Source organism: Ixodes scapularis, unplaced genomic scaffold, assembly GCF_016920785.2.
Source record: "Ixodes scapularis isolate PalLabHiFi unplaced genomic scaffold, ASM1692078v2 PGA_scaffold4__175_contigs__length_147842914, whole genome shotgun sequence".
NCBI lineage: Eukaryota > Metazoa > Arthropoda > Arachnida > Ixodida > Ixodidae > Ixodes > Ixodes scapularis.
Genome location: NW_024609879.1, coordinates 71,403,063 through 71,547,241, shown reverse-complemented (window position 1 = coordinate 71,547,241; position 144,179 = coordinate 71,403,063). Strand labels below are relative to the sequence as shown.

Here is a 144,179-nt window from a genome sequence, read left to right as displayed (position 1 = left end):
CTTGAAATACCGAATATAAACGTCTGAGCTAATTATTCGCGCGCTTCACAAACATTAATAGTAGTATATTACGGAATAAAGTCATGAAGTAGTTACCGGCAGCGAGACTACCAATTATATTGTTGTCCTGGCATTTTTTTCTTTTTTTTTTTCGTGTGATCAGGTATTTCTAAAAGTCTGATCATTCAGTAGGCGAGTTAGATATGGCTCAAGTTTGCATTATTTGAAGTTGATTGAATATATTTCTTTCGTCGTGCGGCTACGTTGTAGGGTGATTTCGTCGAGGGTGCTGGATGGCTGCTACCTTGGACTCATCTCGTAACAGTTCTTAAGACTGTTTACTGCAGGTAAGCGTAGTCCGATATTTTATTTTGATTTCTTGTTCCCATTTATGCACTTGAAATGGGGCTCTTGATTTTTATGTTTATTTTGTGTGTGTGCTGTTTCTTCATTTCCGAGAGAGAATTGAGGGCATACTTCGAGTAAATAAATTAGAGTAAGACACACAGGCCGCTTGAGTGTGTCTTTTTCGGTCTTCTTTTTTTTTTTGTGTGTTTTCGTCCTTGTGTGCTGTTCGTCTCATGTCTAAATAAAACATACATTCAATAACGGTTAAGAGTAGAGCTTTTTTGTACATAATTGTAAATATATCAGCTTGAACTTTAGAAATAACTAGAACACAAAGAAAGACAGGACAGGATATGACACACAGCTGCCTACCAACGATGTTTTAGTGTAAACGTCTTCCTTGCGCTTTTGCTCCTTGCTTTTTAGTCCCAAGTGGAGCACGATAAACCTATTATATAAATTACCCTATTCCAGTAATAAAGATAACTCCCGATATTTACACTTATACAAAAATATACAAATCATTTCCACAGAATTCCTAGGAAATTATTGTTTTTGAACTAACCCGCCACAAGCTCGTGTTGTTGTTGCTTGGGGCGTGACATTTCGTGTCATTTCGCCATTTCTTTTTTGTGTACGGTGATTGATGGGGTGCTGAAGCAATCCTTCGCGTGCTCCTCGATGGCGAGCGCCTCAAGCATTTCACGTGCATGAGGATTGGTGTTTCTGGCAAGAATGGTGCACTGGCATGTCTTCTAATGAGCTGCCAGATGTCCTGCCGCTGTGCCCTTCAGAGACGCTGCATGCTCGCGGGCTCTGTCGTTGATACATCGGCCCGTTTGGCCGATGTAGCATTTCCCGCAAGAAACGGGAATGTGGTACACCACTCCTGTTGTGCGTGGGAGATACAGCGTTCTATGGGCCGTGTTGCAGGATTTTGTATTTCTTCTTCGGTTCACTTCACGCACATAGAGTAGGCTTTGTTGGGCGTGGAGCATACTACTTTGGACGTCATTTCTTGCTGCAATCTTTTTCAATTTGTGCGTAATTCCATGAATGTACGGTAGGACCACGACCTTCTTTCGAGTTTTGTCTGCGTTTCCGTTCTCCTGCCTTGTATGCTTCAGTTTTTTGCAGATGCTTTCACAGACTGGCACCATAAGACTAGTTGGATATCCAGAATCTCGTAGGCGGCACATCTGTTTTTCAAAGCTTCGCCCTATTTGATGTAGGGCAGAGATTAGAGCCGTGCTAGCGACACTCCTCTTGATGGTTCTTGGGTGTCCAGATGTGAACGGCAGAAATCCTTTCGCTGAGCGGGGTTCGTACGTCCAGCACACGTGTCCTTGATTGAAAGTCAGATTGAGATTTAGAAATTTTATATTTTTGTCGACAGGTGATTCATAGGTGAAAACCAAGTCGGGGCAACTTTCTTGGAACCATCTAAGAACTGTGTTTCTGGATCCGTTTATCTGGTCGTCGACCTCCGTGGCACTTAGTATTAAGAAGTCGTCCACGTAACGGAAAATCGCCTGGACGCTTGTATGTTTCAGGTTGTTTTCGATGATCTTGCCGCATGCCGACAGGTACAAATCACATAGCCACGGCGCCAGTCGAGATCCAATGCATATTTCGCTTTTTTGCACCATTGGTTGCTCTTGATATACCATCACAGTCGCGTTTAGATATACGCCTAATAGTTCTAAAAAGGTGTCTACATTTATTCCTGCGACGTTCTGAAAAGCTGTGGTGCCTTGCTTCTCAATGGTAGAGCGGTGAATTGCCATAAGGTTCGTGTGCGGAATCGAATAGTACATGTCTTGAATATCTATTGAAAATCCAGATCTGACACCGGCTCCATTTTCTTTAGGATGCGTAATAAATTGTTCAGAATTCTTGATTTTGAATGGATCACCCGATAGTATCAAGGATAGGCGATTGGATAGGAACGTCGACAAATGGATTTGCCAGGTTTCTTTTTCCGACACAATGGCCCTAAACGGTATACCTTCTTTGTAGGTTTTCGCAGAGAAAAAAACTTACAGTTGTCCTTCCTTTGTTTGTCTTATTTTTGTGCATAGACTGTTCAGGTTGTTATTATCAAGAAGCTTCAAAACTGCTTGTTTTGCTTTTTCGTTTCTTTTTGCGTCCACGTCAATGAAGTTCTTTGCCATGGCGGCAGAGGCTTTCTCTATGTGTGTGACTGAATCTAGGACGACGAATCCGCCCTCCTTGTCTGAAACGCATAAATTAAGATCTTTGCTAATTAGCTCCTTTATTGTGGGACGAAAGGTCATACCGACTGTTATTGATCTTCTTAGGTTCACGATGCAAACGATTCCCTCGTTGATTTTCCGTGCGGCGTGTTCAACATCAGCCTTGGAGGCAATATTTCTGACAAGGGCCACCTTGTCGATGAGTTGCAGCCGAGGTGGCAAAGCAGACTTTGGTTCTTGTTCAAGTACTTTTCTTGCCTTAGCTGAGATGGTGACGTCTCCAATGACCTGGGGGGCTCGCCGTTCTGGGTCTCCTTTGGCTTTCCTTGCCAGGTGCTGTTTCAAATATGGAAGGTAATAATTGGTCCACATGGTTTCTGTAGTGTATCTTGCCGTTGTCAGGTAATTCATGAAAACGTTATAGTGAGGACATTTGCCACGTAGAAAATCTGTGAGGAGCCATTGTTGCCTCCATGTCTCGTACCTGAGAATCTTACTCACTCGCATGGCGTGCCCTTCTGACGGTGTTATTATTCCGAAAATTTGCCTGACATCTTCCAGGATGATTTTCTTGTTGATGCTGCGCGCTAGTAGTCTTCCCTGGCAAATGGTGGTGGCAATGAAAAAACTAAGCGTTTTTGGGTCCAGTATATGAATAAGTAGGAAGGAGGTGCTCAAATAACTAGAAAGGAACTGAATAACGGTTAAGAGTTGAGCTTGTTGGTACATACTTCTAAATATATCAGCTTGAACTTTAGAAATAACTAGAACACAAAGAAAGAAAGGACAGGATAGGACACACAGCTGACTACCAACGATGTTTTAGTGTAAACTTCTTCCTTGCGCTTTTGCTCCTTCCTTTTGAGTCCCAAGTGGAGCACGATAATCCTATTATATTAATTACCCTATTCCACTAATAAAGATAACTCCCGATATTTACACTTATGCAAAAATATACAAAGCATTTGTACAGAATTCCTAGCAAATTATTGTTTTTGAACTAACCCGCACACAAGCTCGTGCTGTTGTTCTTTGGGGCGTGACATTCGATCCATAGGTATTGTTAGAGCCATTAAATAAGCTGCGCTTAGAGTATCGGCACTCCGTTCCCCGACATTGTTGTGGGCGCCGCCATTTTGGCTCGTATGCAGAACAGACGCAACGGCCGATCGTCAAGATTCAAAAGTGAGACTTCCTCAGCATTAGATTCGGTGTTAGGAAGGTAATGTAATATTGCTTTGCTCTGTCGCGAACGGTTTAAACATTTGTGGAGGGCGGAAAAGCATTTCCCCTGATTTCAGATAAAGCTTCAGATAACTGGCCACCATGATTTTAAGCCACAATATGGCCAAGTGTCGTTACTCTGAAGCGTAGCTTATTTAATGGCACTAGGTATTGTCTTTCTTTTTTGTTTATGGTGATTGATGGGGTGCGGGCGTAATCCTTCGCGTGCTCCTCGATGGCGAGTGCCTCGAGCATTTCTCGTGCATGAGGATTGTTGTTTCTTGCAAAAATGGTGGTGCTGTTAAAGGCTACACTGCACTAGCATGTCCTGCAATGAGCTGCCAGATGTTCTGCCGCTGTTCCCTTCAAGGCCCTGTCACATTGAGGAAACACGGCGGAAACATGAACAAAACATGTTTCTCAACAGTCAGGAAACATGTCGGCTGTCGGCTCTGTTGCCCGACAACCCTGTCACATTGAGGAAACAGCAACACAACATGGACGACAGCGACAATGTTGTCTCGGTGTGACAGCTTTTGGCAACGGAAACCTCGACAACTTGTGTCGGACGACACGTGTTGCCAATATCGGTGGCTGAGCGCATTTTTTTTTCCAGCAACACGGCAACATCTATATTTTTCTGTACAGATAGTCGCACGAGAATACTTCAATAATAACGTCAAGCGTGAAGGGCGATTTCGAACGCGGCTTCTTGGGCGGCGGCAGCTGATCGTCAAAATCATCTGAATCGATGCAACAAAGAAGCACCCTGTCACACTGCGGAAACAGTCGGAGAACTTTGTCCTTCAACACGAGGAAAACATGTTTTCGGGGACCCTGTCACATTGCGGAAACAGCAACAGTCCGGAAACATGTTGCTGTAGTCCGAAAACCATGTTTCCCAACTTGTTTTCCGACACTCGGGGAACATCCTGTCACACCGAGAAAGCGTGTTGGAAGAACACAAATTGCCTCCTCTCCTGCGCGCTGCCGCCCTCTCTCTCTCGCCCTCGTCTGCCCGGCCGGCTCGGCTAAGCTGCAAGCGCGAGCTCCGGGCTTTCAGCATCCCTGCCAAGCACGCGCGCTCGTGCAGTGCAAGCACTGTTCTGGGCCAGTTTGCTCGCGCGGCTGCTTCTGGACCGAAGCTGAAACGAAGTATAGGTGGCCAGGCTCAGATCCGCTGGCTCCGCTCGCCCCTTGAATCGTTGCCATTTTGGATCGCCGTCTCATCGCCGTCGCTCTACCGTAGTCGATTCATCAGCCGCGCGAACCATCTCGTGTTCTCTGGATTTGGCGCTTGCGTTCTGCTACAGGGCTAGACCCTTGCAGGATGGAATACGCGCCGGCCACAGCAGCAGCTTGTGCTTTGGTGCTTCTTTGTGCCATCGATTCAGATGATTCTGACGATTGGCTGCCGCCGCGCAAGAAGCCGCGTTCAAAATGGCCCTTCACGCTTGACGTCAATTATTGAAGTATTCTCGTGCGACTATCTGTACAGAAAAATATAGATGTTGCCGTGTTGCTGGAAAAAAATTCGCTCACCCACCGAAATGGGCAACACGTGTCGTCCGACACAAGTTGTCGAGGTTTCCGTCGCCAAAAGCTGTCACACCGAGACAACATTGTCGCTGTCGTCCATGTTGTGTTGCTGTTTCCTCAATGTGACAGGGTTGTCCGGCAACAGAGCCGACAGCCGACGTGTTCCCCGACTGTTGAGAAACATGTTTTGTTCATGTTTCCGCCGTGTTTCCTCAATATGAAAGGGCCTCAAAGCAGAAGCTGCTGCTGTGGCCGGCGCGTATGCCATCGTGCAAGGGTCTAGCCCTGTAGCAGAACGCAACCGCCAAATCCAGAGAACACGAGATGGTTCGCGCGGCTGATGAACCGACTACGGTAAAGCGACGTCGATGAGACGGCGATCCAAAATGGCAAAGATTCAAGGGGCGAGCGGAGCCAGCGGATCTGAGCCTAGCCGCCTATACTTCGTTTCAGCTTCGGTCCAGACGCAGCCGATGCTACAAGCGCGAGCATCTGGCCCACAACAGTGCTTGCACTGCACGGGCGCGCGTGTTTGGCAGGGATGCTGAAAGCCCGGAGCTCGCGCTTGTAGCTTAGCCGAGCCGGCCGGGCAGACGAGGGCCAGAGAGAGAGGAATGCAGCGTGCAGGAGAGGAGGCAATTTGTGTTCTTCCAACACGCTTTCTCGGTGTGACAGGGTGTTCCCCGAGTGTCGGAGAACAAGTTGGGAAACATGGTTTTCGGACGACAGCAACATGTTTCCGGACTGTTGCTGTTTCCGCAATGTGACAGGGTCCCCGAAAACATGTTTTCCTCGTGTTGAAGGACAAAGTTCTCCGACTGTTTCCGCAGTGTGACAGGGCCTTTAGAGACGCTGCATGCTCACGGGCTCTGTAGTTGTGTTCTTTGTGTTCGAGTTATTTCTAAAGTTCAAGCTGATATATTTACAATTACATCCATTCAATTCTAAACTGGCAAATTACTTCGTCAAAAAAAAAAAAAGAAAGCCGTTTACAACTAACTTCCTGTAACGCCGAATTAGAGCGCAGCTCTTGAGGAGGAGGAGGAGGGAAGGGTACTGAGGGTCACATGTTCTCGGAGGGGGGCACGTGATCTCGGGGGAGGGAGGTCATTGATCTGGGGGTGTGGTCACCTGACCTTGGGGGGTCACGTGACCTGGGGGTCACGTGATCCCCCAGAGGGAGTTTTCCGCTAGCGGGGAAATTTTTCCGCTAGATTTAGCGGGAAACTTTTTCCGCTGGATTTAGCGGGGAATTTTCCCGCTAGATCTAGCGGGGAAATTTTTACGCCAGATTTAGCGGGGAAATTTATCCGCTAGAATTAGCGGGAAAATTTTCCGCTAGATTTAGCGGGGAACTTTTTTCTGCTAGATCTAGCGGGGAAATTTTTCGCTGGATTTAGCTGGGAAATTTTTCCGCTAGGTTTAGCGGAGAAATTTTTCCGCTAAATCTAGCGGGAAAATTTTCTGCTGCATTTAGTGGGGGGAAATTTTTCCGCTAGATTTAGCGGGGAAACGTTTGCGCTAGATTTAGCGCGAAAATTTTTCCGCTAGATGTGGCGGGGAAAGTTTTCCACTAGATCTAGCAGTAAAATTTTTCCGCTAGATTTAGCGAGGAAATTTGTCCGCTAGATATAGCGATGAAATGTTTCCGCTAGATTTAGCAGGGAAATTTTTCCGCTAAATCTTGCGGGGAAATTTTTCCGCTAGATTTTGCGGGGAAATTTACCCATAATGCACCGCGCGGTTACACCGACGGCGACGCCGCTCAAGCCGGAAACGGGTGCCTAAGAACTGCGCTCTAAAAAGTTACATGTTTGCCGAAGTTCGACCTTCGGCAGTAGGAAATTATTTGTGCGCTTCGCAAACATTAAAAGTTGTAAATTACTGATTAAGGTAATTAAGTTATTGCCGGCAGAGGGACTACCAATTATATTGTTGTCTTGGCTTTTTTTGCGTGTGATCGGGCGTTTTTAAAAGTTATTATTCAGTAGGCGAGTCGGATGGCTCAAGTTTCCATTATTTAAGTTGATTGAATATATTTCTTTCCTCCTGCGTCAACCTTGTAGGGTGAATTCGTCGAGGGTACTGGATGCCTGCTACCTTGGATCCAACTGCAGGTCAGCGTAGTCAGATATATTATTTTGATGTTCTTGTTCGCATTTGGGCACTTGAAATGAGGTTCTTGATTTTTATCTTTCCTTTGTGTGTGGTGTTCGTTCATTTTTCAGAAAGAATTGAGGGTATACTTCGAGTAAATAAATTAGAGTAAGACACACAAAGCGTATGCTTGGGAGAAGAGCGTGTTGGTTTAAGTCATGGATGAAGAAAGAATAAAACAATTAAAGCAGGGACAACATAAGCACATCTTTCAAAAAGATGTGGTTGTGTTGTCCCTGTTTTAATTGTTTTATTCTTTCTTCATCCATTACACAAAGCGCGTGAGTGTGTCTTTTTCGGTGTGTTCTTTTTCTGTGTTTTCGTCCTTCTGTGCTGTTGTTTTTTGTCTAAATAAAACATACATTCAATTATAATCTGGCAGAGCACTTTGGCAAATATATTTGCATATTTGCCGAGTTCGGCAGTTAGGGTTGGCGGTCATGAGAGTCTGCTGTGGTGGTGAGTACCTAATGTGCTGTAGCGCTCTGTGGTGTATGCAGTGATGTGATTGCTGCGCCAATTGCGCCAAACTGCGCCAAGGGGCTAACCCTGCTACATCCTGCTACATTTTGCCAAACTATGGGTAATCTGCGCCAAGCCTGCGCCAAAAGACCAATTTCGGTCGCTTTTCCAAACAAAACCGAAACTGAACTGAGTACCGTAATTGGGCATGCCTGAGCTAGGTGGCGCCAGCGGCCGCCCGACACAAAGTACCCTGCATAAATCGTCCATCCGGTCTTGCACGGTCTTGTATGGTTTTTCCCGCCATCTCGCGTTTCGCGCTTTCGTTTTCTGCTATCCTTGCCTGCCTGTCAATGTGATCCAGGGGGGTAAAGGTGGGTGAGGAGGAGTGGCAAATCCCGTGCGCCGACATCCTGGGTCCCGAGTGAACGATCGCAAAAGAGAGCGACAGAACACGAGAGAAAGAAAGCAACGTTTCCATGGTAAACACGAAGAGTGAAAACTCTCAGCAATATAAACAGTGATAATTTAACGTTGTGAACTAAATTCTGAGCTACTCCAACGCTTATAAAAAGCAATAAAGTCATTACGCTGCATTAACTTCCCTTCTGTCGAAATCTCGGAAATCTGGCGGTTGCGCAGTTTCGTATTCCTCAACCGCGCCCAGCCGCGCCCCACCAGCGAAGCCGGGTATATGGTTTAGTTTAGCGTTAACGCGAGGCCGTACATTTGCGCGCTATGCAAAAAGAAACCTTCGAAAAGAACGCGAGTATCTTTCCACCGGTAAGTTCGTGGATTGTTGAAGTTCACGAAACTGCTCTGATGATGTAACCGCGTTTGGGACCCCGAGGGTCTGCCTGCATGGTCCGCCGCTTGCGGCAGCCAGAATGTATGGGAAAATGGCGGACCTTTTCCTCTAGATTTAGTATATGATCTCTATGATGTGATCGCGCCTCATCGGGTGTTTGCCATCCCCACGTCGATATGGCGCTCTCTAAACTGAAATGTAAGTACCGCCCCACGTTTGTCAACATTTCTGTTCTTGCTAAAATTATATGGTACTACAAAATCCCTCTTTAAATCAAAGACTGCTGTGTCGAAGTGTTGATTGCCTAGGTTTCTCTCGGTGGGCTTTCTTTCGAGAGGGACCCCCAGTAAGTGAAAATCTGCCGCGAGGGAAAGTCGGTGAAGAGTAGTGAGCTAAAGCTATGAGCTAAAACAAAGAAGACAATGTCTGCACGCTGAACCCGCACAGCGCTTGTTTGTATCGAGTTCAATCGTCGCACAAAGCGCTCCAATAACTTTTTCACCCTGGCTCGGGGGATCGGTGGCCGAGTGGTCTAGCGCACACCAGCTCGGAGCACGTGGAGCGAAAGCTCGCGCTGCAGAACCCAGGGATCCTGGGTTCGAGCCCCACCCCTGCCCGTTTCGATCTGGATGAGCATCGTACCGGCGTGCGGTCGTGTATCACTACTGCGCGGTGCACGTTAAAGACCCCAGGCTAGCGGCTGTACCGCACTGGCTAAATTGCTCATCTACAGCTGGGAGACTCGTCGCCCCTGTGAGGCAGACCAAGTTCTAGGCTGTATAAACACACACACAACCCAATTTTGTTTTCACCCTGGCTCGCGATGTCTTGCATCGATGCGCTCAGGTTATTCTTTTTTTTTTCTGTGTGTTTAGCTTGTACCTCGCCTGCCGGCCTGGCAAACACGCGCTGCTAAACTGTTTTTTTTTTTTTTGTTTTGTTTTTTTGTCGTATGCTGGAGTTACATTTTGCATAAAATGTTTTAACCAGTTGGCGACGGAGCGAAGCGGCATGGTTTCGAACTGTGCGAAGAAGCACCTAAGGCGCGTTCACACCGGCGATGCGATCTAGTCGCGCGATAACTTTCATAGCGAAAGCGACGCGATTTGAGCAGCAGCGTGCTGACCCGACTTTTTGCGATGCGATCTGCTGAGCCAATCAAAGGCGTTCGGAGCGATTGTTTCCAAGAAGCTACTCGCCAACGAAGGCGTTGGACTCGCTCATCGCCCACGCCAGTGTTACCATCTTTTTTTTTTTCTTTTTCGATGCGATCTAGGCGCATCGCGCGACTACTTACATCGCCGGTGTTATTCCAGCGCGCGCAGCGCTTTTGTTGCGCATGCTGGCCCAACATGCTCCAGGATCAGTGGCACCCGCGGCGGTATCACACTGGTATCACAAAACACACTCCAGCAAGAAGTGGAGACAGCTAAGAGAATGCTTACGAATGCCGAGCTGCTGATCGGCCATGCTGTAAAGTCCAAGGACTTTGGAGACATCGAAAGTGGACACGCACTACTAGCCGAAGGAAAAGCGAGGCTTGCAGGAGCCTTGGAGAAAGTTTCTAAAATCAAAAAGAAAGACATCCGCTAGTCATAATGCACCTTTGTTTTGTGTACTTACTTGTTTCATCAGTCGAGGACTGCTTTTATTTATATAGCTAGTCAACACTATGCTGTGATACTACTAAGCTTGTCATTTTCGAATAAATTTTAATATGTACAGTTTCGTTATTAAATATTTATAGTGGGTACATATATATCAATTAAAGGAAGCATTGCAAAACGTGTCATGTCATTGGCATTTCAGTTACATTTTGAAAGACTCCCAGGCGCTCTAAATTGATCATAGTTTGGTTATTGCGATGAGAAAGGTGCCCCTTGTTTGTCCAGCACTTAAAACAAATATTTTTATTTTTTTAGAAATATCTGCTCCAAAAGCCACATTTGCTGCTCCGAAAGACTGTTTCGGCTGCTCCAAAAGGCACTTTTGCTGCTCCGAAGCACTGTTTTGGCTGCTCCAAAAGCCACATTTGCTGCTCCGAAACACTGTTCTGGCTGCTCCAAAAGCCAGTTTTGCTGCTCCAAAACACTGTTTTGGCTGCTCCAAAAGGTGCTCCAAAACGGCTTGGGCCAATCACATCACTGTGTATGTTCTTCCTCTGTCCTTGTCTTAAAGCGTAATCATGTTTTTTCGCGTACAATACACACTCGCCCAACAATCAGCACTTGTATATACTAACCTGCTACAGTAGTTGTACCCCTTTGACTACGATTTGTTAGTCACCTAAGTAAATCGGGGTGACAAATTTAAACATGACCGGTGAATACAAAGTGCTTACAAATCTATGATTACCACCCGCCATGTGATAATTTTAGTCAGTGGTGGTTAGTCAACAGTTAAACTGGTCACGTCTGGTAAATATGGTTCATGCTTTATAATGCTGGAATCAGTGGCCCATCAAATGCTCCAAATGCGTCTTAGAAAAATCTAATATTTCTTCACAGTTTCTTCAAACTGGGGAGGATATGTTTCAACTTCATATCACAAGATTTCCACACTTTTTTGGTTCCAGGCAGGCAGTGAAATCTACCCGGTGGCTGTCAGCTCAAGCCTAATTAATCCTGAGGCGCCCAGCTATGTGGCAGTGGAGGGAGACCTCGAAGCCGCGTCACCTACTGAGGCAGTCCTGGTTGCATTCTGCCTCTACTTCATCTTCAACTACGAGTACTATCACCGGTTCAGGCACAGATTCATTTCACTAGAGTTCTTAATTGATCTGAAACACTCAAATGTGGAGTCACGTGCAACACATTGCTTTCAAATTTAAAAGAAATGCCAAAAAGTATTTTTTTTAATGCCTTTTTATACAGGTTTAGGAACGTTTTTTTATGTCGCTTGTTTAATGTTTTTTTAGAGCGCAGCTCTCAGGCGCCCGTTTCCGGGTTGAGCGGCGTCGCCGTCGGCGTCGCCGTCGGTGTAACCGCGCGGTGCATTATTGGTAAATTTCGCAGCTAAATCTAGCGGAAAACTTCCCCGCCAAATGTAGCGAAAAATTTCCTCGCTAAATCTAGCGGAAAAATTTCCCCGCAAAATGTAGTGGAAAAATTTCCCCGCTAAATCTCGCGGATAAATTTCCCCGCTATATCTAGCGGAAAAATTTTCTCGCTAAATCTAGCGGAAAAATTCTCCCGCTACATCTAGCGGAAAATTCTCCCCGCTAAATTTAGCAGAAAAATATTTCCGCTAAATCTAGCGGAAACTTCCCCGCTAAATCTAGCGGAAAATTTCCCCGCTAAATATAGCGGAAACATTTCTCTGCTACATATAGCGGAAAAATTTCCCCTCTAAATCTAGCGGAAAAATTTCCCCGCTAAATCTAGCGGAAAAAATTTCCCTGCTAAATCTACCGGAAAAATTTCCCCGCTAAATCTAGCGGAAAAATTTCCCCGCTAAATCTAGAGGAAAAATTTCCCCGCTAAGTTTAGCGGAAAAATTTCCCCGCTAAATTTTCCGCTAAATTTTGTGGAACATTTTCTCCGCTAAATCTAGCGGAAATATTTCCCCGCTAAATCTAGCGAAGCAAATTCCCCGCTAAATCTAAATGTAGCGGGGAAATTTTGGTCACGTGAACCCTCCCGAGGTCACGTGAGCTCGGGGGGGGGGGGGGTCAAGTGGCTCCCCCTACGCGAACCCCCCTCTCCCAAGGTCACGTGATCCCACCAAGGTCACGTGCCCTTGTGGGGGTCACGTGACCCTTTCCCCTTTGTCACGTGACTCCCCCTTCCACGTCGCGTGACCCCCCCCCCCCCCCCCCCCGAGAACACGTGACCCTCAGTACCCTTCCCTCCTCCTCCTCAAGAGCTGCGCTCAAATTCGGCGTTACAGGGAGTTGTGAACGGCTTTCACTTTTTTTTTTTGTCTGACATAAGGCAGGATGGTTGATTCTGAGAGTTACAGAAGGTCAATGATATTGCTTTATAGTCACATTTTTTTTATTTCCAAAATCACAGCATTTTGATTTTGGATTTTGTGGATTTTGTGCAGCATTGGCACATTTAATTTATTTCAGTCTACTTAATACTCGGTGCCTGAAAGCATTCGAAGGTTGGGGTTCCATGTTCACAGTGATTTCTGCTTGCAAGGTCTAAATACTCGATGGTTTTTGATGGCTTGCAGGGCTTAAATACAAGATGGTCAAAACCGATTTTCGCGATTCATTTGGACCAGGAGATACGAGCCCTTTCTTCTTTCCACATTAGACGAGCAAATCCCAGAGTCTGCTTTCCTCTACTCCAGCGTTCATTCCACTACTGTGTATAGGACGGGCATAGTGTACTGCTGTCCTTGAGTTGCAACGCACCTGTCATTGCTAGTCGTGTCCTGGTTTGTATTGCAGTTTGTAATGTATGTGATACAGAATCTATGTTATATCACAGTGCGTTCATTTTGATTCTGGTTTGTACAAGGCTCAGTAATTTGAGTTCACCCCGGTGAAGCTTCGCTATTCCAAGCATTCACTGTTATTTTCCGGGTAGACACCGATTGTTTATGTACTTTTTGTGATAATTTTATTAGCTGTAGCGAAAGCTGTAGCTGTAGTGCATATCTGTCTCCGAGACATGTTTCTTTCCGCGGCATTTGTCTCGACGGTCCTTTCTAAGTGTGTCCCCAAGCATTCCGGTGCTTCGATAGCCGGCAATGCCGCGGTCGTCGCCGGGGGCGATGCGTGTTATCGAGGTCGGCTGCACGGTTATGCGTGTATGACCGAACCAAAACACGTTTTTTACAACCTCGCATGATTTCTGAACGAATTATCCGTTACTCATCGTGTAAATTTATGGTAATTTGTGTAAATAGCGTGTTTTTCACCCCAAATATTCGCCAAATACACGGGACTTGCTAACAGTGTAGAGCCACTAAGTAAGCTACGTTTCAGAGTAACGACACTCGAGCTATCTTGGTGGTTAAAATCATAGGTTGCCACTTTTCTGAAGCTCCTCCTGCTGTCCTCCAGAGATGTTAGAACAGTTCGCGACAAAGCAAAACGATATCACCTGAGCTTCCTAACACCGTGTCGAAAGCTGAGAAAGTCCGGTTTTTGAATTGCGACGATCCAGTGTGCGTATTCTCTGCTCGAATCACCAAGATGGCGGCTCGCACTAGCAGATCCGGGAACGGAGTGCCGATACTCTAAGCGTTGCTCATTAGATCGATCTCACTAAGCGTTCGGCGCATGCGTGACGCCGCCATGACTTTATTTCACGGGATGCATGACGGCCGTGCATGCGAGGGATCGTATACCGCCGCGTGCTCCACACGCTCAGAGCTCCAGTGGGGTTGTCGCCCCTGGAGGAAGACTGAATTTCCCTCAATGTATTGCGGCAGCGGTGGCGTAGTCAAACTGGCTGGTGAGATCCATAAAGTTATTGTAAGATCGGTCTTTTAGTGGCTCTAGTTCGCAGGAGGCAAGTGCCAGTGCACCTGACAGCCCGTGCCGTCGCCTGCTCTGCTCGCGCCACCCCCCAGTGGGGTTCTCACGCGTGCAGAAAGACTATTCTCACCGTGCATACCGGCAGCTGGCTGGAGAGATTGCCTTATTCTATTATACTGTACTGAGATCGGTTTATTAAAGGGGTACGGAAACGAAATGTTTGCACTTAATTTTTTTTTAGTTATGGTCTATGCTGTGAAATGAAGTGTAAAGTGAAGGGAAGTAAACTAATATTAAAACAAATTAACAAATTTTAAAATTGCGTCTAGGGTGGTCTCTGAAGCTTCGTTGGAATGCCGCCACGTCATGAACTCCTAAAAATCAACGCCATTTCACGGCAGCATGGCTCACTCGTATTTAGTCCTGAATGTGATTTCGGGTTGAACGCAAACGTGTTTGCTGCGTTATACTATCACGATCAATTTTACCACCCTCCTCCCAGTCAGGGGGGAAGCGCTCCGCTTGTCACCTCCTCATTCGCAGCAAACACTAAGAATGCGGTGCTACAAGGTGAAGTTCGCCGCGAAGGAGCACCAACGTGGTAAATATTACCTCGCAGAGGGTGCACCTGTTTGGGCGCGGCCAGAACCTGGGCACTGCGATTGGCTGTGGAAAGGCGCAAACGAGTTCGCTAATTGGTATCCTCGTATGACACGTCATTCTTCGCGTATGCGTGGGAGAGTGCCTGCCCGGTACCGAGCGCGTTCCCCGCCGACGCTTCCCGCCGGTCATAACGGTCTTTATTCTCGAACGTTCGATGGAGGCGTCCCAGCGCAGGAACGTTCTTTATTGTTCTGTTCGGCTCAGTTTCTTCTTACGTAGTCACCGAGAGCGCTGCATTGACTTCAGTCGAAGATCCAAGTCGTGTGCACCGTATGCAGGTAAGGAAATGCTCTGCGCGGGCGACAGTTGGCGTCGGTTATGACCACCCCGGGAAAGCGCCCCCCCCCCCCCCCCCCCCTCGTCTTCCTTAGTCAAAGGGTTGGCGGACATGTCTGCACGTTTGAACGAGTCGAGCGTTCGATAAAATGAGTGTGTGGCGCGAACGCAGACATGGTTTAGACCACCGAAGTTCATAAACAGCAAGAACAGGAATGACTGTCGCTTGCACTCACTAGCGTATATTTAGAAGGTTGGCATACGTTAACCAATGGCGTAGCCAGGAGCTCTTCCCGGTGTATGTGTGTGCGGGTGGAGGAAGGGGGAGAGCGGCGGCCCGGCGAGCCTGGAGCCGGCCGACAAAACGCCTTTTGAATCGGGGGTCGCTTACGTTTAAGGCGTGAAGGGGTTACATTTTTTCTCTTTTTGGGGCCGTTGTTGCGTCGCGTCGGACGTTAAATTAAGGAACTGATCAAATATTTAAAAATCTCGTAAGGTGGTCGCTATCTTTTTTTTTCGCAGAGCAGTAGTCGATCAGGCATTCATTGGCGGTACTGGCCAACCGGCGCGATTAATTCTCAACGTCGTTGATATTCGTAGAAGTCAGTGTTAAACACTAATTTTTAATATCAACGTTTTTCTCTTTTTTTGTGTTTTTTTTTTTAGTTTAACGAGGTTCAATAAATATTTTGGTAAAATGTCAAGTTACCTTGAAATACTGAATATAAATGTCTGAGCTAATTATTCGTGCGCTTCCCACATATTAATAGTAGTATATTACGGAATAGGCTCATGAAGTTGTTACCGGCAGCGAGTCTAGTAATTATATTGTCTTGGCATTTTCTTTGCGTGTGATCAGGCATATGTAAAAGTCTGTTCATTTAGCAGTCGAGTTAGATATGGCTCAAGTTTGCATTATTTGAAGTTGATTGAATATATTTCTTTCGTCCTGCGGCAACGTTGTAGGGTGATTTCGTCGAGGGTACTGGATGGCTGCTACCTTGGACTAATCTCGTGACAGTTCTTAACTTTGTTTACTGCAGGTAAGCGTAGTCCAATATTTTATTTTGATTTTCTTGTTCCCACTTGTGCACTTCAAATTGGGCTCTTGATCTTTATGTTTATTTTACGTGTGTGCTGTTTCTTCATTTCTGAGTGAAAATTGAGGGTATACTTCGAGTAATTAAATTAGAGTAAGACACATAAATCGCTTGACTGTGTCATTTTCGGTGTGTTTTTTTTTAATGTGTTTTCGTCCTTGTGTACTGTTCTTCTCATTGTATAAATGAAACATACATTCAATTTTCATCTGGCAGAGAACTTCGGAAAAACATATTTGCATATTTGCCGAAGTTCAGCAGTTAGGGTTTCGGTCATGGGAGTCTGCTGTGGTGCTGAGTAGCTGATGTGGTGTAGCGCTCTGCGGTGTATGCTCTTCTTCCTCTGTCCTTGCCTTAAAGCGCAATCACGTTTTTTTCACGTACAATACACACTCGCCCAACAATCAGCACTTCTATATATTAACCAGCTACAATAGTTGTACCGCTTTGACTAAGATTTGTTAGTCACCTAAGTAAATCGGGTTGACAAATTTAAACATGATCGGCGAATGCAAAGTGCTGACTAATCTACGATTACCACTCGCCATGTGATAATTTTACTCAATGGTGGTTAGCCAACAGTAAAACTGGTCACGTCTGGTAAGTATGGTTCATGCTTTATAATGCTGGAATCAGTGGCCCATCGAATGCTCCAAATGCGTCTTAGAAAAATCTAATAATGGTTCACGGTTTCTTTAAATTGGGGATGATAGGTTTCTACTTTATATCACATGATTTCCAAATTTTCTTGGTTTCAGGCAGGAAGTGCAATCTACCTGGTGACTGTCAGCTCAAGCTCTAATTAATCCTGAGGCGCCCAGCTATGTGGCAGTGGAGGGAGACCTCGAAGCCGCGTCGCCTCTTGAGGCAGTCCTGGTTGCATTCTGCCTCTACTTCATCTTTATCGATGAGTACCATCACCAGTTCAGGCGCAGACTATTTCACTAGAGTACTTAATTGATCTGAAACACTCAAATCTGGAGTCACGTGCAACACATTGCTTTCAAACCTAAAAAAAATGCCAAAAAGTATTTTCTTGTTTTTAGTGTCTTGTTATGCAGATTTAGGAATTTGTTTATGTCGTTTGTTTAATGCTTTTTTTTTTTTTTTGCCTGACATAAGGCAGGATGTTTGATTCTGAGAGTTACAGAAGGCCAATGTTATTGTCACGGTTGGTGACCAATAAACAAGAAATAAACAGGAATAAATAAACGTTTAATGTGGCGAACTTGTGCCAAAAATAAAAGGGTAGAAAAGATAATAACAGAGTGTCGCGGGCGTCGAAGTCGGCGTAGCAGCAGAGTCGAACGCTGAGGCGAAAACTGACTCGACAAGGTCGCGGGCGGCTTCTTGTCTCGAAGATTCGGCGGAGAAAGTTCGAGCGTAGCGCGCTCGGGGCGCAAAATGAACACGCACTTTCTGGAATAACAAAAGCCGGGATGAAAGATAGAAGTTACGTCTGGAACAAGAATAAACGAGAACTTTCTAGAGGTTCGTGATCGAGCGTTGCTTTCTCAGCCCTGCGCGCGGCAATATTTGCTTCAGAGTCATATTTTGTGATTTCCAAAATCACAGCTTTTTGCTTTGTGCAGCATTGGCATACTTAATTTATTTCAGTCTACTTCATACTCGCTGCCTGAAAGCATTCGAGGGTTGTGGTTCCATGTTCACAGTGATTTCTGCTTGCAAGGTTTAAATACAATATGGTTTTTGATGACTTGCGGTGTTTAAATACAAGTTGGTCAAAACTGATTTTTGCGATTCATTTGAAGTGCGCTACATCCCTTTGGCCCTCGCGGTAGTTTGCTGCAGCCCATTAGCAGCAGGATAAACGAGCCCTATCTACTTTCTGCATTAGAAGAGCAAATCCCGGAGTCTACTTTCCTTTACTCCATCGTTCATTCTACTTCTGTGTATAGGACGGGCATAGTGTACTGCTGTCCTTGAGTTGCAACGCACTACTCATTGCTAGTCGTGTCTTGGTTTTTATTGCTGTTTGCAATATTTGTCATACATAATGTATATATGTTATATCGCAGTGACTTCATTTTGATTCTGGTTGGTACAAGACTCAGTCGTTTGAGTTCACCCCGGTGAAGCTTCGCTATTCCAAGCAGTGTTCCAAGCATTCACCGTTATTTTCCGGGTAGACACCGATTGTTTATGCACTTTCTGTGATAATTTTGTCGACTGTCGGAAACTAGAGCCCCGAAAGTGTTGTTCCAAATGCCTTTATTGCGCTTAGTGGTTTCATCTTAAAACTTTTCTAAGATGTCTAGTCATGCCATCGATTTTTATGCCATTTTATTTGTGACAGCCACAATAAAACATTGTCACTTACGTCAGAACTAGGCCGTACTCATCTATTATAAAGCCCACCCTTGAAGCATGTACTATGACATCCACAAAGGGCCATAGTACCTTTCTTTAGGGGGTAAAAGTGATTCCATCAAGTGTGCATTTAACCTGTAATAAGGTGGTGAACTCGACCAGTTGGTTGCTCTTATACATGATGGGGAAAAGAGCTCGAAAAGTGCGGACTACGAAGAACAAACACGACAGGACAGCACTGTCCTGTCGTGTTTGTTCTTCGTAGTCCGCGTTTTCTGAGCTGTTTCCCTCATCGTTTACATTTAACCCCAAAGCGGATCATAATTCCCTTCTAAGGGAAGTAAAAGCAGCGCCCTCAGTTATGTCGTCTTACCTCTCAAAAGCGTTTAAGTTCCCCCTAAATGAGGTAAAGGCTGACCCTGAAAAAATTCACTTTTAACTCCAAAAGGAACTAAGGTTACCTCCAAAAGGAGGCGATGTTGCACCCTAACCCAGGGGCTAAGTTTGCACCCTCGTTGCAGGGGGTAACGTTACCTCCAATACAGTACCCCTTTTCTCAAGAGTGTTCAGGTGCGCAGAGTCCTTCGCAAAACTGCGACGCTGGGAGCTCACGGGCATCTGAGTCGGGTGCCGCGGCCACTAGCCTCTCATGCCCGTGTACTACCGCTTCGTAAAATGCCAACGGCGACTCAGCCTCGGTACACGGTTCTCCAGACCACGGGGCGCCAGGACTCGCCGATGAGTGCTGAGTCAATAAAGAATCAGGCTTCTTCCGGCGTAATCAGGGCCGTCAAGCAAATTCAGCAACAACTTAGGGGCGAGTAGCTGACTGAAGGTGGCGAGACAGGGGAGGCTAAATCCACCATCAGAACGAGGAAGTCGGAGAGCCGGCCACGCGACCTGCTCAGTTTGTAGCTCCCAGGAAAACGAGAAAATCACCGAGCCGAGTCAGAGAACAACGGAGGAGAGCGGAAGGGCGACCGTTGACGTAAACCAAAGCGGGCGTACAGCACAGACTTTACGATGTACGCCCGAGCACGTAGTAGCTACGAGAAATGAGACGCCACAGCAGCTTTGCGCGTGGCGTCCGCGACGATGCGGGTCCTCGTGGCGGGCGACACGCCGTTGCTGCTAAGGAGGATATCGGGGGCGCGAAGGATCTTCGTCGCTATGATATCACAGGGAAGCGGGTCGGCAAACCCTTCGAACAACAGTGCTCTAGTCTAAGACGCACTGAGCCACCGAAAGAGCTGCGTATGCGATTCTGAGGACCCAAATAAGGCTCCCAGAGTCATTCATGATAAATGAAACATCGTCTGCGTAGGCAGACACCTTGACGGACCCTGAGACGGGGAGCGTAAAGCTACACACCGAAGGCTGGTCGTTAGTCCAATGGAGGAGAGATCAAGACATAACAAAAAGCAACGGCGACAGAGGGCAATCCTGGCGAACTCCTCATGAGACGTCAAAAGAACGGTGTGGCCTGGCCATTGACAACAACGCCGCTAACCAGATCCCCGTATAAAACTTTAAAAATAAAAAAAGAAAATGATCAGAAAAGCCGAAAGCGAGGAGAACACACACACACACAAAAAAAAAACGATGTTCTAGGTGATCAAACGCCTTCTTTTGGTCTTTCTGCAGGCTCTGAGACCGGGACCGCGGGTTCTTCAGTTGAAGCAGCCGTCGATTCTTCTGTTACCGTAGGTATGGCTTTCACTGTGGTCGCCGGCTCGGTGGCGATGACTTGGTCTCTCGGCTGGTCATGGTGTCTTCACTGTTGGCCCTCCTGCCAGTCGCGCACATGGGCCGTTCTGGCGCCCGTGGTTGCTTCTATTCTAGCTGGTTCCCACCTATTCCCCCTTTTGTAATTACGGCTCCACACTGGCTGCCCTTTCTGGAACGTCCGTTGTTGCAACTCCTTCGTCGTCCATGGTCGAAGCAGAGCGTTGTCGAGGCAAAAGCGGATTTCGTAGCCGAGCTGCCTCATGGCTGGGGTTTTGCCATGACCTAAAGGAGTGCGGCGGTATCGGTCGAGAAGTCTGGCCAGCCGAATCGGAAGGGATCCCACTTGGTGTTTCGGCAGTCCTTGCTTGACGGTGCGTACGGCCCGCTCAGCTAGCCCGTTCAGCTGTGGGCGGTAGGGCGCCGTCGTCAGGCGAATGACATTGCCAATAGATGACGTTGTCAACCCAAACCGCCCAAGAATGGTACGCAAGGCTTAGATAGCCATAAGGGAACTGACGATCTACATTGGAATTACCTCAAGCCACTTGCTATATGAATCAATGACAATCCGCAACTTTTTATTATCAACCAGACCCGCAAAATCGACATATAATCCTGATCACCTTGTCTCAAATAACGCGGGCGAATGTTTCCTTTTGTCGCATTTCCACTTCTCCGCTTTCTCAAATTATGAATGTGGTAGGTTGGTCCAGTGGCCTAGAGCTCATTGTTTTAAAGGAACCGACCATAAAAACGGACCAGTACAAGCTGAACTATCCAAGACCCTTGAAGAAGGCCCGTTGTAATGAAAATGAACTGCTCTAATGAGGTAAGTCCGGCAGTCGGTTCATAATTATTATCCCCTTTTGGAAGGCTTCAGAAAAACAAGAAACCAGAACAAGCTCAGTGACGCAAGTTGCCTCGCATCGTTCAGGTTGTCCCTGTTTTTTATATCCTTTCGGCGCTTTTCAAGACGCACAGTGGTCGGTTTTTAAACGCAGTTTTTATTTTCGCACGGGAATAGGACAAAAAAATGAAAGTGCGCAGCTCTTGAGGAGGAGAGAAGTGTACTGTGGGGGTGGGTCAAGTGACCTGGGAGGGGGGTCACGTTACCTTGTGGGGTCAACTGACGTCGGGGGGGGGGGGGGCACGTGACCTGCGGGGTCACGTGACGATGACGATGATGTCAACAGTGACGATGACGATGCGGATACCGATGCCGTCATCAGTGACGTCACTGATGACGTCATCAGTGATGTTGACGATGCGGATGCCGGTGACGTCATCAGTGACGTCACTGATGACATCATCAATGACGTTACTGATGACGTCATCAGTGATAATGACGATGCGGATGCCGGTGACGTCATCAGTGACGTCACTGATGACGTCATCAGTGACAATGACGTCATCGGGGGGTTTACGTGACCTCGGGGGGAGGGGGTCACATGACCTTGGGGGTCATGTGACCTCGGGGGGTCGCGTTGTGAAGTCTCTGGTTAGGAGCTGCCCACACACCGTCGTCGGGGCCCGACGTTGAGGAGAGACAGTACCCAGCACTACTTCCGGCACATATAACTTTATCTAAACTCGGCTTGAGTTCGCGACACAGACAACTGCTACGACTTTCTGCGTCCGAAGGCTTGCGATGGCTAACCGCCCTTTTTTTCCTGTCCCTCTTCTTGTCCTCTTTTCTTCCCCTGGCCGCGAGGCGAGGATTCTTCGTAATCTGGCGCGAACGCCACGGTGGGACACACACACACACGCACGTGCCCGCACGCACAGCACCAAATGAGTCGGTAATACACTCCGTCACACTTGCCCACACAAAAGAGGAATTTTCTCTTACACAAAATTTACCTGAAAAGCTTAAAGGGATGTTCATATTCAGGTTCATAAAGACACTTAGTTTTCGGACCGTAATGAACTCACTATGGGATACCTATCGAAGCACTGGGTAAAGTGCACAGAATACACCATCAGGTGGTCGCTAAGAACAGTGAACAGAATGGGGCAACACATTGAACCCAGAACAATAAGGAGCACACTAAAAAAGTTCCCGCAGATTACAGACCACGCGGTGGGCCCCGCAGGTTTCTCGTACGTGTGTCCATTAAGGTCGATCAACTGGTCCGTATTTTCTCAAAGCATAGCGGTGTTCCCCCGCGGGTTGGCTTGCTCTTGGAGGAGCAGCAGCCGAGTTGTGAGACAACTCCTCCAAGAGTGCCAGCATGATGAAATCATTTGATCTCTCCTCGTCAGAATCCACTCTGTTCTCATCCGCTGGACACGGTCCGGGGGGCTTTGGAACGGCGGGCATGGCAGTAGGAGTCCCAACATCAATCGGCATGCCCAGCCCCCGAAGAGGCCCAATGTCACCCCGGTCACCGCCTCCGGCACCATATCGCTTAAGGCGATTGGCATGAACTATTTTTTGCTCCCCTGTTCGAGTGTCTTTTACTCGGAAGGCGACCACCGACAGTTTTTCTACGACCCGAAGCGGACCGCGCCATTTAGGCTGCAACTTTCTGGCGAGCCCACGGACGCCGGCCAAGTCGTTGATACACACGACGTCACCCACGGCGAAGCTCGAAGTTGCGGCGTCCCTGTCGAATAGGTGTTTCCTTGTTTCGGCAGAGTCAGCCAGCATCAGGCGTGCAGACTCGTAGGCGGATGAGAGTCGCTGAAGCAGTTCATCTCTGTAGTTATCTAAAGTGCCGTAACCTCCCGTCAGCGACTGGCAACGTTACTAAAACACTCAGTTGGGAAACTCCCATAGAGACAGCCCTAAAAATATGGCCCCAATCTGTCTCCGAGCACCGAGCTAATGACGAACACAACGCCACCATTTCTCCCGCAGCGTGACTTCTATTTTTTGGCTTGGGGTGAACCCCCGTCTCCCCGGCGGACGCGCCGTGTTAAACTCCTGAAGTTAAAATGCACCTAGGTCGGGACGCGCTACCTGAAAGGCCCGCTGAGGCATGGTTTTATAAAAACAATATTAATTGTTCCGCAAAACCTTGCGAACTAAAGATTATAAAAACATCACGCGCCCATTATTTGGTACTAAACTCCTATAAATTTCATACAAAAAGAGTCTTTTCCGTTTGTTTTTACGCAAAAAACAGGCTTTCAAAAAGCTCGAGGTGACCACAGTACAGACAAACGAAAAAGAGTGGCGCTGTTGTCGCATTTAGCTCGGTCTCGGTGGACGCCAGCGGCCCAGGTTTTGACGGCGAGTTTCCCAACTGAGTGTTTTAGTAACGTTGGCGACTGGTAAAGGACTGATGGCATCTCGGGATGGCGGCCATGAAGATTGAAAAAGGGGCTCTATTTAGTACTCTCGCGGGTTGCCGAGTAGTACGCGAAGGTGATGTAGGGCACCCATACGTCCCAATCCCGTTGGTCACGGTCCACATAGTGACCAAGCATTCCGCGGATAGTCTGATTGAGGCGCTCCACCACTTCATTACACTGGGGGTGATAAGGCGTTGTAAAAATCTTCTGGATTCCGAGGAGATTACATACCTCTCGCAGGAGCTTTGACGTAAAGTTTGCACCACCATCTGTTAAAAGTTGCTGAGGTGTCCCGTGGCGCATTACAACACGCTCGATGAAGAGGCGGGTCACGGTCTTCGCCCTCTGGTCGGGCATGGGAATCACCTCGGCGTACCGGGTGACGTGTTCAACAAAAACGAGCAGATAGCGATTTCCCTGGGTTGATAGGGGCAGTGGTCCCATGATGTCCATCGACGTCCGTTGGAAGGGCTTTGAGATTTCCTCGAATATTTGTAGAGGCGCAGGCCTGCGGCCCTTAGGAGTTTTCCGCAGAGAGCAGGAGCCGCAGCGATGGCAATGAACTTTGACGTACTGCTTCAGGTGCGGCCAGTAGTAGTCGCGAGAGAGCCTCTCCGTTGTCTTCCGTGCCCCCAGATGTCCAGCGTAAGGAGCATCGTGCGTTGTTCTCAGCAGCTCATCGCGAAGTGAAACTGGAACGACGACGTGGCCGCGCGATGTCTCCGGTGTCGTCCGCCTGTCTCCCTCTCGTCGGCAAAGTAGACCTTCGTGGTCTAGATAGTACTCGCTGTGCCGACCCGGAGCGTTCCCACATTGTTTAATCAAGCTCACCAGCTCATCGTCGTTCCTCTGTTTTTGTCGAAAACGCTCTAGGTCCAGCATTGGTCTGAAGTCCGCCACGCCGCGAACGACCGCCCGACTCAGCGCGTCTGCGTTTTGGTTCAACTTCCCCGCACGATGAACGATTTCGAAGCTATGTTCTTGAAGCAGCAAGTTCCACCTCGCAAGGCGCGAGTTTGGGTCACGGACGGACATCAGCCATTTGAGGGCGTTGCAGTTCGTAATAACACAAAAATGCCGTCCGAATAGATAGCATCGAAAGTGGCGCACAGCCCACACTACGCCCAGACACTCTTGTTCAGTGGCACCATAGCGCTTCTCAGCTTCGTTCAGCTGGCGGCTCGCAAATGCTATCGGATGCTCCTGTCCATCAAAACCTGAGCCAGCACTGCGCCCAAGCCTTGACCGGCTGCGTCAGTCATAACGATGAATTCTCTTGAGAAGTCCGGGAATCTCAGAAGGGGGGCACTGGTCAGAGCATCCTTCATTTGCTCCAAAGCCGTCTGTGCTTCCTCGTCCCACACAAAGTCTACCTTTGGCGAGGTGAGCCGCGTCATGGGCCTTGCGTTTTCCGCGAAGTTTTTCACATACCTGCGGTAATATCCAAGCAATCAAAAGAACTGTCGTACTTCCTGCGTATTCCGAGGGGTCGGGAAATTATGGACACAGCTTAGCTTGTCAGGATCAGGCCTAACACCCTGCCTCGAAAGGATATGCCCCAAGTACTTCACTTCCTCCCACAAGAACTGACACTTGGAGGGTCCCAACTTCAGACCCGCTGCCCGGAACCGCATCAGCACGAACTCCACATTCGCTAGGTGCTGGTCAAAGTCATGGCTTTATATAATCACATCATCTAAGTACACATGGCACGACTTCCCCAAAATACCAGCAAGGATTACGTCGGCTGTGCGCTGCCATACCGCCGAGCTGTTAACTAGCCCCATGGGCATCCATCGCCACTGATAGTGTCCTGACGGCGTATTGATGGCCGTTTTTCCTCGGTCACTCTCGTCCATTTCTATTTGCCAGAACCCTGGGGCCATGTCGACCACGGTGAAGTAGTTAGCAGTGCCCAGCTGAACAATGGTCTCCTGAATATTTGGGAGGGGGTATGGGTCGATTCTTGCCACCTTGTTTAGTTCGCGATAATAAACCACAAACCTGAACGACCCGTCGGGCTTCTGAACCAGGAGAGCGGGTGCACCCCAGGGAGAAACGGAGTGTTCTATGATACCCTTGTCCAACAAGGCCTGCACCTGTTGCTCCATCCCGTCTCTTTTAGCGAATGGTATCCGATAGGCTCGGCGGTATACGGGTGCAGCATCCGACGTGTTTATTCTGTGTTTGATTGTGCTACAGTGGCCGATGTCCAGCTTTGTTAAGTCAAATGCCGCCCGGTACTTCCACAGGAGCTGAGCGATCCTTCCTCTCTCCCCGGGGTGGACGTGGGACAGCTCAAACATTCCCAAGAAAGCCACCTCCGACATGCCGTCAACCGTGTCGCAACTCAGTATCATCTACTCAAGTTGTGAGTAAGATTCCACGTCAACAAAGACTCCGACCCGCTTGTTCTTGGGCAGGCACATTTCCGACAACGTAAGATTTGCTATCCTGACAGGCATACGTCCCCTCTGATCTACACGCGCCAGAGCATCAACCCCAGAAGCCTATAAGGCTCAATCTCTACCATCCCCACCACACCCAGTGCGCCGCGGGGCGGGTTCCCTCGGAGCTTACCAGCCACGATAATCTCGGTCCTTGGTGGAATGACGCACTCCGACACCAACGTAACAGGTGTCCCAGCAGAGCATACACCCCGCACAGGTTGCGATGGTGACCAGTTCAAGATCGGAACCTCTTCCCCGTCGAGCACAACGACCTCTTTCGTGGTCAGCAGATCCAAGCCGTGGGCGCGCACAACATCCTGCCCCAAGATTCCGGACATGGGGATCTTCGCGCTGTCGTTGCAGAAAAAAAACGGATGGCAGTACGAGGTCTTCCCGATCCTACGTGGTATGATATAGCAACCACGGGTCTCCAGCTCTTCTCCTGTTACGCCTGTCAACCGCGTGCGCGTGCCCCCGAGGTGCTCGTTGAACGTGCGACCACTCTAACTCAGTTCTGTGAAGACGGACTTTTGAAATAGTCTGACCTTTGACCCGGTGTCCACAAAAAAACGTAGCTTCATTTTTCAAATATTTGCCGCCACCACCGGACCGCTCTCTCCGCACAACCTAATGGCCACGTTTATTTCTCCCCCTCCGCCGGTGTCGCTCGGAAGGGGACCTGTTAGTTTCCCTGCCCGTGGGGCCCTCCCGAAGCGACCTTTCCTGTTTCTTCGTTCCTGTGGGGCTGCTGTACCCCTTGTTGTGCGGAGTTCGGAAGTGAAACCCTTTCATCCTCGATTCTACTTCTGCACTCTCTTATTCTATGGTCGACCAGGTCGCAGTACCAGCAACGCATTGGGAGACGCACTGACGTATTCTGAGGGAGACCCCTCTCCATCGGCGCCCGCTGAAGAGCGATGCTGTCAGCAAACAGCTTCTCTAGCCTGTCGAGGCGCTGAGAGAGTAAGTCCGTCTCATTCTTTTCCTCGCGCGCATCGACCGCACGTACTGCAGCCCCGGGTGCAACTAACTTCTCATTGCGCTCTTCTGCAGCGGCAGCATCCACGGCGTCGGCAAAGCTAGTTCGACCCTTTGATAGCACGTAGCGTCTGACAGGATCTCGAAGTCCATTTACGTACAAGGAGAGAAGCTGTTGCTGCAGCACACTATCTGCAGCTGCTCGTGATTCAGCCGTGCCGGCCCCTTCGAACTTCGGGATAGTGTTCGCACCCAGCGCCCGCAGTCGACTTGCGAATTCTCGGACGTCCTCTTTAGTCTCTTGCTTGGCAGCCATGAACTTCTCAAGCCTCAGACTTTCCGGTTCATTGTCAAATCTCCTGAGCATTAGATTCCTGAACTCGGGATATTTCTTCACCGCTCTCATTTCTTCATCGTGCCAGGCAAAGTTGTAGGCCCTTCCGATCATCTTGCATTTAGCGATGCCAATCTGTTGTTCATCACTCCAACCTCCCATCTGAGCTAATTGGCTTAGCACCTGAAGAAAGTCTGCCACAGTGGGGCCGCTGCCCTCACTCGAAAACGAGGGCACCATTGAGCCCAAGACGAGCACTGCGGCGCCGATCGAGTTTGCCATGATTTCGACTACGGTTTTGATGGCCGCCGTACTTGCTTCTTCAGACGACATGGGCACTGTCTCGATTGCGGGGGTTTACTTTCCCGCGAAACCTTCAACGTAGAATCCCACCGCTGCCACCAATTGTGAAGACTCTGGTTAGGAGCTGCCCAGACACCGTCGTCGGGGCCCGACGTTGAGGAGAGACAGTATCCAGCACTACTTCCCGGCACATATCTTTATCCAAACTCGGCTTGAGTTTGCGACACGGAAAACTGCTACGACTTTCTCCGTGCGAAGGCTTGCGATGGCTAACCGCCCTTTTTTTGCTGTCCCTCTTCTTTGTCCTCTTTTCTTCCCTTGGCCGCGAGGCGAGGATTCTTCGTAATCTGGCGCGAGCGCCTACGGTGGGACACACAGACACACACACACGTGCCCGCACGCACAGCACCGAATGAGTCGGTGATACACTCCGACACAGCGTGACCTCGGGGATGGGGGTCACGTGACCTCAAGGGAGTCACGTGACCTCGGAGGTCGCGTGACCTCGGGGAAGGGTGGGGTCACGTGACCTCAAGGGGAGGGGGGTCACGTGACCGCAGGGGAGTCACGTGACCGCCCCCTGAGGTCACGTGACCCCGGGGGGGGGGGGGGGGGCTCGCGCGGTGCATCATGGGACATTTCCCATAATGCAACGCGTGGTTACGCCGACTGCGACGCCGACGGCGACGGCGACGCCGCTCAAGCCGGAAACGAAGCCTGCACGAAGCAAGACCCCTCGAAGATACGAAATCGCCCCCCCCCCCCTTCCCCCCACCGCGCCGCTGCGCTGTCCTAGTGAACCCCGGATAATCAGTTGATCCCGGCATGTCCCACCCCAAGATGCAGCAACAGAAGGAGCCCCCCGTCGTCGAGACGGCAAAGCGGGAGAGGGGGAAATCGGAAGGGTGGCGAGAAGGATTTTCCGCCTTGTATGAAAAACTTTTCCTTAAACGGACCTTAACAAAAAATAATCACAATTAAAAGACAAGTTTTCGCTCAGAGTGTTCTAATACAGATCGCCAGAAGAGCAAGAACTGTCGAAGTAACTGATTTATTCTCTTGCGAGACATGCTGAGCTTGGTTAATAGTAATACCCGAGTGAGATAGGCAACGGGATATACAGTATACTTGCCCTCTTGTTTTATTAAAAATGCCAGCACGTTGGCCGGGCGGTGTCAGTTCAGTTGTTATCACATAAGGTCAGGACCTTCGTGTTACAGGCGATCGCGGCTGTAGCACAAGCGTCCAAAATCAGAGCTGCGAGTAAGGCCGACGCAAATACGCCCCAAACGAAACACGGGAGCGGAAGAACGGAACGCGTGCTTTCGCATTCACAACTCATGAGAAGTGCTTAGGTGTACCTCGAGCCTTTTTTCTGTCCGCTTGCGGAACGCAATAATATAGGCGGCCGATTTATATATTTCCCTTCCTTCATGAAAAGCCTGAGTCTGGCTACTCTGCACCGAATACCGAGGGGACGTCGACGAAAAGTGTCGTGTGTGGTTTGGCGACATTTTGTTCTTCCATTCTGTGATGAAAGCGCCTGCCAAATGCCGTGATTACACCCGCTGAAACGCGCGTAAATTCGTCGAGAATACGCCCAATGTGTGCCGGCCTTTATGCTATCCCTAGGACGACTTGAAGGCGAATGCCTAAGCGCCGATGCATTAAAGACAGACATATGATTTACGGATGTGGCGGTACCCCTCCGCCGTAGCGGAGGGATACCGCGTCGGACTACTGAGCGTGAGGTCGCTGGTTCGACGCCAGCCGAGGGACAATAACAAAATGTCGTTTCATGATGGATATAGACCGACACGCAGCGCGGCTCTGTTTACCAACACGGCCGCAAGGCCCGCGCATGCGCAGCAGCTATGTGGAAAGAAGAGGCCAGGCTCTCCATCTTTTCGCCTTTGCGTTCAATGGCGTGCGCTCGTTTTTGACACTGTAGAGACGCTTCTAGCTTTATTTGTGCGCCGTACGTTCTGCCAACGTATGTCGTATGTTATGCCCGACTATTTGAGCTCGCTACTCGCGCGTGAGGGGCGGCGGTATCGAGACAAACTCTGCGTGGACGGCGTTGCCTTCGAAAATCCGTACGCCGTAAACAAGAGCTGGTGCAGTTCCGATGCGAAGTTGCTGTCACCGACGTCGACGGCTCACGTCGTCGTTTATGTAGTTTTTTCGCCAAGCCAGTTGACGGCCGACACGGTGCAGCCGTACAAGTCTCTCGAGGCCTACGATTACTTCGAGCCGGTTTCCGCACTGCCGGCGGGATCAGCAGACTTTGGGTCACCTGAAGTGTATTTATGAAGTGTTTGAATACACACAGCGTCTTCGAATCAATGTATGATATTTTTCCTACCCTCATGACCACAAGGCATGACAAGCGGTAACGCGTTGCATGTTCTGCAGTCTTGGTGGTAACACGTTACGAGTAACGGCGCTACCGGTAACGTGTTAGTTTTTTCAGTAACTTGGTGACGTACTCGTTACTTTCTTAAAACAATAACGGGTAGAGCATTTACGTGACTATTTCAAGTAACGGGTAAAGTAGTTAGGTTACTCGTTGCTCTTTTTTTCCCCAAGTCTTAAAGGAATTACACTTCAATTTTTTCCGTGTTTTCGGGCGTCAAGCCACGTGAATTTTTGAGTTTTTTGCGTTTTTCTTTGCATTTGTTTTTGTGAGTATTTAGGTGAGACCGTAAAAAGAAATAAAGTAATTATATTCAGTTTCTGTATGAACATAATGTTTCTTGAAATATTATTTTATGCATGCCGGTACCAACAAAGCAGTATAACGAGTAAAATCATAATTAAAATAAAGTAATGCAAAAGTAACGTGCGTTACTTCTTATCGGCAACGGTAACGCGTTCCTTTTATTTTGAGGTAACGTAGGTCGGTTACGCTTTCCTTTTATTCGCAAGTAACGAGTAACGTACCTCGTTACTTTTTTTCTCAATAATACCAACAACACTGACGTTTTGTCGCCGATCTCCTTCCGCCTGATAACGTGGGCCTAGCGAGCCACCGACGAGCGTTTGGCAGGTGCTTTGTGCTCGAACATCGTGGGAACGAAATCCCGGTGGTCTCGATCAGACGACGGTTTTCCTGCACATAAGCAAGCCTCAGGACGGAGATTGAAATGGACACCACATTTGCTTTCAAGAAAGTGCTTGCCGCACGAACGGTCGTCCGCGCGAGGCGACCATTATTTTCGATCCACGGATATTATCCACCTTCTGCGCCTTTTAGAGTCAGCCGGAAACTTGTGGAAACTCACCCGATACGTTGGCTGTACCTTTCAGTGCAATTAACTGCTACACAGCTTTGTGGTATCTAAAATGCTATGATGCCCATCAAAACGTGCGCCCTTTTGCCCACACCACCCGGCTCCAGCGCGTTCGCAGCGCCGCCGCAGCTTCGTGACGTCAAGCCCGCGTGTCGGTCTATAGCGCCTCCGCCGATTCTGGTACAAGAACCGCTATCTCGTGGTCCAGTGGCGAACTATGGGTTTTGATAATGGGGTACCGTGGCTAACATGTGTATCAGTGGCAAGCGAGCTGTCATACCTCGCAATGTGTGAGCCATTCATACTGGCCAAAATTAGAGCCGGCTCCCACGGGCTCATGAAAATCAGCGTCGGCCTTGCCCGGCCGGGCCCTGTCCCAAGAGACAGCGGGCCGAGGTAGGCCGGGCCGGGCCCCTAATAATTGGCCTGTGCAGGTCTTTGCTCTGCACAAACATAGGGAAAAAGTGGACAAAATGTAATCGGATAAAAATTTTATTAGGTCAAGAAAGTGTATAAAATTTCAACTCAATATTTTCTCAGTGTGTTAGTGACCCCAGAAAACCCCTCTGCGAAGAACAACACATGTGGACAAACACTCTTAGTTGAGGCCTGTTTTGGGTCGTGGAATCTCGTGATGTTTAGTGGCTTATTTTTTTCATGATAAGCAGTCATCACTTCGTTCCTTTGCAAGTAGTATTACTTGGTAGTTTTCAACATTTTTGCCTTTTCTTCTGAAGTTCCGTAACATTCAGGTCCACGGTGTCTGTTTTTGTAAATAAGATTATGCATGAGAGGTCCATACGCTTATCACTGTCATGTGATGTGAAACAATTTGTAGGTCATATTAATTTGAGGTATTATTTTTCTAAACTAAAACTAAAATACTGACTTCTCCTTGACTTCCTCAAAACACTAACTTCCCCTTAACTTCCCGTTTCCATGCTATTCTCTTTGTCATTTTAAAAACTGGGAAAGTGTTGTTCCGGACTTTTTTTTCTGCTCTTACGTTTAAATTCGTTTAAGCCACACGGAAATATGTATGTCTTTTGTATAATCCATTTGAAAGCTACAGTTATTCTTCGGTTACATTTTTTACAAAACAAATCAAGTTGCGGAATAATGCACAAGAAAAGCTTGTTTCTGTTTCTAAAAAAAAACAGAAATGTGTTGTCCCATACCCTGCCTTTACGTACTCTCTTTCCGAACTTACGTCGTTTTCTGAACGTACTTTCTGAACTTACGTCGTTTTTTTTCTACACTCGATCTTTATTGTAGTAAACGCAAATCAGAGGTCAATTTTTATTTTAAAGCATTTCGCATATTTGAAGAATCCAACCTAAATGGCATAGAGTTTATGGCTGCTATTTTTTACCTAGTTTCAGCCCATCCAGATTAAATAGGGGTGCTTTGAGGCAGCTATTCTGATGCTTTACTCAAATGTGTTCCATATGAGAAGCAAAAGAGTACACACCAGCCCACTTTATTTATCAGTAAGCTAGATACGAGGCCCCACGTTCATAAGATATGATCAACCTATTTATAATTTCCCACCCTAAGATCAACAGGGTTCGTTTGAAAAATAGATAAAAATCCGAAACTACATGCCAACGGTTCCGTCGAGCTTGCCTGCAAAGGTACTCCAGCTAGGTTCAGCCTACTTATCGAAGGGGATGCCCCCAACACTTTTCCGAACTGAACTTGGTAACAAATAGGCATGCCTAATGTGAAGAGTGAAGGCGTGCCCCATTTAGAAATACTGCCACGCGCGTCGCTGAGCGAGCGCGTACGTCGCCGAATGGTTACCGTGCTTGGCTGTCGCGCTAAGGGTCTGGGTTCGATTCCAGTGAGAGGAATATTTTTTATTCATTCTTTCTACCTGGCGCTCTCGCAGATTCGAGGACTTTCTCGTCTGATTGAGGTACGAATGTTGTACGCGCCAAACGTTCTAGGCCGAATGTTCCAGAAACCCACGCGGCTACAAAAGGTGAGCCGGGGCCTAGCCGGGGCCAGCCGGGGCAAGCCCAGCGTTCGATCCTGCTGTTGCGCCGACTTCGACGCCCGTGAAGCTCAGTTGTTATCTTCTGTGTTTTGGGCACAATTTCGCCCAATTAAAGGTGTCAATTTCCTCAGTTATTCTTTGTTTCGTCACCTCGTCATTCGTGACAAAACAAAAAAAAGACTGGAGCAATCTTTAATATTTTTTGGATAATTACGCCCACAAACTTAAAACCAGGAAGATATCACAGTGAGCAGCTCCCGAACCTTTAACAAATTACCCTAAGTATTTACTATCATAATGTTTTTTAATTACTTTACATCTTACGTTACACATTGCTGTCACGTTACCTTGCACAGATAATTCTCTAGTAATACATAAGTACAACTTCTATGCTTTTAGTTATTTTTTCTACTACTTTTAATTATCTTATTAATATTTTATTCAGGTCAAAATAAAAATAAAATGAGGACGTTATTATGATCTTAATATTTGCGTGCAGCATTAGGAAAGGCATGGACGCGAAAGCGCAGTTTGGCTGAGCGCGTGAACAGTGCACATCGAATGTCTTAATTTTTATAATGCTCGAGCCTCTGCCATTTCCCAAAACGCACGCAACTTTTCTGGTAGTTTATCAATGAATATGCACAAAAAAAAAACACGTGTGCCGTGCAAGTTTTCAAAATCATTTGGTAAGCATGACCTAATAAAGCGGAGATAAGGTTTGTCACAAGCTTATGAGACCCAGATGACTCTTCATAATTTCAAACAAGACCTTACTTGCCCCATGTCTCTGCTGGTTTAAAAAATCACTTGAAATAGCAAGTGGAGAAGTTGCCGGCACGCTCAGAATGCATGTTCTTGCACGCATGGTACACTGGTCGGACGACATCCTTGCATTTGTGTTAATGTTGTATAAAGTTAGAAAAGTTCGACGGTAGAAATAGCATATTTCATTCACACAAGTAATTACGTAATATGATGATCTAATCTACGGTTAGTGGACGAAGCGCGTGTTTGTACGGGTCAAGGTTGAAGAAAGAATAAACGGACGACGAAGACAACACAATCGAATCTTTCAACTAGTCACAGACATATAGGAATTCCAAAAGCGAGCACAGTTGCTCGCTTTTGTAATTTGTTGATGTCCGTTGGTAGTTGAAAGATATGGTTGTGTCGTCTTCGTCCCATATATTTATTATTTTTTTTTCAATCTTAATCTCCCCTAATTTCGAATGTCTTTTTTGTAATTAACAATTAAAGCTAAAATGGTGGCGTACCCATTATCCGCAAGTTTACGACCGCCTTGGATGTAATCGAAATCACTTTTCTGTGGCACATTCCAATTTGACTTACAATATTTCAAATTTGTAGTACTTGTAGTAACTCGTAAATTGGAAGCCAACGACGAACAATCTTTATTCAAGGGAAACACGTATTTATATAGTGGTAGTTATCAGGTTTCTGCAGACCTCGTGGCATGACATCGCAAATTCGAGGCCACGTTATCACAATACAGGGATGGGCAGTATTTGAAATAAAAGTATTTAAAATACATATTTCAAATACTTTGTGTATTTTGCATTTGCATTTAATTACAAATTAGGTAATGTATTTGACAAATGTATTTAAATACTGAAACGTGCGTATTTCAAATACAATTGTAATTAAATACAATTTTGCGGGCAAAAATACATCCCTCAAATTTATTGTCACTGTCCAGAACAGGAAGAAAACTACGTTCTGCACCGAAAGCAGTGTCTCTCAACCAAGCACAAGCGTTTAGTAACATTGTGATTTCGGTGCTAGTCCAAAGCAAGAATAGTGACGAAATCGACGTTCACAGGCAGACTGGCTAAATAAGTGCCTGTGACAACTTGTGATGCTTTACAGCCTGATTTCCATCCATATTTTTGCCTGGAATATTCTAAATGCGCGGCTCGTCCAGATTTTCGTAACTGGTGCGAGTTGCAACAATAAAATATTCCCTAGCTAGTGCTGCGCGTCTTGGTCGTCTCAGTTCTTTGTTGGTCTATACCAAAATGTAATCGACAAAAAAAAGCTGCTTGAAGCTCTCTACTTTTATCACCAATTACGTCCAAGCTGATTACATTTTTTGTGATTATATTTCTACTACGTTACTAGAGCCTCGCACACTAACTCCCGAGTGTGCGATGCAAAATTAAAATGAGATCCCCAGAAACCCGTTGCAGGTGCCCTGAAGTCCCTGACGCAAATTTTGAGGAATGTATTTGGAAAAGTATTTGGAGGAGACTAAATACATTTGGTTGTATTTGTATCTTGTATTTAAATGCTTTTTTGGAAATGTAGTTAGATTTGTAATTAAATACATATTTGACGAAGTATTTTGTATTTGTATTTCGATACATATCTGCATGTATTTTGCCCATCCCTGTCACGATCCTAAACTATTTTCGTTTGTTCTTGAATTGATTGAGGCCTTTACTTATTGTATTATTTTCACATTACTTTATAAAAGTAACAAATATTAATAAAGCATGTTTTTACAAAGATTTTGTAACTAAATTCTATCGCAAATTACTGCCCCCCCCCCCAAAAAAAAAAAAAAAACAACGCTGCAATGAGAAATTTACAAACATATTACATTACAAGTAATGCGCTTCTTCTAGCTGACGCGTACCGAAAATTGCTTCAATGTAACCCTCATGAAGCTGTAAAGCGTACACAGCCAACTGCCCGTGATACCCTAATTTTGTCCGGGTGGGTACATGAGGGCCCCAGTCAGTCTCATAATAAGTTTAGCACGGACACACAAGCATTATACATGGAGCGAAATGTTGTTCTAAAGGTTACGTAGATTACCACTGAATAAACGTTATCAAAAGCACACGTACCTAAGAACAATTATATGCTGATGCGGCGTGCATGTAGATAATGTAAAACTCCTTTCAACATTTCCCCAATGGCCCATGAGATATCCCTCCTCAGGTTTACAATGGGCTGCTCCGTCACCTCCTCTTACGAGATCGGTTCGTGGAGGTCTCTGGCCGTCATACACAGCACCCATTCTTGAAAATAAAAAGAAGTGTAAGTGTTTCTTACAAAACGTCATAGTAAGGAAGAAAATCTTACGAAACAGTTTCAATCTTTCGAATTACGAACTGCACACATATCCTCGTACCATGGGCCCGTCAAAGGCATCCAGACCAAAGATCCGTGTATAATTGATGAATTAGTGCCTGTCATGTTGGACACACAGAGTGGAATCACGAGCTAAATCGCCGATTCTAGGAAACTGTTCAATTGGATGGCATTAAGAATTCCCGCGTAGCAGAGGTATTACAAAGCGAAATCTTCTCCGGTTAGAGTTTAGCTATTTAAAACAGGGCAACTCCGGTTCATTCTTAAAAACTACACACACACTAGCATTACTACGCTAAAAAAAGAACTCGGCCTTCCACTGCTCGCGCTCGCTGAAAGAAGGAAATTGACCAGACTAGTTTCATTACACGATTTGTATTATCAGGCCCATTTAAAGAGAGAATTGTAGTGTCCTGCGGCTCATCACATTTCTCCTCGTAGAGATCATTCTCAGAAAGTTTATCTGTTAACACCAAGAACAAACCTTTTTAAATTCTTTCCACAGCAGTTATCACTTTCAGAATGGAACTCTCTGCTAGAACATATTGTTACAATTCAACACTCACCTGGACTCAGACCTGCAGTTGCTACTTTTCTGAATATTTAGCAACCTTTAACCTTGTGTTTTTCCTTTCTTTGTTTTTGTTTGTTTTCAAAGCCCCCCCTTACGTAAAGCCCTACGGGCGCTTTAAGGGAACAATATATGAAATGAAATACAAAAATAAATTAATGGTTTTGGAATTTTGAATGACCTAGACGTATACCCGTTAGCGAAACAAGGTACCAAAATAACAACGGGTACAGTCATAACACAGAGAAAATAAACGTTGAAGACGCCTTCAGTAGTCTGCGCACTTCAAGAACACATCAAACATTTCTTACTTGATTGTACTACGCACGAGTTAAAAAAGTGCAGTACACCAAACTAAAAAAGCATGAGTGCATCAGGTTCTCGGAGCATGCATTCCATTCCTGGGACTTAGCCATCAGTAAATCGCAGAAGGGTCGAAAAAACACGGCGCCGTTCATCTGTGCTGAGCTGCTGAGCATATTGTGTGTCAGAGCAGGTTTCATTTTAATCAATACCTTCTTGCCGGACACGAAAAAAGGTTGAGGATTTGGGATGGTGCCATTTTCTAGCTAAGTACTTTATTGCATATTTTTACTGTTCGAGTGCTTTATTGGGAATGGGTAGTATAGGCGAGGAGAGAGTACCACGAATCTAGGGCGCTAACGTCAGTGGCCCTAAAATAATAAATGAATGAAAATATGTTTATTCAAACACAAATTGCGAGGACAATCCTGCTACTAAGCATTAAGTCACGGGGTGTGTCAAAATGATAATATCGGCAGTATTGTGTACGTAGGTAAAGAGTGAGAAAGTTACAGAAGGCTGCAAAGAGGGAGGAGACAATACGTAATGCTTTTTTATTTTGCCTCGTCACGTTTACGTTTTTTATGTGCTGGTAAATTTTTGTTGTTTTTTGCATCGCACGCGTGTTTTTTTTTTTAATGCGAAAGGAATAATTGGGGTCTCATGGAAGGAGCCAACGTCATCAGTTTTGAAGCCGCGCAAACGGCACCTAAACTCCTTTCTCCAAGTGCTCTGGGCAGGGTTCCAGAGAGCGCCACCGTCGGTTGATCATCAGCGCCACCGTGGCCAAATGAGGCAATACTGGGACGGCTAAAATCGGCAGCGCTGCCGGCATACTTATGCGAGATTACGTTATTACCAACTCCGAGCGTTGTGTTGTCGCGCGTTACACTACTGACTGTTTTAAGAATCTATCAAACGTTAAATATATAAATGTGCATCCGTGTGTGGTTGTGCCGTTCTAGCATTAGGGAGTTTCAGTAGGTGCCTTCTTCGATAGACAGAGACAACCCAAAACGGGAGCTAAAACAGTTTCTTTTCTTTTTTTTTACGTTGTTTGCGGGCGTTTTAAGATTACAAAAGCGAAGACTTCATCGAGCTTCCCTCCTCTTCAAAAGCGCACTGCAAAAGCAGAACTAAAAACGCCCCCCCCCCCCCCCCTCCCTCTCATCCTTACTCACCTTTTTGTTTCCAAGCGAACTATCCCCGCAGGAAAGCTGACCTCATTTTGGTGGTCAGCTTGCTTCTAGAGCCCTCTTCGCGTGTTGAAGACGGTTGTGGTGTCCGAGGAATGTGTTTTTCGTGCCATCTGGCTGTAGTTTGGACGGTGTCGTACGCAGTTGCTCGGCGCAAGCTGATGCTCGTTTTCGTCGGTTGAATATGCTGTTCACTTTTACTTAGAACAGAAATAAACGCCGCCTGAATAACCCTTTGGCGTGGGGTAAGTAATTGTTTTGTTATTTCTTGGGTAGACTTTTCTCGCACCAGGGATGAAGTTAGGACCGCATAGACACGGGTCGAAATAGAACAACCATCTTGGGCAGCTACGCGATCATGCTGAAGGCTGAAACGACTGTCCGTTGTGCAATGGACGAAGCGGAAAAAACGCTCACTTCGGTTTTCGGTAACTACGATCAAACGTCCACAAAACGTCGTTCGATCAAGATGTGTCCGTGGAGCAGAGAGCAATGAGAGTGTCAAAGGACTGATCTGATTCTAGAGTCATCGCATAGAATCCAAAGACAACGCCTGGTTTCGAGAGCAATAATTTCAAATATCGAGTGAAATAGCGCATTTAGAAATGCATCTCAAGTCAGGCAATGCGAACGAAATGCTTATTTTACACGCTTTATGGCATTTATTCATCTCCGATGGCGTTGTATTGTCCACGGTTTCGACGGAAACCTGCGGAGCTTCACGTCTGCTAAACTCCAGGGTTGCGACAGTCCAGTACGCAACAGTGCCTACAGCTTCGGCGTTAGCTCTTCTGCGACATCCGATAGCAATGTCAAGAATTAGAGATCAAAAACGCATGAATCAACACCTTCAAGGTGATGCGTGAATAGACCCACGGGCAAGCTGGCTGGCGAAAGGGCCTTCGCAGTGATACAAATATTTTGAGCTAGATTGCGCAACGTGTCACACCAAACTGGGGAGCCTCCATGCAGCAGACTCCTGTCGTTCATGTAAACAATATACAGTATACATGAACACACCCCATGACGAGTGAGGATGTGGTCTGCAGTCATCGTTATAGTGAATGGTATTCCTGAACTCGTGTTGTTGTTCTGTAGCTCTAATGTTTGGCGTGCTGTCCGTAACTTAGCAACTTAGCGTTGCATCTATTCTCCTTGGTTGCATCCAATAGAAGTTTTATGCAATATTTAGTGTTACAATCTGTGGCATAGAATGTGCAATCCGGTTGGAATCAGTGGCAATCTCCGGGTTTGAGATGCATGTATATGGTTATAGCCCACTGCTCCTACGGATTCTCATCGATCGTTTACCCACATACACTTTGAGTTCAAACGCGCTAGCACTTTACAGCAGATGCTAAAAACGCGAGTCATCGCGAGTACGCTCCTAGACACATATGATTATCGGAGCTGTACTCGTATGCCGCAATAACGTGACCCCCAACGTGCTACCATTGAAAAAAAGATTGAGAAATCCCATAAACTATCGCGAGTACCGAACTCTTAAAGTGATCACACGCTCGGCGACAATGTTCCAACCCACTCGGAAACGTAACGAAACAGAATATATAGGAGACTATACGAATATGGAGGGAGGAGTCTGACCGAGTAGACGCAGCTCTAAATGAAGGATGTAGTTACGTAACGTCGGACGTAACGCACAATAGCAGGCTGAGGTTACGTCGCCCATCACTTCAACTTCTAACGTAATTTTAGTGTTTATTTTGCGTCACGTCAAACGTACCTTGTAGGCTCTCAAAACAGCAAACGCGTGCGTCGTAAAATCAAAACAAATGAACGCAGACATGAGAAAGTCAGAGTCGGTGTCCTTTTAAGATATTTTATTGCCGCGACGGCTCGAACTCACAACGCACGCTAACGAAGACCGCGCATGACGGACAAATCATTACACGCGGAGGAAGGGGCTCAACAGAACATAAAATATACTCGCGGAGCAGACACGACAAGCAGGAGTGGTCTCTCAGCGGTCCCGTTTCACTTGAGCAAGCCAGCGTCTTTTTCGATTAGGGCTAGCCGCGAAGCGAAACATTCGTACGCCTTGCCTGTTGTGGCTCGTACATTGCGGAACGCAACATCCGGGCATTTCTGCTCCTCAAGTCTTTTAAAAGCGCGTAGCGTGCGCCAGCGCTATCGGGAACGACGTCGTCGAAAAGGAGCCGCGGTAAACAGGACAGGACCGCGACATAGACACCGAGCCGTACACTACGATTGCTGTTATCAGAGCCCCAAGATGGCGCAGCGTCGCCGCGTCACCACGGCAACCCGAACTGGCAGCACTGAGAGCCGGCGGGTGGTGGCAACGGGTGGGTCAGAGGCTGACACCACCCTTAGACGGGAGTCCCGTATGCAGGCGCCCTACACCAAACTTGACTGCCCGGAGGAGAAACAAAGCGAAAAGCCTAGCCGGACGGCAGTTAGTTGCCCCGATCCCAAAGGAGCGGAGTAAAGCTTCGGTCCCATTGGTTGCCATAAAACTTTGGTTAGGGCTAGTTGGTTCATATCGATTAAAAGGTTAAAAGGCGCGAACAAACAGGACGAAAAAGAGACACGTACGACACGGACAGGCGCCAACTTCCAACTGATTTTTTAAAACACGAATCATCGTCAAACTCAATCCCAATCGCCTAAACACATGCAACTGATAAAAATTCATATCTCTCATTAGGCGCATCCTTCAAGAAACACAATTTCTTTGGTTAACAGATAAAGAGATGGCATGCTTACGCATCTGTCAGCCGCTTTGTGTATACAGAAAGCCTCGATTAGTTCTCTTTCCATTTTTTCATTCCTTTTTTTGATAAAGCTTGTGCGCTCAAACAAAGGTTCGCACCCACATCGTTTGCAGTGCTCAGCAAGATGCCCACCCGAATTATTGCGTACGGCAAGCTTATGTTCGCGCGCTCTTTCATTAAAACATCGGCCGGTCTGACCGATGTAAACTTGGCCGCAACTGAAAGGAATTTCATACACCACCTTAGTCACGCATTCTGTGTATCTTGTTATATGTTTCTTTGAGCACACTACAGACTTTCGTTCAGTCATCGCGGGGCATATCTTTGAAAGTTTGCACGGGGCTGAAACGACGACGTTAACCCTGTGTCTAGCAGTCATCTTTTTTTTTTTTTTAAATTGTGGGACACTTTGTGCAAATATGGTATTACCTGCACTGACATCTTGTCTGTCTTTTCAGGTCTTTTGTCAACACCCTCTCGCTTAATTTTCTGTAAGAGCCTTTCACACACACTTGTTGCTACGCTCTTCGGGTAACCGGCCCTCGTCAAGCGTGCAACCTGCTGATCAAAGCTGACCGGCAGTCTATGCTGGCAGCTTTTTGTAATGGCTGCCTTCACGCAGCCATTACAAAAAGCTGCCAGCATAGACTGCCGGTTAGCTTTGATCAGCACGTTGCACGCTTGACGAGGGCCGGTTACCCGAAGAGCGTAGTAACAAGTGTGTGTGAAAGGCTCTTACAGAAAATTGAGCGAGAGGGTGTTGACAAAAGACCTGAAAAGACAAACAAGATGCCAGTGCAGGTAATACCATATTTGCACAAAGTGTCTCACAACTTAAAAAAATATGGCTGTTAGACACAGGGTTAACGTCGTCTTTTCAGCCCCGTGCAAACTTTCAAAGATATGCCCCGCGATGACAAAACGAAAGTCTGTAGTGTGCTCAAAGAAACATGTAACAAGATACACCGAATGCGTGACTAAGGTGGTGTATGTATGTATGCGTTACTAAGGTAGGCATCTTGCTGAGCACTGCAAATGATCTGGGTGCGAACCTTTGTTTGAGCGCACAAGGTTTATCAAAAAAGGGAATGAAAAAATAGAAAGAGAACTAATCGAGGCTTTCTGTATGCACAAAGCGGCTGACAGATGCGTAAGCATGCCATCTCTTTATCTGCCAACCAAAGAAATTGTGTTTCTTAAAGGATGCGTCTAATGAGAGATATGAATTTTTATCAGTTGCATGTGTTTAGGCGATTGGGATTGAGTTTGACGATGATTCGAGTTTTAATAAATCAGTTGGAAGTTGGCGCCTGTCCGTCTCGTACGTGTCTCTTTTTCGTCCTGTTTGTTCGCGCCTTTTAACCTTTTAACCCATTGGTTGGCGCGCGTCATCAAGGAACAAAGCTCCCATTGGCTCTCGCGCGGCGGTGCGGCAGTGCGGCGGTGCGGGCCGGGCGAGGCGTCTAATGCGTCGGACATCCGCCAGGCGGCTACGACTGCTCGAGAGGCTTTCCCCTCCTCCCGCTGGGTGCGCCCGCTCCGCCCGCCGACGGTGGGGTCTGGAAGCATCTGGGCCAACCCCCCCCCCCCCCCCTTCGCCCTTCCCTCCCCCTCCCCCCCCCCCCCCCCCCTACGAAAAGGAATGCGACGGCGCACGATGAAGAGGAACGGAAGAACGACATTTTTTGAAGAACGACAAGTGCTTCTCGGACTTTTTTTTTGTCAAATAAATATAAAAGACAAGGTATACACTTTTCATATGTTTATTTTTTTTTGTGTGTATATATTGAAGCGCCGTAAGTAATCTGGGCCCACAGGAATTGCGATCGAATGTAATGAATTGAATGGTACGGCCGTGTAGGCTCGTGGAGCGTATGTGTCCTCGATCTGCAGACGCTACGAACTTCCTTTCTCTTAATATTTTTTGGCATTTCAAGCGTACATTTAGTACTAGCGGTATATATGCATAGCGGCAGGATTGGGTGGTTTAGGTTAGCGTAAGCGGCCGGGTGGGCCATGGGAAGTAGAGTTGGGTCGGTATTTCTGTAGTTTTTTGGCGGACTTTTTTTTTGTGGTAGACGCGCGGGTTTTGAGTAGCTAGATGATGAATCGAAAAGGCAGGGAGGTCAATGGGCACTTGAACACGGTAGAATGCGGAAAGTGCAAACGGTAATAATATTAAAAGAAGAAACCTTTGAGATCGTTTTAGACGCAGAAACAAGTTGCTTCGCTTGCCAACTCTGTAAGAGGATCGAAAAAGGCTTTAAAAGGCCAGATGGAGAGTGGAAGGCTAGAGTTGAAGAGATGAGGGTGGCTATTAATGGGATACTGAACCGAAATTTGGATTTTGCAAAATAAGGCCGCACAAGCGTTGAACGGGACGCTACGAACCCCAAAACATCACTCATTCATCGATATCTCGAACGAATGGCCGCACTTTCTGACTTTCGGAAAAGAAGAGCGCGATCAAGCGAGGACTTTAACGCCATTGACCCCTTGTAAAATTTGAGAATGAGGGGAAGCGACCTCGCTTCTCTCCTCCTCGCTTCGGTTCACCAGCTCGACGGGACGTATGAAGAGAGGGAATGAGAATCTCACTTGACTTGTCTCGTCCGCCTCGTCGGCCGTTTTCAATCTCGCATTTCTTTTAAAAAAATACTGCGATCCGTCAGAGATATCGTTGTATGAGTGATGTTTTTGGGTTTTGCAGCGTCCCGCCTATCCATCCAGCCTTAATTTGTGGGCTCGAAATTTCGGTTCAGTATCCCTTTAGAAAAGGGCGGGACAGGCGGGTCGTGCTCGAGACCACGGTTTAAGATAATACTCTTCAGGTGAGGACATTGCGCTCCTCGCGACGTGCCCGATGAAGTTCGCTCTTCACTCTCTCTCACTATGGCTTCAAGCGGCGCCGGCAGGTCACTCGTCGACCCGTGGGCACGTACAAGACGGCTCGTGCCGCCCCATGTACCACACGCGCAGAGCTCCAGCGAAGTTGTCCCACGTGCAGAAAGACCATGGTGTACCGGGGTGTCGTGGCGACGAGATAAATTGTTTCGCTCTCACACAGTTTCGCCGTTTGACCGCCGGCGACACTGTCAGCCGCGGGCATGGTGGCAGTAGAATGATGCACCCTTTCGGATGCCCGTCAAACGAACACTATATGATTCCTCGCGCCGCGCGTTCAGCCCCGCCGTGTCCTCACCTAAAGAGTGTATCTTACACCGTGCTCGAGACGCAGGTCTGGGAGTTGACGAAGGGGGAGCCAGAAGTGAGTTGGCAGGACCTTACTAAGGACTGTGAAAGCAAGCAAGAGCACATTGAGGCTGAGCGCAACGAGGAACGGGAGAAGAGGGCCAAGCTTGAGAAGCAGGTGCAGGAGCAGCGGCAGGGGGGAAGCTTGGAAGGTAAGACTAGAAGAGAGGAAAAGGGAGTGTGGGGGGATAGAGTCGAGCGTTGCATCAATGCAGTGTAGGAAGAGAAGGGGAAAGCGACGATTGACAAGCAATGATGACAGAATTGCAGAGTATCCTCACAGTAGAGGTCGAGAAGAGGGTCTACCTCAAAGCACAGTGGGAAGAGATGAAGAGGGAGTCGAGAGCGAGGGCAGTGCCAGAGGTGCAAAGGGCTAGAGAGCAGGAAGCGGACAGTGCGGACACGAGGGGAGTTCATGGTACCTAAAGTGAAGCAGCGCAAAAGGGGAACGAAAGAGGGGGATTGATAAAGCCTCACCAGGTACCGGTGGTAAATAGAGAGGGTAGCAGCGTAGTACCAGTAGAGGGAGAGCCGCCGAAGGCATTAGGAGAGTCCTAGTAGCAGGAGACTCTAACGTGGCACAGATCGTAGAGGGAGCGCTAGGCTAAAGGTGAAAGAGGGCAAAACAGTAGAACAACATGGAGGGGAAATACGTAGTCTTAAAATACGCAGGACCTAACCACGTTTTGAACGGGAGGAGCCAGAATCTGGGAAAGCAAATAGAGGCAGGAATGGGTAAACAAGAGCGGTCGGTGAGACGATGCATGTGAAAATATGCAATATCCTACGTGTCTGAAGACAGTCTCTTGACATCGAGAGGCGGTTCATTGACGCTAAACGAGTGATTAAGGGGATGAGCGACAACTTGAGTACGGCGTAAAAGAGATAGACTGGGAGGTTTATGCGGCTGGCTGGCTGCCCTTTTACATGAGGTGGAATCCACTACAGTTGAGATACAAGTAGAAGAGTGGGAGAGACGCTGGGTCGGCACGTTGCAGTTTTTTTGGGGACCCACAGAGCCCGGGGAGCACCGGTGTAGATGTACCAGCACAACATGTACCAGTTCCAGAGTCGCGGGAAGCTCCGGGGTGTGAGTACCGCAATGACAGAAGAGAAAGCTGGAGCAAGTCTCGGAGAAATACTAGAAAGAATCGACTCAATATAGGGCTCATAAACATGCAGGGATGTAGAACAAAAAAAAAAAAAGTGGGAGGAGGTTAGTAAATATTAAAGGCTGAAAATTTCACAGTGTATAGGGTAGCAGAAAAGCACCTTAGAGACGAGGGTTAACCACCGTACATATTAGGCTACTCCTGGATGGGATGCAACCTGAAGGGAGGTGAAAGCAAAGAAAAAGGTCCAGGCGTGTTAGTTAAAGGGGTAAGGAAACGAAATTTCAGCGCTCATTTTCTAACTTTCATGTGCTGCATGTTGCACTCTAACCTCAAAACACCAGTCTTCCGTTGAAAAGCACCAGAAAACTAATTTTAATGTAAATAGACGACCTTTCAATGTGCACCTGGTGGATGCATGCGGAGCCTATTTGGGAGGTAGTCTAGCAACGTTGCAGAAACTGCTACGTAGTCGTGACGTAGCAGATTCCTTCGGAGCAGCGCCGTCCTTTGGCATTTCAGCGTTTTCCTCCTTAGCTTTCCTCCTGAACTCACAAATCGCGCATTGTACCAAACGGTCCAAGAAGACGGAAAGGAAGGACTCCCTTCTTTCTCGGAGCCTCGTTCGTGCAACCGGAAACAATCATTCTCCCCCTAGAAGATTAGCCCGTCGCTCAAAACTCGAACAAAAGTTGCTTTCCCCACCCCGTTCAGCCCTAAGCTGACAGTGTTGTGGAAGCTACGTGATCCTTGGGCCAGCCACACGCTCGTCACCCCACGGGTACTTTGAGCAGCTAGGTTGTAACGCGCTGACGCTATTGACACCACCACAACGCTGACAACGCCACCAAGGGCAAAGGTCAAAACCACGCTTGCCTTGCTACTCCACGAACGCGGGAAATCTTTTCTTGCTGTTTTTGTTTGCGCCGGACATCCCATGACGCATCGCGCTCTCCGCTCGCTTCTCTTCGAGCGCTTGCTCGAGTGCACCGTTTGGAACGAAAAATATAGCCAATCGTTCAAACTACAAACGTGCGATTCTGATTTACGGTTGTTATCCGTCATGCTTGACTCATTTCCGAACAAAATTTGAATATTTCAATGTATGTTTCCGTACCCCGTTAAAGGACAAAACTTGGAAAGAGAGAAGGAAATTTTCAAAGAGCATTTATGATTGGAAGGTAGGGTAACAGGTCTGAAAACTCTTCTGGTGTTTGGTTACCTGAAATTAAGGGGGGGGGGGGAAATAACGACCACTTAACATGTCTATTAAAGGACATCATAGAAATTGGCTTTGGTCAGGAGACAATTATCATAGAAGACAGGAACGCCCACTTAAAGGAGCTTCACGGATTCACGGAAGTGTTTATAAGGGTTTGACGGGTTCTTAGAGGAGTTTGACGGGTCCACGTCTAAGAACCGGAAAGTTGTTAGAAATATTTTTGATGCCCTGGACCGCGTGTCAGGTAATGCACAAGTAAAATGCGACGGGAAAATAAGTTGGGAACGAAAAAATTCACACTCGACAATAGACTACTGCCTCATGTCCCACAAACTGTATGACACGTTAGGAAGTATGGAAATATATAAGGAAGGTACAAAAAGCTTAGGCAGTGACCACAAAAAAATTAAGATTAAATTTGGCTTCCGAACCAGAACAAGCTCAGGAACAAGCGGGAAATCCGAAACTAAGTGAAGCTCAAATACAAAAAGTATCTAAAAGTATTGAGAACCAGTGTTGCGGAGTTGCCACTCCGGAGTTGGAATGATTCCGGAATCATTCCCCATTTTCGCGACCCCGGAATAGAATGCGAATGGAATGGCGGCAACGTTCAGGAGAATGGAATGGGAATGGAATTAGATGCCTTTGGCCCGGAATGGAATGGGAATGGAATGGGCCAGGTTCTTTGTATTTTATTTATTTATTACTTTTTTTTACGTTCAGTTATACCGAGCCAGTCAAGGAGTCGGTTGTTCAGAAATAAAATGAGCGGGAAACTGCGAACCCGCGTAAGGCCATAAAAGTCTTATACGCAAAAAAATGCAATATAAAAAACAAACTTCAAAGCATAGAACAGAGAAGGGAGGGGGGGGGGGGGGGGCGGCGGTGGCGCCTTTCACCAGTGCGTCTGCGTATGTAATATTGTACGGCTCAAGGCTACCTCATCAGCCGACGTGAACGTGACCTCCTTCTCTGGTGATCCGATACCCAGGAAGGAGGCCAAATGTGGCCTCGCTGTGGACCCAGGCTTCGTACACCTGCGACTCGTCTCGAGCGCGCTGTTTCTCGGAGAGCTCGCCATTGTGCCGGCCATCTCAGGTCGCAATCCACGAGGTCTCTGTTTGAATGATGCTAGGCGAAATTTGAAGACTGCCATTCATGCGTTGGAGGTGGAGAGTCGGCAGGAAGGACCGTCACTACAGGGATGCCACCGTATCGATTTTTCAACCGTAACAGAAGATAAGACATGTGCTTAAGTTTTCTCGAAAATATCAAATGCAACTGCCTGCATGATCTTCAACGAGGTCACCTACAACGAAAGTATGCATTATCCTTTCATACAGCAGCGTGGGTAAAGTTTCATGTTCAAGGCAACACCCTAAACATGAAAAAAAAAAAAACTTCCTCTTCAAACTTAAAGCCTCAACTCAGTTGGCGTCTCAAAGAAATTTGAAAAATGTATTGCATTATCAGATTTACATTTCTGCCCTCCCTAAATGTATTCTTGTATTTGTACTTCCAAAGACTTTTTGCCTTTTTTTAAAATGTATTTCCGATACGTAACGCGATATATTTTTACATATATATTTGAGACTTGAAAATCAGTATCTTAGCAACTATTTTCATCTATCCCAGTATTTGTATTTCCAAATACATTTTTGAATATTACTGCCCAACCCTGCAACGTAATGCAGCTGTCAAGTGACACTTTTAACGTCGAGGAATTAGAGGAATGGAATGGAACGATTCAGAGATTCCAGGAGTGGGGATGGGCCCAGTATCCCCATTCCTAGGAGTTGAAAGGAATGGAATTATCGAAATCTCTAATTCTTCGGCAACACTGTTGAGAACATAGTATCGAAACAGCCCGCAGGAACTTGTATGAATGAGGATGTGATAGGAATCTTTAAAACAGAATTAGGGAAGCATCAAATTAAACAAAGAGGAAAGCAAAAACGAAAACACAAAAAAAAAAAAAAAAACTGGTGGGATAAGGAAGTCAAAAGAGCCATATTATTGCGCTGCCAAGTGGCATCTAGAGAGCAGGGTGCGCAATGAAAACGGGAGCCTTGCAAGGCGATGTAGAATCAAAATAGTTATCGAGAACTTCTAAGATCGAAAAGGGAGGCATCAGCTTTAATACATGCCAACTTTGGGAGTACAGGAGTGCAGCGGGTGATGGAAATAAATAAAAAAGCAACGAATGCCGCAAAAAGAATTTTAGATCGCATTCAAGCGCAGGGGAGGATGACAGAGGGTTTCAAACCTTTACTGACCACACAGGAGGGGAGAAGAGTAGAGGAAGAAGAGGCAAGGGAATATATTAGGCAGACAATCGAAGAGGCTCTCTCTTATTTTAGGCAAAGAGGGACAGTAAATAGCACTGACAGCAGCAGTTTAAAGGAGGAGCAGAATTGTGTAGTAATGGAGACGACCAAAAGAAAATGGGAAAAGGCAGAAAGTAAGGTTCCGGTAGGTACAGCGACAAGCCCAGACGACATACCCATGGAACTCATAAATACACTAGCAAAAACAAGCAGAATCAAGTAACGGCATATGATTAATAAAAAAAAAATATGGGAGGAGAAGTACCAAGGAGACGTAAAACTAAGTAAAATGAGACTAATATGTAAAGGCAGACGGAACAAAGACAACATTAAGTCACATTGCCCAACAACGGCAACTTCAGTTCCATACAGATTAGCTATGTAGATATTGAAGCGGAGAATGGAGCACTGGGTAAAAGATAAGCAAACACTGGGTGAACTAAATAGGTTCCGATGAGATACAAGAATGGATGATAACTTATTCGGTCACCACCAAATGTGTAGAATAAGCAATCAAGAACCAAACTCTTTTACGATTAGCTCATTTGGACATCAAGGGAGTGTACAATTATGTGAGGCAGTAAAATTTCTGGGGTAAACTGAAGAAGTATAATTTAGGTGCCCATTTGGTTAGGTTTCCTCAGCAGTTGTACACAGACAATAAGGTAGCTATAATATGGAAAGCGGAAACTACACAACCCGCAGCAATAAAAAGAGGGCTTATGCAGGACTATCCACTCTTACCTTTACTCTTCATGATATATATCAGTGAAAGTGAAAAGAAATTAAAGCAGAAAAACTTAGGTTTTGATGTGAGTTATATAGAAGGAAGGAGAAATGTAATACAGACATACCTCGGAAAACCTTACTCATGAGGGCCCTCACTCACCCTCAGTCAACCTCATCTTCACAGGTGAGGTGAGGGTGAGTGAGTTTTTGAACCAGAAAAATTCATGAGTGTGAGGGTGAGTGAGGGCCGTGAGGGCTGTGAGGATTGTGAGGACCGTGAGTGTGTGAGGGCCGTGAGGGCGGTGAGTGCATGAGGGGTGTGAGGGCCATGAGTGCATGAGGGTCGTGATGGCGGTGAGTGGCGTGAGGGCCATGAGTGCGTGAGGGGTATGAGGGCCGTGAGGGCGGTGAGTGCGTGAGGGGTGTGAGGGCCATGAGTTCATGAGGGGCGTGAGGGCGGTGAGTCTGTGCGGGGTGTGACTGCGTGAGGGGCGCGAGGGGTGTGAGGGCCGTAAGGGCAGTGAGTGCGTGAGGGTTGTGAGGGCCATGAGTGCGTGAGGGGCGTGAGGGCGGTGAGTGCTGAGGCCCCCTTCAGACGGAGCAACTTCATGATCAATTTTGGTGTTACTGGCGGGTTGTTCCCTAGCTTTCCCTAGATCGACACGAATTCCTGAGATCAGGTCCGGCTCGAAACAAGCGAGCAACTCGAAGCAGTTAGAAGACGTTCGAAGTTGCTGCGTCCATTCAGGGACGCGGTATTTTCACGTGATACCTCGTGTCGGGGATGATGAGAACAAAAGGCTTGGTTCTGTTTTAAATGAATCATTTTTGGAAATAAACTGTTTCAGAATGTGCATTAGTATTCTCAACGAGATTTAAATGTATAAAAACACGTTTATGGCGCGTAATTGTGTGTCTAAATTGTGCAAGAAAAATAACAATTTATAATGATGACGGCAAATGGCAGCAATTGGTTCCTGCGTGTGAACGCGGGCGACCTGTGTTGCTTGTGTTGCGACGTCAAGTTTCTGTGCAAAATTGCCCCATCTGAAGCGAGCCTGAGTGGCGTGAGGGCCATGAATGCGTGAGGGGCGTGAGGGGTATGAGTGCGTGAGGGGCGTCAGGGCCATAAGTGCGTGAGCGGCTTGAAGGGTATGAGTGCGTGAGGGCCGTGCGGGCGGTGAGGGGCGTGAGCGCCATGAGTGCATGAGGGCCGTGAGGGCGGTGAGTGCATGAGGGGCGTGAAGGCCATGAGTGCGTGAGGGCCATGAGGTTCAGTGAGGGTGAGTGGATTTGGCTGAAGGTAACTGTGACTGTGAGGATGAGGGTTGAGTGAGGGGCTCCAGGTGAGTGTAGCTGTAAGGGGGAGGGTGAGTGAAGGGCTTAAGTGAGTGTGGCTGTGAGGGTGAGGGTGAGTGAGGGCAACATAAAATGCAGAGTTCTGAACAGGTAATACCAGAACTGGTTACGCGGACGACATAACACTTATGGCAGATAGTCAGGATACATTACAGGAACTAGCTGGAATATGTTGAGAGGAAGGGGACACCTTGGGCGTGAGTTTTACTAGTGGCAAATCTGAAGTAATGGTATTAACGACGAAAAGATGGAGCCCCTGAGGATAAAAGATATTGTAATAGACTATGCAGTAAAGTAAAAATATCTGGGAGTCGGGTTTAATGACGAAACGAAACATCAAGCGGATCATGATAATAAAATTAGAAGAGATAAAATAGATTGATCAACTATGAATCTCAAGGTTCTATGGAACTAAAAATATATTTTGTGGTCAGAGATATATGGAAAGGAGTGATGGTACCAGGAGTGTCTCTTGGCAATGGGGTACTGTGCATAAAATCAGAGGTTCAATCAGGATTAGAAATTTGACAAAGGGCACACAGATCGGCACTGTGAGCACATGGAATGACATCAAATAAGGGAGTACAAGGGACATGGGCTGGTCGTCTTTGGAGTGCAGGGAAGCAATAAGTAAGTTCAAATTTGGACAAAGGTTGACCGAAATGGATGATACGCGGCGGGCACGGAAGGTATTCAATTATTTATGCACGAATGGCTTGAGCACGGAGTGGACAAAACGAATCTTAAAGATTATATTCAATTACCTACACACTTGTGATGGGACTGAGTAGACTACTTCAGTGAAAAAAAAAAGTAAAAGAGGCAGAAAGATAATTGTGGGAGGTAAAAATGCAGGAAGAATCTGCGCTGATAATGTACAAGTCAAAAAACAGAAAACAAAATAAAAGATATGTGACGATTCAATGATAAGTTTTTTACTGTTTGAGGAGAGAACGGGAGTTTTGAGGACAATGAGGCTAAATTTCAGGAGACAGGGATATAATATTCCGCGTGCCATAATGAGAGCTAGACACTAGACCACTTGGTTTTAAAGCGCTTCGGGCTTCGCCCTGCCCTACCCGAAAGGGTAGCGGATTTGGCCGGGACTTTAGGTTCTGCTGGCGACGATGGAAGGACAAAAGATAAAATGATTACCGTCAGAAAGAGGCGATTAGAAGATTTGTGAAAAATATCTAGGAAAAACTGAATGATGCACAACTAACTAGCACAGCTGGGGATAGTTGGGACAGACGAATATTAGGACTCCCACCCGCGTTGCTCCGGCCCAGTCTCAACCCTGTCTTCAAGTGGGTCTGGTGGTGGGGTAGCGCCGACAAGGTTTGTCCAGAGAAGAATTGGCGACTCTCTCGCCGGGAGGAAGAGGCAGGGTGATAGGGGGATAAAATTGGCTTAGGTGGAAGGGAAGAATGATATGTTTGTCTTTTTAGACTTAGGTTAGGTGGGGCACGTTACCGCCCGTTGCAAAGGGTATAGTTATTAACATTCCAAAAACCATCAATCCTTTTATGATCCCGCGTTCCGAGGCAACGGAAATGCATTGGAAGATTACGGATCATTCCTCACGAGATTCTGTATTAACTCTAGGACAAGAGAGCAGGTAAGGCAGAATGGTTTACGCATAATGTGTTGTAAAGCGTGTTCGAGCTTTACGAAAGCAACGTTAATCGTCGACTAAATGTTGCGAAAAACTCTAGCGCTAGATTTAGCAGGCGTTTCATCAATATGTAAAACATACTCAGAGTAATTTTGCTTTGATACATTCGACAAAGTAATTGACAAGTTTTAGTGTTTTTCCTATAGTATATCGTGTTTATATATCAACATGAAAACCTGCCTGTACGCAGGTTTAATCAAGTTTATGTAATATAGGCTTACGCGTTTGATGCTTATTGTTCTTCTACGCAATATGTGAACTTACAGAAGCGATAGCTGAACGGCAGCGGCCCTGACGCCGCTGTAGCTGCCGTCATCTGTCACTGCCGCTACTTTCTCATCCGGCACACAAATTCCTCCGAGTTTTCCTGAGATTCCTGAAACATATGTTTACACGTCAGAGGTACATATGCCCGGGAGAACTAAAATAAATTACTAAAATATAGGGTACGTCCTGAAAACAAAAATTAAATTACCCGCAAAAAGAAAGGTGTATGGTTTGATGATTTGTTTATTTCTGTAAACACAGAAGAAGAAAATGTGTGAAAAAATATAGACCGAAATTAAAAGATGGTGTGAGACAATTGAAGCGCGTAGACATGGCTTTGAAATGCGTGCTTAAACGTACCTGAAAATCCGTAACTATAGGCATTCTTGGACGCCCAGTGTACAATCTCCTATGAAAGACCTAATTGCCCGGCAGTTAATGCTGTCGCGCTAAGCATATTTTTATGAGAGGCACTCTATTTTTAGAGAGACAGTAGATTAAAGTTTAATTTCTTTCCATCTCGAGTGATGTGCGCCAAGCTAAGGCAAATCCCGCACAGCCGCCTAAAGCTGCGTCATCTCCGATAAAGCTAAGGTTTATCGGAGAAAGAACTACATTATTTAGACAGAAGGTGTTTAAGACAGTAAGCCAGTAAAACCACTAATTTTTGTTTACATCTGATATTACTTAACAACTAATTCCTGTAACTCTTGGACTTTTTGCATCACTCAAACTATTTACGCCGAAAGTGTAGTCGACAGTAGGCCAGCATATCACCTGGTTTACACCTGTTCGTGATTTATTTTGTCATTATTTTTGTAATTTTTGTAACTCTTCAACTCTGGTGTATTAGTATTATTCTCCTTTATTTTCCTTTTCTTTGTCTTCTATTCATCTTTTTTCCTTTTCTTTTTCTTTTGCCTTCCCCCCTTTGCCTTGTCTTTCCCCTTTTCTTCCTTGGCAACCTATTCCTTGGGGTCGAAGAAGACGAAGTTTGAAATACAATTCACTTGATAGTTCAGCGCTGTGTGAGTGTATTTTTTTGTGTGTTTTGATTTTGAATAACTGTCTACTTGCGCTGGTTCGTAATGAGGCTTTCACTTTTTTATTTATTCTTTCAACTTGAATTAGCAGCCGCATGCTGTCGCCGCGAGGCGGCATGAATGTAGGCGGGGGGTTGGTTAACGAGCTCCCCAGGGATACACGTGCTGTTCGACTGATCCTCGTAAGCTCGAGATATTTTTAACCTGATCGAGTCACGAATGTTCCACGCGCCGAACTTTCTACGCCGAATGTTCCAGAAACCCACGTGGGTACAAAACGTGCTCGGAGTGGCGGTCCGGAGTCAGTGTCGCCCCAGTGCTCGATCCTGCTGTTTCGCTGACATCGACGCCTGCGACGCTAGCCTTCCTTTCTTTTGTTTTGGGCACACGTTCGCCCATGAAATGTTTAGTTTCTTCAGTTATTCACCGCCTCATCATTTGCCATTCGTGACAATTTCTTGCTCCTTATAGTTGGACCGCATAAAAAAATCCCTACGTGGCACTTTTTTTCTGTTTTGCGTTGTTGCGTACTAAAAACCATTCTGGTAAACCAGATTTGCGCAGCTGTATGATTGTCGTGGTCACTGACGTCGATACAAATTACGCATTGCGGAAGTATATTGAAAAGTAATTGAATTACATTTCGAAGTTTATATACTGTACTCAAGATACTTTACAGTGAAAGTAACTTGAGTAGTATTTTAAATACTTTATGAAGCAGGTAGTTAGTAACTTAACTTAAATACTTTTATCGAGTACTTTGGCCACTGGCGTACAGCTTTACTCTTTGTGAGTAGGTTTATGCTGGCTTTGTTCATGCGACGTTGAGTGTTTCTGGCAGATTCACTTGTGCATAGGCGTAGACTACGCGGGGGAGGCATCGGGGCTCGTGCCCCCCCCCCCCCCCCCCCCCTGGTGAGATCCGGGGAGGGCAGAGACCTCCCCCCCCCCCCCCCCGGGCCATGATCCTTACTGAGACGCTGTTTACGTGCCATGTAACGAGCTTCTAGTAGTGGCATTTAAACAAAATAACGCCCACGTTGCCTTGTAGACAAAATACATGTCAAAATGCAATCCCAGCGTGCTTTCGTTAGCTTCAATCTCCAGTTCTGGCGAGAAGGTAACGCAGCATCGATCACTTTTACGTCCGCTTGGTCTGCTTGGTTTGAACACTGTTTTGTACGTTGTCTTGTTACTGAATGTTGAGCCTCTGCTGAGTTCGAACACTATTTTGTGCGTTGTCTTGTTAATGAGCGTTTGACCCGATATTAAGCTTTCTGTTTTTCAGATTTGTTCTCGCCGGCGCATGCGCCGTGGTACCGGTGACAAACACACGGCTACGCTTGCACGGTGATTGACATTGATACACAGCGACGGACATATGGCGATATATATACACTGTAAAATGTACCCCCTAAAATAAACTACTGATAATTGCCGGTGTAGAAAAAAAAATTGCGCGGAAATGCACCTTTTTTCCTCCTGGAGAACTTCTCAGCCTGCCACCTTCCCCCCCCCCCCCCCCCCCCCCGGGAAAATGGAAAGTCTACGCCGCTGCACTTATGATTGTCCGTACACCAGCGGTCTCGGATCACATGTCTGAAGTTATTGTGAGTTTAACGGACATTGACTGTGTTCTTGCCGGTTTATCGCTTACTATCGCCGTGACGCTTAAACTGCTAAAGTGGTTTTTCTTGTGATTTACGTACCGCAGAGCGGTTTCAAGTTCCAACTTCTATGTTATATAGGCTGGGCTTGATGCAATAACAAACGTACACATTCGCATCTTCAATGAAGTACGATCCACGAAAGACAACCGCATACGTAATTTGGAACAATCCATCAGTGACAGTCAGACGTCATCTGATGGACCATCAAAGTGCTTTTCACTAGGGGGCATTGTGACTGGAATTCATGAAATGTCCAAAATTACGAACTTGATGGAATGTTGAATAGGGTAGTTCTTGCCGCATACGCCAAGCTGTGGTGATGGATATGGCGACGTAGGTACGCGGTTTCCGATATGCGCCCTTCAGTATTCTGCTTTCCGTGCTTAGCAGTCGCAGCCATGGTTTTTCGTCGTGAACGGCCGGAATACGTCCATACCAACTTTTCGTTCCACGCTTCTAACTTCATTGCTGGTCACAGTGAAGTAGCCAAGTGACGCGCGGCCATGCTTGCCCTAAGAAGTTTGTAAGACACCTTGAAATATGTCGTAATATTCCGTTGTGCCACGCAAAAGTTGCTACAATTTTGTTTTGCGAATACAAATTTCCTCTCAGGTTTTGTCATAAGCAATTTTTTATCGTAAGTTTGCTTTTGAATCTGTCCTCTGAAGTGTCGATTCTCCCAATAATTCAAACTTGGCATTTTGCATCAAATTGTGAAAGCTGCAGTTGATACCCATTCGGAGCATGGCTTTATGATTTACATAGAACTCTATTGCCATTTCCTTCCTGTCCGTTGGGATGAAAAATACTTCTTCGAGATGGTAGGTAAGAGCAAAAGAAAAACAATACAGGACAGGAAGTGGACGTAAACACCGGAACCAGTGTTTATGTCCACTAATTGACCCATTGTTTTTTGCGGCGCTTGTCTACAATAATGAACCAATTAGACCAAATTGTTTCATTAATTCTTCGAGATGCTCATCAGTCATAGCTTCTCTATGTTCAAATTCGGTAAACTTCATCAGCGACAACCTCTGCTCGCTTATCTTTGGCAGAGCTTGTCAAAAGCTAACATAAAATACTGCAACGCGGCGGCAAAAACAGTGAAAGAATGATTATCACAGACAAATGTGGCAAAATATACTTCTGCCCCATTTACCTGACAATGTTATTATTGCAAATCAATAAACTATCAAGATAGTGTGTAAATCAAGTGCCTGGGTGAGCAAAACTGTAGGAATGTGAAATGTGACTTTCCATGTTTAAGGCTGGTTCACACATACAATGCAGCGCTAACTCAGCCCTGTTAAGGCTGCTAGTCACCGCTACTCCCATGGCTTGTATCGTGTGTTCCGAGTTGCTTCCTTTCATACAAAGCACCGATGTCTCGGTTTGTAATACTAATTCAGTGCTGAGGTAGTGCTGCGCTGGGAACAGAATACCTTGCTCGGACCTTGAAGTTTAGATAAGCAGATCAATGTGTAACTGTGCATCTTTTTTCTGCATATGTTACCAGAACTCCAGTGGACACAAAGGTAGTACAAGGTCCCCCATGGACAGAAAGGCAGCGTACCGTATGCTCGAATTTTGCATTTTTAGTAGACTAGTCATTTCTTCTTCCCACGGTCTTGTGCAGGCATTTTCTGAACACTGCATGCATATATAGGCATACAAATAATTGACTCTTGAACTCACTTTCCCCTTCCCTCAAAACAGCGGCTACATCCGGATCAAATGCCACTCAACCTATTGCCGTCTTCCCTCTTAGAGCTCTCCATTTAGGAACCCATGTTAGGAGTATAATTTCAAAGGAATTTAATTTGAAAGTCTAGATACACTGCTCTGAGTCTCTGTTGAAAATCAAGTGTTTTTTTTTCTACCGCATTGCAATTCAAGTTTTGATGGGCCATTTAATTAGGTATATTCTGACTCGTTAGAATATACTTAATGAGGTGGCACGTTAAAACCTCAATTTCAACTCAGTAGAAAAAAACGTTTGATTTTCAACAGAGACTCAAAGCAGTGTATCTAGATTTTCAAATGAGATGTATTAGAAATTCTTATGAGGTAGCATGGCAAAACCTTAATTGAAACGCGGTGGCCAATAGTTTTCGTAAACTCCTCAAGGACTCGTTACAAAAAAATCACTTGTTTTTCAACGCAAACTCCAAATGGTGTAAATAGGCTTTCAAAATATATTTATATGAAATATATTATAAACTTTATGCGGTATCACGTCGAAACATCGATTGCCACGCGGTGGGCAATAGTTTTCGTAAAATCCTTACGGATTCGTTACAAACCTCATCAGCATTTCTACTGTGACTCGCAAAGATATGATGAGTAGACTCCATAAACGTTCAAATTAAATTCATCAAAACATTTTGTAAGGGGAGGAACCGGCTGTCCAAGAGTCGTCTGCTTCGAAACCAACCAGCTTACGATGAGCGTCCTCCGCAGCAACAGTTCCGTTTGCTAGAATAGCCAGCGCTACGGCAACAGTTCATGAGGCAACCACACCCTCAATTTAGCCGCGAATCTGTGACGGGTCTAAGGCCAGGGCACAAAGCGGTGCTTTGAGCCGAAACGGCAAATTGCACGGGTGCGATCGCCGGCGATCGCCACCGGCCACGGCGCTACAAGGCTAAAAAAACTCAAGCGGATATGAACCTGGAGTCACTTTTTTGGTTTAAATTGAAACTCATCAATTTGTGATGCCTTATATATTCTCGTTATAGATAGATTCGGTCGAGTTCAATTGCCGTTATAAAAAGAGAAGCCTAGAAATACTTTTTGTCTCGGAGCTTTGTTGCTGTGTCGGTAACGAGGCCCCGATGGCCTCCACCATGGGGTGTTATCACGTGCCTTGCTCCGGCGCCCTTATTGGGTCGCGGGGGCCGCAGCCGCCACGGTTCACCAAGTTATCGTAAAACGCAGTATACACAGGACTGCCCTGTCCTCCCGATAGCTGCCTGTGCCTTCAGGGGAGGAAGAGGGGGGAGGGGAATAGCTTTACGACTTTTAACAACATTCTGCACCCTAACAGAAAGAATGGTGCTATATCGCCCGTCCACAGAGGCGAGCGGCCGTGAAATTTCCACTGTAAGTTCCCTCATTTCCGCATGTTTTATTTTCAGTCACCTGCGTTCACATTGTATTAAAAAAAAATGTATTTGCTGTATTGCCTTGAAACTAATTTTTTATTATTATTATTATTTATCTGGCATTTTTTAGGGTCTTTTTTTGGACCCGAGGATATGCGTAAATATTCACAGCCTATCTCCGGGAAAGCTGACATCTGGAGTGAAATTGTAGCCGGCGTATATCACAAAGCGACAGGATCAGCGCACAATAAAATCGGCTTGAATAGTGCTTGAGTGCTTACGCATTCCTGTTCCGCAAAATGAGTAGAGGTGTGGGATTTGTTTCAGGCGCTTTACTTTTTACTAAATCGTAAGTATCTATGCGTGTTATTGAGTTCAGTGTTGCGTATGTGTGTATTTACGTATGTTATTGTATAATTATATATATATATATATATACATGTTATTTGAATTTACCTTCGGAAGCTCGTGGTAAAATAAATTGAATTCTTATATTATAGACTGCCAACACGTTTTTTTACCAGTTCAATCCCACATAATTACCCCCCCCCCCCCCCCTTGTTTTTCTCGTTCGGTTAAGGTTGCACCTGGCATGGTTGTAGGGCATTCTCAACACTTTCTTAATGTTCAGCAATAAAAACGAGCCCATTGGTAGCACGTGGGCAGTAGTGACGCGCAGTTTTAAAGCATGATCAGGCTAAATAAAGTAACATAATGCTGCGTTCTCGTTCGCATGCTGCTTCTCGCTGTTAGTTCGACTTGGCCCGCAGCACCACCGGTGTCGTTCGGTTCTTGCCTGGTCGTTTCAGCTTACAATGTCCATTGCTGTACCTCAAACGTATCTCACATCACGAGTGCCAATGATCGGAAAATAGCTCCGCACATAGAGCATCAACCTTTTGCTCATGACAGAGTTACCTATTCAATACACGGATTAACTTTTAATCTACTCCCTATATCGTTTCCTAACTACTTACAGGTTGTTTGAAGAACGATGAAGCAACCAGTGAAGCAACGAAATCTTTATACGATTAAACCAGTAGCAATTTGACAAGCTAAACATATCCGAGTTACAATTAAGAGTGAAATCTTTTATGTCGTGCGCTAAACTTTACTCCAAGAAGCAAGCAATCAAATTAAGTACACAAATTTGTCATCCCCCCCTTTAACGACCTAGCACTGCGTGTGAGTTTGTCTAACCGTATGTGTGTCAGTTTTTCTTTTTTTTTGTTTACTATAAAGTTTATTTTGGCTGCAAGCGCGAGTGAAAACCTATTTACACTTATCTGCTTACCGGTGGGAAGATTTGCTGTTCCGCTCCGAATTTCTCGCCTGCGAGGAAAGGCGTGTATTAGTTTAATTTATGTGAACTTTCCCCTATCTGGCTTCTGTTGCTTGGCACTCTCTCTATATGTGCAAAACAAATCAAAGTGAAGCAAAATTAAATATTTATTTTATAAAAGTACTCACAAACTAAGCATTGTCACATAACTTTTACGGCCAATGAGAATAAAGAAGATAAAAGAAATATTTGCACTAACGCAGGATTTTGTAGCCTCTATTCGAGCTATCAAATTGAAGAATATGTTTTCTTTAGACATAATAAAATCCAAAAAAAGAAGAAAAGGTACAAATGACACGTCACAAACACAGCCAAGAAAGTTTTATTCAGACAGTTTTTTCTCTGTTAAATGTATACTTAGTTCGGGATCAAACATGGAAGCCGGTCATTTTCTCCCATGACCAGCTACTAAGGACAATTTATCAATCTATCTACTCATTTAACGACTAAGGCTTCAGTACTCACGAGAAAAATGTAAAATATAATCGATAGACGCGCTGCGCTGCAAAGTTCTACAGAACAAACCCGTGACAAAATTTGCTTTCGTTTTTTTCCAAACTCACGCATGGGGAAACTCATGCATTGAAAAGGAGAAAGAAAGAAAAGAATAAACAGGTTGTTAGTCTGCGCCCATTCGTGTTCGTTGTGTTTTTCCTCATCTCAATGTGACTCATCCTTTTCCTTTCAATTTTTGGTCACGGGTTTGTTTTGTAGAACTTCGCAGCGCAGCACGTCTATCAATGTACAACCAACTAGCCCAAACCCAAGCCCAAGCTTTAGCCATTAGTAAAATATAAGTTTTATGCAACGCTTGTTTTATAATTTTTCTTTTTCGAAGTTCTTATGAGCTGGAGCTTGAGATTTAACTTTCACTAAAGCAAAAACGTCTTGTGACGTTCATTTATAATTCAATATTTTCGGAAATATCTTTTTGCTTAATATATAGCGTGTACACTAATGCGTCAATCAAATATGAGCTGGTCTGCAAAAAGTTGGTTTCTCAACGCATCGCGTCGCCATTTACTACAGACATGCGGCTATATGATGGGAGGTTGAAGAAACAATGTCAACATTTAAATTTATTTCCTTCAAAATAAAAAAAAAAGAACTTTCCGGTAATTTCGGGTCACTAAATAACCAACGCTTAGAATATCTGCAATTCAGTCATCGATTTCCGCCTGGGAGCCGCAATCTTGGCGTTTAGTGCGGAGCGGGCGCAACTAACGATCGCTACGATTCTAAAATACGCCTTCCTGACCTCGAGGTATTGCGTCGGGAAGCTCAGGCAACCGCGTTTTGCTCTGGCGGAGGCTGCTTTCGCAATTCTGGAGAACGAAATCCCGTTTCCCTCAATTCCTGATAAAGCTCCAGATAACCGGCCACAATGATCTTAAGCACTAAAATGGCTCAGGTGTCGTTACTCTCAAGCGTAACTTATTTAATAGCTCTAGAAAGATCTACAGCAACAGCTTTCTGGAGGCGGAGACATTACGGTGCTTGCCGACTTGTATATGCTGCTGAGAGATAGCGCAAGGTCAAAAACGTGGGTTATAGAGCGTCCAAAATGAAGTGAGGGTCCAACTCAAAACAAGGGTAACGATTGCAATTTAATGGTCGAAGCCTCCTGTGGAGATTACTTTTAATGGGACATGCGCTGCGTTGTCGAGTGGCGAAGAGAAAACCAGGCGGAGAGGTGGTCAACGCTTTTGCCATCTCTTTCCAGTCACGTAACCTTGATCGAGAGTTTCCAAACTTAGTTAAGTAGGTTCCGAGGGGAATCGTTGTCTCGATTGATCATCTCTATAAGAAAAAGGGGGCCCTGTTTTCGTATTTGGTTTATTCTAATAAAGATATCCCGCTTGGAAAATTCTACTTTAGGCAGCACCAGCCTTAGCGCACACTCGATGGTTTAAATATCTCTCTGCTACATTTAACAGAAAACACGCACCATCAGCAAACCACCGTCGCAATTTTCCTGAAGCACGTTCTTCTTTTTTCTCCTTTCAAAGATGTAGTTCACCCGTTAATATTCGCATACAAAGTCGCACATTTTTTATCCACTCGATTCTGGCGCACCACGAAGCTCCACAATACACACTAACTGATCGAGGCAGCCCTTTCTCTGTTATGCACTTGAAGATGTCCTTTTCTTTTTCCGCAGTTTATAAAGTTAAAGCAGCCTACCATTCTCAAATCAAAAAATTGACCGAGCGCTTTAAACGCGCTATTGCTGACATGGTTTCAGTTTATGTCACCGAACACCCCAACAACTGGGACACCATTCTGCCTTACATAACATACGCATATAATATTGCCCGACAATCTTCTGCAGACTATATCCATACTACCTGCGACAGGCGTCCAAGCCCTTGAAACATCTTAAAATAGTATTTTCCCACGGAGCTGACCACTTCGTCCAGCCGTGCGCAGAGGAGATCATCTCCAGAGGAAAAGATGCTCGTCATCTCGAAAAGAAATCCTAGGCCCACGGAAGAACAAGCGGCATCAACGCATCGTCTTAAAAGCTCTACTAAAGTATGTCGATGACACCGGACTGATCGATCAACTTTGAGTGTGTCCGTGTAAGTGTTGTGTTTTATGTGCGCGGGATTTACTCTTCTTCTAATCGTCTTTATTCCCCTCTACCCTTCCCCACGGAGTAGCCAGCCAGAGAAACAACGAATTCCGGCGTACTTCCCAATGCTTCAAAAAATATCAATTTATCTGCAATCGCTAAATTTCTCATCTACAAATGAAAGACAAGTCAATCGTTAATTTAGACTAAGTTCTAGGCTGTATAAACATACACACACCCCAATTTTTTCTTGAGGGGGCAGTGGGTACATGTTTATATGTGTATGTGTTGTGTATATGTATGTTCCCGCTGTATGCGAACTCTACTGTATTCTAGGTAATGACAAGCGAAATGTATCTGTGCGTAGGAAAATTTACAGCGTATTTTATGCTATCCCTAAGACGAATTGAAGGCGAAAGCCCAAGCGCCGATGAATTAAGGACAAGCTATTTATTTTCCTAGTTCACTTTGTATCCTCTTAATTCGCTTTGACATACTTCTTAATTTCATTGCCTCAAATTCGCCTGAGGGTACACGCAAACATCATAGCAAACCTCCGAAGACAGCGCGCTCTGTGACGACGCACCTTTGGCGCTGTTTCACTGGCTTAAGCGGGTCGTAGTGTTGGTTGCGGTCCCAGTGTTTGCGAACCTCCGAAAACCGCGCGCTCTCTGACGACGCACGTTTGGCGCCTTTTCATTGGCTGACTGGATCGTTGGGTCTTTTGTGTTCACGGTGATAGCGAACCTTCGAAGACAGCGCGCTCTCTGACGACGCACGTTTGGCGCCATTTCATTGGCTCACTCGGATCTTAGGGTCTTCTATGGTCCCAGGGATAGCGAACCTCCGAAGACAGCGCGCTTTTTCACGACACACCTTTGGCGCCGTTTCACTGGCTCAATCGGGTCGTAGTGTTGGTTGCGGTCCCGGTGTTTGCGAACCTCCGAAAACAGCACGCTCTCTGACGACGCACGTTTGGCGCCGTTTCATTGGCTGACTGGATCGTTGGGTCTTTTGTGTTCACGGTGATAGCGAACCTCCGAAGACAGCGCGCTCTCTGACGACGCACGTTTGGCGCCGTTTCATTGGCTCACTCGGATCTTAGGGTCTTCTGTGGTCCCGGTGATAGCGAACCTCCGAAGACAGCGCGCTTTTTGACGACACACCTTTGGCGCTGTTTCTCTGGCTCAAGCGGGTCGTAGTGTTGGTTGCGGTCCCAGTGTTTGCGAACCTCCGAAAACAGCGCGCTCTCTGACGACGCACGTTTGGCGCCGTTTCATTGGCTGACTGGATCGTTGGGTCTTTTGTGTTCACGGTGATAGCGAACCTCCGAAGACAGCGCGCTCTCTGACGACGCACGTTTGGCGCCGTTTCATTGGCTCACTCGGATCTTAGGGTCTTCTGTGGTCCCGGTGATAGCGAACCTCCGAAGACAGCGCGCTTTTTGACGACACACCTTTGGCGCTGTTTCTCTGGCTCAAGCGGGTCGTAGTGTTGGTTGCGGTCCCAGTGTTTGCGAACCTCCGAAAACAGCGCGCTCTCTGACGACGCACGTTTGGCGCCTTTTCATTGGCTGACTGGATCGTTGGGTCTTTTGTGTTCACGGTGATAGCGAACCTTCGAAGACAGCGCGCTCTCTAACGACGCACGTTTGGCGCCGTTTCATTGGCTCACTCGGATCTTAGGGTCTTCTGTGGTCCCGGTGATAGCGAACCTCCGAAGACAGCGCGCTTTTTGACGACACACCTTTGGCGCTGTTTCTCTGGCTCAAGCGGGTCGTAGTGTTGGTTGCGGTCCCAGTGTTTGCGAACATCCGAAAACAGCGCGCTCTCTGACGACGCACGTTTGGCGCCTTTTCATTGGCTGACTGGATCGTTGGGTTTTTTGTGTTCACGGTGATAGCGAACCTCCGAAGACAGCGCGCTCTCTGACGACGCACGTTTGGCGCCGTTTCATTGGCTCACTCGGATCTTAGGGTCTTCTGTGGTCCCGGTGATAGCGAACCTCCGAAGACAGCGCGCTTTTTGACGACACACCTTTGGCGCAGTTTCACTGGCTCAATCGGGCCGTATAGTGTTGGTTGCGGTGCCAGAGTTTGCGAACCTTCGAAAGCAGCACGCTCTTTGACGACGCACGTTTGGCGCCGTTTCATTGGCTGGCTGGATCGTTGGGTCTTTTGTGTTCACGGTGATAGCGAATCTTCGAAGACAGCGCGCTCTCTGACGACGCACGTTTGGCGCCATTTCATTGGCTCACTCGGATCTTAGGGTCTTCTGTGGTCCCAGTGATAGCGAACCTCCGAAGACAGCGCGCTTTTTGACGACACACCTTTGGCGCCGTTTCACTGGCTCAATCGGGTCGTAGTGTTGGTTGCAGTCCCGGTGTTTGCGCGAACCTCCGAAAACAGCACGCTCTCTGACGACGCACGTTTGGCGCCGTTTCATTGGCTGACTGGATGGTTGGGTCTTTTGTGTTCACGGTGATAGCGAACCTCCGAAGACAGCGCGCTCTCTGACGACGCACGTTTGGCGCCGTTTTATTGGCTCACTCGGATCTTAGGGTCTTCTGTGGTCCCGGTGATAGCGAACTTCCGAAGACAGCGCGCTCTCGGACGACGCACGTTTGGCGCCGTTTCATTGGCTCACTCAGACCTTAGGGTCTTCTGTGGTCCTGGTGATAGCGAACCTCCGAAGACAGCGCGCTTTTTGACGACACACCTTTGGCGCCGTTTCAATGGCTCAATCGGGTCGTAGTGTTGGTTGCGGTCCCGGTGTTTGCGAACCTCTGAAAGCAGCACGCTCTCTGCCGACGCACGTTTGGCGCCGTTTCATTGGCTGACTGGATCGTTGGGCCTTTTGTGTTCACGGTGATAGCGAACCTCCATAGACAGCGCGCTCTCTGGCGACGCAGGTTTGGCGCCGTTTCATTGGCTCACTCGGATCGTAGGGTCTTCTGTGGTCCCGGTGATAGCGAACCTCCGAAGACAGCGCGCTTTTTGACGACGCACCTTTGGCGCCGTTTCATTGGCTATATCGGGTCGTAGTGTTGGTTGCGGTCCCGGTGTTTGCGAACCTCCGAAAACAGCACGCTCTCTGACGACGCACGTTTGGCGCCGTTTCGTTGGCTGACTGGATCGTTGGGTCTTTTGTGTTCACTGTGATAGCGAACCTCCGAAGACAGCGCGCTCTCTGACGACGAACGTTTGTCGCCGTTTTATTGGCTCACTCGGTTCTTAGGGTCTTCTGTGGTCCCGGTGATAGCAAACCTCCGAAGACAGCGCGCTCTCTGACGACGCACGTATCGCGCCGTTTCATTGGCTCACTTGGATCTTAGGGTCTTCTGTGGTCCCGGTGATAGCGAACCTCTGAAGACAGCGCTTTTTTTCACGACACAACTTTGGCGCCGTTTCATTGGCTCAATCGGGTGGTAGTGTTGATTGCGGTCCCGGTGTTTGCGAACCTCCGAAAACAGCGCGCTCTCTGACGACGCAGGTTTCGCGCCGTTTCATTGGCTCACTCGGATATTAGGGTCTTCTGTGGTCCCGGTGATAGCGAACCTCGGAAGACAGCGCGCTCTCTGACGACGCACGTTTGGCGCCGTTTTATTGGGTCACTCTGATCTTAGGGTCTTCTGTGGTCCCGGTGATAGCGAACCTCCGAAGACAGCGCGCTTTTTGACGACCCACCTTTGGCGCCGTTTCACTGGATCAATCGGGTCGTAGTGTTGGTTGCGGTCCCGGTGTTTCCGAACCTCGGAAAACAGCACGCTCTCCGACGACACACGTTTGGCGCCGTTTCAGTGGCTCACTGGATCGTTGGGTCTTTCGTGGTCACGGTGATAGCGAACCTCCGAATACAGCACGCTCTCTGACGACGCAAGTTTGGCGCAGTTTTATTGGCTCACTCGGATGTTTGGGTCTTTTGTGTTCACGGTGATAGCGAACCCCCGAAGACAGCGCGCTCCCTGACGACGTACGTTTGGCGCCGTTTCATTGGCTCACTCGGATCTTTGGGTCTTTTGTGTTCCCGGTGATAGCGAACCCCCGAAGACAGCGCGCTCCCTGACGACGCACGTTTGGCGTTGTTTCACTGGCTCAATCGGATCGTGGTGTTGGTTGTGGCCCCGGTGTTTGCGAACCTCCGAAAACAGCACTCTCTCTGACAACGCACGTTTGGCGCCATTTCATTGGCTCACTGGATCGTTGATGTTTTGTGTTCACGGTGATAGCGAACTCCGAAGACAGCGCGCTCCCTGACGATGCACGTTTGGCGTTGTTTCACTGGCTCCATCGGATCGTGGTGTTGGTTGTGGTCCCGGTGTTTGCGAACCTCCGAAAACAGCACGCTGTCTGACGACGCACGTTTGGCGCCGTTTGATTGGCTCACTCGGATCTTTGGGTCTTCTGTGTTTCCGGTAATAGCGAACCTCCCAAGACAGCACTTTATACCAATAACAAATCAATACTATAGCATCCGTTTTTGATATCGATCTGTTTCGGATATCGGGGTACACTCTAAAAAAGTTTGCGCGTCTACTTTCACGCACAACCTTCGGAGAGTCAATCACCGCAACTTAAGGTGGCAGCTCAGCGAATGACAATGCCGAAACATATGTTCAGACCAAAAAACGCAGTCTGAGTTGTGACATTAATCAATGTAAAACGTCACGCTTGCATTGCTTAATGTCACAACTCAAATTTTACGTCGAGTCGGCATTTCGTAAGCCGCTTGGTATAAATACCGAGGTGTCTGCTGTCTGTCTTCACTGTAATTGTCGTCATCGTCTATGTTTCTAAGCATTGGCTTAATCCTGTGCAAAGTCAAGACATAGGTGCTGAAGGTCTGTCGAGTGAACACTTGGTACGGCTTGTCCGTGTGTTTGTGTGTGTGAGCCTCCATCTGGAGAACGAGGTGGTAATTGTATTTTTACCGAAGCGTTTTGCAGAACTGCTCCAGGATCATATCACACCCTCAGTCTCAATTCCTGGCGTTTTTCTCGCTAGTAGGATTTTTGGTTTCGGTATTTGAATATGTCACCGACACCTAGACGACCCGAATCATCTAGCCACCTCGTCACCTGTTTGTCGGATATTTACGAATGTCGTCTAGCCACCTTATTTCCAACATGACTACCTGTCACCTGTGCTCTCCCGACGACCGACATCATTATTCCAGTGCAGAATCTCTACAATTTCACATAGCCTCGGTTGATAATGTGACTCTCTCGCCATGCATTCTGTTTTACGAGGGAGTGTACGCTCTTCACAATTACGTGGCTCAGTACCAGTTACACTTGCACGAAAGAGACACAGAAGCACTAGACGTGCACACATTTTTTAGCCATCATGAAGGGCATATGTCAATTGTGCTCAGATATTTTGTTCGGCCTCTGCGTTATTTTGTTACACTTACTGTCGAGCTCGGACATCTCATTCCTGATGACGACATAGATGTGACTGTGGAGTTTTTTCATAGTCAGGTCCAAAGCGTGTTTGTGGACGGTAATATCAGTAGTTCGATTCAGCGAGTTTGCACTGAAATAGCTGCCCAGTTAGAAAATTATAAGGAACAAGGCTCGGGATTCTTTCTTGTCGGAATCAAAGTTTGTGCTATTAGTTTCGGACGATTCCTTCCTCCGACTGTTGGTTGCGGAATTTTTTGTCTTCCAAAGCCACTTGCCTCTAAGCAATGCCTCGTTAATGAGAGTGAATGTCTTCACAAATCTGAACCGGTCATGTGCTTTGTGTTCGCAGTGCTCGCCGTTTTGCATCTGTGAACAGGTTTTACAGAGGAAGAGCATTCTCGTGTCGTAAACATATGTGCAAGTATGTGTTTCCAAAAACGTTCCCTGTAACCTTCCCACAGGACGTGGAGGCCTTTGAGCGAAGAAATTGTGTCTCACTGAACGTGTTTGGATATGACAGCAAGAAAAAGTTTGTCCACCAAATGAAGGTAGTTCAGGTCGAAATGGAACATGTCGATCTTCTCCTTATTTACAACCATTTTGTGGGCTTTACAAACTTTGCGAGACTTTTTTTAAAATGCCAAAAGCCTACGCTTTCGTTGTAAGAGGTGTCTAACTGGGTTTCAGACGCAAAAAAAACCCTATCTAACCATCTCTTAATGTGTGTAAATACGAAGCCGGGCAAAATTGTCTTCCCAAACGAGGGTGACGAACTGTACTTTCGGAGCACGCATGTCATGGAAGAGTTTATCTTTTACTGCGTTTACGACACTGAAGCGCTTCTGGAACCGACTCAGTCGACGGGAAATGTTTACGAGAATGACATCCCCAGCTCTTTCTGCCCTCTCGTCATCTGCTCTAACGACTCGTCCATTGTTGAGGAATACCTCTATCGCGGACCCGACTACATAGAAAGATTCATTTTGATTCTGAACTTTCTATCGAAAGAAATACCGCGATTGATTAGGTCGAGTGAAGTGCCTCTTGAAATGACTCGAGAAAACGAGGCTTCCCACGCGGACTCTTCTCGCTGTGGCATTTGCTACGAACGCTTTTGCAAGAAAATGAAAACACGCGGCCACGACCACATGACGGAAGAGTAAAGGCGGGCACTTTTCTCCCAGTGTAAATTAAATCATCGAATCAAAAAACATACTCTTCCACTCATAGCGCATAACCATTCCTATGACCTTAACTTCTTTCTAGGAAAACTTAATTTGTTCGAGTCCAAGGATATTAACGGACTCAGAAGCTCATGCTAGAATTTTAAATTTTTAGAAATAGGCAACCTCCGCTTTATTTACAGTCTCGCATTTCTTAATGAAAGCTTGGAGAGCTCGTGCAAAATCTCCACTCTAAGGGCCCAGAACATTTTTGTTGTCTTCGGCAGTCCATTCCCGAGAACGTCGACCTCCTTGCCCGCAAAGGAGTGTTTTGTGATAATTTCGTTACAAGCTTTGAGAGTTACGAGGGGCAGAGCCTTCCACCAAGAGAGTCCTTTTTTAACAAGTTAACATGAAGCGGGCTATGTGAAGAGGACTACGAACATGCACAGTTCGTTTTCGATACATTTGGTTTGAAGAACCTTGGAGAATACAGTGAACTTCACCTAAAGGCGGACTGTCTCTATACTGGCCGATGCTTTCCAGAACTTTCGATGGTGGACTCTGGAAACGTACGAAATTGAGGCTTTACATTTGGTATCGTTACATTCCCTAAGCTTGTCGTGGGTGCTGAAACAGTCGAAAGTAAGATTGCAGCTAATTGACGATCCTGACACCTATTCATGATAGAGCAGGGGATTCGCGGAGGGATTACCCAACGCTCAACCCGCCATGCTGTCGCAAGTGTTCCGGGAACAGATACGTTCAACCCGCAGGAGGTGCCGTCTCAGATTTTGGACTTGGACGTAAACGGTCTGTAGGCGTCGATAATAAGAGAAGCCCTGACAGTGTCGGACTTTGAATGAATGAGTGAAGACGAAATTTCCTGCCTGAACATTGATGAGGTTCCAGATGACGCTCCCACGGGATACATTCTGGAGATAGACCTCAGATACCCTCCCGACTTGCGCAATACTCATTCTGACTTTCCCTTGGCCACAGTGAAACAAAGCGTTCCCTACGAGTGGTTATCCAACTATCAGAAAAGTCTGATTGACGAGTTTGGAATGCCCAAAGAGGAATCCACTAAGAAGCTGTTACTGACACTTTAGGACAAAATAAAATACGTTTTGCACTACCGGAATTTGAAACTACACCGAGTTAGGGCCAGAGGTCACCAAAATTCACCGAGTCCTCAAATTCTCGCTGCGAGCGTTCTTGAAAGAGTTTATTGATTTTAACCAGCAGCTGAGAAAGCAAGCAACCAACTCCTTCCAGAAAAAACCTTTCCAAACTGTTCATGAACAGCATACCTGGCAAAACGATCTAAAACTCACGCAAACATGGACACATTAAACTGTACGTTAGAAAGGACGACACGCAGGAAATGCTTCGGAAGCCGAACTTGACGCAGTTTCGAGCACTTAGCTCGCAGGTCGTAGTTTTCCAGTTTGCTTCGAGAGTGATCAAACTCAAGCAACCACTCTACGCAGGGTTCTCATTTATTAAGATTTGAAAAACAGTAACGTAAGACTTCTTTTATGAGCAGCTTCGCCGTGCGATCCCCTCAGCGAGAGCTCTTTACTGCCGACACGGACTCCTCCTTCTTACACCTTCACGGATCAGATGTGGACGACAAACTGCTCCAACTGCGAGATGTATGCTTGGATACATCTGGATACCCAGAGAGTCATAAACTCTTTTCAACCGAAAACAAAATAAAGCTCGGTGTGTTAAAAAACGAATATCCGACTACCCAATTAGTTGCTTTTTGTTGCTTAAAACCAGAGCCATACAGCTTCAAAACAAGCAGCAACACACGTTGCGTAAGAGCAAAGGGAGTAAAGAAACATGAGTCCCGCAAGTTGACCTACGAGCTGTGCAAGCACGCTCTCGAGACGAAAACTTTGCCCAGAGTGCCGCAGCACTTGATTGCTGGAAAATTTAATGAGAACAAAGCTTCCCGGTCGAGAAGATTGCTCTGAATCCGCTTGACAACAAGCGATACATTTGCAATGACGGGATTACGACGTTTCCTTTTGGCCAGAAGAGCGTTTTCAGAAGCGAGTGATCTCTCTCCTCATCGCACACCTTGTAAATATTTTGGACTGTATCGCGTTGCTCGCGAGATGTCATTTCCTTACATTTTTGCCGCCTGTGTGTTTTGAAACTTCTTGTGTTGTACATTTTCGTGGAAAGTGCTTCCATTGGTTTCCTTGTTGCGTAGAGCAAACGAAAATAAAAAGAAAATGAAACACTATATCTGCCTTGTCTTTATCTTATGAATGCGGCCACGCTCCGTGCTATTTCTTACCCCAGCAGAGAGATGACGCTAAAATTAGCAAGAGATGACGCGCGCGAGAGAGTTGACACCATCCAACAAGCTGGCGATACAATTACCGAGAGATATCGCGGGATTAAAGATAATGCTAAAAGTTCATTTTATTTAAGGGTTTCAGGTACGCGCCATCTACAAACGAAAACGGAAACTCACAGGCACAATGCCCGGACATGAATTGCGCGCACGAAAGTACGGATGAGTACGTCTTAGGAACATGATCAATTTAACTTTTCAGCAACAGATGGCGCAGGGTCACACCCCGCGCCGCCAGATGTCGTTCATACCCTAAGAACAAAGACGCTTAGCAACGAAGACGCGCGCCATCTATGGTCGGAGGTGACAACTCATACGCCTAAAGCCCGGATAAGTAGTGCGCTCCTGCCTACCTACGATTTCATACACAATCTGAGCATGAAATAATAACTTGCAGGACTAGCGCAAAGGTACCGGGTCGGGCTACTGAACGAAAGGTCCCTCGTTCAAAACGGGCCGAGCTGAAAATTCTTTTTGAAAGCGTTATTAAAAGCCTTTTTCTGAGAAATTGAAATTCGCAGTTGTCACGTGACATGAACCGCGGATGTTGGCGACTGACCTATGATCGGCCGATGATCGTTCTTCCGTCGATGATAAATTTATTGATTATTGAAAATCTGATATCTAGATCTAATTGGTTGCTCCTACGTCACGTATGAGCGAACTCTGACATCATCATCATGTGACCTCTGGCGAATGATTCACGTCCCGAAATTCGGGGCCGAGAACCGGGCGTAGGAACGTGACGTACGTTGACATCCATATCGTAGATTGGATCGATGTCAAAAACCGGATACCCCGATATCCGAAACATATCAATATCGGAAACAGATGTTATAGTATTGATTGGTTATTGGTACATCGGAAACAAATGTTATAGTGTTGATTGGTTATTGGCTCAATCGTGTATCATAATATACTACTGGCATTGAAACCCCTTAAAAATTACCCCCTTTTACGGTCGATCTCAAAATACTGCAAAGTGGCTTTCGCGAAAAACTCCAACAACCTGGCAAGTCTATAACTGATATAGCACCCACTTCCCAGAGACTGTATACAATTGGTAGACTCGACATTTTATGGTGTCTTTTTGCACACGACGCATTACAGCACTCTCACATCGTTCGTAAGTGGGCGTAACGTTTGAAGATGGCGGCGCTCACCTTATCTACGTGTGCGCCGCCATCTTCAATTCTGGAACTCCCGGTATGCGTGAAAACATCGCTTTCTTTTCGCCTCGACAGTAGAACATGTTAACATTTTAATGGCAACCGCCAGTCGTTCTTCTTATGACCCTTCTATACGTTTTTACTTGTTAGGGGTTGTAATCTCTTGTTGTTGTTTTTTTTCGAAGCGCATACCGGATAGGGCGACAACTGTAGGGGTCGCTAACCATGTGCTACCGGGTTTAGCTTCTGATTCCCGAGATGGCGTTAGCTGTGCATCGCATGTATATACTTAAGAGTTTGGCTTAGAGAGAGCCAGCGGTGTCGTCGTTCACTATCGCTCGATACCGTCCCGCCCACGCGGCGCCGAACATGGTGTCTGAAGCGTGCTCACGTCCGCCGCTCTCACGCGAGGCCTAGTTTTCGCCGACGCGCCGGCTTTCGCTTCACCGGAAACCCTCGCCGGGACAGTTTTCGCCACTCACCATGCCTGACGACGACCAGTCTGCTCGGCGGCCCGCCCCTCCGGTCCCACCAGGCATCGTGCCTCTCCGCCCGCCGCCTCAGTTCAACTTTGACACCCCAGCACCTGGCCCACGTGGCTGCTCCAGTACGAGGATTACTCCTACGCCACGGGCCTCTACGCTCCCACCCCCGAGGTTCAAGTGCGGTCCGTGCTATATTGCATGGGTCCCCAGAGCCAGGGTGATTTATGCTTCCACCACGCTGAGGGAGACCGACTTCAAAGGCGTCGCCGCGGTCAACCAAGCGTTCACGGTCCACTTCGTGCACCCGCCGAACGAACTTTACGAGTCGGCTCGCTTTCACCGTCGTGTCCAGCAACCAGGTGAGACAGCAGACGCCTTCCTCACCGCGCTCCGCACTATGGTGAACGAGTGCAACTATCAGTTCCCGGACATCGAGGGGCGGCTCGTGTGGGACCGTTTCGTGGTCGGCCTGTTAGACCCCAAGCTGTCCGACAGCCTTTGTCGGAATCCTCGACTGACCGTGCAAGAGGCGCTCACGCACGTTCGGCAGCAGGAAGACGCCGACAACGAGCAAGAAACACGTGACTCGGCAGAGTCGACCCCGCTCGCCGTTGACGCGGCTCGTATGCGAAGACGGAAGACGCCTGTGCCGGCTTCGACGAACAAGCGCAGTCAGCTGTGCCACTTCTGCGGGCGCGCGGCGCACCCGCGCAACGACTGTCCTGCACGACACGCATCCTGCAACCATTGTCGGAAGACAGGGCACTTCCAGACCGTCTGCCTCAAAAAGAAACGGGCCAGCGAGAGGACTGCACCTAAACCGTCGGCCAACTCCATCAAGCTGCATGCTGTCGCAGAGGAGCGCCCAAGCGCCAAGTTTGTGGAGGTGCTCGTCAACGGCCGCTCACTTGCGTTTAAGGTGGACTCAGGCGCTGAGGTTAATGTCCTGCCCAACACCTTCGTTGGAGTTACCTCCCAGCTGCAAGACCCCGTGGGTGAGCTAAAAGGTCCTGCCAATCACAGCCTACCGGTCCTAGGCACCTTCGTTGCATTACTCTTGTAGCCCGGTTGGTCTGTAAAGCAGCGGCTCTACGTGCTGGCGACCAAGCGCGTCGCGTTGCTGGGTTTGCCAGCAATTCGGGCCTTCGGAGTCTGCCAGTTCCTCGACTGCGTCTCGAAGCCTCCGGAGCCTTCCGTGGACTTGTCGCTCGGCCCCAAACTCTTCCGTGGACTCGGAACACTACAGGGGGAGTACACCATCCGCCTAAAGCCAGGCTCGACACCGTTTTCTTTGAGTGTGTCCCGGCGCATTCCGCTCCCGTTCTACAAAATCGTCAAGGCAGAGTTGGACAAGCTCGAAGCCGACGGCGTTATCCGTCGCGTCGACACTCCTACGGACTGGTGCTCCGGGTTGGTCGTCGTTCCCAAGGCTACCGGTGGCTAAGGCTCTGCGTAGACCTCACTCGACTTAACAAGGTGATCCTTCGGGAGCGTCACCTACTGCCGATTGTAGGACAATGCATCGGGTTGCTTAGGGAGGCGACTGTGTTCTCCAAGTTGGACGCGACGTCGCGCTTCCACCAAGTCAAGCTGACACAATTGTCGCAGAGTACACCACGTTCATCACCCCGTTTGGCCTCCACTGTTTCCTCCGGCTGCCGTTCGGGATCGCATCTGCACCGACGTTCTTCCAACGGCAGATGTCCCGGATCCTTGAAGGTCAAGTAGGTGTGGTGAACATGATTGACGACATCCTAGTCTTCGGCAAGACCCGCTCGGAACACGACTGTCGTCTCCGGGAAGTCCTTTTACCGACTGGCGAAAGCGGGAGTCACCCTCAACAGCAAGACATGTACCTTCGCTTCGAGCAGCCTGAAGTTCCTCGGAGTCATCGTCAGCGCCCAAGGCATCTTCCGGATTCTGACAAGGTGGAGGCTATCCAAGCTATGGCTGCACCTGAAGATACCGCCGGCGTTCGCCGTCTTTTGGGCCTGGTCAATCGTATTGGCCGCTTCCTATCTCACGTATCGGAGGTGACAGTGCGGCTCCGCGCATTGTTGCTTAAGAACTCTGTGTGGAACTGGGGCAGCGCTCAACAGTCTGCCTTCTCCAGGTTAAAGCAGCTGCTTTGCTCGGACCTCTGTGTCCCGCGGTATTACGCCGCCTACAAGACTGTCGTCTCAGCTGATGCCAGCTTCTTCGGGCTTGGGGCCGTGCTCCTGCAAGAGCGACGTTCGCGTGAACGTCGGAATTTTGCTTCCCGTGCTCTTACGCCTACAGAACAGCGCTACAGCCAAACGGAGAAAGAGTCCCTGGCTGTGACCTGGGCTGTGCTTAGATTCGACCAGTACCTGCGTGGACTCAACTTCACCGTCGAGACCTACCAACTGCCTCTTGTCGCCCTGCTTGGTGGAAAGGATCTGGAGCTGCTGCCACCTAGGATTGAACGGATGCACATCAAGCTGATGCGCTACCAGTTTGGTCTCCAGCATGTGCCAGGCAAGCTCATCGCCACTGCAGACACCATTTTCCGAGCACCCTGCAGCGGAAGCTCCTCCCCTACGGTCCGGTCTATGGAGCTCTTTGTCAAGGAGCTACCCCCGAACTTGGTACCTTACTGGAAGGAGAGGGGTAGACTGACAGTTTCCGAGGGACTACTCCTGCTAGACTGTCGCCTTGTGATTCCTGCTGCTCTGCGCCCCAGCATCCTGGCCCTTCTACACGACAGCCATCAAGGACTCAGACGCAGCAAGGAGTGCGCACGAGAGACCGTCTGGTGGCCCGATTGCGCCGTCCACATCGTGGATCTGGTCGCCGGCTGCTAGAAGTGCTCAGAGACGAGAATTGTGCGGCCGGAGCTGCTAATCTCGACGACAACGCCCGACCGACCATGGCAACACCTGGGCATTGACCTCCTCCAGCTGAAGGGACGAGAGTATGTTCTGGTCGGGGACAACTATTCACATTTCCTGGAGGTGGTCTCCATAATCTCCACGCCTGCCTCAGCGATCAAGAGCTGTTTCGCACGGCACGGCATCCCCGATGTAGTCCCGACCGACAATGTTCCCCGGTTTTCTTGCCAGGAATTTAAGCACTTTTCGCGGGTCTATGGCTTCAGACACGGGACCAGCAGGCCTCGATATCCTCAAACCAACGGGGAAGTGGAGCGTATGGTCCGTACGGTGAAGGACCTACTCCCGAAGACCGACGACCCCTACCTGGCACTCCTCACCTACCGGGACACTCCTGCGGTTTTTGGCGTGTCACCTGCCCAGCTGTTGATGGGTCGACGGCTCAAGACGTGGCTACCTGCGTTGCCGGGACGACTTGCACCAACACAGCCTAGCCACAAGACCTTCAGAGCCCAGGATGCATGGAACAAAGCACGCTAGGCTCGTGATTTCCGTCGCCGCCATAACGCCCATTCTTTGAGCCCTCTGATGCCAGGCGATACAGTCTGGGTGACCGATGCCAACTGCCGAGCCCAAGTTCTCAGCCCGGCCCAGCGGCCCCGTTCGTACATTGTCGAGACTCCAAGGGGTACGCTCCAGCGGAACCGGAGACCCATGGTGCCGTTCGCTTCGTCTGGGACCACAAGAGAGCCAGACTCCCCACCTGCTTCGGAGCAGTCGCCTGGTCTTCGACCCTGCGGAGAGTCGACAGGGCGTCGACTAGCGGGGCAGTCTCCGGGACCCCGACCTCAAGCAGCCTTACCAGTGGAGTCGTCAACTGCGGGGCTCTCACCGCTAGGAGGAGTCACAAGGACTCGTTGTGGTCGCCTGGTCAAGCCACCACGACGGCTCAATTTGTGAACTCGTTGTTTTTGGTCTAGTAACACTCCAGGAGGGGGATGTAGGGGTCGCTAACTATGTGCTACCGGGCTTAGCTTCTGATTCCCGAGATGGCGCTAGCTGTTCATCGCATATATATACTTAAGAGCTTGGTTCAGAGAAAGCCTCCGGTGTCGTCGTTCACTATCGCTCGATACCGTCCCGCCCACGCGGCGCCGAACAACAACGTGGCTGGGTGCGAGGCTAAAGAAAAAAGTTGTAGACCATCACTGCCATCTATTACATAATTTTTTCACTCTTCAGTTAGTCACCCTTTAACATCCTAACAATATTTTCTCTCCAAAATTCCACCACCTAGACGCACCACTATAACATTCATAGTGCAATATGTTGAGAAAGCAATTTATGAGGAATATCTAAATTAGGTTCAAAGCATTAGTGCACACGCACTAGATTTCCTAAAGAAACTGAAACATTATCAACTTATTATTCGTACCTACATCTACATTCAAAGCGGGGATTTTATTTGTGTTCTGCTTCGTAGTCTTTATGCAATGTGACGGGAAAAAATAAAGTTGCCTCTCCATTGGAAAATAACACTTCAGCCTTGATGTGTTATTAGACCCCCTCAGCGCTTAAAGTACCTTCAGCCCAGCAAACTCCTCAGTCCTACAAACTCCTTCAGCCAGTCACACCTTCAAACCCCTTCAGCCTAAACCGCACCAGCCCATCAACAATTTGTAGGCCCAAATGACTGATACATAGACAAAATTGCAGTTTGAAACATTATTGGAAATATATTTGAAATAGAGTTTTACATGGATTTTCTAACTCAAAACTACGGCAAGAACCACAGTATACTCAAACCCGGAAAGAAGCAGTTGTAGACGAAAGCGACCATACTAAATAGGGACAACCAAGTTCTTTGTCGCTAAATATATCTTTAAAGTTTTTGACAATGTCGCAGGGAAACGTTTTGGGATGCACGGTAGTTCAACTAATGAAACCGAGCAGGTGCACCGCACAGGCCCATACACACCGTCAGTAATACGTTTAGGAAAAAAAAACGAACCCGCAATCAACATCCACCGCCATTGACAAATTTTGAGCACCGTCACGGTATCGCCCCCGGCGTCTTTCCCGCTCGCTGGATGCCTTGGAAGCCGGACGGAAAAAGAGGCGGACTGAGATACCTGGCACTGAGATACCTTCTTGATCTGCGCACTCAGCTGCTCTAGAAGATAGGTCCCATACATGGGACGGGAAGCCGACACTGAGCGACCGTTCGTTGTTGTGCATTTAGTTTGCTCTCGTTGACGGAAAGAAAACAGGGCGACCAAATTCTGACGAAGGCTGTCTTTCGACTGACTTAAAACGGGGTTTCTTCAAATAAACAGCAAAAAATTCCCCTCTCGTTTTCCCCACACATTCTCTCTTCCTCGTGAGCAAGAAAAAAGGTTGCGTGGGGACGCGTCCTTGGCCGTCCCTAGTCCAGCCCGTAAAAAACATACACAGAACACGCAGACACAGCAATGGAGCCGCGAAGACCACGACAGGAAAGAGACGGGAAAACGTCCCCTCAATTAGCAAACCCGCAGCGGTCGAACGATCTAAAAATCTTCAAGCGGCTTCCCCGACGGATATATCCTGAAGGGCCACAAAATAGCTAAAATGATCTGATGGGTGGTGTGGTTTCACGAAAAGGATTAAGACTGACCGCACAGGTCTCTCAAAAAGCTATGGTGGGTCTTTTACACATTTTAGGAATTCCCAAAGGGTACGTCATAACCCTTAGAAATCTTTGACAAACATTTTAAACACGTCAAACATGTTTGATGAGTACGTCAAAACCTTTTAGAAATCCTGGTGGGCACAATAGACGAATTTTAAGTAGGGTCTTTCGTCGAGATGATGTATAGTATCAGCTCATCAGCTTGCCCTACAAGAAAGATTTATCAAAAATCAAGACACTCACGTGGTAACAAAAATAATGGCACTAATGGGTTCATGGGGGTGCGTGTTCTTCCACTTCTTCTCTACTTTGGTCACCTGTTTCTTCAGAAGTTTTTTCAGCGCTTCAGCCTTGAGACTTCTGGTGGCAGTCTCAGCTTGCTTGCCGGGCTGCAGAAATAAGATACTATAAATAAGAAAGATATGCACACGCAGATGACACTTACGTTCCACTCGCTGGCCTGTAGAAAAGTGAACGTTACATGGAGTATATTTTTCCGAGTCCCAAATATATCGTTGATCTGGAAGAAAAAAGGGCGACAGGTGATGAGACGCAGTAGAGTATTTTAGTCTTAAATGTATTTAAAAAATGCAAAACACTTTCTAAAGGAACAAAGTAGCCTGCATGAAATTTAGAACAACTTTCTTTTTACAGTTTTTTTTTAGTTTATACGGCAAGCATGAAGGCGCAATTCCATAATTAAATCTGCGGTCCTGCGGTGGCCACCGTTGCGTTGTGCATTAATGCAATTTGTCGTTTTATTACACTTAGAAGTGCCCTATACGTGGCTCCGAATAATATTATATTTGTTTATCTAAGAACCTTAAAATAAGCCTTGATGGTAGTGGACAATTTATTAAATGAAATTAAAGAAAGTATATATCCTCGACCTGCCTCATGGTTACCTTGGTTAATTAAAGACGGCTGGTTAAACAAATATAATTTTATATTCTTCATGTGATAGCCCCCTATTGAAAAAGCGGATATCAATGGTATACAGGAAGTGTTACAGAAGGTGGTTCCTGTATACTTCTGAATGGGAAGAGCTACGGGAAGGTTTCCTGTTTATCCCTATATGGGTTCTTTGTGTGGGAAACCAGTTCCGTTATAGACCGCGAGGAAACAAATCATCTCCCGCATATACTCAAATAGGAAGTCCTAAAAGGTTCCTTACAGGAAGCCACAACCTGTATGGCCTTATTGGGATGTCAAACTCCATTAAGTAAGATATTATACTTTAAAACATGTCTCACGCACTGTTTCAGTTTCAGTACACTCCCTAGCAAAAATTGTAATAAAGATATGTATCGGACCAATAGACATTTTTATCGGTCTGATAGGAATTTCTATTTGTTCTATAGGAATCTGTATCGGTCCAATAGGAATTTTGATGAATCCCATAGGAATGTACAGGGTGTCACAAAAGAAGATTTACACGGTCTTTTTTACCGCAAAAATAAACTAGGCATCGCCGAACGCCCATTCTTCACCCAAAGGTAGAGCTAGAGGTCACAACCAGATGCCAAACTTTCAGCCCGATCCGATGACTTAATCAAAAGTTATGTGATTTTCTGAAAATTTCAATGGGAAAATGGAGCCCATTTTTGCTCGTTTTCGGTTTCTGGTGCCATACAGCCCCATGTGTTCGAAAACTCCGTCGGCCGTCATTTTCCCATTGAAATTTTCAGAAAATCACTTATAACTTTTGATTAAGTTATCGGATCGGGCTGAAACTTTGGCATCTGGTTGTGACCTCTAGCTCTACCTTTGGGCGGAGAATGAGCGTTCGGCGATGCCTAGTTTATTTTTGCGGTAAAAAAGACCGTGTAAATTTTCTTTTGTGACACCCTGTATATCGGTCCCATAGGAAGGTTTATAGGGCCTTTATGAACTTCTATCGGTCTAATAGGTATTCCTATTGGTTCCACAGGAGGTTAGACTGGTCCCATACGAACTTTATCGGACCATTAGAAATTTTTATCAGTCTAACGAAATGTTTTCTTGGCCAATCAGGAATGTCTTCTTGACTATAGTGAAAATCTCGAGTGATCCAATAGGTATGTCTAGGCCAATTGTGCATGTCTATCTGAGCAGTACAAACCAATTAGACATATGTCAGTCAGAAAAATGCAAATGCACATCGGACGCAACAATCGAGAATCGGAGAAATGGGAACACGTTCTTTTACTCTCGCAAAGTTGTTTTTGGGCGGAACTGATATATTTGTCTGACATCCATCTGAGGCAAATATAGTTCGTGTCACAAATACACCGGCAAATTTGATGAATGCGTTATGTAATCTGGGCTGTGTGATACAAATATCTACTTCACGTCCAAAGATATGTCCTCACTAAAAATCCAGCATGTATAAAGAGTACATTAGTGGAGTTAATTATGCGACAATGTTGCGCTTATTTTTTCCTTAATATGTTCGGGCGGCAAAAATGGTTTCAGCCCAGGTTACATAACACACTATCGTTATACATCAATGGGGTTATGAAAAATCGAATAGATTTGTAGCTCGAAGTTAATGCTAGAATCAGACTAACATACACTCACAATTTAGAGGAAAATAGCATATTGCAATGCTTGCTTTTCTGACGGAATTTTAGGACAATGCCATAAATATTACTTTGGAGCTTGGTGCGTTAAAATGATTTACTAATAAAAAAGTGTAAACAGAAAATATTTTTACGGCATCCTTCTATCGAGATTTAGTCAGTTTCGGTTTCGGTTTTCTAAGGAAACAGATCACCTTCGCTAGCGACACCAGTTCCTCTTTCTTTTTTCTCCGACATAGTTGCGCTAGTCGTGCCTTCACTCTAAAAAAGCCCGTGCATCTGCTTTCTAGCACAACACTCGGAGAGCCAATCATGGCAACTTACGAAGGCAGCTCAGCGAATGACAATGCCGAAACGTATGCTTAGACCAAAAAACGCAGTCTGAGTTGCGACATTAAGCAATGCAAGCCTGCCGTTTTACATTGCTTAATGTCACAACTGAGACGGCGTTTTTTGGTCTAAACATTTGTTTCGGCATTGTGATTTGCTGAGCTCCCTCCGTAAGTTGCGGTGATTGGCTCTCCGAGTTTTGTGCGTGCAAAGTAGACGCACAAACCTTTTTTAGAGCGTTGGGTGCGTCTGTCTCGCGGGATGGAAATGCTTTTACACGTAGAAATGTTATAATTTATTTAAGTTTATCTGTCTGTGAAGTTTGCTGTTATGATGATGATGTTCAAGAAGAGCGTGGAATGTCCACGACGCGACAGTCTGACTTGCAACTCAACACACTTGGTAAGTATGCTTTTTGATATTTGTTGGCATTGTAGACGCGTGGAACAAGTTGTGAACTTTTGGGAGTTTTGGAATAACGTCCGCAAACCCTAAGAAATAACGTCGTCGCTACTGCGCATGCGTAAACCCAAAACGAGCCTTAGGGCTTGGGATTTTGGGGCCGCTATTTTTCGGATATAGTGTGGGATGGGGCCTGAACGCGCCCCAAAATACCGCTGAAAATGAAGGCGCCCACGACAACTCTGTTGATCGCATCTTCGACGACGCCGTCCTCTCGGGAACTGTGTTAGTTGCACTCGGTGACCGCAACCGCAGTCGGTATACAGTCCCCGTGGCGCGCATGCTTGCAAGAGAGCGCCGTTCGAGAAGGATCCGTCGCGTCGAAGGCGCGTACTCCGCCGAGGCCGCCGTTGCACGCACGCAGCCAGGCTAGCTTGCCCGCTCTGTGGATAGACGAGTAGGACACAGATGAACTTACGGACAGACGAAGACACCCAATCTCACAGGCCCCCTTCATCTACCGCAATTCTTTCACCCGCATCCCCTTTCCGTAAAAACGGCCGCGTGTCGCGGGTGACGTACACGCAAAACAACGACCGTAATTTCTTCTACAGACCGCTACTACGAAAACACCGCGGCAAGCGCACTCAAGTATCAGTGCAAAAGGGACAGTATGCACCCCTACCGTCACAGTGTGTGGAAATAGTGCACTCAGACAACAATAAAAGAAACATTGTACACCACTGTCTTCACACTTTCCACCAACATCTCGCCGCACTGCGCGAACAGCACACAGGAATCGCTGTCACTTAATCGAATTCCTCTCAAAATGTTTGCTAACAACTCGGGCACACCTGCTAATGCACGTTTCCACAGATGTTTTTAGAGAAGCAGGTCTAGCGTGCTCATGTAGGACTTAAGGTTGTGGGCACCCTGGTGGCTCCCCAGCCCAGTTTCCAGACTACGATGCACAGGTGGCGGACTTTCCCGGGTGGCGCGGAGTCAAGCCGGCCGCGCGCACATCGCGCGCGCCGCCTTCATAAGACGAATCAGAGGCGGCGCATTGTATTGGCGTGTTTCGAACTGTTTGTTTTCTGGCCGCGACAATCGTTCTGCGCTCTTTTGTTAGTTTCAGGTGGGCGTTTCTTTTCTTACTTTTTCGCTTCTCTTGCGCTTGTGTTGGTTTATGGTGACGTTTCTTTTTTTTTTGTGCTTGCAGGCATGCTCACATGGGAGCAGGGAGCCGCGACGGCCGCAGCAGCAGAAGTGACCCTATTCACGAAGGTCCCGGTGACGTGCGATTCCGTGATGCAGCGCCTGGCCCTCACGCCTGGCCGGCAGGAGACTCCACCGCGAGAGTCCTGACCACACTTGACGATTCCAGTCTACACGAGGTACGACGACGTTAAGTCCGTGGCAAACTTCCTGGGCGAGTTGCAGACGTACCACCTTGCCTCCGGTGCATCGGAAGCTTTCATCGGGGACCGCATTGTCCCACTGGCGTTGGAAGGCAGCGCCGAGTGCTCGTTGTGGTCGCAGGCCCCCTTCACCACCTGGCGGACTTACAGACAAGACTGCAAGAAGAGTTCCTGCCCGGTGGCTACGCAACGGAGATTCTCCGAGAGCTCGACGCAAGGATGCAGCACCCGGAGGAAAGTGTGGTCCAGTGCGTTCGGGTCATGCTAGAGCTGCTCAAGAGGGCGGACCGAATACACCGCAGTCGGACCGAGTAGCTCGGGTCAGAAGACTGTGCCACCTAAGATACCACGATAACCTCAGGAACCTCACATTTGAGACCCTTGAAGAGCAGGTCTGGGGCGCCCGCCTCATCGAGGAAGCTAATCATGCTGCGCGGAACTACGTGTCGCCGCGACCAGCGAAGTACGCGTTAGAACCGGCATGCGCATGGCAGGACCTTAAGGCCTCCGCGCAAGCGGACTGTCCGATCGAGGCCTTCCTTCCCCACCACGTACACCATGAGAGTTGGCATGACACGCATGGCGTTCACCCGTGCGGGATAAGTGGACGTTCGCCTAAATCTCATCGAGAGGTCCCCGGAGGTCACAGCGGGGCCCGTGAGGGTTCCGGGCGGAGGTCGTCACGACAGGTGGGAGGTCGTTGGCCGCGCCATATAGAAATCTGGGGCCCAACGGAGATAATCATCCAAGCGAACCGACTTCGTCAGTCTGCTCCTGCAAGTGCTGGGGAAAACTAGCACTCTGCGATTGAAATCTTGCAGCCATGCCGCATTGAACGCCGAACCATTCACTGCCGAGTTTTGGGATTCTCCGAAATTCTCTGCAGCAAGAAAAAAACGATGTAATTTCAACTTAATCCCCACAGTTCGGCTATGTCACCGGACACGTCACAGTGCAGTTCTCTTCTGATGTAGTTTGTTGGCGATGGGGATTAGTCTCCTCCCACCAGCGACGTCACGATGCAGTTTCTCCACCGCTTTTTCCAGGATAGACAGACTGGACTGGGCTTCTCGCTACTGCACCTGGAAAACGGAGAGGCCATGAACTGGGTTCTACTGGGTCTGACCTTTGCGGACGACATTGTGCTGACGGCGGGCTGTGAAACGGAGATGCAACAACTTTTCCAGAAATGTGCTGATGACGCTGTCGTGCTTGGTCTCTAGTACAACATATCCAACTACGCCCTGATACAATTCGCGGGCACTGAGAGAGAAAACCTCGATAGCCTCGCATTTGGCCTTGTCGTATTACACGTACAGAACAAGTATAAGTACCTAGGTGTTGAGCTGTCGTACGAGGCAAACTATCTGAAACATCATTACGTCCACCTCAGTCAATCCGCCACACGGGGAGCTAACATTCTCTGTAAGCGCAGCCTATGGAGCTGTAATAGATTCATGGTGAGCCGCAAAATGTGGAAGGCGGTGGTGGTGCCAGGTAAGACAAGCGTTAACCGCCTACTAGCGCCACCTGCACCGCCTTCTAAGCTGGTGTAGGAAGGACGGCAATGAATTCTTTGTGGGATATGAAAGACCAGTGTTTTGTGAGCTGTCATCCAGTTCGGATGTCTTTTCTTCGCGCTCCGCACTCGTAACAATTGGCGACGAGGAAGAAGAAGAAAAAAGAATGCCAACGTTCGGCCGGAATGAAGCCTTCGAGGGGGAAGGCGATGAGTGGCCTGCCTACGTGGAACGAATTCATGAATTTTTCAACGCCAACGACGTCGTAGCGGCGAAAAAGAATTCGATTCTTTTGAGCTGCTGCGGCCAAAGGACGTACACCCTACTTCGGAACCTGGTGAAGCCCCTGACTCCACAGGACAAGTCACTCACCGAGATTCTGGCTGTACTCGGGAAGCATTACGCTCCTTCACCTTCAGCTGTGGTTCAGCGTTTTTGCTTCAACACCCGGGTACGTTCTGAAGCGGAATCAATCAGCGATTTTGTTGCAGCACTGAAATTCTTATCAAAGCATTGTGATTGCGGTACCGAATTTGAAAACATGCTGCGCGACAGAATCGTGTGTGGCATCAACAACGCTACGATTCAGACCCGGCTGCTCGAGTTACCGGACCTCACCTTCTAAATTGCTGTTCAAACTGCGCTCGCAATGGAATCTGCGAAGAACGTTGCCGGCGAACTCTGCCAGGCTGGTGCAAGCATTCTGTCTACACACAAGGTTGGAGACCCAGCCCAAATTACCAGCTGTTATCGCTGCGGAGAGAGGAGCCACCTGGCACCTCAATGCAGACACATTGATTCGACGTGCCATTACTGTGAGAAGAAAGGTCACCTGTTGGCGGTGTGCAACTCAAGGAAGAACGTGAATCTGCCCAAATCAAAAGCTTCATGGACGCCTCGTCGAGGTCAGCAAAGATCAACGCCGTCGGCTCAGGTCAGTCCACAACGACGTTGACACTTCTGAAGACTCAAGTCAATTCTCGCAAGCGACGACTTACGACATGGGGCACCTAAGTGGATCGGCCACGGTACCACCTTTTCTGATCTCCGTTGAAGTTTTCGGCAAACCTCTTTCTATGGAGCTAGATACCGGAGCAAGCGTCTCGGCGATGTCACAGCGAAGTTTCACGCTGCATGTGCCAATATGAGTCCTGAACCTCAAACGTTCTTTTGCGGGGATTTTCTGGAGACCTTGTGCAAGTCAAAGGCAAAGCAAACGTTCATATTAAGTACAAAGGTCATGAGGAGGTTCTTCCACTGTTCTTTACCCCCGAACCTTCAGCACCGTTGCTTGGCCGGAACTGGTTTCGCGCTCTGGGCCTGAGTTTCGAGGAACTCGAGACTGTGAACAAGCTGACTGATGTCGGAACCATTATAAGTCAATTCTCTGGAGTCTTCGAAGAGGGCTTAGGCGCCTTCAAGGGAATTTTTGCGAAAATTCTTGTGCCCGCGGATGCTCCACCTAAGTTCTGCAAGCCCCGACCTCTCCCATTTGCACTGCGCGATGGAGTCACCCAGGAACTCCAGAAAGTGCAACGGGAGGGGGTGATCGAGCCTGTCAAAACTTCGGACTGGGCAGCCCCCATTGTTTCTGTCTTAAAGAAGGATGGCAGGGTGCGCATATTCTGAGACTATAAAGTGACAGTGAATCCCGTGTCACGATTGGAAACCTACCGTGTTCCACGTGTTGAACACCCACATGAGTCTTTTTCAGTACACAAGGCTCCCGTTCGGAGTATCTTCGTCCCCGGCCATATCCCAGCGCGAAATGGAGAATCTTTCCCGAGGCTTACGAAGCGTAGCCGTTTACTTTGACAACATCATTGTCACGGGTGTTGATGATCAGGACCACTTTAAGAGCCTCAAGAGCGTTCTTCAGTGACTACGGGATGCCGATCTCAAGGTGAAGTTGGAGAAATGCGAGTTCTTTGCACCTGAAGTGGAGTACCTGTGTCACGTCGTTATTAACCACGGACTGGTTGCAAACCCAAAGAAGGTGGATGCCATCGTCAACGCTCCTGTTCCTCGTAACGCGAAGGAACTTCAAAGTTACCTTGGCTTGATGAACTTTTACAGACGTTTGTTGCCAAATCTTTCATCGACGCTTCGGCCCCTGCATTTGCTGCTCATGGAGGGCAAGAGGCGGACGTGGCAGAAGGAGAAACGGCAAGCCTTTTGTGAAAGTAAAAGGCTCTTGACAAGAGCACCTGTTCTGGTGCATTACGACTCCAAAAAAGAGCTTCTGCTCAGCTGCGACGCGTCACCGTACGGTGTTGGTGTTGTGCAGGCGCATATCGAGAGTGATGGAAGAGAGCGACCAGTGGCATTTGCGTCACGGCGTTTACTTCCGGCCGAACAAAATTACAGTCAAGTTGACAGAGAAGCTCTTGCTTTGGTTTTCGGCGTAAGCAAGTTTCACCAATACCTGTGGGAGATACCATTCACTGCGGTAACCGACCACAACCTTTGACTCGGACTGCGGTGCCAAGCCAAGCCTCTCCCCGAGTTACAAGGTGGGCTTTGACCCTTTCATGTTACCAGTTTAAACGCATCTACAGACCTGGAAGGCTGTTGGGAAACGCCGACGGTCTCAGCAGACTTCCTCTTCCGACGAACAGCGCCCCCGATAGCACGCCAGCCGACGTGTTCATGCTGGAGCAGTCCTACTCTGATGTCTTATCTCCAGCTACAGTCGCTCGAATGACAAAGAGAGATCCTCTGCTCTAGCAGGTGGTGCAGGCTGTGCTCACTGGAACAGCTTTTCCTGCCGGTGGAGACTGGGGTCCTTTCTCTGCCAGGTACAACGAACTCAGCCTACACGAAGGTTGCCTTTTGTGGGGATCTCGTGTAGTAGTGCTTAAGCTCCTACAGCCCCAAGTGCTTCAACTTCTTCATGCTGGACACCCTGGAGTAGAAAAAACCAAGATGATTGCCGGATGCCATGTCTGGTGGCCAGGCATCGATAATGCTATTGCCAATCAAGTGAGAGACTGCAATGTCTGTCAAGCTTATCACAAGTAGCCACGTGGTGTACCCATCACGCCTTGGCCTTTTCCCGAGAAGCCTTGGTCCAGGCTCCATGTCGACTTTGGGGGCCCATTCACGGGCCACTATTTCCTAGTTATGGTAGACGCTTTTTCCAAGTGGGTGGAAGTGCATCCTGTTCCATCACCCTCAGCAGAGGCCACGATATCGGGTGTTCAGGGCCGTTTCACGCACCATGGCTTGCCCGACCTCAATGTTTCTGTAATGAGCCAGAATTTAACAGCAGCCAGTATTCTGAATTATTGCAGCGGAATAGCATTCGTCGCATGCCGGTACCACCATACCACCCCGCTTCTAATGGAGCAGCAGAAAGAGTAGTTCGAAATATAAAGGACAAACTCACGAAGAGTGTGCCAGGTGAATTCAAAACTCAGGCAGCAAGATTACTATTTTACTATCGCACGACGCCGCATGAATTAGCGGGTCGTGCGGCATGGAGTTGCTCATGGGCAGGAAAACCAAAACGCCATTAGACGTCATGCACCCCAACCTTCGGGCCACCGTTTAACTGAAACAACTGAAGCAGAAGTTGCACGCTGACCAATGTTGCCGTCGTGGTCCACTGCTCGATCTGGTACGCCGGTATTTGCAAGAAATTTCAGACCCGGACCGCCTTGGGTGCCTGCTTCAGTTTCGGGCCCAGTGAGTGCATCCTCAGCCGAGATTACCCTGGTAGATGGAACGTCCTGGCATAGAGATGGAGATCACCTTCGTCTGAACCTTATGCATCCTTCACCCAGCCAGAGGTCGTCCTTCAACAGCATCCCGAGCTGCCGCTACCGATGGAAAATGCCGGACCAAGTGAAGCCGAACCTCAGCAGCAGCCGACACCATCAGGGGAAACATGCCCATCACCAACCCCTGCCCTGGTCGAGGAGAATCCCGCTATTTTAAGGAGGAGCTTAAGAATCAAGCGACCTGTTCGGCGGTACTCTCTAGGAAAATGAAAAAATAAAACTTCACTTGGGGGGGGGGGGGGGGAGGAGTGTTAACCGCCTACTAGCGCCACCTGCACCGCCTTCTAAACTGGTGTTGGAAGGAAGGCAATGGATTCTTTGTGGGTTATTAAAGATCAGTGTGTTGTGAGCTGTCATCCAGTTTGGATGTCTTTTCTCGCACTCATAACAATAAGAACCACCTTGGAGCGCAGACAACGAGAAGTAGGACGCCAAGCGCTGGGCTGCCATGGCACGGTTGCGAATGAGGCAGTGCAGGAGGACCTGGGCTGGTCGTCTTTTGGGGCGAGAGAGGCGACAAGTAAGGTTTCCTACGACGGGCGGCTTCGACTCATAGAGCGGTGCCGCTGGGCCCAAGAGGCTGTTCGTATACACACATATGCCTTCTCTGCTGAGCCGCTGGCGAAAGCGCCTTTACTAGCTTCAGGAAAGGTTCGGCTTCTTCGCAGAACCGGTGGAGGCAATCACAGAAAAGGAATAAAAGTATGTTGTACGCAAGAGGGTTTGCGAACAGGAGAATGTGCAATGGCTGAAGGCTGCCCGAGCAAAGTCAACCCTGACAATATATGCGGAATTTAAACAGCAAATCATGGCAGAGACACGGCTGTGCGACAACAGCTTGGGCAGCCGCCTATTGTTCGAGGCTTGTGCGGGTGCCCTGCGCACACTGGTGTACAAACACTGTCGACAATAATGTCGACTGTGTGCCGATCATGCGAGGTTGCGAGCGAATCCGTGAAGCACATCAAACTCCATTGTGGCGGAATCCAAGCATCTGCCACTTATACCAGCGAAGAGGTGAACCGACTTCTCGGAGATGTCCTGCCTCTAGCGACAGTGCTGGGTTTCTCGACAACAAGCGAGAAAGCCAGTAATACTGAGGCCTTTTGGACGATCATCAAGCAGACGGAAGACGACTGGCGGTAGGGTGGCGTGAAACGCATCACAGGGGGCGCGGAATTCGACCCCAAACTTGGGCACAATTAATCGAGACCGGCCGTTACATGACAAGCTTTCTGGGACACTCTCTTTTAGTTCCCGATTCTCATGACACGTGGCGTATCAACCTTGAGCAAGATAGAGTGTCTTCATTCGCACGCGCGTTTATGCTCGAGTTGTGACATCTCAGTCATTTTTTCGCCCAATGGATTTTTTTTTTTGCATTTTGAAGTGCGCGCAATCTAGTGTCACTCAGCTCGAGCGCGTAGCTTTCACTAGAGTGTACTAGAAAGTACGAGAGAGACGAGCTACAGGCTCTGTTAATGCTTTCAGTTGCACCTCAAAATGTGGAAAGCGATCAAGTGAAACCAAGCCACTTCGATCGAAGCGCCACCTTCGCTGCGTGCGATCGAGCAACGACACAGGTCAAGATCATATGGGCAATATCGACCTTTCCAATGTTTACAAATCCACAGCTCAGCGTGCAGTCTGCACAGCTCAGCACGCGCGTGTGCGTCGCTTCGGAAAGCGAGCAAATCACGCGCGATACGCACAAACACTGAAAATGCAACCGGCCAGCAGCCCTTTTCTGGAAAGGTCTATAGCCCCTTAGGGGATATATTGTATTTTTTATGCTTTTGACGTCAGAGGTAACGTCAAAGCACCACGACACGATGACGTGGCGTTACGACGACGCCACGACGTCATCGTCGACTACGAGGTTACGCGACGCCAGGATGCTATCGTAAGGCCGTCGAGACATCCCGTCGCGTCGAGGATGACGCTGTTTCACTACATCAAGTCGCCGTTGTAACGCAGTCGTGACATCTCGTTGAGGACAACGCCGTTACGCGACAATAAGACGCCGTTGTGACGCGGTCGTGACATCGCGTCGCGTTGAGGACAACGGCGTTACGCGATATCAAGTCGCAGTTGGAACGCGATCATGACGTCGCGCGCCGCGTCGAGGATGACGTGGACGTGGTCGTCGATGCCGGCATTGACGTCGACGCCCCACGCCGCGTCAAACATTGCTATGACGTCACGTTAACGTCGTCCTGACGTCATCGTTAACGTCAACGTCACAACGAAGACTTGACGGCGTGTAACGTCGGCGCCTTCGCCAGCATCAACGCCGACGCGCAGTCACGACGAAGTTCTGACTTCGTGTAACGCCGTCAACGATGACGTCAGCGACAACGTCCTGAAGTTGTCGGGATGTCTTCGTGGCGTCAAGTTGCGTCACGTCGACAACGACGTCGACGAACTGACACCAAGCGTCCTTATGACGTCACATTGACAAAGACGCCGTCGTCTTGACATCCTGTGACAATGTCGTCGTCGTCATCAACGTCAACGTTCACATCGCCGTCGTTGTCAACGCAATATGACGTCAGAACGCTGTCTTGATGTCGTGTAACGCATGTTGTCAACGTCGACGTTGGCGTCAAGGCGTCGTCTTGATGTCGCATGGTTTTGTGACAACAACTCAGGTCGCGGTGACTTTATGTACGTCATGAGTGACGTCTAGGTTGTATAAAAAATGTAGTCCAGCGCTCTATTTTTCTATGACCTTGACCAGTGTGCCGGTCAAGCTTGGGTATAGAACGGAACGTGTTTTTCGTAAAAAAACGGCTAACCGAAACCACTTTGCTCGTTGTGTCCGAGAAGGCGCTACGAGCGAAGTGGTTTGGATTCACCGGTTTTTTCCACATGCGGAAGTACCTAAATAGCACTCCGGTGGCCGCACTTGTCGTTTCTAGTATACTCTACTTTGGCTATTGGCTATTCCATAGACGCCACTTTTACCGTCCAAGTCACGCACCGAGTGTGCGAGAGCGTCACGTGCTGGCACATTCAGGGCAACAATGAATGTCTTCATTCTCAGGCAGAAAGACATGTAAATAGCCTAGAGCAAGATAAACGGAAAATTCGAAGCGCTTGACCGCCTATCTGAACTTCCTCTCCTGTGCATCTCTCCGGCCTCCCACCCTTTTCACCGTTTGCGTCTGGCCAAATACTTTACTATGGGGAATACATTACACTCTGCTCATTTGCATTAGACAGAACGGATACAGCGCCGAATCCAGTCCTGAAGGAGGGGAGGTCCGAGCTGAGTCTCTTTTTGGCAAATAAGCTGTCATCATCATCAGTCGCAGGCATTTCATGACTACGCGCCATGCTACGCCGGCGGTCGGTGCGCCAGTGCAAGCTAGAGCCACTAAATACGCTCGCTTTCAGAGTAGCGTATTTCTTTTCTTTGACATTTTGCCGACAATAGAGACGCTCTATCCAACTATATTCTGGTTCGCTGCGGCGTCATTAGACAGCGGCAGTCACGTGAGTCGCTATCAGTATCACCACGTTTTCTCAACGGCACCATCTTGGGTCCGTCGGTCCTCTGCCTGCTGGTGTTCACTGTTTACTGCGCGCGCACGCTGAAGTTTGTCGCTCAGCACGCGTACTTTCCGCGTTGCGTCGAGATACGAACAACACGACCTTGATTCGCTGCCACAGCTACGGCTGCGGCAGCTGGCGCAGACGACGGCTACAGCTCGGCTTGGCTCGGCTAGAGTCACTCCTCCATCTGCGTGTGGACCAAAGATGGCGGCGCCTGACGTGCTTCAGACGCGCAGTTTGGGAGTTTCGGTACTCTGAAAACGTAGCTTTATTTAGTGACTCTAATGCAAGCCAGTGTCTCGAGTTGTGAAACAACGACAAATGTGTTGCGTGGTGTTTTCGTTAGATACTTTTTGGAAACGATGCACACGATATACCCCGAGTTTCAGCAAACATAAGCCTAGTTTACGTTTCTGAATTTGGCTTTTAGAAACAAAAAATCTCCAGAATGTGTGTATTTTGCCGTTTTGCGTTCAAGAGACAATCTGTTGTTTTCTCTATTGCATATGTTATTTCAGTGATGTGCGCCACTAGTATGGTGTAGTTTTGGAATCTGTATCCTCTAAACGAGGAAACACTATTGTGCTTTCTTTTAAAGCGCAACCGGCTGTTGGTCAGCAAAGAATTTTGTCTTTAGTCTTAGTTTTTAGTCTTTATTTATTCGGCTTTGAAGAGCCGCGGCAACGCGGAAAGGCCCGTACCATGGAGGCCCGCGGTGCCGCGTCTAGTGAACACGATAATGTGATGAGTATATATATACATGGCATGATGACAACGACATGGATTGTTGGTATTGGGGAGGATGACAGTCCGATTCGCAAAAGTCCAGATTTCGTGGAGGTGGGTTGGGCGGGTCAGCAGCGAGCCATGGGGATCTGGCACGCTGTTCAATCGGTACATGAAGGAGCCCCAGGAACATTATGGCATGGCGCTGTTGCTCACTCGGGTCCACTAGTCTCGAAGCATCAGGCGAAGGAGGTAGCCCAGTCAAAGTAGAAGCTGCCGCCTTCGAGGAACCGAGGCCCAGGGCTTAGATTGAGGCACCACCGTCACCCGGCGTGCCATCCTCTCAACGTCGTCGTCATGTTCTTTATTTATACGCGTATTTATGTATAAATAAAATAAGATGGATAAAAAAACGCACAATCGAACGGCCAGCGGCGCGCCGTCCAGGTTATATTTCTAGTTATTTCTAGTTATACACGCCTGAAAGAATTTTGTTCAGTTTCTGTCTGCAAGCGAGCTAAAACTTTACGTACACTGGCAAATTCAATGCCAAATATATACAATGCAAGTGTTTCTGACCCTACATAACAATTGCTCATATTTGAAATCCAGGGCACTAATTTTGATTGTAAACACCTAATTATTATATAGTCATATTATAACCGCCATATTCTTAGTCAATAAAGAGTTTTAGTAGATCGTTCCCGTGACTCCGATAACGATACCCGATACTCCGCCACCGCCTCCCTTGTGCATGCATAGTGTCGTTATCGGGGCCATCGGAGGTATCGGAACGATCTACTAAAACTTTCTAATATGCTGTCACAAACGGATCGTACAAATCTTTTTTTCGCTTTCGCTTTCTGCCCCTCTAAAGTGCTAACTTTCGAGGGGCAGAAAGCGGGCCGAATTTGAAAGTCTCGAGGAATAAAAAGTATTAATTAAAATACCGACGTTTTAACTACGGTGTGTGCTATGAGTCAGCAGCTATTATATTCCTCGGGAACTTTACGATTCTTCATTTCAGTGAGATGAAAATTAAAATTTGCTCTAAGTGCCCTACAGGACCAAATGCAACAATATTATATCGGGCCCAGGAATAAAGAAGTACACAATCCTGAGGTTCAAGTTGGTATAAAATAAGACCGTATTAGTGCCATGCATAGATATCCCGGGGAACTTTAGGGTTTCTGCAGTAGTTTGGCTGAAATTATAAATTTACTGCGTGTTGCTGAGAATGGCCAAGAGAGGGCGCATGGAGACCGTGTCCAGTATGAAGATGAAGGTCGCAGATCTTAAACAGGAGCTTAAAGCAAGGGGACTTTCAACGGTTGGTTCTAAAAACGAGCTATCAGAGCGACTACAAGCCGCCACAGAAGTCTCCAACGATCTGCTAACAGCTGTACAGTGGGAGGAGACATCACGGGACAGCGACGGCGAGCTGGGCGCAGAAGAGGTCCTGCCGGTGGGCCTTCTACCTACCTCAACCGACGGCAAAGCTGGTGCTAGCATGATCAATGACTGTGAGGGAGCGTTTGTAACACCCCTAGAGACAATGTCTACCTCTGCTGGGATTCAGGACAGACCGCTTCCATCTACTTCAGAACGGGCGATGGCCGAGGTGACGCAGCGTCGACTGAATGACGAGATCCCCAAGCATGCTTCACAACTAAATGGGCAGAAAGGTGCGACGAAAGAGGATCCTCTCATAAGCTGTGACAGGCGCGGACGGTGGGCCTACATTTCAGACTGAGTTTTAAACTCATGAAGAGGTTGAAGATGCTCATTTTGTTTGCAGAACATGCAAGGCCTTAGATGAGATACACAAGTCACACAGGACAAGGATGGATGCGCTGGCAGACAGTGTGAACGGGATTATCCAGAGGTTAGAGGGTGCAACTCCTCAAGGTGAACCAAATGAAACAACCATAATTCGAAAACTTCAAGACCGAGTGGCCGAATTAGAACATCGCGTGGAAGAGCTTCAAAAAGCCTTGGACAGCCTTCTTGATGGGGTTAGTTTGACTACGACTGCAGTGAATTGTGAAAAGAACAGTGAACATGACGCCGGAGACAATAGAAGAAAGAAGGATCAGGAGGACCTTGCATTTTTGACGCAGTACAAAGACTTGCTGTTGCTCAGGAAGGATGGAAAACAGCAGGAGATAGTGAACAGGACACGTTCAGAAGCAGTGGATGACTGCAGTCAGACTGTCTGCAAACTAAGTGCAGAAAACGTCACAACTTCGGAACAAGGAGGATAACTCATGCTCGCGCAGTAAAAGCAGCCCGGCGACAAAGGGAACGACAGATGCTGGAAAAGTGAAGGACAGACCTCCTCGCGGAGTTAAACGAGAAGTCCTGCTTGTGGGGGACAGCAATGGGGAGAGAATTGCCCAAGATTTTATCGAAAAGATGGACGATAAGCGAAACGTTGAGGTGTTGCTCATCAGAAAGGCGACAACTGAGGATGCCCATAGCATGATTGCCGGATACGAACGCCAGGCGCGGATGGTCTCCCGCATGTATATTTTGCAAGTTGGCCTGAATGACGTACTGCGAGGAGACCAACCGGACCATGTTGTGGAAATCCTCAGAAGGAAGTGGAGCAGGCGTAAAGCATCCCTGGCTATCTGTTCTGTCCCAGAAGTTACCAGCAAAGGCAAGGTGGTGCAAGCGAGCGTGATGTTGCTAAACGCCAAGCTAAAAGTATTATGCAAAAAGATTCATGCTAAGTTCGTGGATCTCAGCAGGGACGTAGCTGCTAACGACGGCTTACAGAAAGACGGACTGCTCTATGGGCATAAGGTTATTAGTCTAGTAAACCATCGCATACCGGAGATGGCGAGCCTTTTTTTAGACAGACGAAGGGGGAGATGGTACGCCGATACGGGAAAACAAAGAGGAAAAGAGCAGGGAACCAGCGAGACGCCGAGAGGCAGGATGAGTGCACAAGATCAGTCGAAGACAATGCCTCACCATCAAAGATGGCAGCATCAAGGAGTCACAACGATGTCGTGGGCGCCTCCGGTTTTATTACACGAACAAAGGGTTCCGGATGGCACTCTCTTCCTCTCTACAACGGGCGCATTGCCAGCGCCCCCACGGCCAAGACATCAGATGCAGGACATCGGCTCAGCAGATTGTTCCCGGGGACATGGGTACGCAGAGCCGCCACGAGCTCACTTTCTTGGCAGAGAGGGGCTTCCGCCTCCGGAAGGATTCTCGCACCCCAGACTGATGGACCAACTGGCGTCAGTGTGTTCGCCGAGTATACCGCGACAAGAAGCTGGCGGATTCCCGGGGTTTATCACGCCGATGCTACCACAAGCGCCACCAACGCTACATACCAGGCAAGTTTATGGACCGACGCTGTCCCCAACTGCCCTGCAGGCAATGCTGACAGAGATTGTGCGTCAACAGCTGAGGGACAGGTAACAGCGGTAGGGGGCATTGGCCCACTCCGATCCAAAGTGGTTGAAGACGGGGAAAGGGCGGAGCGGGGTCATAGAGTAAGGCGCAGACGACGGAGACGCAAGCGTGACGAACATACACCTGTTAGAGTGGGGTCCTTAAACCTCCAAGGAGCAAGGAGGGAACAAAAATGGGAGGAATTGTATAGCGCACTGCGGTCTGAAGACATTACTATTTTTGGCGTGGCTGAAACACACCTCCGGGACTTCGAAGAACCGCCGGTGCACCAGGACTGGTGTTGGGAAGGGTGCAATCGTGAAGAGAGGCAGCGACGTGGAGGAGGTCTAGGAGCATTGTGGCGCCGCGCAGCCCCTTGGCTCAGGAACCCCAGGAAGTGTCAAGACCACATCTGGCTGACAGGCAAGCTGGTACAGAAGCCAGCAGCGCTATGTGTGGTATATCTCCCTGTAGGAAGTGCGCGAGACATAGAGAACGAAACTCTCATGGACTGTGTTGCAAGGGATGTGCGGGAGGTCGGAAAAGACAAGGATGTGCTCATCATGGGTGATTTTAACGGACATATCTATGAGCTTGATGGGTGGGAAGATGGCAACGGACGGCGGTTACAAAAGCTAGCGGAGGAGCTGCAGTTGGAAGTGGTGAACCTCCGGGAAATGTGCGAAGGACAATATACCTGGTGTGCTAGAGGCAGTAGAACTTGTATAGATTATTGCCTGGTGTCACAGGGCATTGGACGTTTTCCTGTGCAGGTGCATATAGACGAGGATGGGGAGCACAGCGTTAGTAGCGACCACAATCGTCTAAAGCTGGTCTTCAGCAGGGCAACCTGGAAGAAGGAGAGGGAGATATCGCCAAGCTCCATGCGGCCCTACCTTACCGAGGATGCTGCAGCAAAGGTGGCAGAACTTTTTGAGAAGAGCAAAGAAAGAAATAAGGCTGGAGGCTACATAGGATACGTCAATGTGCTTAAGCGTCTTATCAAGCGGCATTCGAGAATGCGCCCCAACGGACGCAGAAGAATGAAACGTTGGTGGGACACTGAAGTAAAGACAGCGATTCAAGCTAGGCAGGCCGCAAACAGGAAACATCGCCAGTCCCTTCGAATGGGGCATGAGCACATGGTCGTACAAAACTGGAAGCTCTATCAAACGCGGAAGCAATACGCCAAACAGATCATCCAGGAAAAAGTAAGGACGGCGGACCTACGTACAGTTCTTGACAGTCGCTCCAGTGGAAAAGATGCTTCGAGGAAGTTTTGGAGCTACATGGGTACACTGGAGGGTCGAGACCAATCGACTCCCGTCCTCGATGAGTGCACAGGACAAGAAGTAGAAGACCTGGGTGCACACCTCACGACGTACCTGAAAGAGATGTTTTCTCCCGAGTGCATGCCCACTGCCACAAAAGCCGAATGGACAGCCGAGTCCCCATCCGACGGCAGCCGGTGGGAAATCGGTGAAGTGAGTGTAGTGCGTGCACTAATCCACCTTAAGAAGAACACCTCCCAAGGCCTGGATGGTGTCCCGGCAACGGTACTCAAAGCCCTAGGAAAGGACGCCTGACAACAGCTCGCGTCTATACTAAACAACATCCTTTGTGGCACAGAATCTATACCAGATGATTGGAGGCTCGGCAAGGTGGTCTTGATCCCGAAAAAAGGGAACGATCGCCAACATCTCCGCAGCTACAGGCCTCTGACGCTGACGAGCACAATATACAGAGTATTCGCAAACATGCTCAAGGAGAGGATGGTTGCATGGGCAGAAGAGGCTGGGCACCTTACTGAGCTACAGGGAGGCCTTCGTCGAGGGCGCCGACTTGAGGACAATCTGTTCACAATAACTCAGTGCATCGAGGTAGCCAGAAAGGAGAAAAGACAATTACCGTGCTGCTTTCTGGATATTGCCAAAGCATATGACAGTGTCCCTCATTCACTGCTCATTCAGTGTTTGGAACAACTAGACCTGCCACAACAGTGTGTTTCTCTCGTCCAATCTCTTTATGAGGGCAATAAGGTGAGGGCAGAAATGAAAGGGGTAGAATACGAAGACGCGACAGTGACTAGAGGACTTCGACAGGCGTGTCCACTCTCCCCGCTCCTCTACATGCTTTACGTGGCTGGGATGGAGGAGAGGCTAATTCAGTCAAGAGTGGGCTTCTCTTTAACCCACCTCGAGGACGGCGAGGAGGTGAACTGGGTGCTTCCAGGGCTCACGTTCGCCGACGACATCATTTTAATGGCTGAGACAGCGGAAGATATGCAGCGGCTATTGGATATATGCACTGCGGAGGCTGCTGTGCGACACCTAGGCTTCAACGCAAAAAAAATCTGCGCTTGTACAGTTGTCAGGGGTCGAAGACACGCTTTGCTGCACACTTAAGTTGGGTGACGAGGTGGTGCCACTTGAGGACTCGTACAAATACTTGGGTGTCATCCTTGCCAATACGTCGGAATACCTTCGAGATCATTACGCTCGTCTTCGCCAGTCAGCAGGGCGAGGGGCCAACATCCTCCGAAAAAGAAGTCTCTGGAGCTGCAATAAATTCCTAGTTACACGGGAAGTGTGGAAGGCAGTAATGGTTCCAGGCTTGACTTTCGCGAATGCTGTAGTGTGCGTCCCTGGTGAATTAAGAGAATTTCTGGAGCGACGACAACGAGCAGTGGGACGACAGGCTCTGGCCTGCCACGGAAATGTGGCTAGCGAAGCCGTCCAGGGAGACCTAGGATGGTCTAGCTTCGAAGCCAGGGAAGCCACCAGCAAGATAAGTTATGATACACGACTCCGCCACATGGATCGAAACCGATGGGCCAAAAAACTTTTTGTATACACTCACATGACTGGGACAAGAACAAGGTGGCAGAAGCGCCTTTATCAACTCCAAAAAAAGTATGGCTTCTTTGCAGAACCCTTAGAGGTAGTGACGGGCGAGAGGTTGGAGTCGAAAGTGAGAAGCAGAGTACGTGAGAGGGAAGCCTTCCAGTGGTTTGAAGCCGCTCAAGCGAAGCCAACGCTGCTGGTGTACAGTAAAAACAAGCATCTGATCGCGGCTGAAACCCTGCTCTATGACAACAGCTTGGGCAGCCGCCTTCTGTTCGAGGCGTGAGCGGGCGCTCTACGAACTCTGGTATACCGGGAGCGGTTTGACCCCAAGGTGGTTTTCACGATGTGCCGCGCGTGCAGAGAAGAACCTGAGACAGCTGAACACCTAGTGCTCTACTGTGAGTGCCTGCTGCCAACCCCACTGGTAGATCGCCGGCTTCACTCAGAGGCGATGCTAGCATATGCACTGGGCTTCAAAACGACGGCTGACCCAAACAACCCCTACACGGGCGAAGCAGACGACCCTTCACAAGACATGCATGGCATTTCTACCATGCAGTGCGTGCGAAGGACGAAAGCGCGTCTGGAACACTGGTGGAAGAAAATTGAGAACAGATAGCTTATAGTTTTTTTTTTGGCTAGGGCACAAAGACTTTTTCGAGCTCGCCCGGTATAAAGGGAAAAGCCGCATCATCATCATCATCATCAGTAGAGTCCCTGTATAGGCTCCCTACGGGAGCCAGAGTCGCGCGTTAGTTGCGCAACTTCGAGTGGATAAAAGGGGTATCCACATGGAGTTCTCCTTCGTGTGGATACCCCTTGTATCCACACGAAGGAGAACTCCGCGGACGGATGTCGTGACGTCAACAACCCGGGAAACTCCGTCCCCGGCTCCGCCGCGTGCACCTGCGGAGCTTTCGTGCTGACAGCACGAAGCCTCCGCGCCTCCGCCACGGAGGAGAACGCGTCGCTGTGAGGCGTCAAAAAGGGATGACGTATGTCTCACGTGATGCAAGCTCCACGGAGGAAAGTGGCGGATTTCTCCTTCGTGTGGATACCGTTAGCGCCGAGATATTTCGGTGGCGCCCTCTAATGGTTTCCATCTGTGACGTCCCGACTGGGTTTGCCTCGCCATGACGTCACCAGTTGTTACCCTGGCTACTTACCGCCAGTTGCGACGACGAGTTTGATGGTGTGTTTTAAATGCACAGTGGAAGCTAGGAGCCATCGTAACCGGAACTAACACCGTCAAAGTTGACAACCTGACTGCGGAGACCATGCAGGCCAAGAAGAAGGTTCGTGTGAACACGTTCGTGCCAGAACCAGAAGTAACTTTTATTCTGTCGAAAATAACATACATAGCCGCCTCCGCGGTGGCACAGGGTTGGCTGCGGCAATCACGTACGCCAGGGTTGCGCCCTCTACATCCCCCCCTCAGAATCACACTAAAGATTCAACTTCCTGGGACACACCACCCGTCTACCATACCTGGTTCTTTGTACAGGTAAGGTATCCAAGTCGGGTTCGTTGCGCCGGAGGTTGTGGCTCGTAGGCGAAGGTGGCTGTCGAGGTTGAGCCGATCCTTGAGCTGCAGCTGCAGGTGGTTGTTGAGGTGAAGCCCGTTCCTCTGTTGCAGGTGCCGCCGGCTCTTGAGAAGGAGCCAGTCCTAGAGCCTCTTCTCTCGCGGTTGAATCTTCACTGCCTGTCCTGAAAGGCACCAAGTTTCTCCGGTTGCGCTGCCAGATTGCTCCCTCATCGGTTTCCACCACGTACGACCTGGGACGTTACGCTGGACTGAGGGCAGTAGCCTATACTCATTCTGGACAAACCCAGACGCGGGTACCGTCTTCCAGTGGCGAGAGGCTTCTAGCCCGATGGCGGCGATCGAAGTCGGTAACTTGGCGACGTTTGAGCTTCGCGGCCTGGGTGGCCACCTCCTCCTGCGGCTTGCTACTTGGCACCAGCAATCTCCTCTCCTTGGGAAGTCGAGTGCGGAGTCGTCGCCCCATCAACAATTGTGCCGGACTGAAACCCGAAGGTCCGGGGGTACCTCGGTGGTTGAGCAAATCCAGGCACTGATCGTGCGCCTTGCGTAGCAAGTTCTTCACCGTGCGCACCATGCGCTCTGTCTCTCTATTGGACTGTGGGAAATTGGGGCTGCTTGTCTGGTGTGCGATTCCGTAAGATGCCATGAACCGAGCGAACTCGTGGGACTAGAAGGGTGGTCCCTTCTCTGAACGCAGGGAGGATGAGATGCCGTGACGAGGGAAAATGCTTTTAAGTACTTGGATGACATACCCAGCTGTTGCAGAGTTGAGTGAGACCACTTCCGGGTAACTGGAATAATAGTCGACCACGAGGAGGTAAGTCTGTCGGTTCAGGTGAAACAAGTCAGCGCCCAGAAAGTCCCAAGGTATACTTGGAAGCTGCGTGCTCCGAAGTGGCTCTGCCGGATTGTCTTGGTACAACGTGCACTGTTCACATTGTGCCACGAGTGCTGCTATATCAGCGTTGATACTTGGTTACCATACTGATTTCCGGGCCCGAGCCTTGCATTGGTAATGCCTTGGTGACCTTCATGAATCAAAGTCAGCGCTGTCGCACGTTGCACTGTTGGTACCGCGATGCGAGTGCTGTTCAGAAGTAAACCATCACAAACCGAAAGTTCGTCCAACACGCTTGCATACTTCGTCAGGTGAAGCGGTAACTTCGACTTCGGAGGAAACCCGTTGTGGCACATTGACGTGAGTGCGTGACACTTCCCGTCGCTTGCTTGGGCAGTTCGAAGGTCCTCCAGCGGTAGGGATGCTGCTTCTGATGAGCTCTGAAGGACTTCCGCAACAAACACTTCGATTGTGTCTAGAGGACGAGACGAATCGGCAGGTTCCGTGGGGACGCGAGACAGGGAGTCCGCTGTTGCGAGAAGCCTCCCATGGATGTACGACATCGTGAACTGGTACCGTATCACCTTCAGTCGAAGGCACTGGATACGTGGCGGTACCACGTCCAAGTCCATCTTGCAAAACAGTGAAACCAGTGGCAGGTGATCTGTCTTTACGTCAAAGACCAACCCACGGAGGAACTCGTCGAACCGTTAAATTGCCCATACAGCCGCCAGGGCTTCCTTCTCCGTTTGGCTCTATTGTAGTTCAGTCGCTGTAAGGGACCTGGACGCGAAAGCAACCGATCTTGTTTCGCCGGAAGGCTGAGTTTGTCGAAGGACTACCCCCAAGCCGAATGAACTGGCATCCGCTGAGACGACTGTTGGGTACATCGGATGATACTTCGCCATACAGCGGTCCGATACTAGCATCAACTTGAGCTTGGTGAATGCTGTTTCTTGTTCGTGGGACCAGTTCCACGCAGCATTCTTGCCGAGGAGCGCTTTGATAGGAGCCGCAATGTCCGATACACGCGGACGGAAACGCCCGAGGTGGTTCACCATACCAATGAGGCGTCTTACACCTGTTAGGTCAGTTGGTGCGCTCATCTCCTTGATCGCTTGGAGCTTGCTTGGGTCAGGACGGATGCCCCTTGCAGATACCACCACCCCCAGGAAGGAAACCTCATTCCAGGCGGAAGTAGCACTTCTTCTCATTCAAGGTGATGCCTGCCCCGGGATAGTCGCATCAGGACTTGCTGCAGGCGGGAGTCGTGTTCTTCGAGAGTGCGTCAGAAGATGAGTATGTCGTCTATCATGCACACAGTGCCTTCCAGGCCTTCCAAAATCCTGGACATCTGCTTCTTGAAAAATTCTGACGAAGAGGTGATGCCAAAGGGCATCCGACGGAAGCAGTAGCGTCCGAAAGGTGTGATAAATGTGGTGAGCTCTTGCGATTATTTCGCCAACTTCACCTGGTAGAAGCCTGATTTAGCGTCCAACTTTTAGAACACCGTTGCGTCTCCCAGCAGGTCCAGGACCTGGTCGACCGTGGAAAGGACGTGGCGTTCTCGCAGGACCACCAGGTTTAACTTCGTAAGGTACACGCAAAGCCTGTGACCCCCAGTGGCTTTGGGTACGACCATCAGTCCGGCGCACCATGGTGTTGGCGTGTCAACTCAGCGAATGACACCTTCTTGTTCCATCCTCTGCAGTTCCCTGCGGACGACTTCACACAACGGGATGGGGATGCGCCTTGCCACGCTGAGAAAAAATGGAACAGCGTCTGGCCGGAGGCGGTTCTTGTGTTCTTCAGGGAGAGATCCGAGGCCATTAAACATCTTATCACGAGTCTGAGAAGAGAATTTGACGGTAGGAAGGTCCTTTTCTTTCGATGAGACGCCGTCGAAGAATTTGACGACTTGAAGTGCCTGAATGGCTGGAAAGCCCAAAAGAGGCACGGAGAGGGATTTTACCGCGTACAGCCTTTGCTGGGTTGACTTGCCTCTCCACAGCAAAGTGGCCATAAAGAACCCGAGAACGTTGAGTGGCTGCTGCCCTGCCCCGAAGAAAGTGTTGTCCACCTTGTCGAGGGACGGCGGCAGGTTGGGGAAGGTGTTCAAGACGGCTGAAACTTGGGCTCCCGAGTAAACCCTGAATACTTCTGTGTAGTCGTTGACAGTGACTTCCACGAACTTGCCTTGGTCAAAGTTACGAACGGCCTACAATCCCAGCGCTGTCACCTGGGTCGACCGTTTCTTCCGGGAACGGCAGACGTCCGCGAAATGGCCTTTTTTCTTGAAGTGGTTGCACAATGAGCTGCGGGCGAGGCATTCCGAGCGAGCGTGTGAAGCGCGACCGCAGTAACCGCACGAGCTAGAGCTTGAGGTGCGCTTGTCGCGTGCTGAGCTGTGCTTGACGTGTCCCGCTTGTGCCTGCCGAGATTTGACAGCGTCGAGGCTCACCGGTCGAGACTGTGTGTCGTGGCCTGCGAGCTGGTCTCTCCGGTTTTGGGCGTCTTCTGCTTGTCTCACCTGCACCCATGCTTCTTTGAGAGTCAACTTGGGGTTGCGGCAGAGCTGGTCGGCGAGGCGAGCGTCGCGTAAGCCTACGATGAAGCGGTCGCGGACAAGGCGTTCCACAACCTCGGGTGACGTGTAGTTGCATCTCTTGCAGAGCTTGCAGGGTTCCGCATAGTAGCTGTCCACCGTCTCCCCCGGCTGCTGGACGCGCCGGTGAAACACGCCGTCTCGTACACCTTGTTGAGGGGGTGGACGAAATGGGCCGTAAACTTCTCTAGACCACCTTGTGGTCATTAGGAGCGTCGCCGAGGCCGAACGTCGCAAGAAGAGGACAAGCTTCCGGCCCCATGCAATAAGGAAGTGTGTGGACCTGAACTTCTCCCGACGCCTGTCGAAGACCGGAAGCAAAGGCGTAGTCCTCGAAAAGGCTTAGCCACGTCGGCCAGGAACCGGCGTACTCGAAGTCGAAGCGGTCGGGCTGATGCAGGGAAAGGCCCTGCTATGAAGGCTTGGCGTCGTCTTCTTCGTCGTTAAGCATGGCAGCGAGCAGGACGGCGGCGAGCAGGAGCACGGCGGTCGAAAGCCGGGCGACGGGCAAGCGAAATACGCAATTACGGCGGAGACAATTCATGCGAAGGCGATGCCTACGTCGTTAGGCATAATGTTAGGCACTCTTGACACCATGTGGAAACCATGCAGGGCAAGAAGAAGGTTCGTGTGAACAGGTTCGTGCCAGAACCAGAAGTAACTTTTAGTCTGTTTAAATAACATACGAAGCCGCCCCCGCGGTGGCACAGGGTTGCCTGCGGCAATCACGTACGGAGGGTTGCGCCCTCTAGACTGACAATGCTCATATGCGCACGGTCTGGCCAATCGTGCAAAGCTGACCGCAGTGACGCTTTTGGTCGCGCACATTGCTAATAGAAAACTGTAGTGTCCAGGAATGCTGGAACTAATACTGCGGCTGATTCCTTTAGTAAAGGAAGCAGCCATTAATGATGATCATGATGATCATCATCATCACTGTCTATTCGCATCTTCTAAGTTATATCACCATGAAGAGTTTCTTCCTCAAATCTGTTTCGTCGGAGCCGTTTATAATAGAGCCACCAAATGAGCTACGCTTAGAGTATCGGCACTCCGTTCCCCGATATTGTTGTTGGCGCCGCCATTTTGGTGATTTTGCAGAGCAGACGCAACTGCCGATCATCATGATTCAAAAGTGCAACTTCCCCAGCATTAAATTCGGTGTTAGGAAGCTCATGTAATAGTGCTTTGCTTTGTCGCGAACTGTTTAAACATTTGTGGAGGACGGACAGCGTTTTCTGTGACATCAGATAAAGCTTCAGGTAACTGACAACCATGATTTTAATCTGCAATATGGCCAAGTGTCGTTACTCTGAAGCGTAGCTTATTTAGTGGTACTAGTTTATACTAAGACAGTTTGGTGTTCTTAAGGAGAATTTTTTTCAGTTTGACAACCACGGCAGCGTAGTCTGACAACTGGGGTATGAGCACTTCCGCCTGCCATTTTGGGGCTCTTACTCATGAAGTCCGTGCTATTTCTTAGGAATAAAGAAGGCAAAGAAGTAACAGCTTTTTGTGTTATCCCGAAATCCCCGACTGCTAGCGGGCAACAAGATCCGCCCATTGGCCAAACTCTTTCAGTATAAACGGCTCTGATCTTCGTGGTGTCACCGCGCGGCTTGCCGTTCGCCCTTCGCGCAAGTGGGCCTCATGCTGCCTCTTAATCTATTTTACTCTGGTCCTCTTGGGTCGAGCGCCCTCTACGTCGGCGGGAAACGAACCAGCCCTTGCTCGAAGCTACATCCTAACACACTCTTCTCCGCATCTCCTTCCCGGCGAGGGGGGCGAGAGGAGTCACCTAAATGTATTTCTCGCATCATGCTCGCAGCTATCTCAGAAGCACTACACTCCCCCCCCCAAAAAAAGGGTATTGTAGTACCCTCCTTAACGGGGTAACCGACTTGCACATAGGGCAACCCCTTTTGGAGGTAACGTTACCCCTGCAACGAGGGTTCAAACTTACCCCCTGGGTTAGGGTTAAACATTGCCCCTTTTTGGAGGTAACCTTAGTTCCTTTTGGGGTTAAAGTGCACCCTTTCAATGTCCACCTTTACCTCCTTTAGGGGGTAACTTCAACCCCATTAAGAGGTAAGACGACATAATTGAGGAGGCTGCTTTTACCTCCTTTTGAAAGCAACAGCAGCTGCTATAGAGGGTTGTTTTTGGCTCCATATAGGGCGAACAGTTGCTCATTTAGGGGGCAATAGTACACCCCCCAGTTTTTAGCTTTTACCCCCTTATGGAGGGAACTATGATCCACTTCGGGGGTTAAATGTACACGATGAGGAAAACAGCTCAGAAAACGCGGACTACGAAGAATAAACACGACAGGACAATGCTGTCCTGTCGTGTTTGTTCTTCGTAGTCCGCGCTTTCTGAGCTGTTTTCCTCATCGTGTATAACAGCAACCAATTGGCCCAGTTCACCACCTTAATACAGGTTAAATGTACACTTAATGAAATCACTTAGGCCGCCCTGAAGAAAGGTACTATGGTTCTTTGTGGGTGTGATAGTACATGCTTCAAGAGTGGGTCCTATAATTGATGAAGACGGCCAAGTTCTGAAAGTAAATGACAATGTTTTATTGTGGCTGTCACAAACACAGGGGCATAAAAATCGATGGCATGGCTAGACATTTTATAAACGTTCGAAGATGAAACTTCTAAGCGCAATAAAGGCATTTGGAACAACACTTTCGGGGCTCTAGTTTCCGACAGTCGACGAAATTATCACAAAAAGTGCATAAACAATCGGTGTCTACCCCGAAAATAACAGTGAATGCTTGGAACACTGCTTGGAATAGCAAAGCTTCACCGGGGTGAACTCAAAGGACTGAGTCTTATACCAACCAGAATCAAATGAACGCACTGTGATATAACATAGATTATGTATGACACATATTGCAAACAGCAATACAAACCAAGACACGACTAGCAATGAGTAGTGCGTTGCAACTCAAGGACAGCAGTACACTATGCCCGTCCTATACACAGAAGTGGAATGAACGCTGGAGTAGAGGAAAGTAGACTCCGGGATTTGCTCTTCTAATGTGGAAAGAAGAAAGGGCTTGTTTCTCCTGCTGCTAATGAGCTGCAACAAACTACCGCGAGGTCCAAAGGGATGTAGCGCACTTCAAATGAATCGCAAAAATCAGTTTTGACCAACTTGTATTTAAACACTGCAAGCCATCAAAAAACATATTGTATTTAAACCTTGCAAGCAGAAATCACTGTGAACATGGAACCACAACCCCCGAATGCTTTCAGGCAGCGAGTATGAAGTAGACTGAAATAAATTAAGTATGCCAATGCTGCACAAAGCAAAAAGCTGTGATTTTGGAAATTACAAAATCTGACTATAAAGCAATACCATTGACCTTCTGTAAAACTCAGAATCAACCACCCTGTCTTATGTCAGACAAAAAAAGAGCGTTAAACAAACGACATAAACAAATTCCTAAACCTGCATAAAAAGGCACTAAAAACAAGATAATACTTTTTTTCATTTTTTTTTCAGGTTTGAAAGCAATGTGTTGCACGTGACTCCACATTTGAGTGTTTCAGATCAATTAAGTACTCTAGTGAAATATTTTGCACCTGAACTGGCGATGGTACTTATCGATAAAGATGAAGTAGAGGCAGAATGCAACCAGGACTGCCTCAAGAAGCGACGCGGCTTCCAGGTCTCCCTCCACTGCCACATAGCTGGGCGCCTCAGGATTAATTAGGCTTGAGCTGACAGCCACCGGGTAGATTGCACTTCCTGCCTGGAACCAAAAAAACGTGGAAATCATGTGATATGAACTAGAAACCTATCATCTCCAATTTAAAGATACCGTGAAGCATTATTAGATTTTTCTAAGACGCATTCAGAGCATTCGATGGGCCACTGATTCCAGCATTATAAAGCATGAACCATACTTACCAGACTTGACCAGTTTAACTGTTGGCTAGCCACCATTGAGTAAAATTATCACATGGCGGGTGGTACTCGTAGATTAGTCAGCACTTTATATTCGGCGATCATGTTTAAATTTGTCATCCCGATTTACTTAGGTGACTTTCAAATCTTAGTCGAAAGGGCACAACTACTGTGGCTGGTTAGTATATACAAGCGCTGATTGTTGGGCGAGTGTGTATTGTACGTGTAAAAAACGTGATTGCGCTTTAATACAAGGACAGAGGAAGAAGAGCATACACCACAGAGCGCTACACCACATCAGCTACTCAGCGCCACAGCAGACTCCCATGACCGCCAACCCTAACTGCCGAACTTTGGCAAATATGCAAATATTTTTTTCCAAAGTTCTCTGCCAGATGAACATTGAATGTATGTTTTATTTAAACACGAGAAGAACAGCACACAAGGACGAAAACACAGAAAGAAAACACACCAAAAAAGACACAGTCAAACGCCTTATCTGTCTTACTCTAATTTATTTACTCGAAGTATACCCTCAATTTTCTCTCGGAACTGAAGAAACAGCACACACATAAAATAAACATAAAGATTAAGAGCCCCATTTCAAGCGCACAAATGGGAACAAGAAAATCGAAATAAAATATCGGGCTATGCTTACCTGCAGTAAACAGTGTTACGAACTGTCACGATATTAGTCCAAGTTAGCAGGCATCTAGTACTTTCGACGAAATCACCCTACAACGTTGCCGCCGGACGAAAGAAATATACTCAATCAACTTCAAATAATGGAAACTTGAGCTATATGTAACTCGCCTGCTAAATGAACAGACTTTTACAGATGCCTGATCACACGCAAAAAAACAAAAAAAAAGCCAAGACAACAATATAATTGCTAGTCTCTCTGCCGGCAATAACGTAATGACCTCATTTCGTAATATACTACTATTAATGTTTGTGAAGCGCACGAATAATTTCCAGCTGCCGAATGTCAAACTTTGGAAAACATGTGAACATTTTTTTACGAAGTAATTTCCCAGGATAAAATTGAATTTATATTTTTTAGACATGATAAGAACAGCACTCAAGGACGAAAACATAAAAAGAAGAACACCGAAAAAGACACACTCAAGCGCCTTGTGTGTCTTACTCTAATTTATTTACTCAAAGTATACCCTCAATTTTCTCTGGGAAATGAAGAAACAACACATACATAAAATAAACAGAAAGATCAAGAGCTCCATTTCAAGTGCACAAATGGGAACAAGAAAATCAAAATAAATATCGGACTACGCTTACCAGCAGCAAACAGTGTTAAGAACTGTCACGAGATTAGTCCAAGGTAACAGGCATCCAGTAGCCTCGACGAAACCACCCTACAACGTTGCCGCAGGACGAAAGAAATATACTCAATCAACTTCAAATAATGCAAACTTGACCCATATCTAACTCGCCTGCTAAATGAAAAGACTTTTAAAAAGGATTGATAACACGCAAAAAAAAAAAAAAAAAAGCCAAGACAACGATGTAAGTGCTAGTCTCTCTGCCGCCAATAACTTAATGAGCTTATTCCGTAATATACTATTTTTAACGTTTGCGAAGCGCACGAATAATTTTAACTGCCGAATGTCGAACTTCGGCAAATATGTAAATATTTTTGCCGAAATAATTTCCTAGATTAAAATTGAATGCATGCTTTATTTAGACATGAGAAGAAACGCACACGAGGACGAAAACACAAAAGAATAACACCGAAAAGGACACACTCAAGCGCCTGGTGTGTCTTACTCTAATTCATTTACTCGAAGTACACCCTCAATTTTCTCTCGGAAATGAAGAAACTGCTCACACACAAAATAAACATAAAGATTAAGAGCCCCATTTCAAGCGCACAAATGGGAACAACAAAATCAAAATAAAATATCGGACTACGCTTACCTGCAGTAAACAGTCTTAAGAACTGTTACGAGATGAGTCCAAGGTAGCAGGCATCGAGTACCCTTGACGAAATCACCCTACAACGTTGCCGCCGGACGAAAGAAATATACTCAATCAACTTCAAATAATGCAAACTTGAGCCATATCTAACTCGCCTGCTAAATGAACAGACTTTTACAAATGCCTGATCGCACGCAAAGAAAATGCCAAGACAATATAATTGCTAGTCTCGCTGCCGGTAACAAATTCATGATCCTATTCCGTAATATACTACTATTAATATGTGGGAAGCGCACGAATAATTAGCTCAGACATTTATACTCGGTATTTCAAGGTGACGTGACATTTTACCAAAACATTTATTGATCCTCGTTAAACCAAAAAAAGAAAAACGTTGATATTAAAAATTAGTGTTGACCACTGACTTCTACGAATATCAACGACGTTGAGAATTAATCGCGCCGGTTGGCCAGTACCGCCAATGAATGCCTGATCGACTACTGCTCTGCGAAAAAAAACAAAACATAACGACCACCTTACGAGATTTTTAAATATTTGATCAGATCCTCAATTTAACGTCCGACGCGACGCAACAACGGCACGAAAAAGAGGAAACCTCCTAGCCCCTCACGCCTTAAACGTAGGTGACCCCCGATTCAAAAGGCGTCTTGTCGCCCGGCTCCAGGCACGCCGGGCCGCCCCTCTCCCCCTTCCTCCACCCGCACACACATACACCGGAAAGAGCTCCTGGCTACGCCACTGGTTAACGTATGCCAACCTTCTCAATATGCGCTAGTGAGTGCAAGCGACAGTCATTCCTGTTCTTGCTCTTTATGAACTTCGTTGGTCTAAACCGTGTCTGCGTTCGCGCCACACACTCATTTTATCGAACGCTCGACTCCTTCAAACGTGCAGACATGTCCGCCAATCCTTTGTCTAAGGAAGACGAGGGGGGAGGGGGGGGGGCCTTCCCGGGGCGGTCACAACCGACGCCAACTGTCGCCTGCGCAGAACATTTCCTTACCTGAATACGGTGCACACGACTTGCATCTTCGACTGAAGTCAATGCAGCGCTCTCGGTGACTTCGTAAGAAGAAACTGAGCCGAACAGAACAATAAAGAACGTTCCTGCGCTGGGACGCCTCCGTCGAACGTTCGAGAAGAAAGACCGTTATGACCGGCGGGGAGCGTCGGCGGGGAACGCGCTCGGCACCGGGCAGGCACTCTTCCAGGCATGCGCGAAGAATGACGTGTCATACGAGGATACCGATTAGCGAACTCGTTTGCGCCTTTCCACAGCCAATCACAGCGCCCAGGCTCTGGCCGCGCCCAAGCAGGTGCACCCTCTGGGAGGTAATATTTACCACGTTGGTGCTCGTTCGCGGCGAACTTCACCTTGTAGCACCGCATTCTTGGTGTTTTCTGCGAATGAGGAGGTGACAAGCGGAGCGCTTCCCCCCTGGCCGGGAGGAGGGTGGTAAAATTGATCGTGATAGTACAACGTAGTAAACACGTTAGCGTTCTACCAGAAATCCCATTCAGGACTAAATACGAGTGAGCCATGCTGCCGTGAAATGGTGTTGATTTTTAGGAGTTCATGACGTGGCGGCATTACAACGAAGCTTCAGAGACCACCCTAGGCGAAATTTTAAAATCTGTTAATTTGTTTTAATATTAGTTTACTTCCCTTCACTTTACACTTCATTTCACAGCATAGACCATAACTAAAAAAAAATTAAGTGCAAACATTTCGTTTCCGTACCCCTTTAATAAACCGATCTCAGTACAGTATAATAGAATAAGGCAATCTCTCCAGCCAGCTGCCGGTATGCACGGTGAGAATAGTCTTTCTGCACGCGTGAGAACCCCACTGGGGGGTGGCGCGAGCAGAGCAGGCGACGGCACGGGCTGTCAGGTGCACTGGCACTTGCCTCCTGCGAACTAGAGCCACTAAAAGACCGATCTTACATAACTTTATGGATCTCACCAACCAGTTTGACTACGCCACCGCTGCCGCAATGCATTGAGGGAAATTCAGCCTTTCTCCAGGGGCGACAGCCCCACTGGAGCTCTGAGCGGGTGGAGCACGTGGCGGTATACGATCCCTCACTGCACGGCCGTCATGCATTCCGTGAAATAAAGTCATGGCGGCGTCACGCATGCGCCGAACGCTTAGTGAGATCGATCGAATGATCAACGCTTAGAGTATCGGCACTCCGTTCCCGGATCTGCTAGTGCGAGCCGCCATCCTGGTGATTAGAGCAGAGAATACGCACACTGGATCGTCGCAATTCAAAAACCGGACTTTCTTAGCTTTCGTCACGGTGTTAGGAAGCTCAGGTGATATTGTTTTGCTTTGTCGCGAACTATTCTAACATCTCTGGAGGACAGAAACACGGTTCTGCGATTTCAGATAAAGCTTCAGAAAAGTGGCAACCTATGATTTTAACCACCAAGATAGCTCGAGTGTCGTTACTCTGAAACGTAGCTTACTTAGTAGCTCCACGTTGACCTACAGTTATTGCTCGATCACGCATGCGTGAAAAGCTTTGGGAGATCGGTCTGTTGAGGCCAAGTTGAGCGAAATCACGCAAAAGTTGATCAAGGAGCGAGTTAAAAGAGAGAGGTAAAAACGATTTTTGTAAACCTGAAACGACGAGAAAGCGCTTATAATATGTGTTTGTGTAGTATCAATATGGTCTTCACTTCAAACTTCCAGGCATTTAGTGATTTGTAAACACGAGTAAGTTAAGTTTCACCTTGCCCAATATTTCTGATACAAATAACACAAAGTGTTTGTTAAGCTCCAATGTAATACGTTTTAATGTTTTTACCTATTCGCTTGTTAGCCGCATTGCCGCTGCGAGCGAGAAATGCAGACTTGTCATGCGACGTATTGAAAACCCAGCGCGAGTATTGCAGCACTGGTTCGCCGCTACTTTCGTAACTGTATCTAGATTCTGTAGGGCTCACTGTGAAAATTGTGACTATCGAAAGAGCGACCAAGAACAATAATCCGATTTATCATCAACATTGCACCTCGACAAAGAAGTATCTAGCTCACTGATCGTGCGTGCGGGAATACTTGGGTCGCAGTTGTGTCATTATCCTTGTGTCAATTTCCTAAAGTGTCAACGTTATATTTTGATACCCTCAGTTGTCTAGTTACGTTTTTAGCTTTGCGAAAACTCATAGCAGTGTAACAGATAGAGTTATAAGGTCGTGAGTTTGATATATTAGAAACTATTCTAGAATCGGAATTTATGCTGTGCGCTTTGTAAATGGTTCTTTCTTAAATAAATTTCAGGAATAAACCACAATGACTGGAGTTAGCCAGATAAATTTTAGAATTATTTATTTTAGTCTTTAATTCTTTATGGCCATTGTTCGCAAAAATAGCAATATATTAATCACCAAAATATTCACGAAGGAAGTAAAAAAATGCAGTCAAGCTCGTAAAGTAACCTATTAGAGGCCATATCCCAGCATTATTAAAGGGATATTGCTACTCTCCTTTGTCCAACGTAATTCAGATTTACTTACCCTATTCACAAACTGTCCTAAATATACACTCTCATCTTTGACACGATTTTTGTGGTCTGTACTAAACAAAAAGTAAAGTTCAAGGTGAGCTGAACCTTTAGCAGATAATCCACCTGGAAAGCAGAAGAGGATGTAGTAGAAAAAAAAACCCAAAAAACAAGGGACTGAGAATCGAAGTCATTTTGATGTTTTAAACGACTTTACACATAGAAAAAAAAGGCTTCTATTCCGAATATTTGGAATAAAACAAAATCTGGATGGCAAAAACAATTTCGACTCTTATTACGGCAGTTTTTTTACATTCTATTTCATGCTTGCTTCTTACTTTCTAAAAGCTTTTGGTTATAAGTAAATTTCAGGGTGAAATCGACAGAATAAAATCCGGTGTTTCGTACCGCATATATAAACCACGCATTGCAGAGAGCTGAAACTCTGCAAGGAAGTGACGCTAGTGGTAGTAATAAAATGTAAAAGGTTGAGCAGGTGACCTTAGAGGGATCGAAAGATACAAAAGGAAGACAAACATATTTTTATTAGAAGTCGTCCACCTAGGCGTAATTTGCGTCACACGAATATTTGATATTATGGGCGCCCGTAGCATTTATTTCGGGTGAAAAAAAACTTGTCAGTTAAAAAATAAAATATTGTTTTCCTTCTCGCTGACAAGGGTTTTTCACCGACAAAATCGCTACACTTGCTTACAATATTAAATTTCACTTTGATAAATATTAGGTTTAAGCAAGCACAGCCACCAAGAAAAGTTTTGTTTTTCGTCGCTATCTTTTCATCCCGATAATGTCCGGAGTTCAAGTTTCCGACTTTTATTGCCACCGCTAGCGTTACATTTGCACGCAGTTTCAGCTTTCTGTGATGCATAGTTTATTTATACAGGCCGTAACCCCAGTTTGATGTACTCGATCTTACTCTTTAAAATTTATTTCAAGCTCAAAATAGCATCTAAAAGACTCCCGCTTAGAAAATGGCAGTTAACTATTTCTGTGTTTTGAAATAAATGGTTATTCTTTTTAATGTTCAAAGTGCCAGTGTATAACAGAGATGGCAGTAATGACATTAGTGCAATGTAATTACAGTAAGGAAACTAAAGGTACAAGGCTAGCGGTTGCGGTAAGGCGCCCGCGCGATTTTTGCGCCTCTTATCTAGCCCCAGCCTTGTACATGCTCCACGAGTGGTAATTTTAGTGCGCTACTACTCTTCTCGAGCGCTTAAAGTCTTTCTGAAAATGACCGATTTAGTGGTTTTCGATAACGCTCAGCAACTTTCTAATTGGAATCATATGTCTATGTCCACTAATTAAAAAGTTAATTAACAAGTTTTAATTAATTATCTGGCTAATTAGTAGGTTTTTGGCAATTCCTGACGTCCGTCGTGGCTGGTAGTTTGTTCCCGAAGAGAGTTTCTTCTGTTTTCAATCGCCCTAATTTTACGATTTTTGAGTCTTCGCAAAAACACCAGGTATATATATGTATATATATATATATATATATATATATATATATATATATATATATATATATATATATATATATATATATATATATATATATATATATATATATATATATATATATATATATATATATATATATATATATATATCTGTGTGTGTGGGTTGTCTTTCTATAAACATTTAGGCACGGAGACATATCTTGTCACAGGTTTGTATATCATTTTGTCTAGCTTACCGTCTCGATTACGAAATAGTTGCACGCATTGTTTATGAACGATAGTTTTACAAAATATTCGCCCAGTATTTTGGATATCACGGAATCCTACCAACATTAAGTTTAACTCATAAAAAGTAAATGAATCTTCAACTCTACAAAAAAAAAAAAAAAAAGCATAACGGACAATTTGGTGATTTCGGAATGCTACTCTTTTAAAAATGACCTGAGTGATACTTACCCAGAAAACACTCGAACATCCAATCTCTGCCATCCAAGAGATCAGCTCAGCGAATGCTGCGGCGAAATGTCTGTTGAGACCTCAAAATTAAGTCTGCGCTGTGTCATTGCAATACAAGCATGGCGCTTTGCATTGCGCAATGCCACAACGCAGACTTCATTTTTAGGTCTAGACGGATGTTCTACCTCATCATTCGTTAAGCTCATTTTGTAGATAACAAGATTGTTTTTTTTTTTTTAACGTTTTGCGGGTAAGTAGACGCGCATATATATTTTAGAGCGTAGCCGCAGTGGCTCGGTATGTCTCTAATCGAATCAATGGCTCTTATCCAAATGGGTCCGAATACCTTGTAAAATAAATGAATAAAGATTTCGCTCAACGGAAAAAAGATAACTACGAACATAGTCAGTGTTTCAAAGCGCCCAGGCGAGGTAGACCCCACATGGTATTGGAATATAAATTTGTTGGGGAAGCCCTTCAGCGACTCAGTATGTTCCATCATACTCTTGTCCTTCCGCCCCACATTGAATAGTTTTGAGTGTCTAATCATGCCGGTGTTACACTGGCACCCTCAATCGCAGTTAACTCAGCTGCAACTGCTGCTACGCTTCAACACAGTTACTTCGCTATACTCTCTTAGAGAAAGTGAAAGTGCGCGTGCACTGTTTTGATATGCGTGCTCAAGATTCTCGATCAAACGCACGTGCGCCCGTAGCTTTGACTGAATAGCCGCAGAATGTTGTCGGGAAGTATTGAGCGCTAACTGTGGCTTAGCATAAATGCAGTTAAGTGTGCCCGTGTTACAAGGGTATTAAAGAGGAGAGTGACATCGGTTAAATCTGAATATTTTAGAACATCCGTAGTTTCTAATGCAATATAGAGTTTTCTTATATCGTTTTCGCCGTCCCGCAACGCTCTCTGCAATCCGCTACGATACGCGGAAGTCTACAGTCGAGGCCATCGGCGCGCACGGACAACAGCGGTTTCTTCGTTGAGGAGGGCTTAGTGGAGTGGAAAACGCGGTGTACGAAAACTCCCCGTTATATTTTTCTCCACGTTATAAATTTCATGTTTCTTTTACATCAACATTTATGCCGCAAAATATTTTGTTTATTGGTAATTAAACCTTTAATGTTTTCTTGCTTCAAACATAACCATATATTTTTTATGGGGTTATATTTCGTTTCGAGTCGAGGAAACCGAGTCGAGAAAACCCAGCTGGACGGCTCTTTCTTTTTCTAGTCTAGCCAAACAAATATCTGTCACCCAGGAAACAAATTCACACCTAAAGTAAATACTTACGGGGTTCAATAATTTTTATATTGCCGTTGCTCCTATTGTCCGCATCTGCAATTACATTAAGCGACATACCTGAAAAAACAAGGAGGCAAATGCATCAATTGAAGAATAGCTCTCCTTTCGGACGTAACATTCACGTTAAAAGAAAAATGTGCTAACACATTCTTTAACACCTCAGAAGTGAATCGTAATTTGAAGAAGGCTTAATGTTGTTTCATTCACGCGATTACAGCAATTTACTCAGAAACATTGGTGACACATCAGTCATGTGCGCGGCTGTCCTTAGTGAAGTGATGAGTGCTAGGAAGACTTTTCTCTTAAACATTCCACAACACCCTCAAGATCGTCTGACACAATCTATTAAGGGATATTCACACGAGGGAGAAATCCCGGGGATTTCTCGCATTTAATTGCATTATAATCATAACATTAAATTACAAGCTTCACCCTTGTTGGTGTACGACTGGTGGCAGCTGATAAACCTCGTTTGCTCTACTGACGTCTAACCCCTGGTTAGCTCAGTTGGTAGAGCGCTCCACTTGTAATGGAGCGGTCCCGGGTTCAATACCCGGACCAGGCGGATTTTTTCGGTCGCGCACCAGTCACCTAGATGTGTTTGGAGATTTCTGTTTTCCTTTGTCCCCCTTGTTCCCCTTCTCCAGGGTTTATTTTCGTCATTCTTGTCCAGCTCGCTTGCACCTTCGCATTTAATTGCATTATAATCATAACATTAAATTGCAAGCTTCACCCGTGTTGGTGTACGACTGGTGGCAGCTGATAAAACCCGTTTGCTCTACTGACGTCTAACCCCTGGTTAGCTCAGTTGGTAGAGCGCTCCACTTGTAATGGAGCGGTCCCGGGTTCAATACCCGGACCAGGCGGATTTTTTCGGTCGCGCACCAGTCACCTAGCTGTGTTTGGAGATTTATGTTTGTCCTTTGTCCCCCTTGTTCCCCTTCTCCAGGGTTTATTTTCGTCATTCTTGTACAGCTCGCTTGCACCTTCGCATTTAATTGCATTATAATTGTACACCCTTCCCCTTTAAACTAAGACTGCAGCCCATGCCGCAGGCACGAGAGCTCAAAGTTGCTGCCTTGAAGCGTTCTTCCGCGGAACGAACACTCGCGCTAGAAATGCACGTCTCAAAGTCAGGAGAGCGGGCTTGCTGGGGCTTCTAGATTTGGCTGCAGACCACGGTGTACTGCAGACTCAGCTTGTGGGTGAGCAGAGTATATACTTCGTCTCACCCACGGTGGAATCAGCTTAGCCTAGACTAACTGCGATGTCTGTGCAAGCGCGAGCGGTTGCCCTTGACTGCTTTGATTGGAGCACTCCCTGCATGAGCGCTCATACAGCCGAAGAAGCTTCATTCAAAGTCACTAGCTCGCGCGTTTAGCATGCACGACTAACGGTCTCACCTTAATGGTAAGGTGAGACGAAGTATATTAGCGGCGAGATGTTTTGGTGGCGCCCTCCCATGGTTCCTCGTCGTGAGGTCATTACCTTGCGAACAACAAGTTCGATGGTGTTTGTAATGAGCATGGTGGAAGCTTGAAATCATTGCACTCTGAAACCCACGTTGCCAACACCGCCAAAATTGAAGTTCTTCCATTCCTCTTATTTACGTCATAGAGAAATCCTTTCCTCACGTCATAGTCAGTACTGGTCTAAAGCATGCAGCGATTTGGGGCCTAGAGCGGCGTGATTTCTGCCGTTACGGCGCTCGTGCCGCTCAACCGCTGGTGCTGGCAAGAGCTCCGGGATGGCAGAAATCTCGCCGCTCTAGGGCCAAAACCGCTGCATGTGAAACACGCTTAATAGTGGAAGACCCATCACAGCGACGCTTTCGATTGCGCACGTCGGCAATAGTTATGCCACCACAGCCTATTTGAATCGTGGAACTTGTCTTTTTTGCACGTGGGCCAGTTGTCTCGTGCTCTGCTCTCGCAGACTTGCAGCGGGGTTGTCTCGCGAGCCGAAAGACTACAGCTCCCACGGAACATGCTGTCTGCGGCGGGGTAACGAAACTGGCTCGCGAGATCAGTCTTTGCAGATGGGAAGCGTCAAAAGGACGATGTAACGATTTGTGTATTCTGCACAAATACAGCTTAGAACGGACGTTAGGGACCTGTGAAACACCCGTTCGTTTTTCACCACACAAAATCGAAGTTGCTGAAAAAATTAAAGAAAAACGAGCAGCACTATCCCCCTCAACTCGCCGCTAGAACAAGCCACCACGTGATCTGGAGCCTATCATATGCCGCCAATGTTGGTCATAGCCACGCGCTGGGGTTGGCAAGGAGCAGGACACACGCTGAGTTCCAGACATTGTTATGGCTCAGCTATTGTCTTCATTGCAGCGATTGGACACGGTCAACTACCCGGATGCTTCTCGAGCTATTAGCAGCGAGATGTTTTGGTGGCGCCCTCCTATGGTTCCCTTTTGTGACGTCATTACCTTGCGAACAACAAGTTTGATGGTGTTTGTAAATAGCATGGCGGAAGCCTGAAATCATTGCGCTCTCAAACCAACACCGCCGAAATTAGAGTTCTTTCATTCCTCTTATTTCCGTGGATGGTATACCCTTTCCGACGACATAGTCAGCTTTTGGGCCAATCGTGGAAGGCCGACCACAGCGACGCTTTCGGTCGCGCACGTCGTCAATTGATTATCACATTCTGGGTGGCGGGCTGGCAGGCGCACTAGCGTACGGGTTTTAACTTTTCTGCACAGCCGTGCACGCCGCCCAGGATCACGAGTTTGTATGCAAATAAATAAATAAATAATAAATAATAATAATAATAATAATAATATTATTATTATTATTATTATTATTATTATTATTATTATTATTATTATTATTTATCACAAGCCCAAATCGAGTGCCCATGCAATGCTCAGCTCCAAGCTTTGAGCCGCAGCAAAATATCGTTACTGGAGGATACCGCGATCCCCCAGTTACGTCATCAAATTTCGCGAAGGAGAGATTGAATGGCAATGCCCGATTTTGTTCTTAAAAGTTTCACCGCAACAGAGGAGTTTTTGAACAGTGGCGTTGCGCGCGAGTATCCTGGACTGCCACTAGTGCCAGTAAGTTCATGTTAAGTGAAAAGCATTCCAGCTGAATATCGTTGCACCACCCCTTTAAAGGGGTGCAGGAACGAAATGTTTGCACTTCTTTTTTCTTTGTTCAGATATGGTCTATGTTGTGCCGGCAACGCAGAAACACTAGCCTCTAGTCTAGTGTTTCTGGGCTGCCGGCAGAAAAGCCAAGAAAACTACCTCGCATTCTCTGTGAATAACGCGCACAAATATGGCACCCAGTGAATACCTTATATATAGCGTGTTTGAAGACACCCGTCTCAATATCAAATAGGCCGTAAAAATCGGCGCGTGCATTAAGCCATTTAATCTTTTCGTTAAAAGTGTACTTGAAAGGTCGGTTTTTTTTAGGGCCACAACATTTGGCGCGGTCAATGGCGGACGGCAACGCAGACGACCGAGTCAAGTTGCGGGGAGTGTTTGGCGTTCGTATTGATAGATGGCGTCGGAAGCAGCGTCGGTCGGAAGGTGTAGCCCACCAGAGAAAGAAAGCAGACGGTATACGCTGAGGAAATCCGTTGGCAACAAGAGCGCCATCGTTTTGCAAACGCTTTTTTTTTTTTTACTTTAAGTTTTGATTTATTGTCCACATTTATTTTTTAAGCAAAAGTACATTACAAAAACATTATTTCCTTCCTCCTCAGACCCGACACTAATGCCACAATAAAACAACTTTGATAAAGTCCTTAAATTTACAGTTGGGTTCCAACAAACCCCCCCCCCCCCCAAACTTATTTTTAATCTGCGCAGCGACTATTTATATTTAATTGATTGTCCCCCGGCAGGGACGCCGGGTCCATTCTTAAACATAAGTAGGAATTTTGTAAATTTTTGTGTATTCGAAAAGGGCCGGTAAATAACTGCTTCAACGCTGCGCTTTTCGGAAAACGTGAAATAAATAAATTGATTGGTTAATAAATTGATTGGCACTCAAGAGACAACATAAGCAAGTTCGGTATATTCCTCACACCTCATACTAGTAAATTAACTCGCCACATTAATTGTTCTCCGACTCCACTTACGAATGAAATTCATAGGAGCAGTTTTTGCCAACTTCTATGCAAAGGTACACGTCGCAGTGAGCACAGCGGTGGCGTGTCTTCTTCCTGCAGCCAGCGTTTCAGCACCTTGATTCACTTTGAACGTCGTCCTTCACTGGCAAATGAAGTGCGTCTTGTTTGCGAAAATGTTCCGATGGTAGAGCTTTTCGCCTTTTTCTTGGCGCGTTGTTTATGTCGTGTTCGTCTTCTTAAGACGGCCTCTTCCTTGCCGCAGTGTTCGGGTCATCTTCATCGTCTTGAGATGGTGGGCTCATCTTCTACCATAGCAATGCCTCAGCCACAAAAGTCTTGAAATCAAGGTAGTCAAGAATGTTTTTTCTTTAGATTCCCTCTGTCTTTTGTCTGCTCTGTACTGAAGCCAGCTGTTGACGCAAGCAACATCAGACATGTAAAGCATTGTGCGCAGTGTCCACCTGTTTGTGCGGATCCTTTGAGCATACAAGGCGAGCATTCGGTCAGATAAGTCCACACAACCCATATTTTCATGGCACTTCTTGATAACGAATGGGCGCGGGACATCCAGAAACTTTTCCTATTTTTTGCACCACATTTTGCACTCATCTTCAGGCTGCACTCCAAAGGCAGCCGACAGCATCACAATTGTCTTTTTGTCGATCTATTTTGTACACGCAAGCGTGCGGTCTTGTCGCAGCAGCTCCTCCGAAGTGCCCCGTGATTTCTTCAACAGTTCTTTGTCATTTGTGAAATGGGCCTCTTTGGCATTCTGTTCTTCATCAGAGTGCCGGCGCCGAAAATGTTCATCTTCGTGAGCTCGTCCATCAAACGGACCGAAGAAACCAACGGTCAATGTACAGCGTGGAACACGCAGGCAGTGTCTCAACTAGCTTCACTACTGAGTTGCCTGATACGCCAAGGCCAACGTCTGGAAACGTCTCTGCCTTTGTAAATTACAAAATCATAATTCAACCCGTCCTTTCCTGCGAGAACAAAGTTTTTGAGGCCCACAGGGTTCGGTTTGTTAGGAATGTAGTTCTTCATAGGGCAGCGCCCTGAAAATGGGATAATTTGCTCATCCACACAAAAGCAGTTGGTCTTTCCAAGCCCGAGCAGCTCTTTTCACCATCTCTACGAAAGGCAGAACCTTCCAAGGTCTGGCCCTTTTCTTATCGCCATCACTGACGTCATCGTCAAGTTGTCAGCACAGGTTAGATCGCAATAAGAAAAACTATCTCGTGGCATGGTGTCAGCTATTGAACTAACAGCCAAGCCCTTCTTCCGAAAAAATCGTATTCTGGGATAGCCAATCACTCCCATTAGCATTGAACAACCCAAAAAACTGTTTCACTTCCTGGCCAGTGACTTTAGCTATGATTCCACGCACCCTCAGAATTCTCTAGATTGTTTTTTCAGCCATTTTTCGAGCTCGATGTCATCTACATACTGCCTGTAGTAGTCAACAGGCGAGAATTCCGATCTTTTTTTTTCGAGAATACAAACCCAGTTTCGAGAACAGGCACGTCGTTTGCTGGTGCAGAATCTGCCGCCTTCCACAAAACGCGCCTTTGCGAAATGTCTGCGCCGCTGGAGTCCTTGTCGCCACTGTCAGTAGATGAACCAGCATGCTCCTCAGTGTCGGAATCGTACACAGCATTCACGTTGTTCACGTCGTCTTCATTCTCCGAGTCCGAAATATCGGAGGTTTCCCGTTCGCAAATTGATTGCAGAACTTTGTCAGCCTTCTTTGTGGATAACGCTGAAATTACAATGCAAAGTTTATTTTAGAGTTCGGTTCGCACCCACTGAATTTTGAGAAAAAAATGCTCAACAAGTGACACCGACTTCAAAATATTCAAACACATGGACCGAATGTACCTGTGGGAGGACACCACACCGCATAAGCTGCAAATGTCTCCATAAAGACAACATCCTTCTAAAAATGGCATCCACGTGTTCTCTTGGCATTAAACCTTTAGGCCGCGTCGCAGTTGGTTTGAATGACAACTATTATGAACAACAAAAAAAATGAAAGCCGATTACAATTCCTTGTGCCGCCGGATTGGAGCACAGCTCTTGAGGAGGAGGATGGAAGCGTACTGAAGGATAGGTGACTCCTTAAGGTCACGTGACCTAAGGGGGGCCGTGTGACGTCAGGGGGGTCACGTGACCTCGGGGGGTCGCGTGACCTTAGGGGGTTCACGTGACCTCAGGGGGGGGGGGGTTCACGTGACCTCAGGGGGGGTTCACGTGACCTCAGGGGGGTTCACGTGACCTCGAGAAGGGGGGTCACGTGGCCTTGGGGGTGTTACCTGACCTCGCGGTTACGCTGACGGCGACGCCGACGGCGACGCTAACGCCGACGCCGACGGCGACGCCAACGCCGACGCCGACGACGACGCCAACGCCGACGCCGACGGCGACGCCAACACCGATGCCAACGCCGACGCCGACGACGACGCCGACGGCGACGGCGACGCCGCTCAAGCCGGAAACGGGCCCCTAGGAGCTGCGCTCTAAAAGCGACTTACCCCGCCGTCGTGCGTAAGACGTGGACGTGGGGATTGCTGCCATCTCTTCTCAACAAAGGAACGAACAATTTTGCTCAGCTCTTCATGGATGGCGCCTCAAACATTGGCCTCCCAGAGGAACATTGGGTCTTTACGCTGCAAGAACCATGCTTTTTATTTCACGGCCTGTAAACCAATGTCCCCGTGGGGGGACAGGGGGTCTGAGGTTAATGAAACATGGTGGTCGCGGGCAGTCTTAATTAGAGTTCCTGTATAGGCTCCCTCCGGGAACCAGAGTTGCGCGTTCATCCCCGTAGCGCCGTCTTTCCTGCACGGCATGTTGATCCCGCTCCTCACATGACTGACTTCGGCGAATAGCGGTGTCGCGCGTTCGAGGCGCGCAGCGCGCTCAGAGGCAGGGGAACGCACGGCGGTGCGCATGCAACGTCTACTTTGCTGCACGGTACTTTATCCGGCTCCTTACATGATCGAATCTCGGCGAATAGCGGCGCGGCGGCACGTGGAAAACAGTCGCGCAACTCTGGCTCCCGTAGGGAGCCCGTACAGGAACTCTAGTCCTAATTAAAGCCCCTCGATGTGTTTGTGTCTGTCTTGCAAGTAGCGTCAAATGCGCGAGTACACGAGACCCACGTCTCGAGCGGCCCTTGGAAGCGAATGGCGGCGCAGCACTGAAATGAGCGGTCCTAGGAAGCGAATGGCGGCGGAGCACCCGCTCGTGGCACGTGTCTCGCGCGCTTCCCCAACAATGGTTGGCGGTACTTGTAAAAAACGCCTTTATCAAGGGGCTTTAGTCTTAATTAAAGACACAAACTCATCGAGGGGCTTTAGTCTTAATAAGGAGGTAGCGCCATCTATCAATACGAGCGGCAAACCCGCCCCGTAACTCGAATTGGTCATCAGCGTCGCCGCCCGCCGTTGACCCAAGCAAGTTTCTTGGCCCTATTTTTTACAGAAAGGGAGCTACGCTCTTCAAATTTACAAGAAAGAACTTACCTGTGAAATGCACCTTTGACGAAGTTTAGATTGCTACGCGTAGGCGCTGATTCTTATGGTCCATTTTAGACCGAGCCTGGTGACTTCAGTCACCCTATTAGCGGCGAGATGTTTTGGTGGCGCCCTCCCATGGTTCCCTCTCGTGACGTTATCATCTTGTGAAAAACAAGTTCGATGGTGTTTGCAGTGAGCATGGCGAAGCTTGAAATCATTACACTCTCAAAGCGACACTGCCAACACTGCAAAAATTCAAGCTCTTACATTTCTCTTATTTTCGTCGATGAGAAATCCCCTCTGACGTCACAGTCAGCATTCGGTCAATCATGGCCGATTGACCACCGCGACGCACTCGATCGCGCACGTCGCCAATGGACCATTTGTTGCATTCCCGAGCATCAAGTAGAATGCAGGGATTGGTGTTCCAAGCGCCGCACGCGCACGCCTTCCCTGTTTAAAACATTCGAAGTAAATAACCAAAATAAGGCGTTGACGAACGAGCGTGCAAGACGCCATTTGTCTTAGGTATTTGCTTTAGAAAAGTTACAACTGCTGACGCCAGCACGTGCGGCGCGTAGAACACCAATCCCTGCATTCTTCATGATGCTTGGGTAATTTAGCAATAGGGGGCATTCACCGGACGCCATGTTTGAGGGCGATGTTTAGGGTGCATGCTCAGAACGAGCTTGCATTAATAGCCTGCTAGGACCGGCAATCTTGAGGGTGCGGAATGCGCGTTGCAAAAGAACTGTGGAAGCTTGACGTCAGCACGCGCTCAGCAACCACGCACAGAGATATGGCCGCTAGTAAATACACCCTATAAGGAGTATTCACTGTGCGCCATATTTGTGGGTGCTGTCTGGAGCGCATGTATATATATACGAAACGTATTTATTGTATGTACAAAGGGGTTCGTCACATCCTCTTGAGTAGCATCATCCGGAGTTACGTGGAGGGGAAAGGAAAGAGGAAAGGGGGTCATACATGCCTCGCCACCCCTGAAAGACGGAGAAAGTCTAACAGGGAGTCGAGGATGTGCTTCCTGTGCTGGTTTGCGAGGTCCAGAAGGGTCCACTCTTCATACGTTGTGAGTCTTCTCGCCTGCGGGGGAAGCTTCTTCCACGCTGCTTCGCGATACTGCGAACTTTCAGCGCAATCCCACACGAGGTGGAAACATGTCGCCGGGACACCGCGGTATTCGGTGTTGGGGTCAATGCCTGGGTCGTTCGGGGGTGTAGGCTTATAAAATCTAGCCTGCCAGATGGGCGTCATGGCCGTATTGGTTGGAGCCGCCTGATGCTTACCTCCTCCCACCGGTTTTATTCCGGCGGGATCGGATAAGAATTTGGCGGAAGAAGTGAGATGAGCCTGAGTTTTCGGGCAAGTCGTTCCTTTCTTTTTATTTCGTCTGAGTCAGGTGGTATGTCAGGCCTTTCGTCTTGTTCTTGAGGTGCGAGGAGGGGACCGTGGCCTTGTGAGGGCAGGGTCCTTGCGTTTAGCTGCGCCCTCGCAGCCCCGTTCGCCCTCTCGTTTTCCGGGATGCCTTCGTGGCCCGGAATCAAGTCTACAACGACGACGACATAGGGTTTTGATTTCTTAACAACGCTTCGTATTTGGAGCGCGATGTCATTCTGCGAGCGGCATCGTTTGCATTCACGGAGTGCTTCTTGCGAGTCTGTGTAAGTAATTACATTGGATCATTGGGGATTGTCTGTGACTTCCTTGACGGCTGGCACTATTGCCAACAGCTCTGCCGTCTTGGAGCTGCTCGTCTTGTACGTTTCCCCACTCCATGTTGTGCCACGGGTGGGTGAGCTTCATGCTATGCATGTGCGTCCAGCCTCATTTCTGGCCGCGCCGGTATAGAAGACATCGGTATCGCCTCCGAGTTGTTCAATCTTCTTTAGATGTTTTTCACACTGGTGCTGCCGCCTCTTCTTATGGTCTTTTACTTGGTTTTGGGGGATTGGCCTACCTGTAGAGACATCCTCCGTTTCCCATGGGGGCGTCGGATGTGCTGCAATAGTTGTTGTGTCAAGGTCCGCGGTCTTTTCTAATTTCTGCAAGATGACTCTAACATGGTCCGAGCGAGACAGCCTTTTGAGCTGCCCCAGCACCATTTCGTCGGCAATTTCTCGGACCTTGTTGACTTGGGCAGCCTTCTCAAGCTTGGCGATAGGAGTGAATTTGGGAAGACCCGTGATGACTCTCATGGCGCTTCTGTTGAGTACATTGAGGGTCTCTTCTTGCACTTTATTAAGTCGAAGGTAGCTGAGGCCGTACACCGCCTTCGAAACGAGGAGGGCTTGGTGTAATCTTTTTAGTAGATCTGTCTGTGCTCCCCAGGCCTTCGTCGTGAGCTTTCAAAGTAGGTTCAGTCCATCCGACCATTGGGTTTTTGTTTGCTTCATCCCGGTCGCAGCCCCACTATTTTGCTCAAAGGTGACGCCTAAGATCTCGAGTTGGCTTGCCTTTGGGATGGGGGCTCCATCGATTTTAAGTTGAATTTGTTTGTCGAAACGTGTGGTTCTAAGTTTCGTGACGATCATAAAGGAGGTCTTTTCAGGTGAGAGATGGAGGCCTGATTGTCTCGCAAAGACCTGTGCTACATCCAGGGCTTTTTGCATTGTTTCTTTTTTGCCTTCTGGCAATCACCTTGACGGTCTAGATGTAACGTCGTCCGCTTATATAGAAAATTTGATGATGGGAATGGCATCCAACGAGATCGCTAGGTCTGTCATAGCCATGCTGAACAGTGTTGGGGATATCACACCACGCTGGGGGACGCCGGTGTTGTTGTGCCGCCAGGGGCTTCTCTTTCCACCAATAACTATTTGATACGTTCTCTCCCTGAGAAACGACTTAATAAAGTTTAACATGTTGCCTCGGATTCCGCGTCTTTGTGCTGCTTCGATGACCGTCTTGTGAGGAATGCTGTTGAATGCCTTCTTGATGTCTAAGGCAACTATGGTTCTTGGTTGTCTCTTGAACTGAGGCTTCTCGTACACGTCACGATGTATCATTGTCAAGCTGTCCTGGGTGGACAAGCCAGGTCTGAAGCGGGTTTCACATGCAGCGATTTTGGCCCTAAAGCGGCGTGATTTCTGCCGTCGCGGCGCTCTGGCCAGCACCAGCAATTCTGCGGCACGAGCGCCGCAACGGCAGAAATCGCACCGCTTTAGGGCCAAAATCGCTGCATGTGAACTAGGCTTGAAACCCGTTTGCATCGGATGCAGGTCACCTCGAGTCTCGAGGATCCATGCAATTCTCGTTTGAATCATCTTTTCAAGAATTTTACACAAGTTCGATGTTAGCGAAATAGGCCTGAGATTTTGTAGGGTGTTGAGTGGCTTTCCGGGCTCGGGGATCGGGATGACAGTTGATTCCTTCCACTCAGCCGGAATTTCTCCGCCGTCCCAGATGTCGTTGTAACTTTGGAGGAGTTCTTCAAGTTGTTCTTTAGGCAAGTTTCTCAGTGCCGCGACTGTGACTTGATCGGGTCCCGGTGCCGAGTTGGTATTGGCTGCCGTGAGTGCCTCAAGTAGCTCGCCCATGGTGAATGGGGCGTTCTCGGGCGCGGGGTCTTCAACTTGAAGTGGCTGATAGATATCGGCCTCTGGGGGTGGATGCTGCTGCGGAAAAAAGAGAGTTTCTGCCTGATCGGCAAGTTGTTCTTCTGTAATCTTGAGTTTCAAGGCGATGTTACTGCCTGTGTTTTGTGCCTTAGTCTTGCCCGCAAGGCCGCGGTATGTCCGCCAGACCCTGCCTAGTCCAGTCTTTTCGTTAAACGAGTTGCATAGTGTTCTCCATTTTGTTCGACAGAGCTCGTTGGCGTAGCGTTTTGCCTTAGCCGTCGCCTTGTTTAGGGAAATCTTGTTGCCTAAATTCTTACGTTTCCTGTACTTCTTGAGAGCGTTGAGTCTCGTGTCCCATAGGTTTACGAGATGTAAGTCTGGAATCGGCGTGTCTTCTTTCACCTTGTAAACCGTCTTGGCTTTCTTGACCGCCTGGAGAATCTTTTCTGCCATTGGAGTGTCTTTGAGATCTTGAACGTGGGTGCGAAAAGCGTCCCACTCGATAAAACATACTTTTTTCTTCGGTGCGGCCCTAAGTGGAAGAGCAATTTTGATGGGCAAATGATCACTACCCATGGCATCTGGTAACACACACCAGCTCGCTCTAAGTTGTCTCGAGGTCCACGTGAGTTCGGGCGTGGTGTCCGATTGATTGCTAGATTGTGCGAGCCTCGTTGTGATAGCTTTCTCGTTGCGGAGAACGAGCCTCTTTCATTTCACAGGCACGCTTAATAGCCTTGTCTCTGTTTTCTCTGGAGTTGTAGCCCCATTCTGTGTGCTTGGCGTTGAAATCTCCTTCAAGTATAGTTTGGGGTTCGGGTGTTTATAAGTCTTCATATCCATGCGTCGTCTAGCTCTGTGGCGCCTGGACGAATGTAGGCATTAAAAACATCAACTGTCGTGTCTCCCTATAGAATGTGAGTACCAACCACCTCACGATGTTCGTTGCATTCATTTTTGGTATCGATCTGAGTTCGCGGTAGCGATTTTTTAACGAGCGTGACTGTCAGTCCGTAGTTACCATTCTTTCTGACAATTATTGGCTGGAGAAAAGCATTGGTACCCTTGAATCTTGAGGTTCTTTACGTTCGCTTGTTGGGGGAGGATAACATCGGAAGCCTTGTCTTTGAGTTTTTCGAGTCTGAGTTTAAGCTCCGAAAGTTTTTGTTGGAGACCCCTGCAATTCCACTGAAGGACCCATACGTTGGTTATTTTTTTCTTTGGCGTGGCGGTTTGGGTCTGGACGCCGAGGCGCTACTTGCCATGCTGTTTGCTGATGAGTGCGTAGACCAGGTCGCATAGCTTGTGAACCTTGCTTTCGAGGGATCCAACTTTCCCTTCAAGCCTGTCAATTCTGCCATGAATGGCTTGTACTTCCGCGATCCATCCAAGGGAGATGACGCGTCCGAGCTGGTGTTGCATCCTCCACTCTGATGCAGAGGGTAGTTCCACGCATTGTGCATGGGGCTGAGGGGCTTCATGGCTGATGGCAGAGTCGGAAAATTTCTAAATGATTTCAGAAACTCCGGCGACGGTGTTTGTTGGGACGAGGTTTTTGTTGATTGCCCACTCGCATAGGAGCTGTTGCTCTGCAATGTTTTGTGTGGAAGTTTCACTTTCTTGGGCGGGATCGTGAGTTTGGGACAATCATTGCTCGTGGCAACGTGTGACCCATCACAGTTGACATATTTGGGTTGCAGCTTACAGTTCTCGGACGCGTCGTATTCTTGTCCGCAACTGCTGCAGCGCTTGATATTTGTAGGACAGACGTCGGCTTTGTGTCCAAGGAGGTGACAGTTATAGCACGCCAAGGGCCTAGGTCTGTATGAGGTCACCCTAAAGGCCTCGCAGGCGTATCGGACGTAGTTTGGTAGGGACCGGCCTTCAAAGGTAATAAGAACCGTTCTTCCTGAGTGGCCGATGATTCTGGCCGAGGAGATCTCGTGGGGTTTGCACTCGAGTTCTTTCGTTAGCGAATCAGGAGTCTCGTCGTTGTCGTATCCTCGCAGATAAATGACTCCCTTGATTTGCGAGCTTGAGGTCGCCACGTATGGCTTCATTTCAAGCGCTTTTCCTTTGAGGTCAATTTTGCCTATTGTCATGAGCTTGTCGATGGCGTCACGGTTCTTCGTGGTGATAGCAATGGTGTTGGAACGTTCATTCGTGTGAACTGAGCATTCCTTGTCGCTTACGCCGGTCTTGGTAATAGCGTCGCGGATGTTCTTGCTCGCAATGCTGTAAACGTCTTCACAACACACGGGCTTAAGGACGAACGTTTGCGTGGGTGTCTTTGACGTGGATTTATCGGACCGGTTGCGTCGGCGACGTCTCGTGTATTGCTGCCACGTGCCATCTTGGTTGTCTTGTTCCATGGGGGCGCAATACCATCGCCACCGGCGAGATTTTGTGTGCCCTGGCTCAAAGCTTCGGTGCTAGGAGTCAAATGTTGTGACTCGGTGTTGTCGCTGGAGTTTTGGTTCATGTAGTTGTAGAACGCGTTTTTGTTCTGCAAGAACATTGCTATGTCTTTTTTGTGCTCTTCATAAGCGGTGTACTTCATCTTGTTCAGCTTTATGCGAGCGTATTCTTCCTTTCTTTCTTTGAATGCCTGGAGCTCTGCCCACTCCTCGTGGAAATAACGCGTCCTACCTTCTTTGAGGCGGAAGCTTCCTCCTGCGTTCTTGAATATGGGGTTGCGAGCGCCATGTTACTTTTTGCGGGTCGAATCTTCCCCGCGGCTTGAGAGTCCTGTGTAGTGGCTGGGAGGGCCTGAAGGTCCTCTTCGGTGCCGTTGACTTCCAGGGATAGATGGGGGGTCGGGTCCAGGGTTTCTAACGGATCGTCGGGTCCCGAAATCGGGATCCGGCGGTGAGCTTGTTAATTGTGAACCTAACGTTCGATGAGCTTCGTTCTTCCTCTCTCCTGGAGCGCATGCCCAGAACGAGTCCATATTAATAGGCTGCTAAGACCGGCAATCTTGAGGGTGCGGAATGCACGTTACGAAAGAACTGTGGAAGCTCGTCATCAACACGCACTCAGCAGTCGCGCACACAGCTATGGCCACCAGTGAATACTTATTATAGACGCTTTACACACGCGCCAAATTACAGCCGCCATTGATGACCTTCAGTTGTCTTTCCCAGATGCCAAGCAACCAAAGCGGACGTTAACGAGCCTCCACAAAGGTCAGTGCTGTGGAGGAGGACACAGCAGAACCTAAAAGGGCAATAACCTGCCCTGCTGTAGTAACAATCAAGTGAAGTAATTGTAATAAAAGGTAACAAAAACTGAAGGTCACTTATGGCGGCACCCATGCACAGCTGCTGCAAAGCGTCTATAGGTATATATACTCTGTTTCATACTTAGTGTGGAACGCTGTTAGAGTGTACTATAGTCGGATGCAACCTGAGAACAATCTTTTAGCTCCACACACAAGCGCATTGCGCCCATCTGAAGTGCCTCCGCCGTCGAGAAAGTAGTTCGCTAGCAACGTTGCTTTTTCTTCCTCCAGGAAACGTGTCTTAATCTACTACAATATTTATTTAATTCATTCAGGACATTTAAATAAGTTAGAATACGTTTTTGTCAACGAAATAGCTGTTTAGTAAAGAAAGAGAGTCATGTCGAATGTACCTTCTTCCCAATTCATTTTCTGTCCAAGATACTGTCTAATATACGGTCTTCCAGCGCCTTCGATTGAGGGAAAGCGAAGCACTTATAGTTGCTGCAAATAATAAATATTTAGTGATTTACTTAGTTTTGTGGGCTTTGAGCACGAAATGTGTGCCTTTATTTTGTTGGATGAATAAAAAACAAGAATAAATATACTTTTCGGGTTTTGACAAATCGGCACCCTCCGGAGTCACCGACACCACCACCGCGCCCCGCTCTCTTTGTCCTCCGTCATGGATCCCACTGAGGTGACATCGGAAAGCGATTCCCCTGATTCTTTTTGGACGAAACAGCCTGGTGCAGCCTTACCGGCGACACCAAAGCGGTTCTTCAAGAAGCACAAGCGAGGTCGGGTTTTGAACAGCGGCCAGCGGGAGCTGATCCTGAACGCTTACGTTCGGACGCGACATACCGAGCCAGACTTGACATTCAACGAGGTCTGTAAAACTGTCAGCCGGTTGCTTGGTGCCGGCGTGTCGAGCGTCCACGATCAGGGAGAAGGCGAAGCAGAATGACGGACAGGTTGCGACACCCTTTCGAAAGCGACCTGCGAGTTCAGGCAAGCAACGGCGCAGCGTGAAGTACGGCGACTTTGTGGTCTGTACAATGAGATCTCGTGTGCACCGTTTGTTTCGCCAGAACGAGATCCGGACCTTCGCAAAGATAATGGCTGAGTTCTGTGCAAGCCCTCAGCTCCTTTCGCTGCAGAAATGGACTGTGCTTCGCCTTCTGCACGGCATTGGCTTCGAGCGAAAGAAGACTGGTCGAAACTCGCGCATGATCGAGCGAGACGAGATCATCACGTGGCAAGAGAGGTACTTGCGGGACATCGCACGTCACAGGCATGAGGGTGGCAGATCTTCTACCTCGACGAAACGTGGGTGACGGCAGGGCACACTGTCTCGGCGGTATGGGTGGACTGCACCGTGACCTCGTCCCACGGCGCCTTCATGAGGGGTCTGACGACGGGCCTGAAGCAGCCGTCGGGGAAGGGCCAGCGCCTCATCGCCACGCACATCGGCAGCGACGACGGCTTCGTCGCTGGGTGCCTGGACGTTTTCCGCGGAGTAAAGACCGGCGACTACCACGAGGAGATGAGCGGCACACGATTTGAGACGTGGTTTGAAGCTGTTCTTCAGATGCTGCCGACAGGGAGTGTCATCGTAATGGACAATGCTTCCTACCATTGTCGGCGGTTGGAAGCAGTGCCAACGACTGGTTCCCGGAAGGAGGTGATCCAGCAGTGGCTCACGTCAAAGGACATATCGTCGGATGCCAAGATGCAAAAGAAGCAGCTACTTGACATCGTGGCGTCGGTCAAGCCACTGTAATTGAAGTATCGCGTCGATACTGCTGCAGAGAAGGCTGGTTGTACGGCAGTGAGATTTCCACCCTACCACTGTGAGTTCAACCCCATTGAACTCATCTGGGCACAGATCAAGAACGGCGTTGCAGCCAGGAACACAACGTCCAAGATCAGCGACGTTGAAAGGCTGCTCAAGGAAGAAGCCGAAAAGGTCACGGCTGACAACTGGCGCAATGCTGTGAGGCATGTCGTTGGAGTGCAGGAAGGCTACAGGCGAGGTGGTGCTACAAGTGCCCATGTAGAGCCGATCGTCATCGAACTGGGTGCAGACGACACATCTGAGAGGGACCTGTCTGGTGTGGAGCCGCTCGAGGAAGTGTGAAGCCTACACCTTCAACTTCAACAACTTCACTTTCAACAACAACACCTTCAACAACTTCAACCGAAGACTGAGGGGGACCCAGATCAACGTGACCAAAGCATGTCGACTTGTAATCGTCATCAAAGAGCATGGGCTGCCCTTGCGCCCATCACTACATCTGCGCTGTGCGTCTGTAAACATGTTTCAAGGGTGTTCAGTTCATACCGATCATCTTGAAACAGATCAAAATAATGGAATTCGGTTAACAACATGAAACTGAAAAGAGCTAACAGCAGTGGCATGCACAGTGACTCCACCTTGCAGAAAAGAGAAGCGAAGTACAAAACATTATCATGACTGCGAAGGTCGATTCGTTAGTTCCGTCACATTTTGTTCTTCTTTTGCGAACCTTGTTCGACCTGCTGTCATTATTTTTAAGGTGTTTCTCTGGCCGTGTCGTTCTCCAGTTGCTGCTGCTCCTGTACTGTTGTCTTATTATACACGTCCACTTATATTCGTATTCTCTTCTCTTTATTTATGGGGGTTCAATATATAGGGGTTGACTTCTTTTCGAGTAAATACGGTGCCTGACTTGCTTCTGGAACTGTTTTTGCTTGGAACGAACGGTATTCTTTGGTTTTAAGGTGCTCTGGTTTTCACAGTCGAGGGCACAGCAGCAGTGTTTCTCTTTTTGGTAGTGTTGCAGTGTCTCAAGTTGGTTGACCCCAGGGGCCCATGATTTAGGGGTGCAAGTCAGGGTTTGAAATATCTCGCACACTGACCAACGTCTCCTGCACGGTGATAACCAAAATGACACCAGGGAAAGGTTTGAGTCTCAAATGTTACTGGCTTTATCAGGTCGCTATTCGGACGGAAGGTGCTATGGCAATTATGTTACCTTACAACTGATCAAGACGAAAACTGAAAACGGCAGGCTTGTCATATAAATGAATACCGCTGAAAAACCCATTTTCGCAATGTTTATTTGTTTGCTGTAGCACCACCAATAGTGCGGACGACGTCTGGTGGAGCAACTCAGTGCTGGAAGTTTTTATGCTCATCTCACGCAAGGTATACAGGGTGTCCCAGCGCGCCGTTCCGTCGTAGAATGGACCGCATAGATCGGTCGGTGAACGGAGCCTGATGAAAGTTTCCACGAAGGTGTATTTGGATACACCTTCGTGGATATTTATCATACTAAAATTTCATGCCTAGGTTTCCTAAACGAAAAGCGAGAAAAGAAAAGCCGTAAATCTCTATGGGCAGACAGACTGGGACGCGGACCGCGTCCCAGTCTGCATGGATTTACGGCATTTCTTTTCTCGCTTTTCGTTTAGGAAACCTATGCTCATTAAAATTTCGTATGATAAACGCACCGTATAATACACGTCCGTGGAAAGTTCTATCGCGCTCCGTTCGCCCACTGATTTATGCGGTCCATTCTACGACGGAACAGCGCGCTGGGACTCCCGGTATACAGCTCTCACCTGAGAGTGATAAGCACGGCAATCTCAGCTCACCCCGCGGAAACCACAGCGGATTGAAGCAGCGGTGCCGGTACTATGTTGAGTAGCAACGGGGGGCAGAGGCGACAGAAATCCAACGAAGCAGACGACGTCCGGCGTAGCTTCTCACCTCTCAGCAGTGCTAAGCCTCGCGCCCGCTTCGAAATTTTCGTTGGCGATAGCGTCGCTGGATTCTCACCTTGTCGCGCAAAAACTGCTGCAAACGCAAGCCGATACCATTAAGATTTCGTGGCGTAACCTCGGGCACGTAAAACACGGTGCAAAAAAGCAGAATAATTGTCACGAGAAACTAGCGTCGCGTTGCTAAGGCCACCAGCCATGTTGAGCTTTTTTTTTTCAAAAGGATCGCGATTGGTCCACGGAATTGTGACGTCATGAAAACGATTGGCTGGCGTTTCTCGGCGCAGGATTACATTGTCCTCTAAGAGGCATTTCCGGTTTTTTCTTAGCTTGCAACCGACTATAGCCAACGAGCAGGCCAGCAAACAAGAGAGGACGCGCGTGCGCACTACGCTACGCCGTCAGGAAGTGCGGCGATACAATTCGGTCTTCGCTACGGTGTTATCCAAACATGCTCCCGACAGTAGATACGTTTCAATTTTCGAAGAAGGAAAAAAAATGTTTTGCTCAAAAATGCTTTCTGGCCTGGGAAAAAGCATGTGACGCCTAGCATGCTCAGTCGCCCGTGACCGTACTAGACCGTACTACAGGGGGTGCTATGCAAGAGGGCGGGAAGAGGTGGGACGAAGTGACTGGGACGTCGCCGCCAGTGCGATTGGTCAGCGGGCCGCAGGCGGCGACGTCGCCGTCCCTTAATTCGTCCCGCCTCGTCCCGTTGTCTCGCATAGCCCGCTGGACGCCATAGAGTCCAGTGGTCGCGCCGTAGTGTTCCTTGCGGGAGAACAAACTGGCTAACGTCTGGTTTCTATTTTACAATAAACTATACAGGGTGTCTGATTTTGATGCGAACCGATTTCTTTTTATATGGGTGAGAGTTAGAAGAGCGTCGTTTTCACCATGGATTTATCAGACTCGGTGGAGGTTAGACGAGGGAATAATGGTCCTAATAAGTTGGATAATGAACTAAGATACGTTCATTAACTTTAATTCTTAGTTATATGGGTCATGTTCCAATTGCAGTATTGATGGCAATAAATATTAGATGGAAAGCCAATTGAAGAAATTTACAAAAATCTAATAATCTACACTGTCAACAAAAGGGTAGTCGTAGGGTACTACATTTGGGGCAGTCAGAAGCCGTCACAGATATCGCTACCCCCCCTCCCCCTTAGTAATACTAACGACCCCAAGCATAGTCTCGCGGCATGAAATCAACAGGTAGTCACAGTGAGCACACCCAAAAGCAACATGGCGGCTGGCAAGCGACAGTGGAGCAATACGAGTAAGGCCTAGCGAGCTGGACTGCTTTTTGCTAAAATACAATTCTCAAGTGCGCATACCCGTCCGCTGCGTTCCGTGCGCACTAAAACAATCCAAAATGCGCCTCGAAGCACCGGCACCGCACTATATCACGAGTAGTAGCGGCGATGTGATTGGGGGCATTCGAGGGGGTTTGTCCGCGACTGCTTTCGCGCTGCCGGCTGCATTTACTTTGCGGCCAGAAAATATTCAAAGAAGAAATCGCATAGCGACAAATAAAATGATGTCTTTATTGAACAGAGAATCTGCTTGCTGTGCTTGCCGCAAGTGATCCGGCGTTTTCGGTTGACAGCGGCGAGGCGAGGCATCACCGATTCAAGCGGTGTCGGTTTCGATCGTTCAACGCTCCTGCTCACCTGTTAGCATTCGTTATCCACTTTCAGGTCACTGGTAAACCCCACCGCGTCTGTGCACGCACTATTGACCGCATGGAACACCCATTCAACTGGCTATGGGGCTGATCCACTGATCCCACTGGGACGAGAGGCCGAGAACCGAACCCGTTGTGGCTGCTTCGTGGAGCTATGGAGCGCCTCCATGTTTTTCACTCAAATAAGTAAACACATAAACGCGCGACTCCATGAATTGGGCGGCGACATGCGCCACCTAACGGACAGCGCTCAAACTAAGAAAAAAGAAACCAACAGTCTTTGCTCTGAGCGCCTCGCCTGACATGCACGTATTACATATTCCACACCACACTTCACATATGCGACATACAGACACCATACAATATTGTACATCGACGCGTTCACAAACAGCACAAGGCACAACATTAGATATTGACACTATACATTCCTATATACACGACTAATCGACACAACCAGCTCATATACTGCTGTATTTTCTGTGACCGATTAGGATGATGACCACTGTCATATTTTGCATAAATACGAAAAGACTGTGTAAGATTTATCTGTATATATTATTTTTCTTTACTGCCCTTAGGAAAGCGCTCTTACGTAATCCATTGAAAAAGTGAACTGCAGCTTATAAATCAAATTTAATAGTCCCTACACGCCACGTTTTGATCAGTTTCGTTTTCTCGCTTGCCTACACTTCAAGTATACAGAAGCCTGTTTAATTAATTGTATTAATTATCGAAACCTATTTCGGCAATTACAACTTTCTGAACACGCTAATGCATTTTCTTTTTTCTTTTTACATATCCGAATAACTTCAGCGGCGGTTGAGTAAATGTTGAGACACTGAGCGCACGCTCGATTCTAGCGATTCTAGCGAAGCCCGTCCGCCGGTCCTCCTCTCCTCCTCCTCCCCCCCCCCCCCCCCCCCCTTCCCGAAGCGTTGTTTCAGTTTTCTTTTTTTCGCTACAATTGTTTCTGCTCAAGCGCGTGTCTTTCAAATATGCGTTCTATGCGCTCGCGCTCGCGCCAATAGGACAGTGCAGAGTTGCCGTTTTCGGGCCGTGCCTTCACCTACAGCGAACGCAAAATACGTGTGCTAAATTATCTGAAGCCTGATTCAGACAGTTGCGTTTGACTGCGTTGCGGCAGCGAAAAACCAGGACATCCCTGCTGCTTATATCGCGTGCCAAGAGGATTCCTTGAATTGGATTCCACGCTTCATATGAAGCACAGATGTGCCGGTGAGTCGCTTTCGGTTCTCGACGCAACGCTGTCAAACGCATTCAAACTCAAGTGTCTGAACCGGCCTCAAGCATGGAAGAACACCGAGAACATAGTTCTCTGCGCTGCACCTGCTCGCTTCTCCAGCAATACTTTTTCTAAAAAAAAAAGGAAATCTAAACCGAATAGCACGTGTATGTTTGCCAACGCCTTATTTTTGGAAATTTACTTGGAATCCTTTATATAGGTAAAAGGAACGCCTGCCGAAAGGCCTGAAATGCTAGTCCTCCTCAAAGTACTGCACCTTGGATGACACACACTTGTTTGAAGCATTTTTTATCGAGGATGCTAGATGAAATGTGCCAAATGAGCCAGTGAAGGCTAATCATGTATCCCAAGACAGAGAAATACTCAAATACACAGGCATGATCCCAGTTATCTGTGTACCTTCGTCCTGTCCGGCCTCAGTCGCGGTGTTCAATGCTTAATACTTTACTGCACTTGAAAGAAAAAAAATTGGGTATGACAGGCGTGCAAGTTCGGCGGAACCGAGGAGGCCATTTGCAACTGATCTGCACGCAGAACTGACCGATCACACCTTGAAGGCCGGTTCTCACATGCAGCGAAGCGCTGATGTAACGCTCCTCACGTGCCGTCAGCTACTTATCGTCTGCCATGAGCAACAGTTTTGACGGTGCGATACAAAGCTGGTGACCGCTCCAGTCAGCACGCGCTTAGCGCGAGGTAAGCGCTATGCTTGTAGCGCTCCGCTGCATGTGTGAACAGGCCTTTAATGAGAGCACGCTCTTTACTGAACCGCACAATAAAGATGACTAGATTATCTCGTCCAACGAACATTCCAGTCAACTCACGCCTGTGCGTAGCTTCCTGTGCTTTTCTAGAGATTTGGTTAATTTCCGCGAGCACGACGCCAGCTGCCAACTGCTTACTAGCAGTACATGGTAAAACCCGCGACGGAACCAAAAAGGACACCCGCGATCCTTTTTATCTGCCTCGGGTTTTAGTGGGTGCTTACCAAGATTGCCTGTACTCCTTGGCATGTTTGTTTTCTGCAAGTTTAGGCGAACTGAGCCACACGCCTGTTTCGACCGGTTCAAATTTGAATAAATGGTAACCAACGCACAAAGAAAACAAGTCATGGATGAAGAAAGAATAAAACAATTAAAACAGGGACAACACAACCACATCTTTCAACTAGCAACAGACGAGTAAACTTTCAAACAATGAGCAGCCGACTATACCCAGTAGGAGTAGGGAAAGAAGGGGGAGAGAAGGAAAGGAAAGAAAAGAAACGCGAAGTGCAAGTCAGGGTGGTAGGGTTATCTCGGATTTTAAAAATTCAACCTCAGTTTTCGTCAGCAGGAGGGAAGGGTTAGACACGTTGTTTTTTGCTGTGGTCATCGCGAATGATTCTATGATTTCCCTGCCGAATCTGCTGTCATGTCCCCCCAGGATTTTTGTGTCATCAAAAAGGGGATGACAACGCAAACACGAACGGGCATGTATGACTATGGGATGATAAGAATCTGGAGAGGCCTTAGAAACTTCGTTGTGGTGTTCGCGGAGTCTGTGATTGGTGCATTTGCCGGTCTGTCCTATGTATTGATGGCCGCAGCTCAAGGGGATGGAGTAAACTTTCTTCTCTTTGCATGGAATGAATTTCTTTTCGTGTTTGACGGTACAGCCAATCGGAATCCGGTTGTTGTTCACTTGTTGACATAGTTGTTTAAGACGCATGCGGCACGAGAAGACGACATTCGTGTCGAACTTTGAGGCAATGGATTTTATCCGGTGGGCTGAGTTGTGTACGTAAGGAATGACGGCGAATCGGGCTTTCTTTTTTGTGGATGGTGAGTGGCGATCAGTCCCGCGAATCATCCTTTCCAATACAGATCGGAGAAGGTCGACGGGAAACCCTGCCCTGACGAGCCTCATGTGCTGCAATTTGAAGCTATCTTCTGAAAGATGACAGCAAGACTTCGTGAAGGATGAAGAAAACAACGATTTAATGATACCGTGTTTTACCGACTTCGAATGGGCGCTAGAAAACGGTAAGACAGGTTTGGCAGACCTTTGTTGAAATGCCCAGCAGAGTCCAGTGGCACTGACATGAAGCCGCAAATCCAGGTACTGAAGACCTTCATTCGATGGTTCTTCTTTCGTGAATGTAAGGCCTGAAGAACAAGCGGAAAAAACCGCTGTAATGCTATCTGGAGGAGTTCGAGCAGGATGAATGATTAGGTAATCGTCTACATATCTGAAAACATGGCAGCCAGGGGTGGAGATGTCCAGTTGTGCTTTTATAGCTCTGTCAACGAATAAAAGGAACAATTCGCTGAGAACAGGGGCGAGACATGAACCGATGCAAACGCCCTTTTTTTGGCGGTAGATCCCTCTTTCATGTTCGACTAAGGTGGACTGGAGATATAGATGAATCAGGTCCACGAATCCAGAAACGGAGACACCGGAGGAATTCTGAAAATCCACAGCTCCGTGCTCAAAGATGGCGTCGGAGATTGAGGCAAGCAAAGTGGTAGGATCTAGATTGAAATACATGTCTTCTATGTCAAGTGAAAAAATAGAGTGGGGCAAGGAGAAGGAATGTTGGGAACTGATGACAGAGATGAGTTCTATTGAGTTAGACACTCTAAAGGGTTGAGGGAGGTGGATGCAGGACAGATGCTTTTGTAGAAAGAGCCCGAGCTGCTTCTGCCAACAACCCTTCTCTGACACTATACTTCGGAGGGGAACTCCAGTCTTATGTGTTTTTGCAGTGAAGAAAACTGAAAGGTACTGCTTCGCTGGACTACTAATGGCGGTTTTTAAGGACGACAGGTTCAAAGACGAGCAGAGTTGTTTGGCTCTTGACCTGAGGGTCCTTTCCTTTCCTTCTCTCCCCCTTCTTTCCCTACTCCTACTGGGTATAGTCGGCTGCTCGCTGTTTGAAAGTTTACTCGTCTGTTGCTAGTTGAAAAATGTGGTTGTGTTGTCCCTGTTTTAATTGTTTTATTCTTTCTTCATCCATGACCAAAACCAACACGCTCTTCTCCCAAGCAAAGAAAACAAGTTTCAAGTACTTTTTGAGATTTTTGAAGTGACTTTTACTATTGAATGGCTGCATGTACTTGAATATTCAATTCAAGAGTTTATAAGACGTGACTACCCCATGCTTGTCACTTGCAAGGGTGGCAACGCTCAATGGCTCGAGCCCAGTGGGTAGTTAAGTAAGCCTGTGGCGTAGTTACAGCCGTCAAAACGCATGATTACTAGGGAGGGGGGGGGGGGTGCTCACTTTTTCTTAGAGTGTAGAGTATAGATTTTAATTAATAAATTCTCACATTTTTAGTCCGATAGAAAAATGGCGCGCAAAGAAAGCGCCGCCAGCCTTGTCAACAATGAGGCCTAAAAGAGTTAAGTGGTCGCTTCAATCAAGAAAACTATCTAATCGTCGTGACAGCGTCCTGGCATAGGTGTTAATTTGTGCAGCATTGTGGCGTGGTATACTTATTACCTAATATTAATACTTCAATAACTCGTAACAATAAAAACAATGGAAATTGTCCGGAATGCACACTAAAAAGTTGTTTATTTCACAATAAAGCTTGCAATTAAACAACGCAAATCAAACAGACTCAACTTTTAATTGCGGAAATATAAACAAAATACTATCTATAATTTTTTTTATATTTTCTCATCGGTCACGATTGTACCTTGCTACCAATAAAAATAAGGAAACTAACAAATTGATTTTTGAAGAAAATCAATACCGAATTTGTTAGATTTTCGATACATTTCTTGCTTCACATGTAACATGTTTTATCAACATACATTATTGAATATAAAATATAGTATTTTTATTAATTTGCCAAAACTCGTCAATGAAACACAGTTCGACATTATTAAAAAGCTATTGAAACATATAAAGTAGTTCTTTTTTACAATATTTCTTAAGCATAATGAAAACCATTTCAGGAAAGTCACAAACGAATCTCAGAGCTTTATATTGAGAAGTGAGAAAATAGCGAGCGGTCAAACATGCCAGCCCCAACACGTCGCAGAAGCGTCCGTTTTCTCCACGGTCATTTCAGTAATTAGTAACTCGAAAACAAAGCAATCCGCCAAGCTTAATGTTCGTGCTCTTTCATTTCAATATAGCTCCCCAAAACATATTTCTGGGTGAAAATAGAAATTCAACACCAAAACCGAGCATGAATTGAGAAGGAAACACCCGAGGTAATGGTCCTTAAGATACATTAAGTTCTAAATATTGACTCTTGAAACCGGCGTACGCATCAAGTGACGCACAAAGTTTCAGTTTCCTCCTTGAGAAACCGGAGTAAGAAACAGATAGAAACAAAAAAACGAAGGTGATGGTGTACCTCGGGCGAAGGACTTACCATTCGCCAAGAAGCAAAGCACGAGGAATACTTTCAGCAGAACCATGATCACTGTTCTCTAGCCCTCAACGTTATAACCAAGACAGTTTTCCGGCCGTATATATACTTATTTATTATTTGGCATTATTCGACTCAAAGAAAACAAAGCAAAAAGATTTGTTTTGTCACCTTTGGTTTTTGACGAGTCCTCACGCACTTGAAGGTCATCGTTATAAAGGTTTCTTCTCTTGCTATGCCCTTTCCCTGACAAGGTTGCAGGTTCTCATGAGAGTCCCAGATCACGCGATTGTTGTACAAATAACAGGCGGTTCGTCGAAGTACGACAGGAAAATATTGATAAAGGGCAAAAATGAAAAGGACAGGCCTTTCATCTAGAAAATACAGAAGCAAGACATCTGAAAGCCGCAGCCACCGCGTGTCTTGTACGTGTGACAACTTGGTTCCCACTTGTTTACACTTCAGAAGGTCACTATATCGAAGTGCAGTAGTTTATTTTTTATTTAGATATACAACATAAATGCAAGAAATAGTCCAGTCTCCAAAAAAAAAAAAAAAAAACTGCCCCGAGGGAACGACAACTCTAAAGATTGAAATGTAAGTTCGAAAAACAAACCGAAAATCGCGCGACATTTGGTACACAAAAAATGGTGTCCTGCCGCTAAAGAAACCAAGCGTAACGCATTTATTCCACAGAAAACGCGGACACTCTGGAAAAAAAAAAAAAACAGGCTCATGGTCTTGTGAAATAAACACCTTCGGTTTTTTGAAAAAAAATAGCGTGGAACAAATTTGACATACCGTATTTACTCGAGTTATAGCCGCACTATTTATGAACAAGGCCCCTTGCGCCTACTTTACTACATAACACAAATACAGCCAATCATTACGTTCCGCATAAATAACATAGGGAATGACCAGATCGAGAACACGATTCTCCATACAGATCGAGAACACGATTCTTTATACAAATGCAATCCTCACAGATGGTATCTTCGCACGAAGACGTTATTTCTGTCTTGTAAACAGCTGGAATCACGCTGTCGATAGCAGTGATTGGCAATCCGGGTGCTCCGCGGAGAAGGGAACCCTCAGGTTTTCTTCATAAACAGTGTGGCTACTACTCGAGTAATTACGGTATTCCAGATTTCGCGCAATTTCGGTTGCTTACTCGCAAATGCGCCTTAATAGCTCAAACATGCACAAAACACAAATCCAGCGAAGCTTGTATTACGCTGTATACGGCTTGGGCGTGACGTCATTGCAGGCTGCTGGAATCAATTCCACTTGTTCTATTCAATACAAACAATTTTGACGGTTCAAATTGAATGCTGCAGGAAGAACGCTCTCAGCAACAAGGCCACCCCAATGGCCGATATTGTGACCTCCATGCAAGTCACGCATTACTTCTTTGCAAACAAGAATATCTATCATACGTAAATCCGAGGGAAGTTTTCGTTCAAAGGATATTTGCAATTTGCGTGCATTATATATCCCCGCTAGATATGTATCAAATAACCGTGCAGCCCATTCTGTCCATCTGAGAAAAGTAGTCTTGCACACAGAATGCGGTATAGTTAGGGTTTCGTGTTGTCGGGCTTTTTTTCTTCAAATTTGGAGGTGTATTTTGTGGCATATTTTAACGCGATTAGCGTTTGAAGGGCAGCTCCGGTCCATAGTTTTAATTTTGCGATTCGACTGTTTTCAGCGAAGTCAGCGTCCCTGAATCACAAGATGTAATTTTTTCTCGGCATTGTGCGTAGTTTTTATTTATGTTCACACGGACGATATGGAGAAGTCGCGCAATGCGACTATG

At 47.6% G+C, this 144,179-nt stretch overlaps 1 protein-coding gene and 1 pseudogene across 1 annotated transcript; both read right to left on the bottom strand.

Moving 5' to 3' along the window:
- Nucleotides 1-31,637: 31,637 nt before the first annotated feature.
- Nucleotides 31,638-116,936, bottom strand: LOC120846285 (the record flags this gene model as incomplete). The annotated part of the gene is made up of 8 exons (XM_040217994.1): nt 31,638-31,704; nt 35,814-35,987; nt 52,824-52,935; nt 59,938-59,975; nt 78,921-79,066; nt 79,123-79,197; nt 113,620-113,732; nt 116,846-116,936. Coding segments are annotated over 8 exons (816 nt in total), but the record flags the coding sequence as incomplete, so codon positions are not given.
- Nucleotides 116,937-122,036: 5,100 nt separating this feature from the next.
- LOC120846284 lies at nt 122,037-122,618 on the bottom strand (annotated as a pseudogene).
- Between the last annotated feature and the right edge of the window lie 21,561 nt (nt 122,619-144,179).